Raw genomic sequence first — 144,179 nt, 5'->3', positions numbered from 1 at the left:
ATATTTGGATAGTGGTGAAATATTTGGATAGCCTGAAATATACATGATTTGAATTAAATCCAATAAAAAACTTCAATATCTACGACGAACGTAAGCCAAATGCCTTAACAACCTGTTGTCAAATTTATCATAACTTTTATAGAATACCTACCTACAGCGGAACCCTCATTTGTCTAACCCGACGCTCTTCGTTTTTATGAGTATACCAAGCGTCAAGCGTCGTCATATTAACGTCGCGGACAGCTGGTGGCCGGATGCTCCTAAAATAGCGGCCCCTCCTCAGGTGCCACTCCCTACATGCATCATACTTCAGACATAATTAAGGCGTGAAAGATCCCTCGATACACCGCTTTACATTAAACTCTTCAAACAAGAAAGTTCTAAGTAGAAAATCAAATGCATTCTAAATTTAATCTTATATTGACTGCTTTAAACTTAAGATTCCAGTAATTTAAGATTCAGGTTAATCTTCTTTTGTTTTGTACGACTGACTTGTTAACCGCACTAAGAATAGACCATAGTTAAAGATACTTATAAACTTTGATACACACTTTGTATACCTACATGTGTAAGTTGTTAAGATTCAATCAAGACTGTACTTCAACTGACGAGGGTATTAATTAATAAAGTTTGTCGATACACGTGTTATAAATTGTTACTTCGATGTACGAACGAGTATACTATTTATTCATGTCCATTATTAATGTAGTGGTGATGTGTTGTTTATTTAGACATTACCTATTATCAAAGACATATGTAACTTCGTATAAGACGAATAAAGTCTAAGGAAAAAACGTGCCGCGGAATTCAAGTAAAAGTCATTCTCGAATAGATGCCGCACACACCTTTAGCCTATCCTCGGCTAGACACCGTTTCATATTTAACAATTTTAACACATAGATATCAGTGAATGAAGATGGATCAAAATTATATAAAAATAATAAAATCATTTATCCATATATATACATTTTTTGATAACTTTATACGTTTTCATTTTGAGTTTTAGTCGTGTGTCGATAGATGGCAGTAAATTTACAGTGACTACGAAATTTACAATGACAGGACCCCTCTATACTATCTATTCTTTTTGCTATTATCAAACAAAGTACTTATTTGTTGCTGCTAATTTTGGAAACAAAATTGACTTTTAGGTAATCATTTTCGAATAAGGATTTAATTTTTCTTGTTAGAATACCGCCTTTGGTTTCGAAGTGAGAACAAAGAAATTACTTCGTATACTTACCTAAGTTTCCCTAAATAACCCTTGTTCACAATAAATTACCTACCTACTAATGTTACTACCTAGCGATATCATAAAAAATGTGAGTAGGTATACTTAACCAACTATAGGATGAGACAATTTTTGTGTTTCTTCAATATCCTGCGGAAGCTCTGGCTATGGAATGAGTCTCTGCCGAAGTTTTCTCGAGGGACTACAGCATGGGGTTTAAAAAAAAGTGTGCAGATTTTTAAAGGGTCGGCAACTCTGGTGGAGTTGCAGGCGTCCATAAGCAACGGTAACTGCTTACCATCAGGCGGGCCGTATGTTTATTTGCCTCCGATGTGGTATATAAATGGTGCACCCATTGAGTGTGTTTGGTAGCAGAGTTCCGCTATTAGTTTAACTGTACTGGGTTTAAATGAAGTCACACGCTAAGATTAGACAAGTGCCCGAGAGGAAGTGCGTGGTGACTCGCAGCTGTCCGCGTCCGGCGTTCCACGAATGCCGTACAAAGAGCATGACCGAAACATTTCGGAGAATGTGTACTTTACCATTTTGATAACACTTGTTAACTTTTAGACAGGAGTTGTCAAAAAATCTTATGTTTTCAGTGGTCGAAAAAAATTTCATAAAGAACAAACAGGCCTATTCGGATTTCGAGATAATACAAGATCTTGAAACGATTTAGAGATCAACTAGATCTTCATTAGATATCGACTAGATGTGACTTGGATATCTAAGTCATAACTTGTCGAAATCGTTCAACAGGACCTTCAGAATCGCGGAAACGTCAAATTTGACATAAGTATCTATCTTACAAATATCTTTAAATTATCCGTATCGTAACTTGTTGAAGTCTAGTAGAAATCTAATTCATTTTCCGAATGGAGCCGAAAGTCGAATTTTGTCACTTACATTACTGATTTATTATTATCGCCTTCCTTTCGAGTTTGTCTTGGCTTATTAAAAAACCGGTCAAGTGCGAGTTGTTCTCGCGCCCCAAGGGTTCCGTACTGCTCACATTTTTAACAAAGTTTTTTTCTTACGCCCGAGTCACGCTTGATCGTAAACTTCTTATAGGTACGTATATTGTATAATGGTAATATTGTAAATATTTGGTACATATTAAAGAGATTTGAAGTTAACCAAAGCAGTAGGTAGATGATAGACCCAATAATTTTCAAACTCAACAATTAAGTAGGTAAATGCAACGCGCCATGTTTTTCCTAAAGTGGGCAATATCCGTGCCATTTCACGGGCAATTAACTCCATCAATAATTAGGTCGCCGTGTCTGCTTGTTTCATCGGCTGGACGCTCAGCGGCACTTTCGCTGTGTTGCTATACAATAAAATGGGACAAACACATACCGATTAAATTTGTCTTTAATAGAAGCAGAAAGTATAAATATTAAGGTAAATAAGTAATACTTGTCTAAGTAAGTATTACCTTTCTACGTACAGTCAGCAGCAGAAGTTGCTAAGCGGGCGAGGTGTTGAAAATTACATTGACACGCTCTTATTCTCTTAACAATAACGACGCGTCAAGCTCATTTTGAACACCTCACTCGCTTAGCAACTTCTGCTGCTGACTGTACCATGGAATAGGTGTCCTGGGTGATATACGAGTATACGGCCTGATTACAATTTTAATAAACCTCAAAAATTTTATCGCAATACGATATTTTTGCTTTTTAACTTAGAACGCATTTAACCCTGAAATTACGTACCTAGTAATTACATGTCGATTCAACACTATCGGGCTGAATTTTTAAATAGAACCTAGTTCATGGCTAGATACCCACTCGAAATTAACGAACAAGAAAAGGGTTGTAATCCATAAACTAGAAAAGATCTTAAATAACACTCAAGGTGTCGAGCACATTTCACCTCCCTGAATAGAATTAGAGCATTTCAGCCAAAATTACATCACGTCAAAACCCTTTGGAAATACGACTCACTTTTATAGCAGCTTGAAATGCTTCGTTCCGCAAAGTGAATTCATAAAGCAACGTTTTGCCTTTATCTATATACATCTATGCATACATATCTTTAGTAAAACGGCTTACTACGAATACGTAAGCTTGCCGTATGTTATGGAACCGATGATTCGTGACCACTACACATATTTCTCATGTAATCAGATTCATAAAGTAGGTAGCTACATAGGTAGGTAGCGTATGGGTGAAGTAACATTTTCCACATAGTGTTTATACGTTGACAAACGATGATTATGTAATATGGGTACCTCTTTTAATGTATATATAGTCGTGAGCCAAGAGAGTTTGAATGACATTACAAAAAATATTTTTACACAATTTTATTTCCCTATATTAACCACAGCTCCCTTTGTTTGTTTGTGTTTGTTGTTTGTTTGTTGTGTTCGATATTAAGAGATAAAAGCAAAAAACTAATTGATTTTTTTTTATAAGGTTCAAACTTGAATATTATTATAAAATAATTTTATTTTCCGTAACTGGCTCCACAAAATGACCAATCCGAACAGCACAAACCAAACAGAAACCCCACAATAAGATAAAAAAATGAAACAATAAAGGAAAATTGGCAACCGAGCCGTGTCGCGGAACCCACAAATAGTAAGTTATCTAAGTATACTGTGCTACCAACTGCAGCCGGAACCTAATAAAATTTACTTAAGCTTTATAAAACAGGTCGCCCCTGCGAGTGCGAGCCTTGCCGCTTATGCGCTAGCACTAAATTTATGCTTCAAATGACGCAATTTGGGAATGTTACTTTGGAATGCACTTTTCAGAACATACGGAGCAAATACGATCAAGTGATTACGTTCTGGTGGTGACACACTTGAGCTTTCACAAGGATACATTCTGAAAGGTTTAAGGAACTTAGTTAATATAACGCAAGCCACACGCGGGCACATGAACGTCTTCAGCAGCGGAGTTGAAACAGTCGCTGTGGTTAGAACCGGCCGGGACAGTATATACTTACTCGGTCTTACAGTATATACTTTTTTTTCTAGTGGTAGGGGAGCCCAAGAGGGGATGTTTTTGTTTACTCGAGCGCGTCAGATAAGATATGAGTGATATCTTGGTACCCCGTGTAGTCTACCTTTACCCCTTTTAGCCATCTATGTTGAGCTCTTGGTTGGTGGGGGGTTGGTGGGGGGTTCAACAAATTGTTAAGCAGATTGTGGATTTGGTCATATTAGTCCAAATTAACGCTATAATTGTGCTATTACTAAATCTGATATTTATTTGCACGCATTTCCTTAATCTGACGGTTACAATGTAAAAATTAGGCGTCAAACTTGTGTTCGTCAGTTTAAGAAAATGCCTACAAATAAGTGTTCTATTAAGTTATAGAAAAAATATAGCATTAACGTGGACAAAAACGACCAAACCCACAAACTGCTTAAACGATTTTTTAACCCTCCACTAACCTCCCGAAATTTAAAAAAAATTGTAGAAGCTTTCCGGCTCGCTGGAAAAAAAAAACTTTATATAACTTTTTTTCTTCTTATCATCTAATATTTCGATTCCAATAGGTCTGTACGACGCTCGAGGAAATCCCGATTTAGCATCGTGGGCTCCCCTACTATAGGGGGTAATTGCACAAAAGATCCCTATGGCTTATAGGTCGAAGTGTATGCAAGGGCCCCCGAAAACACTAAGATAAGATACTCAGTGTTACAAATAGCAAGATTTAAAAGGAAACCCGTAATTGCATTGAAGTTTTCATCATAGGAAATCCACTAAAATGCTTCAGTAGGTATATATTTTATCGATGTTGCAAAAACATCAAAGAAGGAAGAAATCATATTGTTTTTTCCTAATGCACAGCGCGATCTCTTTCGATTCTTTGAGGTTGTCAAATTTGCGCGTGAATCGCCTCGACAAGCTCTAAATGCAATTAGGGGGTGATAACTTGCTAGCCCCTGCTCGCATGGCTCACTGCTCTGAGCAGTATGAGAGCCGAAGACAACTGAGTAAGCGAGTGATCCACCACAGTAGCAGTAAATCAATGCTGACGTAACTACTTCTATGAATTGTGGTCATAGAAATTGGCAGATAACGCTTTATTGGGTAAACAGTACGAATCAAAACGGCTAAACGATATTATGTACTACTTTATAAACGTTTTTATTGTGAGTCATAAAAATAAAGATTGGAAACATGTACCTCAATAATAAATGTAACTTATAAATTTGAATACATTTTAATCCATCCATCAGTGTATCACCACCTTTATGAAAAAGTTAAAAGATGTCGACTTTCAAATCTAACGTCGTTTGCAATCAGACTATAATTTTATTTAAACATTTCTTAGAAGCCTTGGCTTTGAATATTCTTCAGGCAGTAAACGAAAATGGTAACGTGATGAAAGTAAATACTCCCATGAACTATGTAAATGAATCACGGAGAAAACTGAAAAAAGTTGAAGTCATGAGTTCTATTTCAATTTTTATTAATAAATGTGGTTTCATTTATAATGTAAATACGGAGGTAATATTTATTTAGTGAAATCATGAAAAACCCATTTCAATCAGAAAATGGGGATTTAGGTATTCTAAACATGAATTTTAATTGCCATCGCGAAGGATCTCATACGGTTAAAATTTATTCCTATTTCTTGCTATTATTTGCCAATAATGATAATGCTGCACTCAACTACTCATGTTAAAATGGCTTGCGATACGAACTACTAGTCAAAGCTTAATCACGAGGATCATGAGCTCTAGGATTTATTTGCTTTTTTTTGTTTCCATGGAGCAGTTATGCCAAGCGGCTTGGTCCGCGACTAAATCTCTCAACATTGTTGTCAATATTTCCCCAGTTACTATCCAACGGGGTCTTACGGTGTCGGCACCTGTAAGGCCGGTGTCAACCTAGTTTATCCAACAAGGATACGTGCGGTGTCGAGAGGCGGTCCCAAAGATTGGGAATTTACTAGCCAGACTACTTATATGTAAAAATAACATTGGGTACATAGGTACTTATATAAGCTGTGAAAATCAAAATGAACTTATTTCGGAAACGACTTTTGAAGTAGTTAGTGAACACGATAACAAAAACGATTATGGACAGGAAAATTTTTGTCGAGTCTGGTAGTATAAATATGTTGCTAAATGTTGGTAAATATTAACATGAGATCCTATAATTGGATCTATATCACTGTTTATGTCGCTATTAGCCTAGTTATAGCTGTTGGTTCTACATGTAAAGTAAATAAATATACAACTAAAATTGGTACCTAGGTATCCATAGTAGCTGCAGTCTAAGTTAAAATTGTATCTTTGAAACGTTAACGATAAAGTAAATAATAAATTAATTATTAAGTATTCGTTAGGTTGATAAATACCTATCAGAAAACTAATTAATTAAACATTGCTTACTTACAATTTTGATATGTGTCGCGAAATTAAACTATGTATAAGTACGTTTTTTAATCAGTACAGCATAATCTTGCAACGAGAATGCATTTAAAATTTAAATTGAATTCATTTCCTTAAACTGAAAATCCGAGCCAAGCCGGCAAGACAGAAAGATAGTAATTTATATACTTATGTAGTTTAGACTTAAATTAATCTCAAACTTTAAAGTTACACTACAAAGTGTACAAAATCTCGTATACAGTTTTAAAACTAAAGGAATTAACGTCAGCCTTGCGACTCACACAATATAATTATGTCGCGATAAATTGAGACGCGGTTTGACACAAATGTGTGGGGATCACAAGTTGGGGAGTCGTGTCGTTGTAAAACAAGTTGTCTAACGTTTTAGTTGCGTGCGGTGCGGAAGCGACAAAGAATACCCTGTTTGTCTAGTTCACATTAGTCTAACAGGCTTCCGGAGCGCCCCCGTGCGGCTGCGGCCGTGCCGGCTGCTACGGATGTCACCGCCCCTAAACACCCAACACCCCGCAATTTGACATTCGACTATATACAGAAACGACCCACAATTGTTTATGTTTCCTCGACCAAGTAGTTCCTTACTTCTATCCATTGAGAAAATATCTAGCTCGGCTTAGCGTCGTACTCACGTCCTGAACAATACAATTTTGTGTTCAAGGCGGGCGACGTTAAATATAAATCCAGATTTACGTCATTGGATAGCGGGTATGTGTAACTGTGTATCGAGCAGAGACTGTCTGAGATCGGAGCAAGAAGCAATAAAACGCGTGAGGCATGTGAGGTCCGCGTCCGAACGAAAGGACGAGAAGTATATAAAAAACGTAACGAGGATGTAGACAGTTGGAGCGTCCTCCCCCGCCCATTAATCTGCTTTATTATAAACACAGAGAAGCCCGAATCGTAAACACGCTTTAATGTACACTCTAACGCTTAAACACTTTTATTATGGCTACAAAACATTTGTTAATCGCCCACGTTGCTTATGGCCGACTAAGTTGAAATAATTACGTGGGAAAAAAGATACGTACCTACTCAACTAAACTCGGATTAAAAAAAATGGTTAAAAATATATATTGATTGCGTGCAGTAAATCTAGCATGGAGTAGGAAGTACGAAGTGCGCCTTTCGCCGCTATCGAGCAGTTTTTTTTAAATAATAATATCTTCGACTCTCGGTAGAGTTAAAATCAAAACAACGATTTCATAATGTTGCCAGAAAGTTTTTAAATTGTGTATTGTCTATTTGCTGAACGCGCGTTTACTCTTGCGTATTCTATTCTGCTCCTACGAAGCCCCGGGTAAACGCGTCCTCGCTCATGTCAGTCGTGTCACGTATATATTCTCGATATTTTATCATATTCTTTGTTCAGTCGCGCTATAACAAATAAGATTACTGATAGGTGGGTACCCACTGAAAAGCGTCATAATCCTTTACAGCATTGTTCGAATATACAAAGGAGAAATGTTATTTGTCATAAATAACTATTCAAATCCGATCGTGATGGGTTCTTTATTTGTTATTATGTTCGATAGAATATTATCGCATGTTACTATTTGGCTAGTAGCCGATATGTCATTGTTCTCTCCGGGGCGGGTGTTTCGAGCGTCGGGAAAAATAACTCATTTGTAGCACGTGCCGACGACCGGCAAGAGTAATGGTTTATTAATTTTTGTCTGATAGGATTACTTTGTCAGCAAAGTCTTGTCAAAACGTCAGACCCTTTCTAAATTACTGGTGGGTTGGCGGTTTAAATTTGTAAAATTTGAAAGGCAACAAAATTCGGGCGTGACTAACATTCAATCACCGCATTTTGCGTGCTCGCTTTTATCGTGTACTGCATGCAAATAGTGCATTAAGTCCGATTTATTTAATCGTACCTAGTCTATTTCAGCTATCTTATAGTTACACACAAATCATTCTTGCAAATTCGTTTTAAGCAGAACATATAACTTCGATGGTCTTTTATGGTCCTAGGTATAGCATACTCGGGTAAGGAGAATTCATAAGCTTTTAAATAATTGTTATTTGCTCTGCATTTGTGCAGTATTTTTGAGTTTTCTGTATCATCGCATTTTAGGGCGTTACCTACTAGGGCGACATAAACTTTGTAATAAAAACCTGCATTACCATTGGTATATTTGGTAATTTTGGTATGTCGGTATACCTACATACTTACCTTACGGAAGAACAATACAGCAGACTGACTGCTACACCCTACTTGTTTACGTTATTTAGAATATTAGGTTATTCAAAATTCAATGTTTCGTGAAATTGATATTAGTCTATGATGCAATTTATGAGGTAACATAACATTAGTTAGTTTAGTTACACGCTCGGAATGGCGGAATGCTCACGAAATTCATGAGTTCGCGTATCACTTGCATGAATATCTGTGTAATATATTTGAGTCAATACTAACTTAACTGCAAATATAGACTTCGTACTTGAGGTAGGCAGGTGTTGTGTAATGAAACTTTAGATCCAGGGTCCTGTTTGTGTCCTAGTCTTCTTAAGTCCTCTTTTTTATGACCAAAAAGAGCACAGCAATAGGATAGGCACATAAACAGATGAATTTAAAATACATTTTTTCTTAATTTTTTACATGCTTTTACTTAACCTCCCCTGTTAGTTCATTTGTATGTCAGTTAGGAATTTTGCATACATATGTAAATCGGATGACAATGCAATATTATGATGACATGAAGCTGATCTGATGATGGAAACAGAAGGTGTCCGTGGGAACTCTGTGTTAAACAACAAGTTGTTAATTTTTTTTCCAATATGAACATGGTTCAGCTTCCGTAGCTTTGGCCGAATCTCCTGTTTTTGTTTGATGAATTCATATACCTACCGTTACGCACAAATTCCCGGAAGACTTATTTGTATTTTACTACCCTATAATCTTATTTATTATTAGCTCTTTTTACGAATAAATATCGAAATAACGAAAACTATGTTCTGATTAAATCGCTATATTTAGCTATTGCTCATAACATAATCCGTCAGATAAAATTATAAATAGAACTGAACTAGTAAATAATGACGAACACTCGAACAGTTACCCTTGTCGGCACCCACGCTTTCCCCCAGCGAGTTTAAACACATCCATGTTTCGCCATTTGTGAAATAACAGAGCAGCGAGCGAGATCTCGTTCGTTGAGCCCATTATCAATGGGATGATTTCACTCGAAACATAATACAATTTGATCTACAGTAGATGAGGCTACAACGTTCTATATTTTTTATAAGTGGATTTGCAATAGATATAACTATTTTTTTTTTATAATTACATATTATCTAAAATATTCTATTTACAAGACAAATACATTTCTTGTGTTCCAGAATATTTTACATCAGTGTGGGCTGATAAAAATACATTTTTAGTTACAATAATGGTTAAAATGAACAGAAACATTATGTCTAAATTACCTCAAAGCTATTTAATGCCAAAATCAGTAGGTACCTACTCTGTAGACGCTAATATTATGGTGTTGAGTTTGGATCAATAGTTGTTTTACAATGGAGTAGAAACTTCTAGTGCCAATATTGATACCCGGGCCAGCAAATATTACAAAATTGGATTTCGAAAACGGGAATCTTGAGCATTGCGAGGGTTTCAAGGCACGATAGTTAAACAAAATTTTCTACCGAGTGAAACTGGATTTTATTCACCACATCAATGTGAGGAAAATACCAACTGTAAAATATTTCAAATCAAATCCAAATGAAAGCTATTACATTTTTATCATTCATAATCATCACTTAAAAGTCAATTTCACCAGCCAACATAAGGCAACAACTCAAAATTTGCATCCAAGTAATTACTTTGCCTCTCTTGTGGATAAAACTGAACTTTCTCATCAGTTTTTGAAGAAGAAAAGTTACGAGTTGGTTTGGTTAAAAAATCGTTGAGTAAGTTACCAACGCCAATACTGTTAACTGTCCATCGATGGGCCTTATTACAAAAGGTATAAGGCCCACCGATGGACAGTTGACAGTGTTGCTGTTTTTATGATTTATTATTTGAGAAAATTTCATTTCAACGATTAACTGCATAAAGTAAGTGTGAGTCACTAGTTAATATCTACATCATTTAACATGTGCATAAATGATGCACATGTTAAACGTGTTTATTTATGCGATGTGCATACTTAGGTACTATATGTTAAAATACACCATTTTGTCGATGTGCAAATGTAAACAACCATGATGTGCATTTATGTCCGTGATTAGGGTTACCAGATGACAGGAATTTTCCTGACATGTCAGGAATTTTGGCCTTTTGTCAGGAATGGGGACGGAACACGAAAATGTCAGGAATTTGTTGAATTGATAATTTTTTTATAAAGTACCTTTTGATTTAAGTACTTAAATTAATCCAAAAACATTGTAAAAAAATAAATAAATGACATCCACTGAACTTATCAATAACTTCGTAATATTCGCATTTGCAAAGATAACGGGTGGCCATCGCTAACGGCTAGACCCCCCCCCCCCCCCCACCCCCGGTCGTCGTCAAAAATACCAATGTCAGGAAAAATATTCGGAAATCAGGAATTTTGTCAGGAAATTCTAAATTTGTTTCAGGTAACCCTATCCGTGATCCTTCTGTTTCCATGACTCGTGTTATAGTAATGCATGTCAGTTTCAGCGTGATTGAATCTCTCCGGTTTGCGGCAGATACTGAAGCCTCTATCAAAACGGCTTTAGTAGGTATCACTTGCTAATGGAGAATTTACTTGTTAAATTCACTTGATTTAATCGATTTGACGTCACAAGTTATAGTTTTGACTTTATTAAAATAACAGAATAACACTAGGTACAATGTAATTTGCTTATAAAACTATTTGTTTTAATCGGTAACTATTCTACTAACTGTAGTTGCTTCTTCTTTTTTAATACCACGTCGGTGGCAAACAAGCATACGGCTCGCCTCATGGTAAGCAGTCACCGAAGCCTATGGACGCCTGCAACTCCAGAGGTGTTGCCGACCATTTAAAAGCCTTCTTAATCTTGTCATCTCACTCGCGCAAGCACACAATAAGATCTGTACATTCTAACAATGATAGCCGTTATATTGTCTACAGAGTACCGGCCTGTCAAGACCACTGCCAAACAACGTAGCGGGTATTATATATTGCTGCGACCTAGATTAAATCATTATATTATTTACTTCTTAATAACGTCGGAGTAAATGTGCTTTGTTTTTCTTTCTTTCTTTTCTAGCTGGCTAAGTATACAAGCTTTTTTCCTCTTTACATACGCTACTTCCTCACAGAAAGGACTTTCATTTACAGAGGCAGTAGATATTTTTAATTCGGGACTTCACACGGTATTGAAGTTGGAATTAAATTTCCACATTTTTCTTTTGGATTCATCAAAATGAACTTACAACTGTACAAAAACTGGTATAATGAAAGTGCTTAAAGCGTGAATCCTTTCTAGTTAAGCATAATTGAAACACTTTTAAATTAATACAGTATAACCAAAATCAGGGATATATATACTAGATCTTGGAGAAGGAGAAGATGAAAGTTATTTTTTTTATAAACTGCATTTATTTTACTTTATGTGAAGTTAGCGACCGATTACGGTTCCTTTAGATTTTTAGTGTAGTTTTTAAATACCCGGTGTGTGTTTGAACGTTTAGGTACAATCAAATATCACAAGTTTATTTGACCTATTTTCCGATGTTTGTCGAAACCGAAAATGTACAGACGTAAATCAACCTACTTACGTGAATAATAATGCAATATTCGATAAACTTCCAAATATATTTTAGCACATACCTACGAGTACAAAATAGAAAGCTTGATTTATTTTCATAATTTTGCATTAATTTTATATGTATGTGCAAAAAACAAGAATAATGCGAACCAGATCGAATTACCTGCAGCTTTTTGGTTCTTTGTTTTTCTTATATATGCTTGACAATTTTTTATCTTTTAATGTTTTATTCGTTTCGTATAGGTACTTATGTTTGGTCTTTAATGTTTTTCTAATGTAGAAAAATAAAATAATACGAAAGAATATACTGAACGTATGTTACGTTTCTTGTATGGGCCCCCTTTAACTAAATTTTAATTATATTCTCAGACAAAAGGTACATTGTCGGTTATTTGATGACGTCGATTTTTAATTGCACCTTTAGTTAACTTAAAAAAAATTATAAATCAGTCATAAGACCTGTCGTCATGTATGGACCAGAGTGTTGGGCCCTAAAGGTGACGGATGAAAAGAGATTGCATGTAGCGGAGATGAGAATGTTAAGATGGATGTGTGGCGTGACGAGAATGGATAGGATAAGGAATGAGTATTTTATATAAGAGGAAGCCTGAAAGTTGCACCCATAACAGAAAAAGTAAGGGCAAATCGCTTAGCGTGGTACGGGCATGTGATGCGGAGGGATGAAAGTCATGTGACGAGAAAGGTATTACGAATGAATGTGGAGGGAAGTACGAGGAAAGGAAAACCGAGAAAAAGGTGGATGGACTGTGTGAGAGATGATATGAAACGAACGCAAGTGAATGATGAAATGACGGGCGACAGAGAGGTGTGGAAGAGAAAGACATGCTGCGCCGACCCCAAGTGAATGGGACAAGGGCAAGAGAATGATGAGTTAACTTAAATGACAACTGACTATTAACAAATTATTTTTTATACTTGAAAATGATTTTTGTTATTTAAAAAACCAAGTAAATATTTTATCCTAGTACAAAATTACACGTCAATGCCTACATTTGTTGGTATACTGGTAGTGGCAATAAAAACATATATGTACATTCTGAAAATAAACAACATAAACACATGGGTGTCTGTGAGAAATGAATGCCTGAGATTCTGTGAGGTGATGGATGCGAGGCCTACATCCGTTAAGGTGGTAATTGTGGATGTGATAAGGGATTTGTAATTGTGTTATTTGTAATTGTTTGTTTGTACCTGATTGTTATTTGTAATAGTTATTTATGTACCTGTTTGGTATATGTTAATGTTAAGTTTCATGGCGCATTGGATCTGTCTGTAAGGTCATGTAAACATTTTTCAAAAAAAAATAAAAAAAATAAAGTAAATTACATAAAACTACCTGCTGCTGCTGACTGACAGACAGATTGTCGGACGCTTTGACAAGCGGACGAACAGCGAAGGCTTAGGTACTTAAATAGCGTCAGTGCCCTTCAAACCTATGAAAATGTGACCCTGATTGAATGGTCTATTTAATTATTTATTTACACTTTATTGCACAGTAAAAAATATAAAGGCGGAGTACCAACAAATAGCCTTACGCCGCTGCTTTTAGAGTGTCGAATGTATCTTACTAACGATGATTTTCACGTTAAATCTGATTGTGTGGGCTTAAGCCGGAAGTCGACGCCGGGCGCTATGAATTTGCATAATTATCCCAAACCCCAAATTACAGACAAGTTAAATGAAAATATGTAATTTAGTACAACTAATCCTGTTAACGCTAATGTAATAAGTCAACAACAATAATGTCGTTAGAATGTTTTTTTGCAAGGTAGGTTTGGAAATAATAATAATGATAGGACTTTACTGATCGCAGCTTTACAGCCACAGCAAAAGATGTGCCGCACCTCCGATCTCCGACGGCGCACAGATCTCTTCTTCTTAATAATAACTGTTGCTGCAACAATCATCTGTCAAGATGTTGTGGCCAGTGACAACCAGTGATGATGATGCATATGATTATTAACTATAGCTGGTCAAGCAGATCTTGTCAGTAGAAAAAGGCGGCAAATTTGAAAAATGTAGGGGCGACGGGATATCGTCTCATAGAAAATTTGAATTTCGCGCCTTTTTCTACTGACAAGATTTGCTTGACCGTCTATATGTAATGTAATCTGACCCATTCATTTGGAATGAAGTGTTGGTGGAATTAAGGTAGATCGAGGCAATTCGGATCAATGGAGGAATCAGATTTTTTTTCAGATACGATTCGGTCAAATTCTATCTGGCAGAAAGTTCAGGTAATCTCCGAATGCAGCTCGCTGAGCACTGAGCGGACGGCCGTAGGTGCCCGGGAGCGCGAATATTGTTGTTAGTTACTAAATTTGTTATTTTTCACTAAGTATTTTTAACAAAATAAATAAATAAATATTATAAGGACACTCTTAACTTTCTATTATTAAAAAAGACTTTATATAAATTAAATGAATTTAATGAAGTATCAGTATCAGTATATTTATTGCATCATCATGTTGTTTTTACAAGGTGTTCAGGTATTTTATATCTGGATCAAACATGAACCCTGTTAGGGCATAGCAATCTTATAACTATATCTTATATCTAATAATTTATATAATACCATTCTTGCATAAAAAGTGTGAATGTTACAAATTATGACATGCATGTACCTTAGTTTAATATTTCCTGACTAGTCGCACTTGTTAGTAGTATTAGATATTGTGTACACGATGTATATTTTAAATGTACCTATTACCATGTGTGATGACAGGGGGGTGTCACTACGCAGTTTAGGTACATTTGGCCGGCGCGCCGCTCGGAGCGGCAGGCGTATGGCAGTGGGCTGCCGCTCGACCGCACGATAGTCGTGTCACGTGGCGCTCGCGCAAACAAGATTCACGGTTCGTGCGCGGTTATAAGTTTCAATTTTGTTGCAGGCGGCGAGTATAGGTATATCTGACTTTTGTGAAGGAGTGAATTTTCTGTACGGTAGTACTATTAGTTATTCTGTGGTGATGATTGATGAATAAACTATTATCTATCTTACACAAATTGACTAAGTCCCACGGTAAGCTCAATAAGGCGTGTGATGTGGGTACTCAGACAACGATATATATAATATACTACAAAATCTTAAATACATAAAAAACATCCATGATTCAGGAACGAATATCAGTGCTCATCACACAAATAAATGCCCTTACCAGGATTCGAACCCGGCACCATCGGCTTCATAGGCAGGGGTCGTCGGTAAAAAGTAATCGTTGCGTTCGATCTAAAATATTTTTTTAGAAGTTATTTAATAGTTATTGTGCAAAATAACTACAAAAATTTTATGGTGCCTTTTAGACCTAAGTTTGTGATTTTTTTTATTGGGTGAAAGTTGTGTAATATTTAATCCAGGTTTCAAATTGATTAAGTTCCTAGACAATTTACCTACATATTTTTGGCAACCATATTATGATCTAAAGATTCTAAAGGAGCGCTACGATTTTTCAAAAACTCGTCTGGCTGAACACACTGCACAAACATGTAATCGTGTTTTTTTTTTAAATAATAAATACAAACTACTGGCTTCGGCGTCGAGGGAGTCCGGTGATTGGCTCCGGGCTTATCCTTCACCGAACACCGGAACCTTCCTCACGCCGGACACTCTCCGCATCGCGACCTGTCTTCGGCTTGGAGTCCGCGTCTGTGCTCCACACAGGTGCCCCTGCGGCAGTGAAGTCGATGAATTAGGACACCACGGGCTATCCTGTCAAAAAAGTGCTGGCCGCTTTTCAAGACACGCCGCACTGAATGACATAATCCGGCGGTCTCTTGCATCCGTCAACGTGCCAGCTCTACTGGAGCCAACTGGCATGGCTAGAGACGACGGCAAGAGACCGGACGGTGTGTCCCTGGTTCCTTGGAGTTTGGGAAGGGTGCTAGTGTGGGACGCTACCTGCGTTGACACTCTGGCCCCTTCCCACCTCACGGGAACCAGTCACCAAGCAGGTGCGGCGGCTAAAGCGGCCGAAAAGCTCAAATTCCATAAGTACAGGGGTCTCGGCCCCGAGTATATTTTTATGCCATTTGGGGTTGAGACCCTTGGCCCGTGGGGTCCTAATGCCCTACAACTTTTTAAAGACCTTTCAAAAAGGCTTATCGATTTCACTGGTGACCGAAGAGCTGGCAGCTTTCTCGCTCAACGTATTAGCTTCGCAATACAGCGGGGAAATGCTGCCAGCGTCCTCGGCACCATGCCAAAGGGGCCCAATTTCTTAGACGTATTTTAATTTTATTTAATTTTATTTTATTTAGTACTTATTAGTTTTAGTTTTAATTTAGTTTTATTTTATAGATAAGCTAGTTTATAAATACAAACCAAATCTTTACCATTTAGTAATTATGAAGTAGAAATCTTATGAAAGCTTGAGAATTATGCTGCCTTCTTGATACACACGAGTATCCTACCTTGTTTCTAAATAACTTAAGTTATAATTTATAAAACTAATAGAAATAATAACACTAACTAACTTTAGCCTCCCTCAATCCAATTTTCATTATATTCACTCAAACGTAACTTCAAACGACATAAATCTGAGTTAAAAGTTAATTTCGTCAATCCGGATAATTCCTCATGGTTTAATCAGACTAAGTTGGGTGTAATTAATGTTCACTAAGGCCACACAATCTAGGAAAGCTTCGGCTTAGCCGGCTACGGGGCTACGGAACGGAGGTCCGTAGCCGGGGTCCGTGCACGGCTGGGGCGGGCGGCGCGCGGCCGCGGGGCCTCAGTACCATGGGGGCGGCCGGCCGGTCTCTACGCTCCGCACACTGTCGCGCGGTAATAACGACTCGCGTCACCAAACTGTCAACAACTCTGTCAAAGTGATAGTCTTCGAACCTAATTAAGTTCGGGCACGTAGGCCTTCTCGGAATTAATTACAATTCTTAGACTGTGTAAGTGATTTTGTTGGCGCGCTTAAAGTTGATGCCGTGAAAAGTTTGTTTCGGAGTTGAGTGTTTATCAGATGATAACGATATTTAGTTCAGTATTCAAATAAATTTAATCGTATATAAATTATTAATTCATAGTAAATATATGTGTTTGCCAATGACTGTGTAAGTAACATTGAAGTGTAAGGTTTTTGTAGTTTTTCCATATGACTAAAGCGGTGGTAGCAACTCGATAAAAAAAAAACTATTTGTAATAGGCATTGCAATTGCTCACCTGTTTACATAACAGATTTCTTCTATTTGCATTTTAAATTTACTTAATTACTTACCCCCTTAAGGATGACTCACGTTAGACCAGGCCGTCTTCCGGCGCATCGTTTTCTATAGAATGCATCACGTGATCGCCTGTCATGTCATAGAAAAGTAAGCGCCGGAAGCTCCGGCCCGGAAACGGCACGGTCTAACGTGAGTCATCCTTAATTCATAAAACTTTACGAGCCTGATTTATAAATTATGTCTTATCCCTTTTTTTACAAATACGTACATAAGTCAAAATGACAGATAAAGACAAACAGTTCATAGCTAATACAGGTCTGTAGTGCGTTTATGAATAACGCGATTAGGATTTAGGTACCTAAGTACTTTAAAAAATCCATACCTACTTAGAGTAAAAAAAAAAATTAACAGATGTAGTGTTGCTCAACATAATTAATGTCATTTAAAAACACTCAGAATATTTACCGCAAATAATAATGAAACGAATCGACAGTGGGTTGATGAGAAAAGGCAAATTTAATATTCTGCAATATGCATAGGTATATATATGTATCTATCATAGTTATTTTTCATAAATATGACTAATAGGCCAATTCGAACGTACGCTGACATTAGAATGATATTTGAATCATATTATTATTTAGTTATCGTGCGTCTTGCCAGCGCCCATGATACATGCGCCCAAGTACGAGCCAAATGCACGTTGCCTGAATTATATCAGTTAGATGTCATTCTGATATCAATGTACGTTCGAATTTACCTGTAAGACTAAGCACCCATTTACGAGTACCTACGTTCATAATGTAAGCCAAATCTGTTAAATAGATTGCCTCATCGTGTTATAAATTTAAACCAGAAGTAATGTGGTGTACATTCAACTGTAAAAATATGAGTGTAGACAACTTACTCAAAAATATGTCCCATAGTTCTTAATTCACTGACATAAGAGTTATGGGACCTATTTTTGAAAAGAATTGTACTTACACCCATATTTTTACAGTTGACTGTACCATTTGTAACCACGATTATTCACTGATTATTTATATTATGACAGCTCATTTAAAAACGTAAAATATTGTATAAGGTGCGCCGTGATCGCTCTCCAGTGCAGTAACATATTATGTACGTGCAGCGCGACGCAACAACGTAGATGGAGGTTTTCAGAGAAAAATGGTATCATTTACTTTTTTTCGAAAAATCGTCTACTTTTCTCAGAATCACGAGTACTATTTGAATGAGACAAGGAAAAAAAGTGTTCCTACAAATTTAGGGTATCAGTTTTGTGACGGTCCATACAAAATGTACTTATGTGAAAATGCGTCACAAAACTGAAATTTTTTTGGGGACAGTTTTTTTTTCTTTTTAAATTGATAGTCCTTGTTATTCTGAGTAGAAATAACCCAAAAGTTAATGGCTTATCGAAAAAAGTAAATGGTACACTTTTAAGTGAAAATGCCCACATATACCTATAATTCCACATTATACAATGGAAGAGCTGGCATGGTAAATAATATAATATACAGGAAACATGTCCTTATTACGCCTGATACTAGATCGACCATGGCGTAGCCTTGTCAGATATCACCTATCACTTGCTTGTTTGCTTGGAAAATGGCTGAATGCGCCTCGGGCCAATATTGTCGTAGCATCGGTAGCACTTAAAATGTCAAATGGGGAATGTGAGGTATTGGGTGAACGTGAGTAGTCTAGCAGTAAGACGTGCGATCAACACACATCGTTATGTAATAGTAGATGGTAGTCTCTTTTCGGTGAATGAAATATCGTACACCTATGAAGACGTAACTAGTTTCTCCTGTTGATGGTCGTATGGCAATTGCTTTCGTAATAACAAGAACAGTCAGCATCAAAAGTAACGGATCAGACTACGCGTCAAAAGTTTCTTCCACCTTCTATCAGCTTAACAAAGAGATATATGTCTCCATATGTAGGAAATTTAGAACGTATGAGTCATTTTTGATCCATCTCTATTTGGAAAGGTGTTCTAGGATGGCGGTTACTTTTGGCGCGTTGTTTTATCCGCTACTATTGATGCTGAGCTGACTGTACCTGTTCCGATTCTTGGGATTCGGTTGCGGAGCGAATAAACCTTGGCAAAATGACGATGATGGAACGGGAGGGGACTGCAACGTCGATAAATATTACTGAATAAATAAATAATGTCATGTTGCTTCATGATATTCGGATATTTAAACATATGAACTTTTCGTATTCACCATGCACTGAATTTGATAAGATTTTTTGACGTACCTAAAGAATGACTCAAGAAATAAAATAGACCTGGCTGCGCCCGGGCCGAGGCATCCAACATGCCATTTTCTATGATGGCTGATCGGTGATCACGTAGTGCTTTCCATAGAAAACGAAGCGCCAGAAGCTCCCGGCCCGTTCTAGCGTGAGTTCTTATGCTTTCCAAAATAGCAGCCACATTAATCAATCGAACATTCAACCATCAATCGAAAATAAAATCTAATATCTGTCGGTTGAATAAAATGTTACTTAACTATGTAGCTAGCGACACCGCCACGTGGCGGTGGTCGGTGAACATCAATCAAGCTCAACAGACAGTTTAGTTTAAATTAATTGCACTAACAGTTGACTATGAATACAACAACATTCTATACAAAATAACAAATCAATCTCAATTAATTTTCTTATTCAATCTGTCTGCTGTCTGGTCTGGGTCTGCAATTTGTTTATCTTAATCTAATCAAATTATCAGTTCATTTGGTTTGCTTCAGCTGAATGTCAGCGCACCCGAGGCATGGACGAATACAATTTCAATGTTACCAATAATGTCAAATCTCAAAATAGTTATTTGTTCGTTAGCCTTCTGTATGTATGTATAAACTCTTTATTGTACAAAACCAGGCGTGGCTCACTCCGCGATTTCATCGCTTTCCTACAGGTAGCTAAAAGTACATCCGTTCCACACCAATTTTGGTGGCTAGCCATAAACCGCGCGTGGCGCTGTAGCCACCTAGCGGCCATATCTGCCCTGATCGTAACAGACGCGTTTTGTTAGAGAGCTCAGTCTTCTGTACCTAGTAGGTACCTACTATTATTTATTCTATGACAAAACACAAATTTATGGCACAGGATTGGCAGTACAAAGGCGAACTTATCCCTTTAAGGGATTTCTTCCAGTTAACCTTTGAGTACTGTCTAGAATTTTCAGTCGTAAAACTGTAATATAGACACGCCTTAGTTCTCGAATGTTGCCGACGTTGCCGGCGGCTAGCGAGGAATGGGGCTACACCGCACATGTCCTAGTTGAACACGTTTTCAGTAACATTGTCTTAAAAATCCGCCTTTTTCTATTTATATTCTGGTAAAATTTTATACCTGACTACATTATCTTGTATAGCTAACGCAATCAAACTGATATCTGTAACACTAATGTACAGAAAAAAACCCCTGCTGCCTGATTTGCACGCTGTTCGCAAAACTGATCAATGGTAGGTAACTCTATTGTTTGCTGATGTTTTGCGTACCTAAATATTCTTATACAGTGTGGTTAACATAATATTATTATTTTTTGTCTGTTTCTAATTGGAATCTAATGAAATTCGATTTGTCGTCTGCCTAATAGAAACAAAAAGGATTTTTTAAGATTCGACAGAAGTCGCATTAGTCGCTCAAGAGTGGTGAAGCTGCCACGCGAACAACAGAAATGCAGGGAATGCTACAACTACAAGGAACAGATATACAAAGCAACACAACTGCATTCGAAAAAAATAATGACCCTCCTTTTATTATTAATTATTTTCTTCTATACCTATGAAGAAAATAATTTTACTTTACGTTATAAGTCCATACTTACAAAGTTACATTAATTTTGAGGTTGTAAAAATATGTCAGAAAAGGGGGATAAAGTCGTCACATAACTTTTGAGCCGTAAACCGTACACTTTTGTACGTGACTCCTCAGTCCACGCAAAGCTTTTACGCCACAAAGTGCTCAAAGTCTCGCCGGGCACAGCGTTTTAATTGACAAATTGCTTAACAGATGGCTGGGTATTCATTACGTAGTTTGAAAGTGTGGTTATAACACCACACAATATACACACACAACATCTAGTTGTAGGTATTGTGTGTGTAAAGTTAGTAAAGTTATTAACTGCACGAAAAAGTCTGTCATCATTCGGACTAATATATCATAGGCACTATTTATTAGATAAAACTTTAAACAACAACAAACATGATTGTACCTACATGATTCGATGTTGTTACAAACCAACGCCGCTGCAAAGGCTGCCAAACTAAATAAATTGTGCAATATTAAATTCCTGAAAAGTGTTTTAATAACTGAAACAACATAGGAAATAATTGTAGAACATGTTGCGCAAATCTAATAGAAAAGCAACATGGTGTGATATATATCACAAACGCACGATTTCAATGGAAAAGAAAATATCTATACTTCGATGCTTCATGCCTAAACCAAGACTTCTTTGCTAAATTAAATACTTATACGCACGTATATCACATCTACCTTTTTGTTAGGTTATATTCTAATTAATATACAGGGTGTGGCCTGTAACACGAGCAAATAATTAAAACATAGATTGTACTCATCAAACGGTGACACTTTTGTTCAACAATTTTTAAAAATTATGAAGTTAAATACTTCATAATTTTTAAAAGTTGTTGAACAACAAGTTGTTGACTCCCTATTCTTCATACAAAATAAATATTATCTTCAATGGACGCCATCGCCACGCCATATCATTGTGATTGACGTTGCTTGTCATGCCTTAAACATAACAAAATTCGCAATACATTGCGTCTTCGAATAAACTTTAAAGTGTATTAAAAATCAAACCACAAGTTATTTTTAAAAGTCGCTGAAGAAATGTTGATCAGTATGAGGAGTACAGCATACAGTTTAATTTTTTGCTCATATTACAGGCCACACCCGGTATGTGATCACTGACAAATTTAACGTTATGTGATAAGTGACGATTTATCATCTAATCACGACAGCAATACCCAAACGATATATATCATAGAATTTTTCCAAGAAATTGACAGCGACATTGCCTATATTCTGCTGTTGTAGTATCTGTGACAACGCTGCTGCAGTGGCAATCAGAATGCAACCTTTTTCACTAGATCCGTTTATATATAATAAAATATGTCATCGACACTTAGGCTATACGTAATACAATTATCATATTATGATCCACCTATATATATAAATCTCAGAAACGGCTCTAACGATTTCGATGAAATTTGCTATAATAGGGGCTTATTTCTGGGAAAACGTGCATTTTTGAGTTTTAATATGTTTGGGAGCAAAGCTCGGTCTACCAGATATTAATAATAATATCGTATAACTATATTAAGATGTTCGTTGAAATCCATCTTGCTTTGTCTGTGAAGTACCTCATCAAATATTTAACGTATACATAATAAAATAAAGTTATTTTTACTCCATTTCATAATGTTTGCGTGGCGCGGTGCACTCTGGGTTTTTGCAATTTTAAAAGCTGATTTCCATTTTTCATCTTTGTTTACACAACCTGAAAGCATTTAAAATGGATTATCAACGAGTGCCGATTTCCCCTAAATATTTAATCGCCTGTTTTTGCTGGTTATTTTATAAGAAAATAATAACCTTTTAACATAAATAAGTATTTGTTTTATCACTGGTTGTTTAATAAACCATTACGGGTATGAACTTATAGCTATAGCATTTTAAACATATGGGAACATAATAACGCGAGAATGGCAACCGTTGTGTATAACAAGTACTAGAAAAAGCAGAGCTTTGTAAGGGCTCGCGGAGTTTTTCTACCTAAACGTACCGGACCGCGATTTTGATCCAATCTGAGGCTTGTTTCATGTTCGATCGAGTGGGTACGTAATAACGCAGCTATAAGTGAGAGCAAGAAAGAAATATACCTACTAATCGGACCCCGGTTGCTGTCCGGTACGCCTGTCTGTTAGTGTTACAGCTTTTACTTTGTCTATTGAAAACGTGTCCAGATGACAAAATCAAATTGCCAATATCATCCACTCGTAATATACAATTTCATAAGTGCTTATTACATCCTACACGGTCGCCCAGTACTTTTTGTAAGGAAGCCAACTGGCTTTCCTACATAATGTTGGGTCAGCGAGCCAATGTCCTTGAATTTATTTTTGCGTCCACTCTACACAATTGAGCGAAAAACTATCCCATCTGGACACCTACTGGCGGTAATCACGCTGCTCCGCATATAAACAAACACACACAGTTCCACTAGGTACAGCCAGGGTTCAGCATCAGCTCTATCTTGGGTACTGCTCTTCCAAGTGCAGTACTCATTAAGACGTGTCAGATGACCAAAACAGCGTGTGCCTATGTTGCATCAAACCTGAGTTCCACTAGGTACAGCTAGGGTTTAGCATCAGCTCTATCTTGGGTACTAATCTCCTGTGCTCATCAAGACGAGTCGGATGACCAAAACAGCGTGTGCCTATGTTGCACCAAACCTGAGTTCCACTAGGTACAGCCAGGGTTCAACATCAGCTTTATCTTGGGTACTACTCTCCTAAGTGCTCATCAAGACGAGTCGGATGACCAAAACAGCGTGTGCCTATGTTGCAACAAACCTGAGTTCCACTAGGTACTGTCAGAGTTCAGCATCAGCTCTATCATGGGTACTGCTTTCCCAAGTGCTCATCATGACGAGTCGGATGTCCAAAACAGCGTGTGCCTATGTTGCACCAAACCTGAGTTCCACTAGGTACAGCCAGGGTTCAGCATCAGCTCTATCTTGGGTACTACTTTCCTAAGTAATTATCAAGACGAGTTGCATGACCAAAACAGCGTGTGCCTATGTTGTATAAAACCCGAGCTCCATCAGGCACTGTCAGGGTTCAGCATCAGCTAATATCTTGGGTACTGGTCTACCCAGTGATCATCATGACGAGTCGGATGTGCAAAACAGCGTGTGTCTATGTATGTTGCACCAAACCCGAGCTCCACTAGGTACTGCCAGGGTTCGGCATAAGCTCTATCTTACTAGGAATCCTCTAGACCGAGTTTAGAGCAATTATTTCATGCAACCGATGATGCCAAAAATGCGGGGGTGCGCGGGACGAGGTGAGCGAAGTCCCGTGCCGTGATTGGTCCGTTCAAAGACACGGACGTCACACAAAGACACTTTCGACTCGAACATGGAGTAAAATTACCGTATGCGTGGCAGAGGGGGTAGCGCGACTATGCTCAGTCTGGAGGATGTTTTGTCTGTGCCCCCTCCCACACCTATGTAAGAAATAATAAGAATAGGCTGATCCCCTCCCCCTCCCACCAATATGATTTATTTTCAAAAAAATATTTTTATGAATGTTTATTTGTACCTGTACAATTTTACATTATTTTGCCAACAGATGGCGCTAGTAGTAATACAAAGTGTTATTACTTTATTTTATTTTTTTAGGTTTATAAAATGATATTTTTATGTTTGATAACACATCTAGACATGAATTTAAATTACTATGTTAAATCTCAAACCTAACAGTGCGATAGTTTTTCCGTAAAGTGTACAGTCAACAACAGAGCTATGAATACAGGCAAAGTGCCAAAAATATGTATACACGACCTTAATGTCCAGGAGTACAGGCAATAAAGTACTGTATACATATTTTTGACACTTTGCCTGTATTCATAGCTCTGTTGTTGACTGTACCACAAGAATGCATAGTTTGTCGAATAGACATATATAGGGAAGCTCACCTACTTATTAATTACAACTGACTGAAGTGGACGTAAGCAGACACGCAATCTTATTTTATCTCATAGGCACTTGAATTCCAGTAGAGCTAAGATGGTCGCCTTTTTATCATCTGTCACCATGCCTGTCACGTTCTAACAAGCATGAAAGTGCGAAAGTGTCGCATGACATGACGGGTGATTAAAATACGACCATGATTTGCGTGCTGAGGTGCCAAAGTTGATCAATCTAGCTGAAATATTTACTTTTAGTGTAGGGATTAGTATTAACTAATGTAGTATAGAGGTTAGTTTTATAAACTGCACATGACTTGCAATTTCTGGGTATGCGGATTTTTTTCTCCAATCATTTTCAGAAGCTTATTCAATCACGTAGGTACAAAATAATAAAGATATACGTTTGGTACTTTACTATGTCGTAGCTAACTTTCATTAAGGAAATATATTGGAGATACTATAACAACTTGCTTGCAAAATATTACAAAAATTACGTACCTATTTAATATCAAGGAATATAAACAATCTAGACAGCGCGGTATTTGCTATGTAGGTCCTAGCTATTCTCTTCTCTTGAACTCATCTCGGCACATATTTGAGGATGAAGTTAGTAATATGAGCAGTCCGATCTTGCCTGCACTTAGGGGCTCTTGTTGTACTCCGGAGTGCTTGTTTCTGTAGGTACTTGTGGCCGCAACTTGCCTCGTGCATTAGCTGCAAATTAGACTGAAACATAATTCCCTCCCTCGCGCTCGTCGGACGACAACGAGATGCCGACCGTTCGTTAAACTCATAAACTTAATTGATACAAATTGCGTAAACATTTACTTCCCAATTTCCTACTCATTTTTTCACCGCTTTTTTAATTATCATTTCGCTCGTTGTTTTCGTGTTTGTCGTTAATTTCAACCTCGTAAATCTCAGCGACTTTTTTATTAAATAAGTACCTAGCTAGCAAAAGAGCGTACAAATACCTACATCATTTTAATAAGGAGATCTTATTTTATTTTCTGAATATTTGCTCGGCCGATTTAAAAGTTTGAGAATATTTTTGACTCTCTAAAAACCATTCTCAACAGTCTTAATTTTATAAAAACCTATCGAATGATGTGCTACAAGTTGATTTAGAGTATTTTTTTTTGTTTTATTTACATGTATGGACTATGGAGTGCAATATGTCAGACAGACGGACATGACGAAACTAAAGATTCCGTTTAGGTATGTCATTTTGGCTACGGAACCCTAAAAAGTAAAGGTGAACTTTATTGAATATGATATCTTTCAAGTATTTGAATATTAAACCTTGTAACATCTACAACAAAAGGTATTGTCGGCAAGTTTTTGACAAGATCTATTTACCCCAAAGTTTAATTTTATCTGTAGGTTGGTAGTTAATTTAGTAACGTCTTTAACAAAATTTATCAAAGGGATAGTATTATATAATCTAACTACATTTTCCCTTATATCGTATGTATTCACTTTGCAAGAGAGTTTATTCCTCAACGGAAGTAAGAGAATTTTAGAGAACTTACCCTCTTGGGAAATGACAGATAATTAAAGTTTATACCTATAAATAATTGACAAAAGTCGATCAGTAGCTAAAATGTTTTCGACTAAAGATAACCATAGTCGTTACGGCTGGCTTATGCTGATGTTGGAAAGGAAATGAATACAAGACATAGGGATTGTCAGTGAACGTAAAAATGTTACACAAACCACAATCATCAAGTTTATTCCACCACTAAATCGCGCACCAAGCAAGTTCTTGCGAATGCAAATAAGGAACGAGTAAAATAAAATCCGCTCTTCAGAAAACTATCAAATGAAGTGTAAATGCATTGAATCGGAACAATTCATACAATGCAGTATAACCGCCGGCATATCATTTCGTTACAAAATATGGGACACGGCGCGCGCTCAGCAAAATGTGTTGCATTGCTCTTTGTGGCGCCTTCTTTTGTTCGCTGATCTAGGTACTACGGATGCAGTTTGTTTTCCATTTGGATACGCATTTCATGTGTAGATAAACATAGCTGAAGTTTGAGACAGTTTGAAATGTGGAGCTTTTTGAAAATGAATTCTCTAGTCGTGCAGTAGATAAACATTTTTGTTAAATAGTTACAACACATAATCAGCGTTTGTAAAGTTTTCACCAATCTGGTGCGGGTTCTTTAAGAAAATAAATATATGGTGAAATCTTGAAGCCTGACTCGCTAGAACATGTTAGTTTATACGGAGTACAATGAATTAAGCCGTTTCAAGTCGGTCGATTGTGTATGAGTGTGCGTAGGAAATATTTCTTATGTTATCATACCATATTCTGCTACAAAATCTTTTTAATTGCTAGATTGCTACCAATCCTCTGTTTCTCATTAAATGTGGTCACTTGTTATGTTTTAAGTAAATAAAAAATCCTAGTAAAATAAAGTTTTGGCAAGGTTTTGCTTATTAACAAAGCAATTGTTTCGAATAATGTTTAATACAAAATGATGGTCGATAGTGATGTGGCTCCTGTGGCACATTGTGAACTAAGGCTAGGTATTTCATTTATTTTCGTGGTATTTCTAGGTATTTCGTGTATTTTTAGAACAATGATTAATCCTCGGAGGATAACAGTATCCTGACAACCTACCTACTTAATAATAATGAACAAAACTTTTGACGTTATTTGGCTGCTAAATAAAATAGGCTGTTTTCTTACAAGCATCGGACACGATTTTGATCGAGGCAACAGAACGAACACACTAACTTTGCACTTCATTCTTTTTAAAAAACATTATTTTCCAGATACCGAAAATGAAACGTCTACTTATCTGAATGTCTTAAGTACCCCATTTTCGGACTCATAAATAGTGGTAAAAGCCGATTTTAAACGTCGTGACTAAAATATCCTTTCGGCTATTAAACCTAGGAAACTAAAATTTAGTAGACTTTGATACTGTTATCCCCAGAGTATGTAGTACCTTTGTACCTACTTAAGTGAAAAGTCCCACGGGGTGTGAGTTACTACATAAATTCGTCCGGGAGAAAGCGTATAAATATTTAAAAGGGAAAGATTGTCACTGATCTCTTTGTAGGTGGTCGGAAATAAATCTACATTCTCTGTGGAACTTGCTTTTATGTAATTTATTCACAAAAAAGCGCATGTAAATATTGCTTTATTTATCTACCGACAAGTGTTAAATTGCATTAAGACAGTTAACAAATATTTTATTTTTTATTCATGATATCAATATAACACCTACAAAAGACGTAATTGAACATACAATTTGCGTTATCTGATTTCCTTATTTATCTGAATACTCATTGTTATTAATTCCTATATGATACAATACAATCTTAGAGCATTTAATAACTAGAGTCGCCTTTAAGAGCTTACCCCTCTGCCGAAAAACTTGTACAATTGTGCAAACTTTTGTATGGACTGACATGGCTATTTGTACGTTACGTACAAATCATGTAGAAATAGCAATACATTTGACGTCCTCTCCCCCGCAAAAATCGGCAGACTGTTTTGTACAGAAAATGACAGCGATGACATCTCCAGTTACTAAATGCTCTAATAATACAATACAATACTCTTTATTGCACGCCTCACATACTCGTAGATTATGATTATGATGTATGATTTCAATAACTGAATTCGGATAGGCGTGGTTCTTAGTCATATAGTATACGCCACGCGCCTACATGCTTATAATTAAGTCTACATTAATAATTCTGCTTAGATGAAACTTCAAACATGGCTATGAAACAGAACAGTAATAACGTTAGTAAATACGTATTAAATAGCGTAATAAAGATTACCTACTTAGTTTTTAAGTCAGTAACCTCTGTTTATTGCAGAATATTAAAATCAATTCTACACTTGAGTTTTCTATGAGATGGCAAAGTTTATTTTTCGGCCTCTTAGGGGTTGTGCACAAATCACGCGAGGTGTTTTCGGCTACTGTTTGACCCCCCCTCCCCCTTGGTGATATTTGGTGAGGTTTTTAGCTACCCCCCTCCCCCACACAACCTCACGTGTATTTTATTGAAATTTTTTATTCGACCTAATTTTAAGATAAATAGTATTGTATATAGAAAATCTTGTTTATTTTTCTATTTTCGTTAAATAGACTCGCTATTTTGAAGTGCAGAGTGAAGATGTATGTTTAACCAAACCGAGAAAAAGTATCTACTCAAGTGGTAGGTTTGTTTTTCTTAGTTTCGTTCACTGTAGAAAAATACACGTGAGGTTTTCTTATAGCCCCCCTCCCCCAACGTGATCTATCGTGATTTTTTCGTGACCCCCCCTCCCCCTATCGAACCTCGCGTGATTTGTGCACAAGCCCTTATCAAAAAGTTACTCTGACGTAGTTTCATTAATTAGGCTACTTGGCTTGAACTTATTATCCCTTTTTGAAATGCAAGAAACGTTTCAACTTCTGTCATTGAGCTTCCGAAAAAAATCGTGAAATAATTAATCAGTCGTCACCTAACTTATTTTGCCACTTCCGCAAATACGGATATTTAACCATATCGCACAGAATCGCAGGAAACGCTGACAAATGGCTATTAGCTTAGAAACGATGTCGCTGTTTCCTTCGCACGGAGGAAGTGGATAATAACTAGATATAACCTGAACAGAAATAATGCGGAAACACGCGCGAGTGCGGACGTCCCCCATCCTGCTAATATAACGGAAAAAATGTAATGAAAGGGATCATTTCTGAAACTCCAATATCTGTGATATTGGGAAGACAGGCTAAATTGAGGGATTATACGTTTTGTCTGTGTCAATATGATAAGAGCTGGGAAAGGCGGAGACGGCTCAATGTGAAATGCAAATAAAGGACAAAGAGCGGTTCCAAAGATTGGTTGAATGAAGGCAACAGCTGCGGCTTACGAGTACAATCCGGACTCGGCGCGGTACTGCTGCGACCACCCTATACGCGCTGCCGGCCGCTTTAGACCTGTCTCGTTAATATAATTACTACCACATTCATTTGAAAGTAGAAACACTACTGACAAAACAAATACTGATTTCACTGTGCAGACAAAAATCGAATTAGGCAGATTTAAATCCAATTTAGACATGGACACCGAACATTTTATACCTAAGTTTTAATGGCTAAAGTTTATACGTACCTACCGATAATTTACTGCAGACATTAAACTAATTTAGGGATACAACGTGTAAAAAGAAAGTGAAGCTTAAATATGTCGAATAAGTATAAGTTTTATAAGCAATGAGCTATTGTGCTATCAGCTTTATTGAAAAAAAAAGACCGAAATCCACACTTGTCATGATACGAATAAAAAGAATGGGGGCAATGATAACGATAGAATCAAAGAGTCAGGAGAGATCAAAGCTTTGTTCCCGTGATACCGTGGAAGCTGAATGACAATTTATTTGTACAATAGGATATATAAAAAAAATATTCGCGCCGTATAGAAACGTCAATGAATAATAAATGATAATAAAGCTGGTTTCGATGCGCGCGAAATTCACGAGCATCCTATATAGACAGTCTAGTCGCGTCAGACGCGCTCTGGCTTATTGGCTGACGATGTCATGGCGGGAAATGAAAAACATTTCCGAGTTCAGACAAAAATAGTAAACGGGGCCAATATCGAGGACTAATGAAGCCGGCTATTAGTAAATAGGTCATCTTAATAGTGTTGATTTCTTCTCTCTCACTTCAAATCTTACGAAGCATAACAGTTTTGAATGATTTACGGTTAGTTTCACTAGACTTATATCGACCGGGATATGGGCCGTGATTACCTTTTGTTTTACCTTAAAACAATAAAAAAGGTAATCACGGTCCATATCCCGGTCGATATAATTCTTACGAAGCATATTTATATTATAAGCTGCTTTAGAGATCTATAAGTTAGGTATACATTTATGTACCTAGCAGTAATTTAATCCAATTTTGTGGTAAAAATGTCAGAGAGCCGTGACGACAACGTGTCAAGTTTAACGCTGAAAAGGTTAAATAATCGAAGCGGAAAGAAGAAAACGCCAACGTTATTCGCACCCATTGGTATCTCTTCGGAACAAGAATGGGACTTTATTATATTGGTTCATATGTACCAAATTCATATCGAAAAGGTATTGGATTGGTGCTGGTTTTAATCTCTGGAAATGTAAAAATACGTTAAGTTATTACAATTAAAAACCGATTTGTACATACATGTTTTATTTATACTGTACATCATTAACAATGATCGTTAATACAATAATAACACCATGAAAGAAAATAAATCCGTTTTGTTTTCGTTAGAGTCTCAGTAAAGTAATGGCCGCTCAGAAAACCCCGAATGGTAAATCTTTCTCAAAAATAAATCCTCCCAAAGGCCTACTGGTACTAAGGTTAGTAAGGGTGTATTAACGAAGCTCTTTAATATGTAAATATGTTGGAATCACTTCCTGTTTTGACTGTGGATATTTGGATATTATATCGGCTTCTTAAATTGATATGTTATTGGTGTTGATTTTTTGTTTCTGAATACAGGCACTGATCGCATAGCGGGCGGCTTTGCCTAAGTCACCGTATCTCAATGGCGGCTACTTTAGTCAGGAAAGGATCGCCAATCATACGTATTGAATAAAATTATTGATATAAATAAGTGATTTTTGCCCATAAATTCTGTATCCATGTTCTTCATTCAAATAAAGATATTCTGCCGTATTTTATACATTCCAAGACTCTTCTCTTTCCGCACAGACTCTAGTAGGCGTAGACTTAAGTATCTCATACGATTGGCAAAGAAGTTGCCCGGTGATTTACTATTTTAAATTACTACATAATCATATTACAAATACCTAAGTCAAAAACTATTTTAGTATGAGTGAAGATTATGCTTCTTTCCTGTGTACACCATAAAATTAATGTACTTTACAGCCCAATTTTCTGACTCAAACCTTGTATGTACTTCTTAGTAGCTCTACGATGAAAGCCTAAGTAAAATGTATCCAAATCGTTAACTTTCATAATGTCCTCCGGGAAGCCGCCCGTTTTGCAAAACATGTTTGACCAAACTCAGCTTCATACTTCATGTGGCCAAGCCTACAGTCAGTCCGTAGTTGACCATATTAACTTCTTAGCAACTGCCTCAGTTAAACGTTAGATATAGTACTCATTTAGTTACAAGTTAATAATATAAGTGTGTTAATAACCAGCCAGCCAACAGGTTTGTTGACCTTTATATTATTAATCCTATTTGATTATGTCGAGGTTGCAGACTGCTGGAGGCGCCATTGCTTCCGCAATACATAGCGAATAGGATATTAATGAGTAATGGTGATGGCATGACTGGGTAAAAGGCTCTACTAACATAATGGAGGAAACTAACGTCCCTATACAGAGCTGCGTGTGATTTTTTGCTCTTATCGTACGACGTACTGGCTAGTAAAATATTTTTACACTCGAGTTGTTTTTTATGATTTCTTTCAAATATTTGCTAAAATATTTTCGCAACAATTCTTACATTTTTTATTGTAATAATTTGATTATTGTAAAGCTTTAAATTATTGTAAATAATGGTAATGTTCGAAATTGTCCATGAACTTGTAATGTAGACTATTTACATATTGTAAACACGGAATGTTTCAGGGGGGAAGTCTATTATTTCTGGCTCGTATCTAATGAGGAACCTACAAAAAAAAGGTGCAATAAAGAATATTTAGGTACTTAGTGTATATATACAACTTTTTATTGGTTTAAGTGTAGACATTTACATTATTGCGTAGGGATCCTTTCCCTCACGCCCACTTTACTCGCACGGCCACATGCCTGAAATGCCCACATCCCTGACCGTCCATTTCGCTCGAACGACCATATGTAGTGGTTGCGCCTTCAAATGTCCTTTTACTTACACTAATCAAGTAATCTTAACCACAACGTTCGTAATCCGATTGGTACCGTTTTGTAAAATAGTTGTTATTAAAAACATTACACACCCGCTTTTATCGCTTGCCGGGCAATCGCTTAAAGCGAACCAGGCAACGTTATTCTTATATTGCATCGTTACTACTGAAGCTTTCATGCGGACGTCACTGTCAATCTTCTTGATAAAAACATTATCTTCTTGATGAGACAAGGTTGAGGCGAGTCCTCCGTAAGTGACAAGAATAAGATCAGTGTCAGCGGAGTGCGCTGGAGTGAAAACGGTACCAACCGGATTACGAACGTTGTGGTTAAGATTACTTGATTAGTGTAAGTAAAAGGACATTTGAAGGCGCAACCACTACGGGTGTGTAATGTTTTTAATAACAGCTATTTTCGAATTTTCATTTTGCATAATTTTGAAATGCAGAAATGATTATTTAGTATAAAAACAAAATTAATAAGAACAAATTGCATAATTTCAGAAATAATAATAATTCAGTTGCATAGTAATGTATTTGCATAACAGGCAATCAGTATAATGATCACTTTGTATACTATTTAATGCTCATAACGTTATTTTTCCATAAAAACCACGCACACCTTCCAAATGTCCGGGACCTCATGGTCCCGAGAATTTGTAAAAGACAGACATAATAATAATAATAATTCAGCCTATACACGCCCCACTGCTGGGCATAGGCCTCCTCTCATGATCGAGAGGGTAATAAAATGTGTACTATTATAAAATAAGTCGGTTCTGGCGCTTCGTCGGCCGCTGCCGCGGCACGCTCGCTTCGCTCGCTCGGCTCGCGCGCTGTAGGGGCGCAGTTCTACCTAACACTCCTCCTCGCTTCGCTCGTCGTCGTACCTAACGGCGACCTGCCTTAAGGTAGAATATGTAAGTTTGTTTTATAGTTTATGTCATATTATATTATGTCACCCGATCATTCGTTAAAATATAGTTCTACATTTTAAGCATAATACTAACTGTATGTTATAACAAGTAAAATTATTCCTAATGATCGTTATAAAGAACGTTTTTATGATTATAGAACATTCTGTAATTTAATTATTATAACGAATAATATTATGGATTTTGTTTCTATACATTATGTTTATTATGAGTTTTAAAAGTTATTAAATGTAATTATGCAAAATGTTTGTATTAAAATTGAACGGCACCCGATAAAAGCAGCAGCTTACCCACAAGCAGTCGCGGCAATACTCTAGAGGGCTTACCGCGAACCACATTCGACGTATTGCCTCTCTGTCGCACTTGTTAATTCGTAAGTAAATATGACAGGGACGTCAAACGTAGGCCCTCAGACCGTCAGACCACATTGATGTATTGCGTACACAAACGAGGGCTCATGCACTCGTAAACCTACACGCAAACATGAGCTTCAGCTATCGCGGATTCAGATACCATTTTGTTTTCAGTAAACGTTTGTCATCGGAAAAGTTTACTTGGCTGTATTTTATTTAGTTTAGAAGTGACGTGCTTATATAAATAGTATCTCTTTGTTTTGGTTTTATAGATGAGATTTGATGTGATAATCTAAAAACAATCTTACCAGTTTGTCTGAGAAGAGATCCAGATAACAAGATGAACTGAAAATTAACAAAGTTTTCCCGTTATCCAAAGTAGGCCGCGTGATACCATTGTTTCGTTTGATAATCATACTTTTATTGTATCGAAAAATGTGTTTATTGAATAGACTCCAGTTCCATAATTTGTTTATACATTTCGTAATTAAATTGCTTGTAAACTGTTAATAAGAAGTAAAGCGGTTCGTGCTACATGAATATTTATGAAAAGGTTTATTGGGAAAACATTTCTGAATAATTTTCAAGTTCAATATAATTTTGTTTCTACTGGCGCTAGGGGAATTTAAGAAAAATATAAAGTGTGTGACTCACTATCGACTATACTATAGTCTGTTTTTTTTTAAGTATGAAGCACTGCCTATAAGAAATAATGTGGAACGCTCATTTGTTTCTTGCACAGAAAATGTATGTCGTTGTACGGGTCTCTATTGTTTCCCAAATAGTTTTAAGTCATAATGTATTGTTTGTCCGAATTTCCGATAGTCATAATTGGTTTTTCTCAGAAACGTGTAACTTTTCAGGATTGCCATAAAACAAACCTAACCTAACCTATCTACAGAATAACCTTACGAAAATCCTGAAAAGTTAACGGTTTTAATTTTATGACTAACGATAATATGACAAACAATACATTATGACTTAAAACTTTATGGGAAACAAAGGGACCCCTCGTTGTACTTTATAGTTAATCCTTTAACAGGCTTGACACTTTTTTTACTTTTGAATATTGATTACGGTAGATCTTGTTTTATTTTTATTACTAATATTTCATTAAAAAAACCTTGTGGTCGATATATGTCCATGTTTGTTACGTATATGGTACGTGTGTGGCCACTACCCTGCTAGCAGTACATAGAAGCGTTTGCCAGTTCTTTGTTATATGTACCCACTACCACCCCACACCACACCACCACACCACAGTAAAACCACAGTAAACGTTATAAAATAGAGCCATTTATTCGTTTTTATAATAGAAAATAGTGAAACAAGGTCCCAAAATATAAGTTACTTGTATTGCTAGCCGATGAAAATACCTGCCACTTGTCTTGATCACAAACGGGTAGTAGTCATATCGTACTTTTAGAGCGAATATTCTACCTATACCTAAATAATTTCTGTGATAAACTGTGACATACCTACTACACATATAATATATGAAACAAAAAATTACAATGCATAGCACTTATCGTATTTGTTTCTCGATATGACATTTTTTTTTCTGTTTAACGACTTATAAGCGGATAAAATTGCGGGCATCAACTAGTGAGCAGGACTCAATAGTACTTATATAAATTTCATCAACCTAAAATGGCATGACCCGCCATATTAAACATCATATTTTATTGAATTAACTGAATGTGCATAATATCAATATTATTATCAGAACGTACTGAGGCCTAAGTAATACTACAGTATTCATGAGAACTTAATAATGTAGGGAAATACGCTGCATTACATTTTAACTCATTGAATTCCCAATATCCATTTATTTAGCAAATACGGAATAATTCTATCTCATCAATTATTGCAAAATACGTTTAAAATGTATTCACGAAATAACCTTAACTAAGCTAAATCTACGGTGCACCGCTTATTTTTTTGTTGTAATTAATAATACTAGCCTACCTATATTTGAAATGAACATTGCAGAGCGCAAGGTAAAAACCTAGGCATCTAAAAATGCCAATGGCGACTCGGACTCGCACACTGAGCGTTCTGTACCGTCACAAAACTTTTGTAGATTTTTTAAAAATCTGGCCTACTCAAGTTTGACCGGTTTGTATTATCTCAAATTTATCTGTCATTATGCAATGCAGTTTCCTTGATGACACAAGTTTGATGATTATATTTAATTTATTAGCGTTTATTTAATCTGATATCATACTATCATAACTGAAAGTCGCATATGTCACCACGGGCACAGGGTCGCCCGTATCAATAGCGAGGGCCCTGTGTCTTCAATTGAGACTATAAACCTTATAAAAAAATATTATTAGCGTTCGTATGCGCATTTTAATTTTCAAAATATGTTTTTTTTTGTTTTGATCTACGGGCAGTGGCAACCACTATACGAATTATTTATTAGTTTGACAATGAGTATTCTGATTTTAATAACAGGTTATGAATTAGATCCGGATTAATTATGGATTAGAATTCTTCAACCAGAAAAACCATTTTGACACTAACAGATCTAATCCGTACCTAATCCAGACATAATTCATAACCTGTTAAAGTAATTTTACGGTTTAAACTCCCGTGATTTAAGTCACTCGAGCGACATGTTTCGGAGATCCTAGGTCTCCTTTCTCAGGCACTAACAGTGCGAGCAGCGTTCACGACGGCGGTTGTGCTTCGCGTCCACATGTCTCGCGAGTGACTAAAACCACGTGAGTTTAAACCGTAAAATTACTTAGTTTAATGTTAGTACGTCTCACGGCAGTTTCAATTCAATCATAACCTGTTATTAACATGAGAATACGCCTGTCAAATGAAATCAATATTTAAAAGTCCATTGTTTTATTGTACAACAAAAGCACTTTTAACAAGCAAGTTAATTGGGGTTTTCAAAATATTGTAGAATTGACACGAGGCAGTTATTATCAAGTTTGTCAGAGGGACTGAATTGAAACAAAAGAAGACCGAGTTGGGCAATAAGTGAAGGTTTTCCATAGATCTTTCCTTCCTGTTTCAATACACCTTGAGATTTATCATGTTCGGAGGAAACAAAACTTTATCTCTCTAAAACACAGTTCAGTAGAAATAGCAAAAAAAGTAAATATTTAAACTAATTTACCGTGTTTTGTACCAATATTCGTAATACAGTAGAACCTTCGTAATTACGTGAACTCATACGTACCTATGTGTTACATATTCAACATATTCCAGTAAAAACAACCTTTATAAATATTAGGTTATATAATTGCTAACGAAGTCTGGCACGATTGTTTGGAAGCATTTTTGTAAACATTTTGAGATATGTAATATATTTTGTGACTAATAACAAAATTAATGAACGTTTGGAAAGCACCACGTACTATTCGAACTGCGTACATCTCATAATTCGGTTACGAAATACTATTGTAGAAAAATAAACTCAAATCATAATATTGCGGAGGGAACAGAATGAAACTACTCCAAATTTTGTACATAAAATGAATGGCAAATACATACTAGTACATACTCGTATCTATCCCGTGTCTAAGATTTGAGCTTTACTATGGCTGTTGTCATGAACGGCTAATTATGTTGCAAGTTTACGACTGTCCGAGAGCCGTCACGGCAGTAACTCGGACATTACGCAGGTCATTTGCGACGGCAGTTGCACTGAGATGTACGATGTAGGAGCTTTATTGTTCAATAAACTACTATCGCCCTATTTGAATGGCAGATAACCAGAGAAGTGTGGGGACAGGCGAGGGGGAAAAGTAAATGTAGCGAAAAACTTGGACGAACGAGTACAGAACACAATGAATAGAAATTAGCCAACTTTTTTATTCACGTGCAAAAATATCGCATAGTATTTGTCTTATCATCCTTAGTAACATAAAAGAGTAATCAAAATACAAATATCTAGTAAGTTTGTAGAAAAATATTTTTACGAAAACAGTGCTTTGTGAATAGGTGGCAGAATAAAGTAAAATGCTTTTGATACCTTTTCCGGAGCGCTAAATGTAGGTTTTTATTTTTATTTACACATCAAATATATTAAGTAGCTTATCTATCAATAGATTTATGAAAATATGAGCTATCTTTTAAATAGAAAACTAAGTAGGTACGTGTGTATCTTGAGAAGATATTAATAGATAATTAGATACCTAAATCACAAGTAGGTACCTACACAGTTTCTTTTTAATTAAGCCCCACAGTAAACTCAATAAGACTTGTGTTCTGGGCTGAGTACAACGATAAATATCATAAACAAGTACCTAATTAAATACATAGAAAACACCCATGACCCAGAATAAGGTTCACTATTCATCACACAAATAAATGCCCTTACCGGGATTCGAACCCAGGGCCATCTGCTTCATAATACTACTACTATACTTAGTTAATTTGTCAAGATCCTAAGTAGTTAATAGGATTTGATGTTTAGTTAAGTAATAAAGATACAACATATTTAAAATAGAGGGTTGAATTTTTTTTATGAATTGCCTGGGTTTAGGCAGCATTTTTACCTAGGAAGCGATTTACTAATTTTGTTTTCTGATACGTCATAAAAATGTGTCGTCTACTCATTAAATCGGTAACTCATTAATCGTTTGTTTAACCTGAATTTAGAAATCTAATTTTCATTCAATTTTGGTTTTGTGGTTTGCGGTTGTGGAAGTGGTTGCACACAAACCACTATGATTGTATTTTTTTGGTATTAAACCAAAATATTGACATTTCATTTTTTAAGTAGGGAATATTAGGCAAAGCTCTGCGTAGGTGGCACCTTTGTGGCACATAAACCACATTGACACATCACACGTCACGTCCATCACATACCGAAACAAGAAAATCTAAATTAATCGATCAAATCGTTATCTAATCTCTCTATCACTCTTGCATATTCGAGCGATAAAGAGGATACCTAAATTTCGATTTTCGCGTTTACCAGTAGGCCCTTGTTAACAAACCTTGTTAACAAAACGCCTTGATGCATCAATGTCATATTTTATAGTCTGTGAAAACTTGTCAAAAACAGTTTAAGGCACAGTATGTATAAGTTAGTCTATGAATTTACTGAGTCGGTAGTGCTGCACTCTGGCGGCAGAACATTGCAGTAATATCCCCTATTGAGATTTGTTCATTTGAACAAAGTATATGACAACAAGTGCGAGTCGGACTCGCGATGAAGGGTTCCGTACCATATATAAAAAAAAAGGCAAAAAAAAACCGGTCACCCATCCAAGTACTGACCACTCCCGACGTTGCTTAACTTTGGTCAAAAATCAAGTTTGTTGTATGGGAGCCCCATTTAAATCTTCATTTTATTCTGTTTTTAGTATTTGTTGTTATAGCGGCAACAGAAATACATCATCTGTGAAAATTTCAACTGTCTAGCTATCACGGTTCGTGAGATACAGCCTGGTGACAGACAGACGGACGGACGGACGGATGGACGGACGGACGGACGGACGGACAGCGAAGTCTTAGTAATAGGGTCCCGTTTTACCCTTTGGGTACGGAACCCTAAAAACCAAATTACATTTGCGTACAACCGTAAACTTGCTCAACCCTACCTACCATGCCCAACATTGCCCTGCTTGAAAAACAGTGACTCTTAGGCCAATTAAAGTTTTAGTTATTGGAGCTGTTTCCGATATGACATTGATCTGTCAGTGTCAAAAGTGACCCTTCTTCAATCAGAAACGTCACTTTTGAGACTGATACAGCATCATATCAAATAACTAAAACTCGAATTGGCCTATCTCTACCAAACCGCTGTTTATGTTTTATTCGCCGCTTCTCAAAGGGGAAACTTACAAAACCACACTTCAGAATTTTAGATAACGTCTAATACTTAACATTTTATTTGTTAAATAGTTTATCAAGATCCTTGACTTCATGACTACCTATATTGAGAAATATTAAAGAGCATCATCGTGAGTTTTGACTGAAATGACTATTTTATTTTTCTGTGTGCAATGTTGAAACCCTTGAATATATAAGACTGTTACGTGTGTTTGTGTATCGTGAAGTAAAATTGTGTGTGTGCCACATGACAGTTCTCCTGAGGCTGGCAAGCAGGGATGGCGCTTATTCCATCAACGGGCAGTCGCATCTACGTGGCTTTCTTCGCGACAGTCTTCTGGGGAATGGGTGAGTGACAAGCATAACGGATTATTTATTTATAATAGCTGTAAATATACTATTAATCTATTTACCTTTAAGCGTATTCAGAATCGTAATATACTACTACTTGCTAAACTAATACTATTTTGATTTTGAGAGCAATGGATGCAAATGAATGGAAAATTGTATCATACCTAATACGTCCCTGATTTCGCATCTCAGCATTTCGAATTTCAAAGAAAAGAGATTAGTAAAAATCCTAAATAAAACTGATATATCTTTCGGATCTTTTACGTACTCGTAATACTCGGTAAAAAAGAAGAACGAATCAAATATCAAAATACACTCCGTCACAAAATTCTAGAAAATGACAAAATACGGAGGCTATAAGATACCCATTACTACAATATCGGTTGAAATGTGACCCATCGCATTGGTTCAAAGCGTTCCACGTAGCCTTTGTTGAGAATCGTTTTATTCGAGGAAAAGAAAACTCTTTTAATTTCAAAGAATTACCATTATATTTACCTTAGGTACCTAGTGTTGGTATCGTATTTAATTGTTGTTAAAAATAGCTAAATAGGGGCATATTTAGGGTTCTGGAGTCAATAAGAAACCTTTATTATTTCGCCATACCCACCTGTCTGTCCGTAGGTTCGTTTACGGCTAGTGCAGATATACCTACTATTTAGAAGGCTAATATTTGGCATAAGACATTATTACTTTGACTAAATAACTACTTGTAGAAATCATAGTAAATTTTATTTAATTTAAGCGACCTCTCAAATTTAAATTGGGGATTATTTATCTTTTCGTTATAACCCAAGCGATTGGCGGGTTTTTAAAAAATATGACGAAATGCAGTTTTTAGTTCAAAAGTAATAAAAATAGGTAATAAATAGGGTGGATCAAGAGACATATCTCAGACGTGACGGGAAGTATCTCAGACTAGCGACCCGCCCCGGTTTCGCACGGGTTAACAAATTATACACCTTTAAACCTGCCCCAAGAATCAGTCTATCGATAGGTGGAAACCACACGAAAATCCATTCAGTAGTTTTTGAGTTTATCGTGAACAAACAAACCACAAACAGACAAACGCGGCGGGGGACTTTGTTTTATAAGATCAGATGTTAGTTATTAGTGATGACGAAATAATACAAAAAACATCAACGAGTATGTAAGTTCTCATATAATTTGCTTGATACATATATACAACTACACTACAACCAATTAAAATCTTCAATAATAAATCTATAGCATTTATAGTGGGCCGTAAACATTTGCCATTGTAAATAAATGTTGTTAATAAGACACTTATGTTATAAATTTGCTAGTTAAAAATCGACCTAATGTGGTAAGTAACTTATGTCTAAAAAAGTCACTTAAAATTGGAGTAGGTATATTTTGCAATAATGGCTACACACAGAACCCCCACACACAGTACACACCGGTTCTTACCCGGTTTTTATATTTGTTACGTGTTGCGTGCTAAATCTTCTTTGCTTATTTAGGTGTAAAGAGTTTAGTTTTTATTTGCTCGAGACAAAGAGAAGTTCCAGTGAAGATCCTTTTACTGTTACTAAGACTACCTATAGGTAACATGGGTAGGTATTAAGTTATTATAGCCTTAGGGACCACATACCTTGTAAAGACTGGTTGTCAAATCACAATTCAAGCTTGTGTTTAAATCTAAAGATAATAACATAATGCAGTAATCTTTATAAAAAATCTATGTATCTAATTTATATCGTTATTAAAGTGACTTCAATGCGTGGTAAAATGAATAATAATAGGTCATACATATAAAATTTTTGCTTCAAAACAACAGCTGCGCAACCGGAAAACACTTTTCAGTTATTTAAATACCTACCTATTTAGTATTTAATTATTAAGCTCACAATATTGATAAGGCCTGATATGACGTGTATCAATTTGTGACCTGACAGACAATTAAATAAAAAGAACTATGCGTTTTTAGTCATATTTTGCGATTCATATTCATTATAATCTCTTAAACAATGCTATTATCTTCGGCTTGTGCTTGGCAGATAATTTTTCACTTTGCCCTTTGTATAAAATCAATGTTATAAACAGGCAGCGTATTTTAAATACTGACTTTTTTGGTGTCAAGTTAGAAAGTACCTATGTACTTACAAGGAATTTAAACCATATTCAATTTCATATATCGCACAAACTAAATTGACAGTCAGTAAATAATTCGGATTTGAAATTCGCGCTTTCTCTATATAAAAATATAGGATATCATTATATCATTTAAAATAACTTATTGGAATGAGTCGGGGTTCGAAATTGCTCAGCTGCCAGTGCTCAAATTATATTTAATTTAATAGCCAACGTTTTATTGACAGGCATTCTCAATGAAGACTCGCTCGTTAAGCATATCTCGTAGGCGTAACATATGGGTCGTAAGCAGAGCACTGTATACTGATCGCATTAATTTCGCAATACTTGCGCAAATGAAACGATTCAATAAACATTTTTTCGTATTCTCTTACCTCATTGCTTTTACATAATATTCTAATATTGAGGATCATACATCACCGAGAAGACTTTCTCTCACATTATGAGATCTCTCCTCGTCGTCAGATCGGCTTATGGAAATACGGCTATCATCCCACTTAACTACATTATATACAGTCATAACGTACTATATTTCTGATAAAATATTTAATGTAACATTCGGTTCCTTTACCTACTGTTTCTTCTCCTTTGAAATGGATTTTGCTATCCTTAGATGTTTACCGGATGAAGTTGTATAATTGAAATCGAATATTAAAACAATTAATTTTAGCGTGAATTTTAAACGAAACTAAAACCGATTTATGGGTAGGTAAATCAGAGGGTCTACCGAGAACATCAATGTTTGCATATCTTTTGCCCAAATAATGCAAGTACGAAAAATGGGCAGATACCTTAATGTTGATTTTAGATAGTTGCGGTAGGCCTTCAAAAATAAAAGTATGTAACTCGAGAGAGACAGATATAAAAGTTTGCTATTCGCGCATGAACCGCACTAAATGAATTATAAAAAATAGAACTGTACATATTTGTTTCTACGCATGACAAACATAAAACCATTGAATTTATTTTCTTTGTTAAATGTGTATTTTATGCCTGTTGGTTTTAAACCAAGTTTGGTTTTAATAAAGAAAATAAATTCAAAATAATAAAGGTATCGCTAACTCTATATTCAAGCTCTGAACAAGAAAGATAATTTTCTAGCCATGAAAATATAGCAGTAGGTAAGTATATTAAATAGTATCACGCAAAGTTGAGCATTTTAGTTCAATTGTGTATAATATTATACGGTAATATTTCACATTTGAATCAAAAACAACTCACTTTACTCTGAAACGGTAAGTGAACATAAATCGTTGCTTTTATCGTTAATTCACTTGCTTTTGTTCGCATATGAATATGTAATGTTTCCAAAAGGTACGAGTAAGTCCTTACGGCTTAAAATTTCAAACTCATAATCACCCCAGCAACATTGAGAGGCGGAAATCACTGTCAATAATAAATTAACAACTGACGTGGACGGGGGTAGATGCGGGGGTCGATCGGTTCAGAGGTGAGTAAGGTCAGTTTGATAGCTGTATTATAAGTATATCTTATGAAAACAAACTAAACATTAGCGGCTTTACGCCTACTCCTATATACTTGTATCAAAGAGAATATAGTGTATAGAGGCGGATGGTCAAAGTAAATTATGTAACCAGTGTAAATTTACTGCCATCTTTCGATAGAAGATTAAAACTGTTAGAAAGCCATTTGACTTTGATCCTCATTCTTTCACTGATATGTGTTAATTTGTTAAATATTGAAATTAACGCCATCTACTCGACTGCAGGCCAAAGGTTATGGCGCCATCGCTCGAAAAGATTGCACCATGCCTTTGGCCTACTCTCGAGTAGATGGCGTTAATATTAATATTTAACAAGTTAACACATATCAGTGAAAGAATAATGATCAAAGTGAAATGGTGTTCTAGCAGTTTTAATCTTCTGTCGAAAGATGGCAGTAAATGTACTGTAGCTTCATAATTTACCATGACAGTAACTCTATTTCAAATTCTCTTTGCTTGTATCTACAACATCTACATATACCTAAGTAGTACATTATATCATAGATACATACGTATCGCATGTAATTAATCCTGTCCCCAATATCGAAAGCAAATGAAAAAGATAATTACGTTCGTTAACATTTCAGCTTTTACATTTAAAGGCCATCGAGGCATGATAATTGCTTAGGAGTCATCATCATCATCTCAGCCATAAGACGTCCACTGCTGAACATAGGCCTCCCCATTTGGGGGGGTGAATGCCATAATCGCCACGCTTGGCAGGCGGGTTGGCGATCGCAGTCGAGTACACCGAATTTGAGGGACGCTGCTGCCCGTCCACCGGTGGTCTTGGACGTAGTTTAAGGACATACCCGGGTCCGGGTACTTAGGAGTATCAAAATAGAAGTCACAAATTATATTTAAGCAAATTATGTAATTAGTAGGTATACATGCAAAAATAATAGGGTATTTTCCTACTAGTCAAATCAGTTACTTTTTTAGAACTGTCAAAACGATTTGCTAATATGGAATTTATATGAAACATTACATCGTGACGTCACGGTCAACTCACCTACTTTTTATATGTCTATCCGATTTATTAAATAGAACTTGTGTTTAAAAATAACTCCTATCTGTGTTTTTTAAATAATTATCTGGTGCTTAATTTCATGCATGGTGTAAAATAATTTATTTTAAATACAGTATAATACCCTATTATGTTTGTCTGTTTGTTACCTCTTCACTCTTAAATTGCTGAACCGATTTAGATGAAATTCGGTATGGAAATAGTTTAGCAGACTAAGTTGCGAGCATAAGCTATGTTAAATATTTACGCTGTACAAATCTCAAGAAAATGTGTTAACAATCGAATAACCAGCCTTTTATGTAGTAATAAGTGCTTAATTAATGCTTAAAACTGTAGCGTTAACTTGGCTACCTTGTCAAAAAACCTTTCTGCATAAAAATAAGACCCTTTTCCAAAACACACCAAAAAACAATATCAACATAATTATTAATCTACGAAAGAAGTAGCTATAGCAGCATAAATAGTACCGGGCAGAAACATATTAAACTATTACTAAATGGTTCTGTTTTACCGCTATTTAATCGTAGTTAAATCTTAAACGTACGATCTCAAAACCAGAAGCCCCAAGGCGCCATGTACGTAACACCGCATACTCGGAATCTCTGAAATTCGAGAGCTCCGCTTACATGCACCGAATATTCCCTTGAGGTGAACTTGCATTGTAGGTATGTAGGTACTCTGTTTCAGAACGCCTTACCGTCTATGGGCTATTGCCAATGTCGGAGATTGTTTAGAGTTAGACCAAGAAAAGTCTGCAGCGATTTTGATAGCCCATGCAGTTCAATTCAACACAAAGGAAGCTTATATGACTAATTCGTAATTCATAGAACTCATTAATTTATCCATGTGATAAAATAACAGTCACTTTTTAACACCGTGGGTCGGTGTCCATCACTCTCTATCCCACGGTGTTAAAAAATGACAGTTATTTTATCACGTGGATAAAGATGGATAAATCCATCCATAATACGCCGGCAGTACTGACGGATCAAACGAAAACCAATGATAGATGACTTTAAGACCTTTGACCCTTCCGTATTTTTAACGAAATTAATAAAATTAGATTCGAAAAATAGTCGATGTTGTGTTCCTCTAAAATTCTAAATCGTTCTATTCTGTGGCATTCGTAATGTTATGTGGGTTTACGCAAAATTGTTAAATTATAGATACGCACACATATCACAGGATTGTAATTATTAAGTTACCTTGTCTGAAATATCTTTATAAAGTTACTTGAGGGATTTATAGAGATTTCAGCTTCGAGTTTGTGTCAGGTAATACGTAAAATATCCACTTTAAGCTCTATCTTACACCCATGTTCGTGCCATAAAAGGTATTTCAGGCATTTAACTTCGATATTTAGTATGGTACGTGAGCCCTCAGGCGCGCAAGAGTTTAAAAGCTATTTATTAAGTAAATCCGCCTCCACACTTCACATCGGGAGTGCCCCGTGCATGCAGAAGCGTACTCTGAATATCAATGGTGACGTTACATTACATTATACTGGTTTTGATATTTCCGAGTTTTCATATCGTATGTTGCAAGAATTGTAATCTGAAGCTTTCTAGAATCACCATTACACTGAAACCTAAACTCTTAACTATTACTTAGCTACCATAAAATAATTAATTATGGTACTAATTGATTGATCGAGCGTGAAACGCGAGCGAAGCGTCTCACGGCTCGATTCGAACTATAAGATACGTCAGTCAATAGATCTAGAAACGAAATGGATTAGATATGCCAGTGTCAAATGTGACGTTTCTTCAAACAAAAACGTCACTTTTGACATTGACACATCTAATCCATATCGTTTCTAGATCTATTAACTGACGTATCATAAAGTTGGAATCTGCGTCAGGGCCCGATTCGGATTTTGAAATAGACATCTATTAGACATCTTTTAGACATCACCAAGATACGATAACGATATGTTTAAGATTTAATCTGTCAAATTTGACATTTGCGCGATTCTGGAGATACTGTTGAACGATTTCCACAGTTTAGTATTTTTTGTCTACTGACGAGGCGTTCAAGTGCAAGTTGTTTTAGCTTAGGCTCAGACACCTTGTAGTGTCTTTGTGAATGCTCTTGTATTTTAAATATGGGAATATTATAACAAAGGATCTTACTTTTATGAGTATATATACAGGATCTATAAAATTTTATGATCGCGGTAACATAAGCGAGATATACAAAATTGCATACTTTATGTCAACACGATCGTTAAACAAAGTTAGCACACGTGATGAGATTAGGTACAGCGATATGGAGTTGCAGACTCGCTTTGATGACGGGAAATAGTAGCATTTGTCTGGAGATAAATTAACCCTTGTCTTGCTAAGAGTCGTTAAGAGACATTTGTATCACTCAAAGGCAGGAAACTACCAATTCCTCTCAGTCAGCGACTGTTAAACCAAAGTCGTCTTTATTTCAACATTGACATAGTTTCGCGCGCTAATGTTTCAACTGTTGAAGAAAATGTATGTTGCTCTTGTATCTGATCTACATACCTTTGTGAAATGACTTCAACACCAGCTGTATAAAGACTAATGACTACTTGTAGAACTTGCTCCGTTTGGCTGTCATAATTTACTATAAAATAAATACCATAATGTTAATATTGAAGGTGGCCTACATTTCAGTGCGTTACTGTAATAGTAGATTGTGTCATCACAAGGGAGCAAAATGACATATTTATGGCGCGGGCGTACATTAAATCCTAAACATAGTGAGGGATTGAAGTGTTAATGCCCAATGTCTAAGTAATTTTGCTACCATGTGACACATTCTGTTTTTTACATTATTAGCTATGAGGAAGTTGTTGTTTCAAAATATTATTTTAATTAAAATAAAAACTTTTTACACAAAAAAAACAAAACCGACTACAAAACGGATAAAATAAAATATTATCTACAATATTTATGGAAAAAACGATTACTTGAAAGAAAAAAAATTGAGCTTGTCGTTTCAGTTAGCGGCTCACCTGCCTAAACTAGACCAGTGTTGGGCATTCAAGAATAAAATCATTATTTGAATAAGAATTCGTAGGAATAAAATCATCTCGATTTTATTCCCGTCAAAAATATTCAAATAATTTTGGTCGGGAATAATTCGTATGAGAAAAAATTGAATGAGAATAACTTATTCTTAATCAAATAAATATAATCATGATTTTTAATCGAAATAATATTCCACGAATAAAAATGTAGTCCGGGTACCGTATAGGTACTAATTACGTATAGTTAGGTAGATGTAATAGGTAGTTAGTCTCTTGTCTAATTTATACCTATTTTATGGATTAAAATCTTACAAATTGACTGTCGCATAACGCATAGTTTCAGTAACCGTATTATTTTTAATTTACTAACCAAATCATTAGGTTCAATTTAGCTGGTCTAAGCGCTTTGTCTCTATCACTCTTACATATTAGTGCGATAGAGAGACGGAGGTAGCGTTCCGTTGACGTAGCGCAAACGATTGGCATATTGGCTACGAACCCAAGGTGCCTAGCCAAGATGACAATTTTTGTTTTTATTTTAATAACCAAATCATTAGGTAAATTTAGTTGTTCTGGAGGCCTAGCCAATATGCCAATCGCTTGCGCTCCAACAACGAAGCGCTTTCTGTCTCTATCACTCTTACATATTAGTGCGATAGAGAGACAAAGATAGCGTTTCGTTGTCGTAGCGCAAATGTTTGGCATGTTGGCTACGCTCCCAATGTGCCTAGCCAAGATGACAATTTTTGTTTTTATTTTAATAACCGAATCATTAGGTACATTTAGCTGTTCTGGGGGCCTAGCCAACATGGCAATCGCTTGCGCTCCAACAACGAAGCGCTTTCTGTCTCTGTCACTCTTACATATTAGTGCGATAGAGAGACAAAGATAGCGTTTCGTTGTCGTAGCGCAAACGTTTGGCGTGTTGGCTACGCTCCCAATGTGCCTAGCCAAGATGCCAATTTTTGTTTTTATTTTTATAACCAAATCATTAGGTAAATTAAGCTGTTCTGGGGGCCTAGCCAACATGCCAATCGCTTGGGCTCCAACAACGAAGCGCTTTCTGTCTCTATCACTCTTACATATTAGTGCGATAGAGAGACAAAGATAGCGTTTCGTTGTCGTAGCGCGAACGTTTGGCATGTTGGCTACGCTCCCAATGTGCCTAGCCAAGATGCCAATTTTTGTTTTTATTTTAATAACCGAATCATTAGGTAAATTTAGCTGTTCTGGGGGCCTAGCCAACATGCCAATCGCTTGCGCTCCAACAACGAAGCGCTTTCTGTCTCTATCACTCTTTCATATTAGTGCGATAGAGAGACAGAAATAGCGTTTCGTTGTCGTAGCGCAAAGGTTTGGCGTGTTGGCTACGCTCCCAATATGCCTAGCCAAGACGCCAATTTTTGTTTTTATTTTTATAACCAAATCATTAGGTAAATTTAGCTGTTCTGGGAGCCTAGACAACATGCCAATCGCTTGCGCTCCAACAACAAAGCGCTTATTTATTAGTGCGATAGAGAGACAGAGAGAGCGCTTCGTTGTCGGAGCGCAAACGATTGACATAATGGCTAGGCCCCCAGAACAGCTAAATTGTAACCAAAGATTTGGTTATTAAATTAAAAACAAAAATTGTCATCTTGGCTAGGCACATTGGGAGCGTAATATCCAACATGCCAAACGTTTGCGCTACGACAACGAAACGCTATCTTTGTCTCTCTATCGCACTATTTAATATGTAAGAGTGATAGAAACAGAAAGTGCTTCGTTGTTGAAGCGCAAGCGATTGGCATATTGGCTAGGCCCCCTGAACAGCTAAATTGTATCCAAAGATTTGGTTATCAAATTAAAAACTAAAATTGACATATTGGCTAGGCACCTTGGGTGCGTAGCCAATATGCCAATCGTTTGCGCTACGAGAACGAAACGGTATCTCTGTCTCTATATCGCACTAATATGTAAGACTGATACGGACAGAAAGTGCTGCGTTGTCGGAGCACAAGCGATTGGCATCTTGGCTAGGCCCCCAGAACAGCTAAATTTACTCATTGATTTGGTTATTAAATTAAAAACAAAAATTGTCATCTAGGCTAGGCACCTTGGGTGCGTAGCCAATATGCCAATCGTTTGCGCTACGACAACGAAACGCTATCTCTGTCTCTCTATCGCACTAATATGTAAGAGTGATAGAGACAGAAAGCGCTAAAAACAGCTGAAATGTCCTAATGATTTGGTTATTAAATTAAAAACAAAAATTGGCATCTTGGCTAGGCACATTGGGAGCGTAGCCAACATGCCAAACGTTCGCGCTACGACAACGAAACGCTATCTTTGTCTCTCTATCGCACTAATATGTAAGAGTGATAGAGAAAGAAAGCGCTTCGTTGTTGGAGCCCAAGCGATTGGCATATTGGCTAGGCCCCCAGAACAGCTTAATTTACCTAATGATTTGATTATAAGAATCAAAACAAAAATTGGCATCTTGGCTAGGCACATTGGGAGCGTAGCCAACACGCCAAACGTTTGCGCTACGACAACGAAACGCTATCTTTGTCTCTCTATCGCACTAATATGTAAGAGTGATAGAGACAGAAAGCGCTTCGTTGTTGGAGCGCAAGCGATTGGCATGTTGGCTAGGCCCCCAGAACAGCTAAATTTACCTAATGATTCGGTTATTAAAATAAAAACAAAAATTGGTATCTTGGCTAGGCACATTGGGAGCGTAGCCAACATGCCAAACGTTTGCGCTACGACAACGAAACGCTATCTGTCTCTCTATCGCACTAATATGTAAGAGTGATAGAGAGAGACTATGCGCAACTCTACGGAGGGTCAACGTTTGGTATGTTGGCTAAGCACCCTGATCGGATGATAGAACTAGATAGTGTATAGCGGAACTCTTCAATGTGTACTATACCTAAACTATAGTAACAAATATCAAATCAATCCGACTTTTAAATAGAAGGGTGAAAATCAACTAACAAAATATAACCGATTGTACTACAAAAATTAACTTAATTCTAAATAACATTTTAATTGAATAAAACCTTAGTTACAATAGGCCCACTTCTAGAATAATTATTATGCTTTTTATTCCGCATTTAAAATAAGAGTCACATGATTTATTCACCTTAATTTTATTCTAAAATAACTAGTGCAAGAATAATTCTAATTCAAATCGATTTGAATAAGAATAAAATTTCTGTTTTTATTCTTATTCTTATTCAAGTTAATTTTTGCCCAACTCTGAACTAGACTTACCCCAATTAGACCCGAACTCCAGTCTACTTGCTCTTCAAACAGACAAAACGGAGTAGTTTTTAGTTTAATGGCCGTCTTGTCTAATGTAAAACATCACGGAATACGGCTATTTAGCAGCGTTTCAAATAAAAAATTACGATGGTGTATTTCTGTTTGTAAATGGATACCTGTCGTAGATTAATCAGAAATGTTCGTCTGATGTCGTCACTTTCAGGCTGTGTTGCACAATTGAACAGATAACTAGAACTATGACAGCGTACAGTTTGAGGTATCATATTGTATTTAAGTACCGATAGGAAAGTTATTTTGCGTTTTGGGCAGCGTTGTAACTATATTTGTAAACTAGACGGGCCCGCAGCTCCGCTCGCGTAAATGAAATAAAGAGTTTGTCTTATGTTTAGTTAAATACCGATATTATTATGTATTGAACCCTGCCAGGGTTTATAACTGTGATAGGGACTTCTTATTGTAACCGATATTTGGATAACTTAATTCGCAAATTTCTCAAAAAATGATGTGATTTGATAAAAGGCATTCATCTACGTAGGTATTTATTTAAAACTTGTTTCAACATAAAATTATGGGGTTGCATTTGAATTACGCATTATAGGGAGGGGGGAGGGAGTAGGAACCCCCCCGAACCCATCCCCAAAGTTAGGAAATCAATAGTTACCACGAAAATATTTTTTTTATTTTTGAGGTTATGTTCAATAAAACAACCAAAGCGTACGAAACGGTAACCAATTTGGACTTTCGTATACATATTTTTGAGCACTTTGTCTGTATACATGTTTTTGAGCACTTTGTCCGTATACATATTTTTGACCACTGTATTTCTTTTTTGACAGCGAGTCGGGTGTGTTGTGAACGCAAGATACCTAACACTCCTCCTCGCTTCGCTCGTCGTCGTACCTAACGGTGACTCTGGCACTGCATTTCGTTCCGTTACGTCACTTCCGTCACACGTAATTTCAAACACTTATAAAAAAAAAAACTACGCGTCTCCTAGACACAAATCGGGTGTCGTTTGAAAGGGGTGACCAACCCCTATAAAATGCCATTTTATGCTAAACCAAAATTATTATTTATTTTTATAAGCCCAATTGCAAAAACGGTCATTAGATTAATTTCCGCCTTAAGACGAATATGTACGACCACCGCCCATAAATCGCATTTTCATACAAACGTAAATAGTTCCCATTTCCCTGTCTGGATATTGACATTACTTACGACGGCTACGGTGACGCAATGACCGAAAATGAGTCCTGGCTTCCGACACCACATCACGCCATGTTTCCCGGTCTTGCGATAGCTCTCGCCAGTCGCCATGGCCGAGGTTGAGCAGATCTTGAGCAACCCTTGAGCTCCAAAATATCTGAGCATGCACTTTAACTACATTATAATTTACATTGTTCAGATTTTGTGAATACCTCGGCCGTACCGATATATCAGATGGGGACTGTTCAGCAAGAAGAAAAAATCCTACCTGGTCGAGTCGTATCGTATTACGCGAGAAAACAGTTCCCGAATTGGTTATATCTGTAAAGTCACTCGTATGGTTATAGACTAAGGTTGAGGTTGACAGCACTTTTTATTTTACTTCGTGTAATAAAACGCCGCAATAACTGTATACCAACATGACAAACATAAACATTGGGTATGTCTGTAGCACCACATCAAATAATTTTGTCTGTACCACCACCGAAACAAAACTAACCGAGAGTGTCAAAAACTTTTTTAGAAATTTGTAAGGCGCCATCTCGCTTCTTCGCTCGTTTTTTATCCCGTTCTGGTTTTTCGATTTTATATATATGATTCGCGGTGCCGATCGAATTACATTATTTCGTCGTTCCCATCGGAATTGTTTTCCGATATATAAAAAAGACGACATTATAAGATTACATTTCCGGCATTTAGAATGCCAAATAGAAAGACCTCAAAATTTTTTAAGTATCTTTGTGAATAGAGTTAGACCAAAACAAATATGCAACGATTTTGATAGCACACGCAGTGCAAGTGTTATAAAGGTCATGATTTCATAGAAGTTTGACGTTTAAAATAACACTTGCACTGCGTGTGCTATCAAAATCGTTGCACACTTATCCTTGGTCTAACTTTAACTTATTTATTATTGAAAAAATAGCGCGACCAGGAAAGCCTAAATGCGTCGTCGTACCGTGTTATTGTAAAATAGATCAAAGAATAAAATGTGTTTACAACTTTTTACATTCTATTTGGACGTCGATCCCGGCTCAGTCATGGACAATAAATTGCGACCGCCTTATCAGATCAGCGATTCTGTGCTACATTTTCCGTAAATCTTATTCAACAAATGTGTAATAGCTCAGAAGATATTTATATTCGGAATTGGTCCAACAAACACGCTGACATTGGCCAAAAAGGCGGAGAGCGGGAAAAACTAAAGCCCTGCAATGGAATCGGACAAGCGTGAGTAAAACAGTGATGAATGAGGAGGCGGCAAGAGTTACGTCAGTGCCAAAGCTGGCTGAAATCCTTGCTACCTACCTCTGTTATGAGATAAACTAAAGGTGGGATCAGACGGTTCATTATGTGTTCATTTTCGTGTTTCATTATTCATCTTTCACTCAAAATGACACGTGTGAACACAAAATGAACCAAAAGTAAAAATGAATTCATTAGTGAAATAATCCAACGGTGTTGGATATTTTCATTCGGCATCTTTCACTCGCACTCCGAATGAACAAAAAATGAATAGTGTGAACACAGAGTGAATGTTCATTCCGATTTTGCATATTTTGCTCGAATCCTGTGGGTAGTAGTACCTAGATTTCTTGGAAAAAGCAGGATATGGTACCTATTTGTAGGTATGTACTCTGTAAAAATATTCCAGAGTTCCAAAACAATCGGCACTAGCAAGGTATCGCAGTAAAATTTAATGATTTATTCGGCTAGGTACTTACGTATACTGCGGTGGTAGCACGGTCGCATTTTTGTCGCCTGTTAGCATGCCTGTCACGTTCTGACAAGTGGGTAAGTGCGAAAGTGACGGGCATGGTTACAGGCTGACAGGCAATAGAAATGGATCCATGCTGTCACCGCTGATGCAACAAATAGTAGAAGTTCTTTAAAATTACATAAATTCATCCCCAAATTTATTTAAAACAAATCCGCAAATGATTGCAATACAATTCAGGATATTCAGTGGCTAGTTTCCCCAATGTAAGTATTCGGAGCTCGCACCCACCACCGTCGACGTTTTCTTTGCTTTTAGCTTGTTAACATCTTTATTAAATAATCACAAATAAAAATTAATCCAAGACACACAACTTCATTAGACGCCATAGTGAAAGAAAATAAAAAGTGAAACATCTTAGGACCAAAATGAACAATTCACTCAAGTGAACATTAATTCAAGTGAGCCGTCTGATCCCACCTTAAAATGATACAATTAGCACTACGTAGATTTAAAAAAAAATCGGTGCGTTCCGTTAGTACCCATGAAAACGTGTAGCTACGGGGGGGGGGGGGGGGGAGGTAACCTATCGCAACGTCGAAAAATATTTGTCGGATGTCTCATTTGCCTAATTTGACCGAACGTGTGTTTTGTAAAGATAAAGATAAAGATAAAAGATATTTATTCGTGACGTTCACAAAACATGTACGAATATGTACAGACAACAACAGCAAGGAAATAAGACATCAATAAGTGTGCATCACGAAATGGACCCAACTCAGCATGATGCTAGCTATAAAGCCAGCGCTGGTCTTCCGTAGAGCCCATTCGGTGATGCCACGACAGATAACACATAAAGATACATATTAAAACATTGCAAAGATACACAAAAGGAATAATTAAGATAACAACAGAGAATACAAAAAAAAGAACAATATATACAAGAAAAATAATTAAGAAAACAAACAAAAAAATAAGAAAAACATAAACATAGACAAAGATTTACAGTGAAGGTCAAATTATGAACGCGACCATACCATGTGTCAACGCTTGTGCAGCTCCGCAGCTCCTAGATGCCTAGCGCCAGCGGCGACTCGCGATACTAAAACTGTTTGTGCAAGCAAAGCATCAAAAACATGGCATGGTCGCACCATGGAAAAAGTAAAACTGTAAGAACATGGCCAACACAATTTACACAATAAAGTAGGCGTACCAAACTTATCAAGGAACGGCAATAAAGTGCAGCTGGCTGTCTATGAGTTCTGCGACATAGCATACAAGACGTAATCCTAACCTATACTTAAAATTAAAAAGAGGTGATAAAAGATAAAAGAAGCGATATGGCAAAGCAAAAGGGACAAAATACCTACGGTATGTCGATATAAATGCGAGAGACATAGCAAATTATATGCAACTAGTGTCATGACTCAAAGTTTCCTGTGATTAAATTAATTTAAATTTTTAAATTTAAATCTATTTATTTCCCAAAAAGTACTTAAATCTACATACATATGTGTGCAAAATCTCTAGTATGAGATTATGTGCGCGGTCACTAAACTCGCGTTTTGTTGTTACCTAACTAATTCAGAATATAAACAAATATCTACTTACCTTAATTTAGCTAATGGTTTTTTTTTAGTTTGTTTGCCAGTATATTTGCCAGAGCATAGTCATTTGTGAAATATTCTTTTAGAATATTATTGACTTGCGATGGTTTTGTATTTTCTAATATATGTACTAATTCCTTAGGTAATTTATTTAATGTATCTGGGAGAATATACCAACAAGTTCTTTTGCCATATACATTATTTGCCTTTGGCACCGTGTACATTGGTAAATTCTGGAGTTGACGCAATTTATTAGATCTCTCTAATTTTTGCAGGTGAGTTATTTGATGAGATTGTTCTTTAATGATTGCTGCATCAACTTTATCAAATACATTCATTACTTTGCAGTATTTAAACAATAGGGCATAGTTCTCTCTGTACTTAGTTTTTATTTTATATGGTACTATGGTTTTAATAAGTCTTAGTTGGATATCATATATTCTTTGTAGGTAGGTTTTGTACGTTCTACCATAACTTGATAATCCATAGCTAATAACCGAGTCTGCCAACGCCAAATACAGTAATCTTATAGTTTTATACGGTAGCTTGTGCTTTAAAATACTTAATTTGGCTAGGATTGATCTTAATTTATTACAGACTATATCTATATGAGGTCCCCAGTTGAATTTGTTGTCAACTGTAAGACCTAAGTATGTATGTTCATTGACAATTTCGAGCTGTTGGCAGGCACAGTTTACATAGTTGTTGTGCATACATTGGTGCTCATGGGCCACTATTCTAGGTTCTTGGTTTGTTCTCATATACGGTGAGTGAATATACATGATTTTGATTTTTTTGTAATTAATTGACAAGCCGACATCGTGAGCCCATTGACACAATTTATTAAACTCATTTTGTAAGGTAATTTCTGCTGTATTAAAGTTTTTATGTGCTACTAAGATACATGTATCATCGGCAAACTGGTATACAGATCCATGCTGAAATATATTATACATATCGTTAACATACAAGATATATTCGGTTGGGCCGATTATCGAGCCCTGTGCCGTGCCGCATAGGGTTGGCACCAGCTTACTTTGCTCTCCATTTATGCTTACGGTATTATACCTGTTTTCGTGATAATTTTTGAACCATTTCAGCAGTGGTCCCTGTATGCCATTCTGCTCGAGTTTATTGTATAATATACTATAATCTAGGGTGTCGAATGCCTTGCTAAAATCAATCATAATATTTAAAATATGCCTTTTTTCATTTAGGTGATTATTAACTTCATCACTAAATGCTGACAACAGTTGCGTGGTGCTTTTATTTTTCTGAAAGCCATATTGTCTTTCGTGTATTATTGCATTGCTCGATAAGAAGTCATTTATCATCGCTCCATAGTATTTTTCTATTATTTTATCAATACAAGAAAGAATCGTAATTGGTCTGTAATTGTTGGAATCGCTATAGCTGCCTTTTTTATGTATAGGGCGTACTATACCTATTTTTAGCAGATCTGGATATACTGCGTTGGAAATACAGGAGTTTAGTAGGTTTGTTAGCACAGGAGTAATTTTTGCAATATATTTTATATCTCTTGCCCTAATTTTATCAAAGCCAGGACTTTTTTTGTCATCTAAATTCATAATAATTTTGTACATTTTATCTTCATTTATATACCTTTGGTTAATGGATACAGATGGCGTATTGACATATGACTTCTCGTCGAGCAGCTTTGTGTCACAGCTACTTAAGACTTTTTTTACATTTGAATCAAAATCGTCAGCGAATCTGTTACATAATATTTTTGGGCTTAGTTTAAAGGCTTTTGTAATCACTTCATCTACTGATTTTATAATCCTACCGGTTAACCTATTAATAATTTCCCACATCTTTTTTGGGTTTGTAAAGTTATTACTTATATCCAGTTTAATTGATCTATTTTTTGCTTTATTCATTAATCTATTTGTTTTATTTCTATACTTGTTATATATTAATCTATTTTTACTATTACTCATATCATTTTTCCAGATTTCGAACAGTTCTTTTTTTTTATTGGTCATGTATTTCAATTTATTTGTGATCCAATTACATTGATGTCTTTTACTAAGCCCAATCTTACAGTTTATATTGCATTTATTATAAGTATCTGTGAATTTTTCGTGAATATACATCATTATCTCGTTAGGATTAGACATTAAAAATGTAGGCGACCAGTCAATATTACATAATGCCGTTTTTAATTTGTTATTATCAGTTTTTGTTATCAGTTTGTACCTCTTTGTATATACATGATTATTACATACTGCTAAACCTGTTATAAAATGGTCGGCCAAGTCACAATGAACCACAGCTGATTTTATGGAGTATGAGTTAGTATTAATACTTTTATGACACTGTAGGTTGGAGTCGCGTATGAATATATGGTCTATACATGATTTTGAAATCCCTACTGTAGTCTTACAAACTCTGGTATGTTTATTAATACAGCACTCAAATCCCATTTCACACAAAGCATTAAGGTACGTGTTTACAAGATTATTATTACAAGAAATATCTAAGTTGATATCCCCAATTAATATACAGTTTTTCCTTAACGAGAATGTTGAGAGCGTGCGCTTTAACTCACTTATGAATGCACACCTGTTTAGGTTAGGGGGGCGATACACTGCACATAATATTGATTTATAATTCGCGGATGTAACTTCACACACTATGCACTCAAAGTTAATTGTAGTAGTTGGTATACATTCAAACTCAATTGATTTATGTGTATATATCACTAGACCACCTCCTCTGCGATTTTTTCTTAATTTACAGTACATATTGTAGCCTTGAATCTCGAACAATGGTTTTATGTCTTCGCTAATATTCGCCTCAGTTACGATTATAACGTGTACAAGTGCCTTACTTTCCGATAATAGGTATTCAAGTTGGGTGTGATTTTTTATCATCGATCGCAAGTTAACATGTAGAATAAGCAATTCATTGCACTGTTTAGGTATTTGTCTTGCAAAGTCGTTCCAGCTGTTTTCTTCGGTTTCTTTTATGAATGGATTTAGTTCATTCATTAATTAGAGTTGAAAGTGTTATCAGTAAGATGTCTTTGTTGTTATTATAATGTAGACGCGATAAGATAAGATAAAGTGCAAAAAAGAACCGTAAAGGCAGGCCGTCGCCTGGACACAAGGAAATAATGCAACACATAAGTAAAAAGGTGTTATTTACTTACTGAAGGTTGTTGTCAGTCTCTCAGGGGCGTATTTACCCTAGGGCCAACCGGGCCATGGCCCGGGGCGCCAACCCCCAGGGGCGGCATGAGGCGGCATATGCCGCCCCTAGCGGATTGCATTTTGTTTTTCTGCCTTGACTTCTGGGGCGGCGCAACGTATTGGCCCGGGGCGCCAAATTTCAAAATACGCCCCTGCAGTCTCTCCACATCCTTTGTAGATCTAATAATGTATACTTTTTCACCTTCAGATTTACGTACCATTATGTTGCCATTTTTATACCACACATATTTGCATAACTGAGTATTTTTTAGGTCCGTCTTCGTTTTCCATAGTAGGTACGACGTGGATGGTGTGAGGGCTTCACGTAAATATATGCTGCGGTCCCCTTGGCCACCGGCATCTGAGCTAGTTAGCATTGCTGATTTAGCCGAATACAGCCATTTCTCCTGGCAACCGTCACGTAAACAGATGATGATTGTAGCAGGCGATTTCGGTGTTGGTTGGCCTTGGTTATTATTCCGTTTTTTTCGGTATGCTTTGAGTATGTCATCACTGTTTTGGTTTAGTTTAGAGCCGATTGCTCTTGCTATATCTATGGCATTTTCATTTTCTCGTTCTTCTAGGCCGCAAATTTCAATTTGGTTGGCAAGCAGCGTTTGCTCAAGGTTATTGACCTTTGATCTAATATTTCATTTTTTAGGTCTAGGTTTTTGCACTTATTTTGCAGATCATTGCACTGGTTTTTAAGGGACTTAGTGTTATTCTCGCAGGTTTTCATTTTTTCTTCGTACTCGTCAATTTTCGCTGAGTAATAGTCGAGGGTACTTTGGAGTTCGTTCTCAATGATTTTTTGCACGTTTATGCGAATCTCGTCCAACATTCCTTTAATCAAACCCGAGCTGTGTTGTTCCGTTTGTGCTGGTTCGGCTTCTTCACAGTCTGGTTCTGGTAATATGCATGATAAGCGCTTTGGCTTGGACCCAGAACAAAGGCGACATTTCCAATCCACATCTGTCATGGCGTACAGCGTGTTCAGTTGATCCGGCGAGATATCCGTACATTCACCGTGATACCACTTGCTACACTTTGAACACTGCAGTCCAGGACTTTTTTTTGACACTGTCTTTGGACATTTGAAGCACTTTGGGTGTTTCACCATTGTTATAACGTTTACTCGAATTTAAATAGTCGATCGAACGATGCGTTTGCATATGATTGCATCCGGCCGGTAACGCGGCGAGTGAGCGATTGTTGGTGTAAATACATAAACTGTTTGAGTTTGCATCTAAAAGTGTTAACATTTTGCAGGTTCCTTATTGTATACCCCATTAAATTTCTAAACTCTTGAAAGGTCACCTGTAACCCGTTAATTTCTTAAGTTAGGTTAGATAATCTGTGACCCTTCTTAAAATACGAAAATTTTTGATAAAAAAAACGCGTTCGGTCAAATGAAACATCGGATAAAATATTTTGATATTGAGATAGGTAACAATCAACGCGTGTACTTATTCTTATATACCTAACCTAGCAATGCACTCACGAGAACTTTCCAAAGTTGCGAAACTTTCCACATGAGAATTTCTCGGTAACTTCTGAGAATGTTCTCGAGAACGAGAATTTATTTATTTATCGTAGTTTATACCATGAATATTCACAATAGTTTAGGTGTTGTCCTTATAATATAATTATTTTCTGAGCTGCACTCCAGTTATCAATTATCATCTTATCAACGGACAGTAAAATGCATGTCTATTGAAGTAATTATAGTAATTGACATTGTTATATAAATAAGGTACTACGACAAACAAGTTGGCTCTGTCGTTTATAACAATTTAGTTCATAAAATATAAATTTCTCAAACACGCAATGAAATGTCGTCGCTCCGGGCGTTATATCAGGCTTCAAAGTATCACGTTTTGGGCGGAGCAACTCCAGAGAACTGTAAAGGAATTTCATACAAAGTTGAAGGCCTAGGCCAGGAAGTAATTTTTTTTAATTTCCATTTCACTGATATTTGTGACACACCATCGTGGCATTTAGCCATTTAAGTGGTAACACACTATCGCACCGCTTTAAAAAAAAACTAAAGGCAGTATTTACTTTATGGTTTATGGTACGATTTCTTTTTTTTTATCTTTATAGGGCTGTATCTCCTAAACCGTGCATCGTAGCGCAAAAATAATCAAATTTTCGTTCCCCTTTCAAAACCCGCAAGTAATATAAAAAAAAACACTAAAAAGAAAAAAAAAATAACAATAAAAACTTTATAATGCTGTATCTCCTAAACCATACGTCGTAGCGAAAAAATAATCAAGTTTTCGTTCCCCTTTAGGAACCCCCTTAATAACATTTAAAAAAACACAAGAAAAGAAAAAAAAGAAAAAAATCATAATTATCATAAACACCCACTCGTTGAAACAAGTCAGCGCGTCAATTTGACACGAGTGACACGACTGACACGACACGATCAAAGTGTCCAAAGACACGCATCAAGAAATAGTCCGGTAACTTAGTTTAAAAAGTCAGGGCTAGTGTAAAATGTGAAGTCCGAAAGTCAAAATGTTCTCTGAAATACAGTGAGAATTTAAGCAACTTATTGGTCACTTATCACAAACAACAGCTAACTGTAATATACCATAATATATGCATAATAACATTTAGTTTTAACTTATGCCTATTTAAACTTTATTTCAAGTAATACTCTTGTTTAAACAATAATTTCCATGTTGCAGGAATGTTCTGCAATTTGTACTAGCAATCTACAAATTCAAATATAACCACGTTATATTTGAAGTATGTGCAATATGAAAATAACATACATCAAATGTATATTTCTTTACAAAATTATCAATAAACTTGTATTAACTGTATTGAATAAAGCGTGTAGTAGGTACACTACTGGCAATGTGAGCCAAAGTCATCCCAGGCCCAACCTCATTGATACCCGGCCAAAGTGTCCGTTGGATTGATGGATGGGCCAGCTCCATTCAACCATCGCTCTAGGGTGCTTATTTAATACATTATTTAGATACTTTATTAGTGATTTATACTGATAATCTCATGTGTGTATTTACATCAGAAGTTCAATGCAACTTAACACGAATTACATGATAAAACGGTATTATTGCGTAGGTAGGGATTTAAGAAATAAGTTCACCCTATAAATAATAACTTTCCTTTCACAGAGGTTCGCTAAAATTAGCAGTAAAATTATTTGCTAAAATTAGCAGTAAAATACATTGTGTACTCAATTTTCTTTTATATTTCAATAGTTATGAGTTGTCAGAGAAATTGAAAAAATCTTCTATAGATAAAAATATTTTATTATTTTTCGGCCCTGAAAGATTAAATTAACTCTGGCGGAGTGGAAACCGCAATATCACGCCTCCGCCTTGTCACCTCTTGTTCTGCTTTAAGCATTTTGATTGGCTGCTATTTAACTGATCACCAGATTTAGTAAAATTTAATACCAAAAAAATCTATTTTACCACCCTAAAATCATGAATGATCACCAAAATTATAACACCATTTTAATGTGAAATGATTACCAATTTTATTACATTTTACTATCCTTTTAAAGGAAATGACACCAAACTAATCATTATTAACCCAAAAACAGTCAATGATTACCAAATTTCAAACCCCATTTTAATGTGAAATGATAACCAAATTTTTACATCTTGCTATCCTATTAAAGAAAATGACACCAAAATAATCATTGTAAACCCAAAAATAGTAAATGACCACCAAAATTAGAACTCCATTTTAATGTAAAATGATAACCAAATTTTTAAATCTTGCTATCCTATTAAAGCAAATGGCTCCAAAATAATCATTGTAAACGCAAAAATAGTAAATGATCACAAAAATTGTAACCACATTTTAATTAAAAATGTGCAAACATTTAATATATCGTTATCCTATTAAATTAATTAATCCACTTCGTCGCCTTTTTCTAATAGCATTTTATTTTTGTAACAGTCGCAGTTCTAACCTAACCTAACCCACTTTTCTAGTAGCATTTTGTTTCTGTAAGGGTCGCAGTTCAAACCTAACCTAACCCACTTTTCTAGTAGCATTTCTTTTCTGCAAGGGTTTTTTTTTTTTTTTTTTTTTTTTGATGACCCAGGGGGAATCCTTTATGGATCCCACTGGCCCGGGAGAAGCTCAGTGGGTATGTCCGACTTCCACGGACTAAACCCCCTGGGGTGTTCCGCCGCGCGCTTTGTTGGCGGGGTTACGGGAACTCGATTGTAGACCTCCGATACCCCGTCGGCGTTGCTCTTGCGAGCCCATCATTTGGGGCTGCTCTAGCAGCTTACTCCGCTGAAGGCTCCTCGGAACACTTGAGGGCCTTCCAGCTCGAAACCTCTTCAGGCGAGTGATGGAACTCCCGACCCATCACCCGCAGGTTCCCGTTAAGGCGGCATTATCCTTGCTGCGAAGGCTCTTCTCCGCCTACCTGGCCTCCTTCGGCGCTGAGGAAGCGAGTTTGCGTCGTCCTCGCGCGATCGTTCTGCGGTTTCCTTTTGTGTCAGAACGGTGACGCTAAAGGAAGCCACTGCCAACCATGCCTCCTCACTGCTGATCATACGGCGTATTAGCGCCGGCAGTGAGAGGTCTCCTCCCACAGCCGCGGCCAGGGCAGCGCGAGGCTCCGCCCATGCAGGGCATATCTCGCGCATGTGTTGGGCCGTGTCCACGGCTCTTCCATCACAATGGTGGCACACTGTCGTCGGCTCTCTTCCCACCCTCTCACACAGGTACCAGCCGAAGCAGCCGTGCCCCGTCAGGAGCTGTGTGAGGTGGAAGGAGGGTACACCGTGCTTGCGTTCGACCCATTCTTTCAGAACGGGCCGAACAGCGGCCACCAGGTCCCGGCTAGCTCCCGGGATCTCCAAACGCTCCGACCATTTTTCATAGAGCACCTCTCGTGCTTCTTCCCGCCACTTGCGAACTTCTTGAGGGGCGGGCCAGTTTTCCTCCCCCCTTACTGCTAGCACCCGCCAATAGACCGCGGACTGAACCTTGGCTTCAAGGTCCCAAGGCGGGCTCCCGGCTAGCAGGCCGGCTGCTGCGTGCGAGTTATCGCGATACGCTCTAGCCACCCTGAGAGCTATGGCCCTCTGCGGCCGACGCAATAGCGCCGCACTTCGAGTTCTCAGGGTGCCCGCCCATATTGGCGCCCCGTAAAGCGCCATTGAGCGCACCACACTTATGTAAAGCCGCCTGCAGGCTCCCCCTGGTCCGCCTAGATTTGGGAGGACCCGCCCAAGGGCTCCAGCTGCAGCCAGCAATTTCGGAGCCAAGCGCCGGAAATGTTCCTCGAACTTCCATTTACCATCGAGAACGAGTCCTAAGTACTTCATCGTCGACCCGACGGCAATGGAAGTTCCTCCCACGGTAATTTGGGCTCCCTCCGGTGGTTTGTTCCGAGGCCCGTGGAAGACCAGAACCTCGGATTTGTGCAGTGCGACCTCCAGACCTAGCGCCCGAATCCTGTGCACCACGTATGCAACCCCTGCTGTAGCTACATAGGCGGCCTCCCTGTAGGTCCTGCCACGGGCCGATACGAGGGTGTCATCAGCGTAGCAGGTAATGCTGACTCCCCGCAAAGAGGCCCCGCGTAGGACCCAGTCGTATCCAATGTTCCACAGGAGTGGGCCCAGCACCGAGCCCTGTGGAACACCGCACGCCATTTCCCGTCTCCCCCTGCCGTCCTTAGTTGGGAATACCACAACGCGCCCGGCAAAGTAATCCGCCACTGTTTTTTGTAGATAATAGGGCACGTTGTGATATTTGAGTGCCGCTTTTATTGTCTCCCAGGGTAGGGTGTTGAATGCGTTTGAGATGTCCAGTGACACGGACATCACAACCCCACCCTGAGACACCTCCTCCTCGGCGAAATCCCTTACGCGTTCAATCGCGTCCAGTGTCGAGCGCTGCGGACGGAAGCCATATTGGCAGTCGCTCAAGCCCGGCTGCATGCTCCTGACGAGACGAGTTGCGATTATACGCTCAAAGAGCTTGCTCGTCTCGTCGAGCAGCACTATGGGGCGGTAGGCCGACGGCTGATCAGGTGGGCGCCCGTCCTTCCGAAGGAGCACCAATTTGCCCATTTTCCACCTATCAGGGAACCGCCCCTGGGTCAGGCACGCGGTGAAAAGGTCCCTGACTCTTTCCTCCATCTCGCTGAGCGCGATCGCCAAGGCACGCCCAGGTATGCCATCTGGCCCGGGGGCTGTCTTTTTGGAGCGGAGTTTCATGACAGCAACACTCATTTCGACCTCTGTGACTGGCAGAACGTCCCTTACCACGTCTGGTGGTCTTGTGGTGGCTTCCATGGCCGGCGGTACAAACTCGCCCCTCTCTGGAAACAGAGCACTAACGACTCGCTCCAAGAGATCTGGCTGGAGACTGCTGGTTAGTGGGGGAGCCCAGGGTCGGAACTTTTGTCTTACGGCCCGATACGCCCTGCCCCATGGATCCCTGTTGAGCGTTTCCAGCCATTCTTCCCAAGCAGCCTCTTTGGCCTGCGCGATAGCAGTCTGCAGTGTTTTACGAGCGGCCCTATACACTTCGTAAAGAGCATTTTCCTCCTCTTGGACTCGGATGCGCCTTCTTCTACTTCGTGTGTATCGACGGCGCGCAGCCACGCAATCGTTCCGCAGTTGGCGGAGTTCCGGTCGCCACCAGTACACTCGTCGCTTCGGCGAGAAAGGTTTAGCCCTCGGCATCGCTGCGTCGCACACGCGGATCATTGCAGCGCCGAGTTGTTCGGCCTCATGCTCAACCCTTACTTCCGCTGGACCATTACTGTGCCCCCAGGACTCGACTATGGCTGCTTCTTTTGCAAGCTGTCTATCTAGCTTCGTTACATTCCACTTTGGGCTGTCCCCTGCAGCGGGTCGATTTCCCCTTATGGCAGCAGGAAGAGTTACATCAAAACGAATATATCGGTGGTCCGATGCCGTCTCTGCATCGACCACCACCCTCCAGTTTTGAGCACGGCATGCTAAGGCGTTTGACGCAAAAGTTATGTCCACTATGGACTCTCCTTGTGGCCTCACGCACGTGCTTTCCGATCCGGTGTTGAGGACAGCCAGTCCTAGTGATATCGACCACTCTTCCAAGACTTCCCCTTTGACGTCTGTCGCTGGACATCCCCACGCCGTGGATTTGGCATTAAAGTCTCCGGCCACCACCACAGGGATTAGGGATATCTGTCCGACCAGGGTGCCGACATCTGAGATCACCTGCTCGAACTCAGGGAGCGTGAGACTAGGTGGGAAATATACGCCAATGAAAGCGATGCCACCTATAACAGCAAGCACGAACCCTCTCCCTCTCACAACATTCTCAAGGGATCCAGTTGTAGCCGATGCTATAATGGCTACTGTATTGTTTCGGTCTGAGGCCCAGTCGTCCCGGTTGGGGATAAAGTAGGGCTCCGAAACCACAGCCACACCTATTTGCCATTCCGCCATAGCTTGCGCCAAAAGGTCCTGGGCCATGACACAGTGGTTAATATTCACCTGCAGACACTTAAGAGCCATGTTATTGTGTGGTGTCCATGTGTTCCGCCTCGTCCTCTTGGGATTGGTTGGTGGGCCAATCAGAAAGATGTAACTGAGTAGAACCATTTTCGCTCGTTGCTTTACCTATTTTTTTGGCCTTTTGGGGTTTTCCGCCATAGCAACCTTTGCTGCCCAGCGAGTGTGTTGCCGGTTTTCCAGCAGCCTCGCAGATAGCACAATGCGGGTCAGTAGCAGAGCATTCTCTAGCCTTGTGTCTGGGTTGTCCGCAGCGGAAACAAATGCTACTGCGGTCTATACCCCTGTCACATTTCGCACCTACGTGTCCTTCTTCGAGGCAACGGTAGCATCTTAGTGGCCTGGCTTCCAGTAGCACCACCCGCGCTGATACCCATCCCACTTTGAGACGGCCCACTTCAACCACTTTCTTAGCTGCTACTACCGGACAGCTTAGCCAGAGCGACCCACATCCATTATGCTTACGAGACATAACGCCGGACTTGATTGCGTCAACGGCACAACCGCCCTCTGCAGCCAGTGCTTCTACTACCTCTTCCGTGGTTGCGGAGTCGTCCAGTCCAGAAACACGAATATCCGCGCATTTAACAGGCCGCTGAACATGCACGTCGGTGCCGACAACCTCTCGGAGTTTGGCGGCCAGATCATCGGCTGCCTTCTCTGCATTTTCTGTTTCCGGGGGAATTTCCAACATTCGAGCACCCGTTGCCGCGGTTTTGAAGCGCAATTGAGAGATGCCAATTTCCTCCAATTTAATGTTCCCTTTAGCCTTGGCCAGGACCGTCTCGTATTTTACTCCTTTCTCCGCTGCCTCTGGCTTTAGCGTTAGGGTAATAGCAGCAGTTCTAGGCGGCTTGAGCTTGGTTTTCCGCGGGGTCGACTTAGAGGCATTTTTCCGAGCCTTGGTCCCATTGGCCGCCTGGGTTGTCGCCTTTCCTTGGCTTTTTTTGCCCGCTATGGTACTCCATTTTTGTTTCGTGGGCTCCGAACTCGGGCTCGATTAAACGGTAGGTGCCGCAGGTGCCTGTCTGACCGCGGCTGCTTCCTGAGCTGCCAAGCTGGTACGCTTGCCCTTTTTGCTTTTTTGGGCTTTAGTTTGTTTTCCGCCAGTAGAGACCGGAGCAGCGGTCGCAATTGAGTTCGCAGCTGCCTGGGATTGGGCGGTTGATGTGCTAGGCTCTTGGACATCTGGTACGGCGCGAGTAGCTTCCGCTGCTTTTCGGTCGGCTGCTAATGGTGGCCTCAACCGAGGTTCCGGCAGCAGGCGGCACTCTAAGCCTTCTAGTCGGGCATTCAGGATATTGCTGAACTGGTCGCGTGTGGAATGTGAGACCTCTTCAATTAGACGGCGAATGTCAGGCTCAGCCACCGGTGCAGGTTGCCTTCGCAACTCGTCAACCTGTTTTCTTAGTTCGGTTAACTGCCAGGACAGCTGTGCATTTGCTGCCTCTAGCCGACTAACTTCGTCTGTGGCAGTGCGGGACCGAACCTCCGCAAAAGCGGCCCCGATTTTAGCCACAGACGCTTTTAAATCTCTCTGGTATGTGCCTTTTAGGTGGCCAGACGTATTCGTGACATGTAGTATCGTGCTCAAAGCATCTTGTACGTCCTTGTTTAGAGCAGCAAAAGTTTGCTCATCAGGTTGGCTGCCGGGGAGCACCTGACGCGTCATCAGGCGTTCTGCTTGGTCTCGAGCCACTGTTTCCGCTAACGCATTATTAGGGGCGGCTAGATCTTTTTCCGCCTGTAATTGTCTTTTTCGCGCTTTTTCTGCACTGAGTTCCACCTGGGATTTTCTAAAGTCCACGTAATGCCCTGATGTTGGCGGCCGGCCTCTACCCCGTTTTGGTGTTATCTTGGAGGATTTGTTTTGGTTTTTTGGAGTGGCACCTTCACTGAGTGCCCCGACATCACTCTCTGAGCCGGAGGATACGCTGAGCTCATCAGCCGGTCTTTTTTCTCCCTTTCTACGCCAGAACTTGGTATTGAGACCTTCTGCTTTTGATCCCACTGTCTTCATACTGACTTCTGAGGAGTCTGACTCTGAGAGCCGTGTTATTCTGACGGATGACTGCATCTGTGAGGTTCCAGTGTCCTCAGACTGAAAACTAGTGCCCAGTGCTTTTTGGACTTCAACTCCAGAACATTCTCCTCCTTCAATTATCATCTCATGTGACTCTGTCACTTCACTCTCTGAGGGGGCCACTGTAATTGTTGTCCTCGCTCTAGTTTCGGCAACTTTGTCACGGGCCGATCCACGGGTGACCCGACCATTTATGTCTCGCGACGGCGAACCGCCACCCCTCAATCTTAATGTGCTCAAATTACCATTTGAGCGCTCTCCCGCGTTCAAGCAAAGGTCAATGGTGTTGGAGTACGACATCGGGCCGCAGTCCTTCACCTTCCTTTCAACAAAATCCTGATTCCATAATGCATCAGAGTCCGTTTTCATTGCGCCAAGGTTGTGTTCACGAAGACCGGCACCCTGCCGGCCTACGAGGCGATTGTTGCCCACCCCTGCATACGAAGGGCAACCGCCCACCGAAGTGAGCGGACGGGATTCCTCCTTTCGGAGACCCGCCAGGGGACTTTTTTCACAATTCACCTTCATGTTTCCTAATGCGATGACTCCACATCGTCGTCTCTTTTTTCGGGGGTGAGCTCCCCCGCACGCTAGGCACTGGACTCCCTCCAGCCATGCATCCCATCGGCACGATCCGCTCACCTTGGGATTGGGGATTTATTATAGTGGTTGTCTCCACGTACCACTGCTCTCAGTGAGTAGCGCCCCCGGCCCGCTCAGTGCGGGTTACGGGTTGCCCGACGGGAGGCCGAAACCCACCCAGCAGCCACATGCCGTGGCCGCCAGACCCGCCGCGCCGCAAGCCTTGAAGGCTCGCCATCCCACGCCGCCAATGGGCTGCTAGCCCTGAATCGGGCCCCGACAACAAGCGATGCAAACGCACCACCTCCAAGACGGCTGCATCCCCTGACGCCTCAGATTAGCTAAGGCATGTCGGGAGCAGCCAACCAACACAAACACGGCACTAAAGCCAACGCAGGAGAAGACTCGACTGCCATGCCCACACTGTGACTGGTAGTTAGCAGAGGGAGAACAGCTAACGCGCAACTGAACGGCTATCCCCCCCTCCCAGGGTGCACCACGAGGAGGTCTACCAATCCCGCACCCCGCGCAGTTCAAACCTAACCTAACCCACTTTTCTAGTAGCATTTCGTTTCTGTATGGGTCGCAGTTCAAACCTAACCTAACCCACTTTTCTAGTAGCATTTCTTTTCTGTAAGGGTCGCAGTTCAAACCTAACCTAACCCACTTTTCTAGTAGCGTTTCGTATCTGTATGGGTAGCAGTTGAAACTTAACCTAACCTACTTTTCTAGTACCATTTCGTTTCTGTAAGGGTCGCAGTGCTAACCTAACCTAACCCAGTTAACTGACAGCAGCATAACGAAATGCTACTAGAAAAGTAGATTAGGTTAGCTAGGTATGCGGTGCGGGCTACGGGGGGTTGAGCGGGAGGGGCTAGTAATTTTGGCATCAGTTTACTTTATTTGGTAATATGTATAAATTTTTTGGTAATCATAGTGGTTTATTTAGGTGAAAATATCGCATTAATTTGGTCTTCAAGATTTGGTGATCATTAATGATTTTTGGTGATCATTCAATATATTTGGTATTTGAATACAATTTGAAGTGCAGTCGTAATTAAAGTGGTGGTACTTTTGTATTTTTAGGCCTTATTTATTTGGTGTTCAGTAATTTTTTTTGGTAAGCATGATTTTTTTATTTAGGGTACCAAAGTATTTTTTGGTGGTCATTATATTTGTAGCCATTTTGATTGATATAAACCAGAGAAGAATTACAGATAAAGACAGACAATAGTCGCCTTACAAACCTGAGTTTCATATCAACAATAAGGATGGCTTGCTTCGCCAGATCACAAACTACTTTTAGTATACGCAATGTATTGAAACACTCATAGATTAGTCATAGTTTTAAAGTATAAAAGATATACTTAAGGTTAGAACTACATTGCCATGCAAAATTTCATTCTTACTTGTGCCTTTGTTAACCTTGTGGACGCCAATGACCGATATATCCGCACCGCAGGTTCAACGCCAAAGACCGATTAATCGGTCACAGACCACAGAGCAACATAGACCTACGTGGATATGCATAAAGTTCAATTTCAGTTTTGACACTTCGGTGACGTGGCGTCCGAGTGACAGCTTTTGTGTTTGACACGGCGTCGAAAAGGTTAAATAAACCTATTGATATTGATATTATTAATGTACATTCGCTTCGAAAGGCAGAGTGAGTGACGTGTGATTAACGATGCTAATTATTAATTCTGATGCTGTTTCAAATCGAGATTGTTGTTTGGGTATTGATTAACAACGGCTTATCGTATTTGACTTCATTATTGTATTAGTATTATTTGTATACATAATGATATCGTGTAGGCACAGATTAAATAATAGTACTACCGTACAGAAAGGAAACTTCCTACAAAACCGAAGTTTTACAGCGGTTAAGAAGCACTACCACCAGTTTTAACATTGACATATTCACTCACGTTTAAGTAACTTACTTTCTATGCATCTCGCTCGTACTCGCATATTAGTGCAAGCGAGATGTATAGAAAGTAATTTACGTAGACGCGAGTTAATCTGTCAATGTCAAAACTGGTGGTAGCCGTACAGGGGGGCGATTTTTGAAATTCGATCGATCGATTTCGTCACTCGAAAATCGGTGGAAAACGGCAAAATGCTAATTTTTTAAATACGAGCGATAAAAATTTGGAATCGAGTGGTATTGACCACTCGTTTTCAATTCTATTAGTAGAATTTAAATGCCTAGTAGTGGAGATATTATTGAACGAAATACACGAAATCGAGCGGTCGAATTTCAAAAATCGGCCCCCATGGTCGAATCATGCTGTCCCTGTTTAATAAGGACTGTTCAGTTTACTAAGCGGACACTCTTACACTTCTTTTAATCGGCGAATTTAAAATCAATTGACGTACAGCTCATAACAATATAATTAACAATCCCTTATTTATCAATTGCTACATATTTGTTCCCATAATAGTCAAATATTTTTCCCGAAGGACCGAACAAATGTTTTGCGTTGGTTTCCGTTTTTATTATATTTATCTAAATAAAGGGATTCCAGAATTAGAAAAATGTAATTTATACTTTTTTGTGTGTCCGCTTAATAAAATGAACAGTCCTTATATGGCACTATCCCTTCCGGCTATTTAGGGTTGCCAGAATTCAAGCCATTATCTTATCTGTGGTCGTGCACGCAAAGGGACGTGAAGTTGTGTCAACCCTAATAATTGCTAGGAGCAATGCTTAGCCGAACGGAGCCGAGTTTGCCCGAAGTCAGGAGTTTAAGTTTAAATAAATGTTGACTTCATGTTGGATATGATATCAGCATGACACGACTTACACTGCATCTTTTCTAGTCTAGCATATATCGTATCTATGCTAAGTTGAATAAGTCTATCATATAAATAAAAACTGATAACAAAGGTTAAACTAGTGACAGTACATCGTTTGATAATCGCTAAACAAGCTACATTAAATGGTGTAGAGGGTATTTACATAATTGTAATAACTAGCTTGAACTAAATTCAAGAATATTCTAAGTGTATTGATGTAATTACTCTAATGAATTAATGATGGTAACTGATTGGAATAGTTGATTACTTTGAATTCGAATAGTAGGCGACGACTTGTGTGGTTTCAAAAGACCTTAGAGAGACCTCTTGTAATTGTAAATACTATTTTGTCATATCAATGTGATGTGATCGTAGCAGAGAGATAATCCAAGTAGATAACCAAACTAAAGGCCCGATTCGAACTTTAAGACACGTCAAATATTACGTCTAGATACGATATGGTTTAGATATGTCAGTGTCAAAAGTGACGTTTCTTCAAACAAAAACAACACCTTTGACACTGATATAATTATCTAATCCATATCGTATCTAGACGTAATATTTGACGTATCTTAAAGTTCGAATTAGGCCGTAAGGTACTTTTCTCGCCGAAAATATACACTTGCTCTTAAGAGCTCACTGCATAATTATATTTGTGGTCGAGTCGGTCTGATTCTAATCATTTCGAAGATTGAATACAGACTGGTATTAGAAACTATCATACCTAGTGTTTTTTCAAGTTAGGTCATTCATGTTTGTCTAATTTCTACCATACGTAATGTTGTGGTGAGATTAAGTGCCACTGCCTTTTGTAAATTATTAAATACACGATATAGACATATCTAGGGAAGAACGCTATTAACCTTTTAACCGCCATAGAATTTTTTATCGAACGTACTCGTGTCGGCGGCGGTACGAAGTTACACGAAATTTTGTCTTATTTATCAGACCGCGGCGAAATGAGCCCAATTTTGTGTCTTATATATCAGTCTACGGCGGTTAAAAGTAGCGCTCGCGGTAGCGTCCGGGTTTCGTGTACCCGTCTCCGGGGCCCCGTTCTCGTGTTGCACGAAACCGGATTTGTGGCCCGTTCAGAACGGGTAATTAGGGTCCGTGTACCCATGTTACCCTTGTGTCCGGATCCACGGATACAAGGGTCCGGCTCGTTCTCGACGTATAGTGATGATCGGACGCGTTCTTTATAAGAGCTAAGAATAAAAAGTTTATAACGAACAATAACACATTACCAATAACAAGAAAAACGAAAAAAAAAAACAGAACAAGAACAACTAGATCCGGAGCCGAACGCAAATCCGGAGCCGAACGCACTACACGGACACGGACTTTGACGGGTTCGTGTAGTTCGGACGCTTAGCACCGCCGGGGCTAAGAACACGGACGCACGGGTTGGTGTGTAGCACGGATATCGGGAGCCCTAGTTAAAAGGTGGATATCACGGAAAAGCTTAATGTCATCGATTAGCCAAAAGTTGCACTGGTATAGGCTGAATACACGAACACATGAAACGAATAGTTAACACACGAACTGAAAATACCATCGCAGACTTTGGTTCAAACTAAGTTATAAGGGTTCCTCAGTTTCTAACAGAAACCTAAAAATGGCGGCCGGTCGACCTAGTTCCACTGATTTAATATTTAACTAACAAATTCAATTATCCAGCCACCGCAGTTATTAACATTTAATAAGGAGTCAAACTCGCACCAGGCTTCAACTCAAATACTTATAGTACTCTAAGTTTTTAATTAGATACCTACCACAGTCAAATGCACGTTCAAAAACTCGCTAACTGGACTGGACTGGAAAATACGAAAAGCTTAATTTAGGAGACGCGGTGGGTGGTTATAAATCTAGGAATATAATGTTATAAAAGTATTAGGTAGTACATTACGATACAAGTTCGAAAAGTAGGAAATTCGCAACGAGTGATGCTAAATTAAAACCTGACCCTGAATCCTGATTACTGTTACGTCAGACATCTAAGTGATTTCCGGAAAGGAATCTCTTTAATAATCTTTAATACAACAGAGTGTTACCATGCCTCCATTAATTTACTAAAAACGTTTGTTTTCCCAAACAAACATTGTTTCTTAGAATTCAACAAAGTCCTTCCCACCAAATCCAAGAAAAGCTCATAAGTTATTAACTATGTAAGAAACGTTATTTGATATAGATTAAGCGAGTCAAGGAAAATGAAGTAGCACTGTGGAGGTTCTTTGAGATCTTTTACATGAGACGGCGGCCATAATTCCGCCTTAGAGGTATTCCGAGATTTCTCTTTACTTTCCTGGTGTTTGTTTCCATAAGGTAACATTTTGTAGATAATTTAAATGGTTATTAATTTTCCTCTTTGAAAAGTGGCGTAACTAAACCAAGATACAAAATACTCACAATCACCTTATAAAACAAAGTCTCCCGCCGCGTCTGTATGTTTGTGTGTTTGTATGTTCTCGATAAACTCAAAAACTACTGAACAGATTTTCATGCGGTTTTCACCTATCATTATAGTGATTCTTAAGGAAGGTTTAGGTGTATAATTTGTTAACCCGTGCGAAACCGGGGCGGGTCGCTAGTTTAAATGACAGCTGAGTCATGGCACGTAGGAAAAATACGTTACGCCTGTATTTTCGCATATTTACTTAAAGTTCGTCTCCGCCTCGTACCGCAACGCAACAACTCGTTTTCCCCTCGGGAACGGTTTATTTTTCTGGCACAAAAACTGTGCTTACTCAGACTCTTATCTGCATATGCCAAATTCAAACAGCTGGGTCGATCTCGAGGCAGCCAAGTGTAAATTCTATGGAACTCATTATACGGAAGCAAGATAAACAAAGTCCTGGGAGTCATGTAAGAGCTTTAGATTTGTAAGAATACTTATAATACACGTTATAAACTGCCTGGCTATCGATTTAGTTAGGTTGAATATTGTTCGGGAAATTTAATAATACCATTCGACATTTGTAATATTGAACGTGTTATGCTATTTCAGTGAGTCTCAGTGCAAAAAATGGTTGTCTGTAAAGTCGGTTCACGGACGATAATTTTGCGTGATAACGTCATAAGAAAACATTACCATCACATTACGTAACGTTACCATGGAGATCTGTCCACAACATCACCATGGAGATCTGTCCACAACGTGACACTTTTTCGTGCATGCTACCGGTGTTCATCGATTTATAAGACGTTATCACGTCGAAAGTACTGAGGTTGACTGAACAAATACGAACGTTTCCGAGAAAATATGATGGCGAAGGATTATGCACTACCTATACTTATCTGTAATTTCTCGGTAGGTACTAAATGATGTGCCGTTGTTACTTTTACATCCCGGAAAAAGTACCAGTACCTACCTACAATCTTCTTTCGTTGTCGGATAAAGTGCTATTACCTATTAAATGTCATTATAAAATGTTTTACTTCTTCGCAGAGTAGTAGTAGTAGTAGTAGTAGTAGTAGTAGTAGTAGTAGTAATCACTTTATTGTACACAACACAGGTTTACAAAAATAAATTACAGTAATGGAAGTACAAAGGCGAACTTATCCATATAAGGCAGGGGTCTCCAAACTTTTTTACCTGAGGGCCATATTGCGCCTCAGAATTTTCGCGCGGGCCACTGTCGGCGCCGAGGGGGGGAGGGGGTGTATCTGGTTGCTGCTGTTAGGGCTGAACATCTGGAGCCTGGCTCCCGCGGGCCGGATTGGAACGCTGTCGGCGGGCCGGATTGGAACGCTTCGCGGGCTGGATTTGGCCCGCGGGCCGGGGTTTGGAGAGCCCTGCTATAAGGGATCTCTTCCAGCTAACCTTCGATTAGATGAGAGGAAAACTCCAGCTAGGTCAGATAGACAAACTTAAGGGATGTACAGTAATATTTAGAAAAAGCAGTAGCAGCGGCAGTAGTCGTGGTCATTGAGGTTGTTGTCCTGCGTTTTTTATTTATTTACAAAGTTTTTACTCACGTGTAGCATTCCACAAGATGCTGCTTTCGAAGATGCTAGTAGCTGACTTTTTGTTTGATAATACATATTATACCTATGGCTGGGCTTTAAAAACTGTTGTTAATTTAGTTTATAATTGATACTGGTCGAAATTATGGAATGCACTTGCTGTTCGCACCGAAGATTCCTTCAAAATTGCCTTGACTCCTGCCCGAAAATTAAAATCTATGTTTTATATCCATAAAAATGTTGTCTTCAGGTGTCCGAGGCCTCCACAACCTCGAGATGAACGTGCCAACGGCTGTGCTGGTGGGTGAAACCGTGACCTTGGAATGCAGCTGGCAGCTGGAGGACGAAGAGGCGCTGTACAGCGTGAAATGGTATCGCGGGAGAGAAGAGTTCTACCGATACATTCCTAAGGAGCTACCACACACGAGAGTGTTTCCTTTGCCGGGGATTGAAGTTGACGTAAGTATGAAAACGAGCAAAAAATTTAATATTGTCTTCGGTTACCGCGATGGCGCGATAGTTACTCATGAAATAAAACTATTGAAACGGATTAAATATATCGCGTACCTATATTGAATTCATACTACATCCCGACGTTTCGAACCCTTTACAGCGTTCGTGGTCAACGGGTGACTGAGGAAAAACTACACTGTGCTAACCTACCCACTTACAAAATAATGAACCATCATAAACTATAAATTTTAAGGTCAGTTACACATGCAAAATTGGTTCATAAGACTAGTTCCCAGTCACCCGTTGACAAAAACGCTGTAAAGGGATGTAGTATGAATTCAATATACGCGATATACTTAAACCGTTTCAATAGTTTTATTTCATGAGCAAAAAATAAAATTAGTATTCTTGCATAATAATTTCATGTTACTTCAATTCAATGATACTTTCAGAGTATGTTACACTCGTAATTAGGTAATCGATACTTCAGTTATATTTAAGGAGGTATCGGTTTTTCAAGGATGTTTTCATTATTGGCTTGACTAATAATTTACATTAGGTATGTAACATTATTGAAGAATACTTAAATTGTCTGTTGACAATGAAATCAACTTGATCATCAATTCATCACTGAAAGGCTGAACTAAAATTGTAGTACACTATAACACTACGTAAGCAAATTAATTTATATTGAAAGTATCCAAATTAGGTAGGTACTATACTAATATCATAGATTCATTAGGGAAAATTTCGAAGCCAGCTTGCAGTAGCCACAGACAGTACATTTACTGCCATCTTTCGACAGACGATTAAAACTGACGATCAAAGTCAAATGGCGTTCTAACACTTTTATGTTCTGACGAAAGATGGCAGTAAATTTACAGTGGCTACATAATTTACTTTGACAATCCGTCTCTATACACTCTATTCTCTTTGCTGTGCATGAAAATAAATTGTCATGTGTGTACCTACACTTTGCATGGCATCCGGCATTTGAAAAGTGTTGCTACGATCAATCCCTACTTATATATTATCTAATCAATTTATTCTGTGTTTTTAAATAATTTGTTTTTTCACTTCACTGTTGTGTGAATTTTTGTTGTGTGAGTTTTACTAATTATTTGGCTTAATATTTTATGAGTACTTATAGGTACCTGCACCGGAAAAAGCTATATCTAATACTATTCTCTTCGAATTCGTTTTAGTCATCAATAAGTCATTATTAAGCGCCAGGTGCAAAACGAGTGTGGTAACATTAACTAGTGCTTTCTCCTTAGAGTCTGGCTACTGAAATATTACACAAAGTTTTGGCGGGAAATTCAAAAAATCTTGAGCTGGTCACACTTTGTGTATAAGAATTATATAGTTTTGATACTAGAAAATATTTTAGATTTTCTGTGCACACGTAAGCCAGCGCACATAGTTTTTACCACTATGTAAAGTACAGTTAACGACAAACACACACGTTTACGTTCCAATGTTTTGATTTTATTGATATTTTCCAGAACTTCTAGTTTATCAGTTTCTTTAAACACACTTGTTCTGTTTATGAGATTCAGGTAGTAATTAATACATTCACGTACTTAATCAAAGTTATAGGCAAATGTTAGAACTAGTACTTAAAGTATCAAAATATATAGAGCACCAACCTACTAAATTGTTTACGACTTGTAAACATTGCAGTTTTTCGTTATACCACGCTTCACGTCGACTTCGCACATCGTCGTAATTATTTACGAGCTTAAATAGTAGTTGCAGACCTCACTCGGTATAATCATTATTAATATTATTTAAAATAAACCCCTAATAAACCGCAAACAATTTGAATGAATGACATAAATTGACAACTGACTTTTAGCTTTTTTTTTAATCATAGACAATTGGTGATACAACAAGGAAATATCTGTCAACAATATTTGGCTAGCCAGACTCTACCATTAGGTACGCTTCACATGCATAACAGCCGTAATAGTGAAATGTTTACCGTAGCACAGTAAATCCCAAATTCAGACTGGTTAGGGTAGTTCGCTTTCCATACAAAAAACAATTGCGTTATATTAAGCAATTACACATTATAACTACATAAATATGTGCGCATCTATCTACTTTCGAATGTTTATTTGCTCTAAATTGATAGTAAAACTTTGTTTTATACAGAAATCACGCAAAAAAAGTTTTTTTTTTATCAATGCAATACCGTTATGCCGACGATATGGTTTTGTTGAGCGCATCGGCTTGTGGTTTGCGAAAACTTTTAAGTATATGTGAGACCTACGCCATCCAACATGGGCTAAAATACAATGTAGGTAAAACACAATACATGGTGTTTGAACCTACTGGTTATCGGATACCCAAGGTACCTCCCCTCAACCTAAACGGTAGTTCACTGGAAAGGGTGAGGACCTTTAAATATTTAGGCCATATTGTCTCCTCAGACTTAAAAGACAACATGGATATCGAGCGTGAACGGAGAGCCCTGTCGGTGAGGGCAAACATGATTGCGCGTAAGTTTGCGCGCTGTACTAGGGAGGTGAAATTAACTCTCTTTAGAGCATATTGCACTTCCCTCTATACGTGCAGCTTATGGACATACTACACGCAGCGGGCCTATGGGGCTCTCCGGGTCCAATTTAACAACGCGTTCCGGGTCCTGGTGGGGCTGCCCCGCTTCTGTAGCGCATCAGGGATGTTTGCTGAAGCACGCATAGATTGCTTTTATACGACTATGCGCAAGCGATGCACATCCCTGGTGCGCCGGGTGCGGGCCAGCCCCAACCCTATCCTGCGTTTGATAGCCGAGAGGTTTGACTGCCCATATATGAGGCACTGTGATAATATGCATGTTTCTAGAAGTACTTATTATGTTTAAACGCTACTTGGTATGTTGTACTTCTAGAAACATTATTTTATTGAATCAAATTTTAATTATATTTATTCTGTATATATAGTGATAAGTGTAAAAACTAACATAGCTATAAGTACATACTAACAATATCTATGAGTCTGTAAAAGTTACTTGAAATAAAATGATTTATTTATTATAATACCAAAATATTTTTTTTACGTGATTTCTGTATAAAACAAAGTGTTAAGTACTATCAATTTAGCGCAAATAAACATTTGAAAGTAGACAGATGCGCACATATTTATGTAGTAATAGGGTGTAATTACTGAATATAACGCAATTGTTTTTTGTATGGAATGCGAACCACCTTAAGGCTAGGCAATGCATGGTAGGGCGGTAAATTGTACACTAAATAGTTAAGACTGAATGATTCACTTGACTGTTAAAACTACTCTATGATTATGGAACTCAGACATTATCTCCATGCAGTTTGGTTGCTCTCTTGTTCCAATTGTAGAACACTGAAGGCTAAATGGTCCATTCAACGGTACAGATAAACCTGATATCGTCACGTACGATCTATCAAGCCGTTTGAACGCTGAATAAACAATAGCACCTGCATTGCTAGATAGCTCTCTCTGAAAAGCGGAATTACCTTACGCCTCATTCACAGATGTATTTTTTATGTACCAAAATTATATTGAAAACACATTGAATGCGTGCGCTTACCCGCGCAGCCATGTGTCTGTTAACGCAATGATCCGGTATTCACATTGAATTGGTATAACATTGATATTGTTTTTTTATTATGAATAAGGCTTCCTTTTTACTTCCGTCCCGTGAGAAAAGAGAGAAAAATGCGTTTCGTCACGTATTGCATACACTATCACAAAAAGGTAGGTACTGCTTCAAAAGGATCGTGCGTCAGCATTTTGCGAGAAAATAAATATTGGCGTAGTCTCTTTGAAGTATGTCTCATATTTCACCACATTTTTTGTCGTTTGACGCCATAGAAGAAATAAAAACTGCCAACAGTCTCCGGTATTGATTATGTGGTGAACGTTTTATAAATTGCGTTACTCATACCAAACTCATACGAAACGATGTTTTATCAAATGATCAATGTAATAATCTTATAGTAAACAGAGAATAAAACTAAATAGGTTTTTAGGTTCGGCAAAACGGTGCCAAATATTGCCCCACTAAGCACAACAACTGTAAAATAAATTGGAAAATCAGTTGGCATTTAGAATTTATTACGCGAAAATACGGTAACAATCGAATAAGTTTGGCGATATTATTGATAAGTGATGTTTGTGTTATACCCTGCTTTTTGAATAAGATTTTGTTATCTGAATGTGCATAAATAACTATATACCTACACAGGATCCCTATTAGTGACCACATTATTCCGTTTCCTGCCTCTTTACCATAAAGTAATCGCTTTATCATGAATCAGATGCTGTTATCTCGGTATCTATCCATTTTACATGTAAATGAAGCATATAGGGTGATTTCAGATCACGAGATAATACTTAATGTTGTTCTTAGTTTATTTCATGTATATATTCCGTGCGATATAACTCCCCAGAACTTTATCCATCACAGTTTTGTGCTCGTACATACAAGCTGGTGTTTTCAGCGATTAGTGGTGGGTGATATTATAAACAAGAAGTTAAAAACCTTTTTAATTAATTCTCCTATTCGCTAAGTCCCAGCCTAGTTTAACCTGCAAAGTTTGATGGGGATTAACCAGTCGTAGTGTAAATGAACACCCCAGCCAAAAGGCGTAGTAGTTAGATGACTAAATAATTAGGCGTAGGTATGAGAAAGAAAAATTATCAAAAACATAAGTTGAAATAGTTATTCTAGTGAAAAAGGACTTTATTTTTTACTATTTCAGGAATCACATCTTAAATATCTTGTGTATTATATACGACTTTAGGTAACCTAATCGCCTTTTGTAAAAACCTTTATACTTCATTACCACACGAAAATGATAACGATCTTTATTGATACACTCGTATAATTATCTACATATGATATTTGCTGAAATCGTTTCTTTATAATACGTGAAATGATGACTTGAGAACGTAATCGTAAACGTTGGTATTTATTCCTTTTAACCGGGGTAAGAGCCATGGCAACGCGCCTTCGGTTTATCCAATTTAGATCGCTTTAATCCTTGGATTATTAAACCTTAGGCCAGAATGGAAAAAGCGGTGTCATTTGAGAATTGTGTTTCCAAATTTTATTACCGTACACCTGCTTACCCGAATTACTCGGATTCCTATGTGCTTTGAACTCTCGTTAGTAAGGGCGAAGCTTGTTTGTGTTTGTAGAGTACCTATTATAGTGGTTTAACATGTGTCCTTTGTTTGCCACAGAATGTGCCCTGATTCATGTCATTGCCTGATGATAAAATATCAATAAATCGTTTTTCACTATCTGAAATATTTTGACCATGGATATTTTTATAAGAATCTATTTTTTATCGCATATTTTTTATTTTCCGAAAGTTAAAAACATAATAAGTAAATTATAACAAGTTTGGACAATATTCGGAAGCGTAAAATACGCGTTAATATTAACATCAGTGCGTCGCAGAGCCCACTTATTCGTAGTAGAATACGACGGCGGCGCACTGACAAATCTGACTGATCGTTTGCAACTTCGTAAGTTTTTCATACTTCCTGTTAAAATAATCATCAGTTAGTATTTAACCTGTATTTTATTGTGTTAAATGTATGTAAAATGTCAAGTACATCTATTATACGATCAAGTAAATAAACAACTGAATCACAACAGTCAGGAGGTCCAATGGTAATATTTTGGTAATTCAAGCAATTCAAAATAAAATAGGGCTACAAAATATAAAGTAGGTATAAGTATAAGTTATACTTAGCAAGGCCTGAACTCTCTCGAGGCCAGACAAAACAACAGTACATCATCTGCCAGCAACGCGTTTTTGCGCGCATTAGCGATCTCCTTCCTACTATTGAACCCTAGAATATTTTTTCCGCGTAAATAATTCGCCTTTCACGAAAACGCTGTAAGTCAAGGGATTCTATTAACTCTTTTACCCTTTTTTATGCTATGTATAAGCAATAGAACGACGTGCCTAAGTAATATGGTGATATTCGAGTCACGCGCGGGTTACGATTTTTACAACGGCAACGCTAAACGCAGGGCACATTGTTTTTAGAATTCATGATCTGTATTCCGTGATCTTTTGTAATGTAGTGCCTTATGGCCCTTCATATGTCATTGATAACGTCGGATAATAACGTCCTACATAATTTCCGTTTAATTTACTGTAGAGCTTAATATAACTTATTGCAGCTATTATTTATTTTGATAAGTGAGGTTACCTTGATAGGAGGTGTAACAACGTGATTTAGTTTCGGAATAATATCTACCTATTTGCTGCCCGTTTTTAATGTGTTATATTTTTCATATTAATGACTAAAGTATTTATTTTATTGCGCACCTCCACGAAGTAGGTTGAAGTGCCTAAAACTATATCATTCCTAATGAAACGACAAATGACAATTTTATGTATTAACACATTATAAATAACGTTGTCTAAAGCAGCACTTTGATCAATATGTATTTTTTTCCCGTTCTTTCTTGTTCATATTGCATTATCTAGAAGCAATATAGTAGTGAAAGTACCACACGAAAATAATCATTGCAATTAATCATCGCCATACTTGAATGTATAGACGGTTTATAGCTCTTACCTTGGTCAAATCCTACCGAGATCCTTATCTAGGCTATATCTATCATCTAAGGAAGGCTATCAACTAAGACTAAAATCAACTGCTAGGTTTTCTTCTTTGGAAAAATCTGGTATAGTAATATTCAGCACTGCTGGTTGTCCTTTATCTATTGAACATTATGTTTAAACATCGCTTAAAACTTCTGAATAGAGAAATAAGAAATCATCGTCTTGAGCAGAATTCAGGCGTCACCCAATTAAACTGAACACCGCTCTGATAGCTAATTTTGTTCTTAGATCCACCTTTCTGAACATACGTAGCCTAATTTATTTCTACTCGTTCTTTTCCTATCTATTTATCGTATTAGTTCCGCATTGGAGGTGCTCATAACTTTAGTTGCTGTCTTCTTAACTTGTGACTGAATGTTTCTAGAAACGATCATTACAATGGAATGCCTATTTTATTCGCTTTGATTAACACATTCACTGCCAGTATCCGCTAGTTCTCTGTTCGTGGGCGCTTTTCGCGACATACGGTTTTCCCGTGTTATCGGCTACGTTCGTAGCGCGTAGCTCGTACTAATGTGTTAATCAAATCTATTTAATAACCTACGTGTCAATATTCTTAAATATCTGAAAATCAATTCTTAGTATTGCTATCTACCTACATATTTAGTAATTTTCTAGAGGTAACATAAGCACAAAAACGTTAGAGCAAACGAACGATTAATCAAAAAGTGGAGCGAACAGAGGCCCATTAATTAAACCTCGAGCTTCATGAATTAAGTTTTTTTTCGTGTTTTCAGAACCCTTCTGGTTTGAAATATTTCATTCCAACAAATAATAACATACCGAGATAATCATTTCGTGCCATTCCGTTGTAGGTGGCTTTATGGCTTCAAAACCGTTTTGAAGGCAATGTTTATGTATTAGCCTGTGGAGTCTTACTGGAAATTACGTTAACGATACAGCTTCTGGTGGAGTATTTTTTTTTTCATTTCTAGTGTTTTAATATAGTTGAAACACTTATCAAATAACACTATTGACTAATATGTACGGCTACGGGCTACCAACCGCGGGTTACTCGATATGCGGATAATGCAAATTGGTTGTGTTAATGGGATTGAAAACAATAATATTAATTCTAGAAGTATATATTTTTCGAATGAACTATATATATGCTTCAATGAAGCATACTTCATTGTCTGTATGGATCCTCATAATGTGATTTTTTAACATTTTATACTTAGCACGATGAATTGACAACTTTTGATGGAAAAGGCTCATCACTCCCGATAGATCTCCAGGGGACTTCGAGGGAGGAGGGATAGATCTCCAGGGGAGATCGATATCATTTATTTTGTATTAAGCAAAAAATATGAAACCGATCTATCTTTAATGTCAGTATCACAGTTATTCTCAAGGGACTACAGTATAAGCTACGTTAAAAAATAATGTCCATTTTTTGAAAGGTCGGTCGCATATGATAGCCCTGGAGTTGTTCGCGAACATGGGGTACGGTACGGTTTACCATCATGTTTATTTGCCACTGACGTGGTATAGAAAAAGTATTACAATTACCTTTAACGATACCGATTGAACTGTCAAACATTATATCTAAAGAAATGTTCACAAACTTATAACAGCTTACTTTATTCAGCAAAAATAATACAGTATAGGTAATGAGTAACATCAAAAAGATTAAAAACTAAACTAATCTTAATTAAAATAAATCTAAAAAAGGCCATCGCGGCATTTTGCCAAAGATGCTGGCAGCATTCCCTCGCTGAATGGCAATACTAATGCGTTGCGAGAGAAAGCTGCCAGCTCTCTGGTCATGCACCGGTAGTATCGGCCAGCTTTTTCGACAGTTCTTTAAAAAGAACATGAGCGCTTGGCCCCCACGGCCCCAGCAGCTTGGAACAACTGATCCTCACAGTTTTTAACTAATAGGTAGATGTGCTAAATGACAGGAACTTACCTTAAAAAAAGTTGAGCATGATATCAGGAGCCCAATATGAACGTAGGTACATTCCGCTATGATAATGATAGCAAAATGATGTAATTTTTACACAATTTGAATATATTAGCTGCCTATTTGATTTTATTTTTTATTTTTTAAGTATTACAAGAGTAAGTAGCTTTTAAAAAAAAAAAAAATTTTGCTCCTTAAAATCATTATAATAAAAAATAAAAAACCGGTCAAGTGCGAGTCGAACTCGCGTCCCAAGGGTTCCGTACTGCACACATTTTCGAACGAGCGAGCAAAGCGAAGTTCTTAAGTACATTCAACTGTTCATTCAATTGTTCCGCACACGGCTGGCTAGGGGCACGCCCCGGCTTTTCCGTGGTTTTTAACTGAGCAATCAGATGATAGTTACGCAATATATTTTTTTAATTTTGTTCAAGTATTGTGTTAAGCATAGTGCCTACATTTTTTTTGCATTGGTTATAGGCGTATCTCTGTTATTTCAAGATAACAGGGCTATAACCGCGAAAATCGAAGTTCGCAAGTTGCTGGCATTTCTCTCTGTCACTTCAATTACGGTTTCATTGGAGTAAAAGAGAAATCTCCGCAATTTGCGAACTTCGGTGTGATATACCTCTGATATACGGCAGTTCAGCCTTCACATTTAGCTACTCGTACTTAAACCAATTTTATGTTCTGTTTGAGCACTAACCTCCTACAGCCCATCCTTCGACCTTACGTGGAGGCGCACCTCTCTCGGATGATTCAGGCCTTCGGCCCAACGCAGCGCTTGGCCTTCGACCTTCGCACTAGCTGTCCACACCACGTTTCACGTACACAATTGCGGTTGTGGCCCTGATAGAGCTTATCCGCAATTCTTATTCTTAAGTCCGGCTCACGCTTAGTTGCAGACTTCTTATACGTTTTTCCAGTAATCTATAGGTATCGGGCCCAATCGCTTAACAAAAGATAGAACGAAATCGACGATCTCCTTTGCAGGAAGCATGCACATGTCGGAGGCTCCAGGCCTGGCCAGGCCAGGTTCATGTTTTGCCTATTTTCTTAAATAACTTCTAAACTATTTCATATAAAATTATAAAAAAATATATTTGAGATCCTCAAAATAAGCTCTTTCATTTAATATGTAACACGATATGGTTTGCAAAACTTTATTTTTAAATTTTCTCATATTCCCTCTAAAAGTGCCCCCTATGCTTAAATTCATTTGTTTTTATTACATGTCCGTCTTTGGGTCACAGACTTCCATATGTGTACCAAATTTTAACTTCATTGGTCCAGTAGTTTTTGAGCAAATAGGCTGTGACAGACGGACAGACAGACGCACGAGTGATCCTATAAGGGTTCCGTTTTTTCCTTTTGAGTTACGGAACCCTAAAAACGAAAAATGTCAAACGAAGGGGCAAGCTATGGTTATAAAACATACCTATATTAATTTGTGTAAATTTTTTTCATAATGTTAAAAATCCAGAGAAGAAAATTGGGATTACGTTTGTATGGAAAAGTGGTCCTCCACTAACTTTTATAGAACTCTTGCTTTTTTTTTTCAAAGCATTAATTGTATTGCCGTAAGCTATGATATTAAGAAAATGTTATGTGGACAGATATCGCGGTCCGGGGCGCGGCGCGTGGTGCTGCAGCAGGCCACACCGGCAATGGCAGGCCGGTTCCGCTGCGAGGTGTCCGCGGACGCGCCTACCTTCCACACCGAGATCCGCTCCGCTCCGCTAGAAGTTGTCGGTAAGTAAAATGTGGACAGATAACCCGGTCAGGGGCGCGGCGCGTGGTGCTGCAGCAGGCCACACCGACGATGGCAGGCCGGTTCCGCTGCGAGGTGTCCGCGGACGCGCCTACCTTCCACACCGAGATCCGCTCCGCTCCGCTAGAAGTTGTCGGTAAGTAAAATGTGGACAGATATCCCGGTCAGGGGCGCGGCGCGTGGTGCTGCAGCAGGCCACACCGACAATGGCAGGCCGGTTCCGCTGCGAGGTGTCCGCGGACGCGCCTACCTTCCACACCGAGATCCGCTCCGCTCCGCTAGAAGTTGTCGGTAAGTCAAATGTGGACAGATATCCCGGTCGCGGCGTGTGGTACCGCTCCGCTTGGACACCGAAATCCGTTCCGCATCGCTGGAAGTTGTCGGTAACATTAGCCCTTTTTATTTTGATACCCTAACTCTAATAGTAGAATTGTCGAGGCAGGAAGGAAAACCAATTAGGTACCTAGGTATATGTTGTGTACCCTGTACAATACAAACAGGTAAATAGGCATGTATTTTGAAAACATCGTGTGCCTCTGAGCTACACGGCGTACAACTGTTTAAAATTTACTAATCTCGACCTTTAACCAACTTGATTTAAGGAAAGCATTACGGAATCATTTATGTAACTTTCAACTTACCTGCGGCTGAAAACCGTAAATTTTTAACATCCAATTATCTAGGGGGAACTTGTTAATTGTTTATTAGGTACACAATGGGGATAAAATGTTAAAAGATAACTCAAGAAACTTGGCAAGGAAAGTGAAGAGGAGGTAGAAAATTAAGCGCTAGAAAAATAAAATGCTGATTCTTGGTACATGTTGAATTTTAACACTTTAAACTCTCGCGTTTTGTACACATATTTAATTACACAAACGGGTCTACCGCGATATAATTTCATTGCTCCTTTAATTCCGACGTTTCAGCTGAGTTGCACCAGCTGTGGTCACGGAAAGACTGACGTCCCAACAAATGTCAACGGAGATACATATTAATAAAACAACACTAAACTACCCGACATTAGTTTATAAAAATGTTCGGGGTAGACAAAGAAATTGCAGCTACCCGTTAAAGTTTAATGTTTATTGTCCACGGCACGACACGCAATACTCACAGTATCCGTACACTGGTCCGAAGATATATCCGCTGGTTTCAACATTTGAATCACTGGTCCCCAAGTAGACGATAATTTGTACCCGTCCTCTCGATTGAAATTTTTAGGGTGTTTTTTAATTTCAATCGCCTCTATCACGATCCACGGATAATAGTGTCGAACATTTTTATAAACTAATGTCGGGTAGTTTAGTGTTGTTTTATTAATAGCTCCGTTGACATTTGTTGGTACGTCAGTCTTTCCGTGACCACAGCTGGTGCAACTCAGCTGAAACGTCGGAATTAAAGGTAAAAGCAATGAAATTATATCGCGGTAGACCCGTTTGTGTAATTAAATACATGTTGAAGTTATTTAATTCGGACATATTAATCAATATCTCGAGAAAAAGTTACGCAAATACCGCAATAAATTGTTTTAAGTAGGGGTTTGCGGCTTGGTGATGTAAGGGGTTACACTGCTTATATTACCTGAGGTACCTACTTAATTTGTGGTACAGGTATCGCACCTCCCTTTACTCCTAGCTTCAATTAAACAACCATATAAATATAACATTCTGGGCTTATATATGACTTTCGTATTGTCTGACCTTAGATAGTTTTAATAACTTGACTTTAACTTCTGCAGACAACCTTTGTCAGTTAAACTGTGTGTAAATTTAGGTTATTTCACATTCAAGTAAGTTACAGGATAATTTGAACGTACAACGACATCAGAATTATATTTGAATCATGTTGTTTAGTTATCATGCGTCTCGTCCGCGCCAATACATGTACGGACAAGTATTACGAGTGAAATGCACGATAACTAGTTAACTGACATCATTTGAATGTCATTTTGATGTCAGTGTACGTTCGTATAATCGTTCTCTAATCAGAACCAAATCCTTATCTAATGAGTAGTTAAGCTAGCTTAAACAGTGATCAGTCTTAATCAAAATGATCAATAAACCATGAGCCGTACGATACTGATTTCATCTCATATGAAACTAATATATATTACTAATATGAAACCATGTTGTTAATCATATATGAATAAAGCGCAGTAAGCTTCTGAAATATTAATCCTCAGTAATGTATACGGCTCAATATAAAATTGTATCACGATCATTACATTTAGATTTAAGGCACTAGATATACATGAATAATTCAAGTCAGGGGTATAGTGACCACGTTGCCAAAAGTGCTGTAAAGGGATGCGTAGGGTCGAGAGTCACCTACGGTACACCCAAGACATCAATAAAACGAGTACAGTGTACCTTCGCTCATGGTCCATCCGTGATAATGTCTACGTGTCTTGACTTTGAATTAACATCGCATACATTGTAAGTATTTGCTTCACGGCAAAAGTAAAGATCGTATGCTAAAACCCCAAAATTTACTCAGATTTAGGGTAGTAAATATGTACTTAGTAATATAATAAATAATAATAATAATTCAGCCTATATACGTCCCACTGCTGGGCACAGGCCTCCTCTCATGCGCGAGAGGGCTTGGGCTATAGTTCCCACGCTTGCCCAATGCGGATTGGGGACTTCACATACACCTTTGAATTTCTTCGCAGATGTATGTACTTAGTAAATGTTGAATAATATCATTAATTTAAAAAAACAATGCATAATTGGTTGCCTTAGTCTCGAGCAACATCATTCTGGGCTATGAAATACTTTACACCTCAGTAGCTTCATTCGAATTTGAGAAATCTGAAATCCACAGGGTTTGGTTGCACTGTTTACTGCGGATTTCGGATCGGGATAGACGCATAATTGGAACCAATGAGCACGTCCAAGCTCAGCGATGTAGGCAATTTACCCGATGTGTGCTATATATTGCCTTAATGGTGTAGGTACCGACGGACGGAAGGACAGACAGACGGACATGACGAAACTATAGTTGTACTTTTGTCTACGGAACCCTGAAAAATACACGTTAGGTAGTGTAGCTGCTGCGCACATTCCCGCGCAGGGTTATCTGCGCGGGGAAGAAAAGTCTGCGCAATTGTCAATTGATACATTACTGTCTCAGAAATAAAAACTATATTTCATAAGAATTCGCATGTTTTAATCCTGGGCCCTAAAGTGGTGACCCCGCATTCAGAGCAGCACCCAGCTTTCCAAAAACATGTCTGACAACGAAACGACCGAAAAGTTCGAACCTGCAGTTTCGAGCCCGATGCTAGAGCTCTCAGGTATCGCGACCAACATTCGTATTCCGCCAATATGGCGCGACCAAATAAGACTTTGGTTTGTGCAATTCGAATCCATCGTCGCCCCCCTCAAGAAAGGCGACCAAGCAATGTACGAACTCGCAATAGCAAAACTAGAACGTCAGGATTTGGACGAAGTAAGCGACATTTTACTAAAACCACCTGAAACTAAAAAGTACGATACCTTGAAAACCCGCTTGGTTACCGTCTACGAGGAGTCTAAAGAACGTAGTCTGCAACGTCTTTTATCCGAAATGGAGCTCGGTGATTTAAAGCCATCTCAGTTACTGCGTCGGATGAAAACCCTCGCCGGTAGCAATATCTCCGAAACAGCTCTCCGTATTCTGTGGTCCAATCATCTGCCTATGTCCGTTCGAGCTGTCGTCGCCTCCAGCGATACTATTATGAAAGATATACATTTAAACGACATAGCACTGATGGCAGATAAAATTTTAGAACAGACACGTAAAGAAATATCCGCAATTTCGGCACAGCCATCCACTTCTACGACTCCCAGTGAAGCTCCTTCGCCGCAGAAAACGCTAGAAGACAAGCTGGACTATCTCGTTCGTGAAGTCGCCGAGATCAAGATTCAACAGAAACAGTACCGTCGCAACACATATTCAGCTCCGCAATTCAACGCTTCGCGATTGAATCGTCCGTATTCTCGCACGCGCACCAATTTTCAAAATCTCCAACCTTCCTCGAGCGACATTTGTTTTTATCACCGACGTTTCGGCGACTCAGCGTATAAATGCACCATCCCCTGTAATTTCAAGAAGAGCAATAATAAGGAAAACTAGTGCCGGCGTTAGCTGAGGCGGGAACTAGCGCATCGGATATTTCACACCGCCTGTTCGTTACTGATCAAGACACCAAAATTAAATTCCTTATTGACACTGGCGCAAATATTTCTGTCATTCCAAAGCCTAAAGGATTCCGTGGCCGTCCGACCTCCTTCAACCTTTATGCAGCGAACAACAGCATAATACCTACTTACGGCGAAAAGATATTGGACCTAGATTTCAATTTAAAACGTACTTTGAGTAAAAAATCATTTATTTACATACAATATATATACAGTGGTACTACTAAACGAAATTAATAACTAGCTTAAATCTAAAATAGGCCCTTGAGGCATTGTACCAAGGATGCTGGCGGCATTTCCTCGCTGTATCGCAATGCTGATACGTTGTGCGAGGTAGCCGCCAGCTCTTCGGTCACCAGTTACGTCAACCAGACGCTTCGCGATTTCTGCGAACAACTTATGCGCGCTGGGACCCCATGGACCTAGAGTTTCAACACCAAATGGTACAAAATGGTACTCTCTACCGAGGCTCTTATATTTGTTACGTTTTAGAATTTCGGCGCTTTCCGCCGCTCCGCCCGCTTTTACAGTAGTCCGTTGGAGGTGGGACGGTGCCAGTGTGTCTACGCAGGTAGCATCCCACACCAACATCCGTCCCAAGCTCCAAGGAACTAAGGACACTCCATCGGGCCTCTTGCCATCATCTCTGATAATGCCAGTCGGCTCAAGAAGAGCAGGCACATTGATGGTGGCAAGAGACCGACGGACTATGTCATTAAGCGACGCATGTCTCGAAAAACGGCCTGCACTTTTTTGACAAGATAATAAACGTACTTTTAGATGGAAGTTTATTATCGCGGCAGTCAGTAAGCCAATCATCGGCGCTGATTTTCTGAAGTACCACCAATTGCTCGTCGATCTTGACGGACGATGTCTGATTGATAAGAAAACCAACCTTGCTGTCAGAACTCCGATTTGTAAGACCTCGCAGCCGACGATTTGCAGCATTGATCTCGAACAAAAATATCATCACATTCTCAATGAATTTCCCGATATTATAAGACCATCTTCAATGAAGAGCGCTCCCAAGCACAACGTCGAGCACTACATTGAGACCAATGGAGCTCCCGTACATGCACGCCCACGCCCACTCCCGCCACACCGGTACCTTGCAGTCAAAAAGGAATTTGATCACATGATAGAGCAACAGTTGTGTCGACCTAGCAAGAGCCCCTGGGCATGTCCACTTCACGTTGTGCCTAAGAAAAATGGCGATATACGAGTCTGCGGAGATTATAGACGGTTAAACTCTGTCACAAAACCCGATCGTTACCCCGTTCCTCGACTAAGAGATTTTACCTACCAACTCCACGGTATGAATATTTTTAGTACGATCGACTTGAACCGGGCGTATCAACAGATTCCTATGCACAAAAATCATATCGACAAAACCGCTATAATTACGCCATTCGGTCTTTTCGAGTTTCCGATGATGAGAGAAGGTTTAAAAAATGCTGGACAGACATTTCAAAGATTTATTCATCAAGTCCTTGCTGGTCTAGATTATGTTTTCCCCTTCATCGATGATATAATCATTGCATCAAAGGACGCGAAAACTCATGAAAATCACCTCCGGACAGTCCTACAACGACTGAACGAATACGGTGTCACAATCAACCCCTCAAAATGCATGCTGGGTCAAGAATCTGTCAAGTTCCTCGGCTACACAGTAACACCGCACGGAATCAAACCACCAGAAGACAAAATTCAAATTATTAACAGTTACCCAAAACCTGAAAATATCGAACAACTACGAAGGTTTCTTGGAATGGTCAACTTTTACCACGACAGCATTCCCAACGCAGCACAAATTCAAACGCCATTAAACGTTTTTTTGCACAACTGCAAGAAACGCGATAAAACTGTCATACAGTGGAACCCTGAAGCGGATGAGGCATTTGAGGCATGCAAGAAAGCTATAAACAATGCAGTGATGCTCGCCCATCCTTCTCATAGCGCGCCTATAGCTCTTTTCTGTGACGCTAGCGACCAGAGCGCGGGAAGTGTACTCCAACAACGCACTAACAATAAATGGCAGCCGTTGGGATATTTTTCAAAAAGATTCTCAAGCGCCCAGCAAAAATATAGTACGTTCGACAGAGAATTATTGTCTATATATATGTCTGTGAAACATTTTAGGAAAATGTTCGAAGGCCGTGAGTTAATCATTTTTACGGATCATAAGCCGCTGACATACGCACTTATGAAAACGTCATCCGAGTCAGAAACTCCTCGCCGTTCCAGACAGCTGTCATTCATTAGCATACATCGGGGTTTTCGGAGCGGGAATGTTTTACACTAGCCAAATAACAGGTAAAAACTGTAAAAAACGATACTAATTTAACATTTCTAAGCACATTTGGACCTTACTGCCTACGTTTAATTCATAGTTTGGTAATTATTTTACAATAAACAAAGTTATAAATACACGAAATCATTCCCGCTCCGAAAACCCCGATGTATGTTCATTAGCGAATTTACCAGCGATATCAGGCATGTAAGTGGCCAAGATAACGTAGTTGCGGACGCATTGTCACGCATCGAGACTATCACCACGCCATCCGTGTTCGACTATGATAAACTCGCACAATTACAGCAGAATGACAAGTCTATCAACCATTTGTTACTAAAAAGGAATATAGAATTAAAGAAAATCATCTTGCCAAACTCAGCAGAACCAATTTATTGTGAAGTATCTACATCAGCCGTTAGACCTTACATACCTGAAGATTTACGCCGCACTGCCTTCGATACCGTACACAATATAAGTCACCCGGGTATCAGAACTACTAGGAAGATGATACAAGAGAGGTATTTTTGGCCGTCTATGAACAAGGATGTCGGCATTTGGGCCAAAACTTGTATCCAATGTCAACAATCGAAGGTTCAGCGTCATACTTACAGCAACGTCGGATGTTTCACACCGAGCGCACGTTTCCAACATATACATACTGACCTCGTCGGTCCTCTGAGTACTTCATCGGCTGGACACCGGTATTTACTCACAATTATAGACAGGACAACGCACTGGCCTGAAGCAATACCCATTCGAGATATAACTGCTGAAACTGTGGCTAAAACTATATACGAAGCATGGATCGCACGTTTTGGGTGCCCAACAACTATAACAACTGATCAAGGCCGTCAATTCGAAAGTGAACTTTTTTCATCTCTGACTAAATTACTTGGCATCGAAAGAGTACGCACAACAGCATATCACCCAGAGAGCAATGGTAAAATCGAGCGCTGGCATAGATGCCTAAAGGCAGCTCTTATGGCGCGGCTGTGCGATCGAGATAAATGGGTCGAAGAACTCCCCACTGTCCTGCTTGGACTACGCTCAGCACTGCGCAGCGACTCTGGTGTCAGCGCAGCCCAACTTACGTATGGCTGCTCACTCCGTTTGCCAGGAGATTTCATTTCATCATCCATTTCTGTAAACCCTGTCATAAATTTTGATTACGTCGAACAACTTCGGCAAATCATAAATGATCTCAAGCCTACGCAAAAGGTACACTCTAACAGTAGAAGGATTTTTGTGCATCCTGATTTGCAAAATTGCGAAAATGTTTTCCTGCGTGAAGATGCAGTGCGCAAACCGCTACAAGCTCCATATAAAGGGCCCTATCCAGTATTGAAGCGTAGTGATAAAGTTTTCACAATACAATTGCCAGGACGGGTCGTCGCAGTATCCATTGACCGCTTAAAGCCCGCCTATACAGTGAATCTGAGTGAACCTGGTAATGCTAATGAACCTCGGGCAAAGTGTACTCGGTCAGGTCGATCTGTCAGGCGACCAGTACGCTTCGCTTGAGGGGGAGCCCTGTAGCTGCTGCGCACATTCCCGCGCAGGGTTATCTGCGCGGGGAAGAAAAGTCTGCGCAATTGTCAATTGATACATTACTGTCTCAGAAATAAAAACTATATTTCATAAGAATTCGCATGTTTTAATCCTGGGCCCTAAAGTAGGTTTAGTAGATTTAATTGTAGTCTCATCTGAAACAATTCGATTACAATCAGACAGTTTGTTTCATGTTACGTATAGAGTTCTGTTTTATTCCACGTTTAGTATTCCGTTCAGGATTTATTACACAGTACACACGGCAAATAAATAAAGTCCAACCAAACCATCTGTCGTAAATTTTCCCGCTAACCTATTCCCGTAATTAAATCGTGGTACAACTATTGATCCCTTTACGTTAATAGTATAATTATGTACGGTCACGATCGCCAATAGTGGGTCGGGCAGAAATAACAGATCCTGAGATGAGAGGCAAGTCGGTTTAAATACTATGAATAATGCTTGGCACCTTATTTCGAGCACGTTTGCTTACATCCGCTGTACCTAACCCCGCGCTGCCTTTGCAATATCAAATGCCTACCAATTTCTCAATCATGTTCCTCAGGTAGGTATCCCAAGGGTGAGATCACACATACAACAATACGACTTAAATTGCAATACTATGTACACACTTATTTATGTACATGTTAGGTAAATCTAGTAGGTACTTATGCGCTCTATCATATGGCACAATCTGTCGTCGGTAGTGGTCGTATATGTACCTACTTGTTACGGGAAATAAATAAATCACCATACAGCGTGGCAACGCTGCGAGCGTAATCGGGATCTTTAGACCCAGCGTGACGTGACTTCTCACGAGATTTAAAAAATATATATTATATTTTTTCACGATATTTGCTTTTAAGTTTTTTCTTCATGCTATTTATTTTATTTGCTTATATTATACCTAGGTACATGAGTAGGTACGCTTGTGTTTCGGTGGCTGCTGCTAAAGCACATTATTCTTTAGCGTGGCGAGATAAAAACTATAGCGGAACTTTCGTATCGACAAATGACAGTTACATTGTCGTTTCGCTCGTCTAGCGAGCAACCGGCGAGAATAACGAGATGCTGGTCATGCATCTATTCCCATTCTCTGCGTGTTCGCTGTCACGCAATTCTTAAGGACCAAGATAATATGACCTCCGAATGTCCAAAAACTATGGTTAAACTGAGATCGCTCTTATAATGGCTCTTCCGAGTTGCTCGGCACAGGATTGGAATGATTCCAGCTTTAGCGCAGCGGCGCGGCGATTCGTTATTCTGCCGCTTTTTGCAGGTAGCCCACAATGTTAATGTTACTGTTCTTTTAGGTACTGTTGGCCTGCAGCCAAAAAGTCACAACTTCGGTACGACAAATGGCATCCGTTTGTTGGTTATAATGCTAAAACGTGTTTCATAACATAATATGTAACTTCTTGGAAGGCGGCAGCGCTGAAATTATTATAAGGAACAAAACGGCCGACCTTTATATAATTGGAACGAAAATAGGTGCCCAAAGATGTAATAAATGCCGAAACTGTTCTTGAATAGCTGAAGGTTTTGTATAACCGCAAGACACAATTTAGATGTTTTTTTCTGTACCGTAAAACGGGGTCGGGGTGAGTAGGTTTCGTGGGGAGAGGTGGGTTATGAATGGGGAGAGAAGGTTTGAGAGGGGGGTGAGAAGGGATTTTAAGGCTACTGCTACAAAAATAATGTATTCCAATTTAAAATGAGCTATAGTAATACGCATAATAAAAAAAATCGATCCAACAATCTTCCAAAATCACCTTTGTATGAAAACCCTTGTCACCCCAAATACGACGCACTACGGGGTGAGGTGGGTTTTCCTCTTTATCGTCAAAGTTATGAAATGGAACTACCCAAAATAAAATAAAAACTAAAATACATATGTAAAAATAAAATGTTATCGAGGTTTGAATTTCAGTTTTGACCCTACTCACCCCATTTTACGGTACCAGGAGATATTATTATTTTTTTCTTGCTCTATCAGTGAAATTGTTGATGTATAGGATTTTCGCAGGTGGCCGTGGTTAGGATGATGGATGACATTTAAGATAATTCACTTAGGTTATCTTTTAGAAATTGAATTTATACTTACTCAGAATCACAAGTTCTATTGATTTAATATTATGTCTACATTTTGTATGTAAGTACCGCCATTAAACACACGCACTATTACAAATTTGTATGGACTGTGAATATTTTTTTATCAGTAAGAAGGCATAAATAAGAAGAAAAACGTATGTAAAGTTAGTTAATGTTTCAAAATATTAATGTTTTGTTATTTTGACGTTACAGACGGAATTCAGTGGCCTTCACAAAAACTTTATCATATTATAAATGAAACCGTTAATAATTGCCTGATTCTATACGCGATTAGCCGATTTATTTTGTGTTAAGTAGTTTGCAGATACATAGAACACATTCCAGAAAAACAATACTAATTTAGCTTCATGCATATTGTCTTACTTGGCTGCAACACAGTAATAAAAGCAAAGTTTCAGCGGCGCCGAAGGTAAATTTAGTTTGGGCGGATTCGATCACGAGCAGTCCCTGTATTCTCTTCGCCTTCGGAGATTCTCGTAGGAACCAGAATAACCGTGACCTCAATATCTAAATGGTTGTTATTTATCTAAGCTCACAACAACTTGGTTTCGCCGCCGGCGAATGTGCTTGCTTTTTCTCGGTAACCTATAGGAATAACAGTCCAGATCAGCAGTATCGTTGGGAAGTCAAAACCTACCGCTCTTTGTGGATTTTGTGGCTAAATCTTCTTTGTGAATTCTGGTAAGGGTTTATTTAAAATTTACTCAGGAGTAAACACTTTAGAACATTATATATAGTATATAATTAATAAGGCATGGTAAATAGATAATCTTATAATAAAATGTAATGTGATAAACTCATTTTAATGCGTTTTCAGTTGCTTCCTAGTTCTTTTTCTTACCTAATCCTTAAAACGGTTGTAGGTCACTATTAGTTTTTACGAAAGTAACTACCAACTGACCTAGAAGCACAGAGGAAACTAGACTTCATTGTAACTTTGTCATATGTGTTAAGCAACTTGCTGTTTTCGCTTTTAACCGGTCCGGAGGCTTTTGACTCGGGTTTACGACTGCTGTCATAAACAACCCGGATAAACGGTGCAAAGTTTCTTCCAAAGCAGTGAAGCGCTTGTACTTTGAACTAACACCGGTCTGATACGCAAAGTGACCGCTTTCTGCGTCTCAAGGCTGTTTCGTAGTAAAGCGTCTTAATTCGAGAAAACTATTTGATTTTATAATAAACTGACAAAAAACGAAAAATTACTTAAAATTTACTGTACCCAGATGTTAAGGATACTGGAACCTAATTCTGGTTGTGACCTACTTATCCCCCAAACCGAATGCAATCCTGGGGGCCGATTTTTGAAATTCAACCGCTCGATTTCGTTTATTTCGTTCAATAATATCTCCACTACTAGGCATTTAAATTCTACTAATAGAATTGAAACCGAGTAGTCAATACCACTAGATTCAAAATTTCTATCGCTCGTATTCAGAATTTAGCATTTCGCCGTTTCTCACCGATTTTCGAGTGACGAAATCGAGCGGTCGAATTTCAAAAATCGGCCCCCTGAAATTATTTTATGTATGAATTCCCACAAATATTCTCAATTATCAGGCGCAGAAAAGACACATGTGAACTCTAAACTAATTTTACGTGAAAAATTTTAAAGCAAGTGAAGACTGTGCGTTGATGAACCATTTTTCTTGTGATTGACAATATTATTGTAGATTATTTTTCTTAATTATTAAAGTACCTAACTATAGTTGCCAAAATAATAATTTTATAAACTTAATTGATCACAAAATAGAAAGCTTAAATCTGTCACAATAAACAACTTAATTATGTACAAGATTTTTTAGAAATGTTTCAATTAAAGTTGTCGTTCCAAATATGACGTAAGTATATCGCTCGAAGGGGTGTTCTTGGTTAATCCCTATGACAATACGTGATGGTTCCAAATTGTTAACATACATCTGATGACCACTATACCAAACCCAACGCACTGTGCTCTATTTTCACCAAATCAATCAAGCCCGGCGCGCCGCTGGGCTGCAGAGCGATTTTCATTGAACATCCATAGTTAATTGAGCGATGCGACGGACGACCCAAGGTATATGATACAATCATGCCTCAACTCAATCACTGTTGATAATGCCATTGATGTAGCGCAGATTACAAGCTAATTCGTCAATATTTTCTCTAGCATTTTGAGATAATGGCTTAGAAACTTGATAATTTAAAATAGGAACTTCGGAGCAGATGCTCAAAAGGCGCATTCATATTTAAAAAAACCGATTATCTTATTTTGCGTTAAGTCTCAGTGTATCACGCACGTCTTCGTTTCGTAGTTAGTTGACCTATTTACCAGAATTTAAGTAGCTTACGCGCCCATCTAGCACAAGTAGGCACTCATCTTTATACTCCTACCTAAATATCATGTACGTGGGACATGATAAAATGATGGTGCAATAAAATAATATTCTAAACGAGATGCTGTTGAAATGTGTGAATGTGACTAATTTTTATGTGGAACTAATTTTTCATTTTCATTCATAACATAACGGCCTTCATAATATTTTCGGTAGGTTAGTGGTGCCTAGAAAGCTGGAGCCCCAGGGCCTGAATCTAAACTATACTTTGATTGGTACCCATGTATTTACCCATAAATTTGTGTAATATTACCGTACTTATTGAATTTGTGTTGTTTCAGAGCCCCCGGAGTGGCGGCCGAAGCTAGTGTCGGACCGGTCGTGGTACGGTGTGGGATCCACCCTGCGCGCGACCTGTGCCGCGCCGCCTGCGCACCCTCCAGCCAACCTTACTTTTGCACTTAACGGCAGAGAGGTACTTTTTTAACTAGTATTGTCAACATTACACACACATATACACATTACACATGCATAGTATGCATATATTATGAAGATCATTCGATACTTTCTCTCGACAGATCTTACGTCGCAAATACACACTAGGTGGATAAGGTAGCGGGAAACACGTACTTAACGAATGAAGCAATATTTAATTTCATATTTTTTATTACATAAGTACCCACCTAAATATTTATCCAATAGCCGCTGTGCTTATTAAATCAAGTCATGTTTAACTAATAAAGCAAACCAATAACTAAGTATTTGTCACAGTCGACAGCGATAACATCAAGTTGATTCGAGGCTAATCTTGTTATCTTCGGGAAAACCAACTAGTGTCAACTATCAAGCGGATTACCGCAGTATTTCTGGTTTATTTCTTATTGATGTTATCGAACAGGGAAGCCATACTAATGAATCAATATGAAATCGAAGAGTTTTTTACCTATTTACCTAGTTTTTTTTTAATTTAATGTTTGACTTGACTACGAGTTGCCTGACTTTATAAGTTTAATTAGTTTTTTTAAACATGGCATATTCGACAATTAGTTATTACCTACATGCTATAAGAAGTACGAAATAAGTAGGACTTTAAATTGCTTTTATAAATGAAAGTAATAACAAATCTACGCTAATGAAAAATTAATTCAGTTCAATGAATTACGAAACGATATCTGTACGTTGAGCGTAATATAATGAAGAATACGAACGCGTACAATGAAATTTCCGTATCTGGCATTAATATAATGTATTGTATAGGTACCTAATCCTAATCAGAAAATACATAGGTTATATATTATTGCTTATCGCGTATCCCTTAGCTCGCGTATCTTGCTCACAGTTACGAGTAGGAATGAGTGCTAGAGTGATGATTGATTACTTACTTTAATATTGGTGTCTTATTTGTAAAACTGGATAGACTTCTTAAATATGTTTGGTTAATTACAGTAGTTACGAACGATGACACGAGTTACCTAAATTATGTACAAATTCTTATAATATACATGAATGTAGCTTAATTTGACATGGCACAACAAATTTTAGACTACCTTCTTGACGTGTGACAAAACAGTTATTCACAAAAAATACGTGACGTGAAAAACATAAAAACCCCAAATCCATTTTGCCGTATTCTATTTACTATGTGCCAAATAGAGTCGTGAATGGGTGAGTTATGACATCCGGACTGACACAATATGGGACGCAACATATCCATTTTCCTAGGCATCTGCTAGGCATTTAGGTACTATGTTTATACCATTATCATAGTTATTCTTACTAATTCCCTGAATGCATGCTATTGCTAGTTACACTATGTAGTTTATATTGTAGTACCTAATTAAGTAATTAGCAACATATAGAAGGGACTCCGGGGCGTTATTTCGTGCCGCAAAACCTTCGCAAAACCCATGTTGTGAGTGTGACTTTAGTAAAGATTATTTTAACAATACGTCCAAAACGTCGTGGTAATTTACCTATTTACAATTACCTTGCATGGTTAAGCCTATTTCGTTTAAAGTTATGTTCGAAAACATTACATACCTATGAGAGACTAAGATTTACTCGTAAAAATTGCAAACTTATTTGAAAACAGGAAAATCATAATAAAGACACAATATTTGATCAATAAAATAACAAACAGCGCCTGAATTTAGCCACAAACAATCAAATCAAAGGCATTAAGTCCGCATTTTGTACTTCTTTTTTTATGTGCAGTAAAGTTTAAAATAAATAAATAATAAATAAGATTTTTTTCTAATTAGCTACGCGTCACGTTCGAACAAATTCAGTTCCGTGTAGGCGAGCCAGTAAGTTTCCAAATTAATCCTAATGCGTCAAATGTTTACGCAAGAATGACGGCATAGTAGGTATCTCGTAGAAATTAATTTAATTTAATTGAAGAATCCTCGCAAACATAATTACTTTAGCTAAAATCGAATGTTTTCGTAATTAAAACAGCAGAGCTTCGATGAATTAAGGCCGACTTCAACCAAATTTATTCGGAAAAACGAAAATAAACATCCTCTCGAGCTGGGATTGCCGATAGCTGCCCGCAGATAAATTGCTTTTCTTACAAAATGACGTGCGCGATTGAAAAAAAGTTAACGAACTTCCATGACGTATAATTTATTGAAATAAACTTTCGTCTCGCTTCAAACAATTTGCAATCAAATTGTCAAATATCTTTTTGAAGTTTTTTATTGACTAATCAAAATTATCATATAGGTAAGTACATGAAAATACCCGACCATTATGCCAATTCTATACATAGGTAATATAGGTATACAGATACCTACTTACACGCTTTTATTCTGGCGCGGTTGCTCAAACTTCTGCCAGGCGTCATTTGTCGCTCGTGCCACAACTACGAACCTATATTAACCTAACAGGATGCTTATTAGATATATTCGTCAAATTTAAACCAGCTAAAACGTATTTACAGTCCTTCGAAATACCTATATCCTGAAAATTACGGACTTAAAACTCGATTTTCCGCGATGAATTTTAATAACTTGGTAAAACATGAAGCACCCTTTCGAAAATAAAGGGTTATAGTTAGGGTACCATATAAACGGTTTAATGCGTATGACAAAGGCGGTATGGCTTCCATACAAGGAACTGCAATCTCCTTTACCTATTCAATTCTTGTACGTACGGTAGAAAAGCCTTAGCTCATTCATCTTCACGATTAAGGCATCCGACTCCCAAACATTTATTATTGCGAGAGACCAGTGGGAATTATAGATGGATATAGATCGGGCACTCAAAGTGGTCTGCGGTAAATACACTATTTCCGTATTTAAACTTGTATGAAACCGAGTCGTGTTTTAGCTGCAGTTTCAAGTGGAATTTTAAGTTTTACCTACCTCTTGTATTACTTATGAATTATAGTTTGATCCCTAGAAAAGGACCCTAATCATATCGCGTTTATTTATTTAATTATTAAATAAAGTTTTCAAAGCAACGCCTGCTTTATTGTAAAACTTTTCCTGGCGGAATAAGTTTAAACAATGCTTTTAGATATCTGTCAATAAATTAGTTCAGAGTTGTTCAAACAGTGACAGTGAGCGGTAGTATTATCATTTTAAAGTATGTTAAGGTTTTGATATTGATATGATACGATTGCTCGCGCTGATTGTTGCACTCGAAATGTACTGCAAGTGATATAAATGTTGTATGTCGAAACAATATCAAAACTTTAACATATTTAAAATCTGTACCTATATATTGCTCAGTGGGGGAATCAACTGCCGAATGAACAAAGGCGACATATAATTAATGGGCAAGTCACCTCAAGAAATAGGTAAAATCCACAAGTACAAATTAACGATAATAGTTCAGATGAGAAATCGGGTTTGGTCTGAAGCACCACTCTTGTATAGTACATTTACAAATAAAGAACAATAGCTTACAAACACAGTTCAACTTACGACGAAAATATCTACTTTATATGACAATAGCAATTCAGACAATGCACAAGGTTTGCAACTTTCATCCCCGATGAGTATATACTGACAAGCCAACATAGTTGCATTAAAGCGATCCTCGAGAGTTATGGGTTTAGCTTAGCACTTTGCACTTATAGTTTACCGACTAAAGCTGATCGGGCTGATCTAACGCTCCACTTGAAATAAGTGCTGATGTGTGCAATATAGGGTATTGCACTCAAATGAGGCAGTGAGGGAAAATGTGTAAGAGATAGCTTAATTTGTCCAGCGGAAATTCGAGGCTATATTACAAATAAGACAATTTGACAGCCTTATAAGTTATAATACCTACATAAATAGCCGGGAATTTAAAAATATTGCACCAGTCAAAATATAGATGTTATTATTTATTATGAAATCATGTATCTACGCCCTACGGTAAGTCCCAAATGTTCGTATATAGAAATTATTCCCTTTCCTTCCCTTATGCATAAAACTTCACAAGCCTTAATTGGTTATCAATATCTATAAGAAAATGTAATAAACAAAAACTCCAGGAGATTGCAGGAAAATACCTACGGAAATAAAACGGGTACCCTGATGGAGCCTCAAGGTAAAAAAGATCACGACTTTTCAAATAAGGTCGTTTTCAGATATTTATGAGCGCGAGATACCGTCAGCATCTCGTATATCAGTGCAATCTGTCCAGCAGAATCCGCCACGCCTCCACGACCTTGATAGTAAAATAGTTTCCAAAGAATTGAGGAGATTTCTCCTTTCCGCTCCTTTTTATCTTGAATGTAGTTTACGATTTGTGATCAATGGGAGTAAATAATATATGTTGTTTGTCACCTTTTTGTATCTGACCGTGACAATTTGTTCGTGGCGTGGCTAACAGGAGTCCGATTTTCGTGTTAAGTTTATGCGAACCACAAAATCCTTTTATCATTTTCTGTTTTTAGTTTTATTAGTATACATAGTTATTAAATAATTCGCGGCCGGGTTTTGACTAGGGCTTGCGTTCGCGTCCGGGTTTCGTGTACCCGTCTCCGGGACCCCGTTCTCGTGTTACACGAAATCGGATTAGTGGCCCGTTGGGAACGGGTAATTAGGGTCCGTGTACCGGTGTTACCCGTGTGGCCGGATCCACGGATATTAATTACACAAGGGTTACCGTTCACAATTACCGTTCTCGACGTATAGTGACGATCGGACGCGTTCTTTATAAGAGCGAAGAATGAAAAGTTTATAACGAACAATAACACATTACCAAAAACAAGCAAAACGAAAAAAAAACAGAACAATAACAACTAGGTATGACCGCGGCTCCGGAGCCGAACGCATTACACGGGCACGGAGTTAGACGGGTTCGTGTAGTTCGGATACGGACGCACGGGTTGGCGTGTAGCTCGGATATCGGGAGCCCTAGTTTTGACTTGTCCAAAAAGTATCCAGCGTCCAGCATGGCATTTGAGTCTGTAACCCGACCTGTAGGAGGGCAGGGCTCGAATACAAACCTACGGTTAAGTGCGTTAAAAAATTGTGGTCCACAGTCCGACGGCCCGGCGGTGATGTTCAAGGTCCTACAAAAGCCAAAGGCTCAAAGCCTCCAAACCGAACGCATTGGGCTTCCTTGTGAGGTCGAAGGCGGAACCACAGGATAGCCGAGATTAATCACTGGCTCTAGCGCGTTTCTTGTACTACCGCGGCTGCGCCCCAGATATCCATCTTTACAAATGCTTATTACATAACAAAATATCTTCTTACATTTTTTTATAATTATGAGCATCACTTGAGATTGACCCTTACGCCATCGTAGACAACGTTTAATGACTAGAAACCGTTTTCGTGAAGTGAATATTGGCAAACACTAGGGATAGCGTGAGTTCCGAAGTAGGTACCTAAGGTGCTTTAACGACCTGCACAAGCTTTAAGCTGAGTACGCTGAACTGAAATGGAAGCTACTTAGTAAAATGTGTCACTAAGTAGAGTTCTTAGTTTTAGAAAGCTGTAATTGCGCTTAAAATTCTAACATTTACCTAAACACGCAGAAGTTGCAGCGTAGAAAACAACAACAGGTACTTGTAGGTGCTTAAGAAGAATTATTAGATACATTTACGTAGAGCTGGAAAGTATAATTTCGTCAGTTTACATAATTTTCTGCCATCTTGTAATAAAAGAGAGGGAAATATTTATTGTGTGTTTGTATGGATACCTATGCATATCACTCATACATATTTACTATAGATTACCTATATAACTATATCTATTAGATGATAACACATTTATTACGTTAAATAATACAATTTTAAGCTTATTTCAATACAGTTGTGTGGTAGCAAGAAGAGAAATCTAATCTTCAAGGATGGGTATTCCACAGCCGTCTTCAGATCCAAATCTTTCTATCCTTCTTCTCGTTCCTCTAATTCTTAGAGAGACAGCTCTGATGATTGACATTTGTATTTTGACTTTGATCCAGTTGATTATTTGTGAGTATGGTTTCGACCATTTTTCATGGAGCTTAAGGGATGTTCTTTTTATGAAGGATTCATATTCCGTTCCAACAGCGCCATCACAGGAGACCACAAGAGGAGTGAATGAGGCTCTGAGATCTTCTGCAGCCAGGTCGTATTTGCGATGTTTTTCGCGAGCGTGTATTTGGGCAATCGTGGGCCATGTGAGTAGACCATACGAGGCGGCGTCGGCATTTACAATGCGAACGTCAAAGAACGCCTTCCTCGCTGGCTCCCATACACTTTCCAGTAGTAAGTCGCTTATTAGCCCTGGTTGATCTAAGGTTGCGGCTCGCATTATTGGCTCAGTAGTAGCCGAACCCCATGCTGGTTCAGCCCAACTTTTGATATCGTCTCTGTGTTGGTCGTGGCCTCTTTTTATGAGCCCTCCCTTCTTGCAATTAAGTGCATGGTTTAGGTTGAAGTTATTTTCACCACAGCCATCGCAGGTTAGTGGCAGGCTAGAAGGTTCATGCCCGTATCTGATCGCAAGGCCGTCACGAAACTGCGTTGCTGTTAGGTCGGTATCATCAGCTTTGGTCGGTAGTACTGTTAGCCACTGTGATGATTTTTTGTTAATTACCCTTTGGATGCAATTCTTTGTTTTTATTGTTAGCTTATCCATGATTGATTCTAATTCGTGTTGTTCATTATTTTCTCGTTTTTTTCTTTCTTCTTTTAAAGTTTCATATACATGTTTTTGATGGTCTTCTATGTTAATTTCATCGCCGGTTCGAATTGCATCTATTAGTATTTTGTTGGCATTTAATGATATTGCATGTGAGGTTTTAGCTTGCTTTGTGGAATCATTAATTGCAAGGCCTCCGAGCCTCGCTGGAAGAGCAAAGAGTTCATGTTCTATAGATGTTATTTCTCTGCCTAGTATGGAGGGTGTTAAATGAGTCTTGATTGCGTTCTTTAGGTTATTGTAGTCTTCGTCTGTTCCAGTAGTCACTCTTTGTAGGTATTGCCACTCGCATTGTAGTGATTTAGTTAATGCGGTATGTACAGCTTGAGGATATTTTTCACAAGCTTTTGTTATTCTAAGGATGCAATCAATCCAATTTTTTGTTTTTTGTCGTATATAGTCGGTTTTATCGCTTATGTCTCCAATAAAACTTCCTAAAAATCGATGTGCTTTTACAATTTTGATTCCCAATTTATCGAATTTTTGTTTGGCAATATCTGTAAGGCCTTCTTTGACTATTAGATAGCTCTTTGTAGGCTCAGGGTAGTAGCCATATCTGGGTCCTTCTTTCATTAGCAGCTTAAACCATTTTAGTATTTCATCAAATTTGCCTAAGCATGCAGAGTCATCCGCATACCAGTTCTGAATGTATTTATTCTTGTTTTTGCATGTTTTTATTAGTGGTAATATTCCAATCGCGTACATTTGCATTGCCAGTGGATCTCCTTGGGTCGTTCCTTCTTTACTTAATATGTATTTATTGGTATTTCTAAATGATATGACTGCGTGTCCTCTATAGGTATTAAAGAGGAATCTCGAGCATCTGGGCCATAGAAGTCTGGCATTCCATAGTGCTAATGGACGATTGAGGGCATTAAATGCATTAGTAGCGTCAACGAGTAGTATACCTTCGGTGTTTTCTTCGTGGAAGCTTTCTGACATTGCGTGTGCTGCACCTTCTATACCTAACTATATCTATTTCGGTCTCCTTTTTACTCTTAATGGCTTGACGAAAGATTCATATTCTTATAAAATTGTGATTACTTATTAAATAATAGTTCGCCTCAAGGAGAGAATTGCCAATACCTATATATATTTATATGTACATATATATATACCGACACCGAAATAGATATATACATATATATAAGCCAAAATGAGACGATATTTAATATTAACGTGGTCGTCGTTACAAACGGCCGTTGTAACGTTGGCCTTGCAGCCTGCCCGCCTTTGGTAGTGCAGGAAAACACAGTGTTTCCATGTCCTGGAATAATTCCGGGAAATCCCTCGTGTTTTCAAGATTCTTGGAGTTAATCTTATTTGGCACATAACATATTCCTGTTTCGGTACATCCTTTTTTTGTACGTGCATTATTTCGCCTACATTAAAAATAAGATTGTGTCAATACAAGAAAAAGACGTGCCGAATTAAAAAATGTTCCCGGGCAAGGCACATCACTAGACATCCCGGTTTCGTTCTCTTTTAGTAAATATTTAATGTACTTGTTATTGAATTACTGTTTTAGCATTATCGACTCTTTCGTCGTCTTATTCGTCTCTTTACTTTGTCATGTTCACTATGTTGATGCTTCGGATTGTTTCGGATTAAAGTAGTAAGCCCGAAGCTTATTTATTGAGAGAATACATTATTTGGCAGGGACATCATCTACAAAATAGAATAATATAATATATAACGAAATAAATGCATCTAAAATAAGTAACGAATATATTATTGACTACTACATCAAGGCATTTAAATACGAAAATAGCGTAGGTCATTAACAGCGTTGCAATCACACTTAGATTACGGGTATATTTACCTACGTCTTAAAATTCACTTGTCAGTTGAAACATAGCTTTATGAGATAAAGTTAGGTACCTACTAATTGAAACATGGTTCATTTTACGTGAGGAATAACGGTATCATAGGTAGTTTCTTCATACTTTACCTAGCTACGTTCGTTTAATTTACCCAATCTGCACTGTTTATATTTATCTGTTTTCGGGGTCTGATTCTGTCGATTTGAAAACGTGTTTCAAAGCAGCGACTGAAATGCGATTCGCATTAAAAGCTTGTTAAAGTGGCAGCGGACACAGACACGGGTCCGAGCGAACAATGCCAGTTACTCCACTTTGACGTGGCTGTTGTTTTTGCTCGCTGCGTGGGCAGTCCATTAATCACAAAGCAGCTCTGTATAAACTAGATAAGCTTTACGGACCCTTTATCTATCCGAGATCGCTCTCCATCCTACTTACAATATTTATATTTCTAATTCAGGTAAGTATATAGGTTTATAATTTTACGTTAATTTTCCTCATCTCGGCGTTGTAAAAAGGGTAAATAAATTATCAGAAATCAACGTTCTAGACTGTATTTATTCCCATTGAGTATACTGGCGGATATTTCAATTTAATAGAAATTACTTGAATCTAAATTTAGTTAATATTATTTCAATCTTGAATAGCAGAGAAGGAATTGAGTACATATTAGGTACCTAGTCCCTTTCATCATATCGAGGAAAGTTTCTGAAATGTAAAGTGACTAAATATTATGCCCATACCTAATGTGAAGTATTCTGCTGCTCTATTATTGTAAAGAGGTTTACATAGGTTTTATGGGTCAAACAGATCACTGTGTTATGTCTTTCCTGTAGACATACACGAGAGTTAAGGGCTATAAAGGGCATAAAGGCTAATTTTCTTATTTAACCCTTATCCACGTGAAAAGGTCCTCCTTTTATTTAAAGAACTATGATAAAATCATTACTTACATGCCCACAAGCTGTTAACTATTGCCCACAGGAGAGAAAACTAGTGTGTTATCGCGAACAGTACATTTTTCTAAAATTAGCCTTTATAGCCCTTAACTCTCGTGTATGTCTACAGGAAAGACATAACACAGTGATCTGTTTGACCCTTATATTTGAATATTATTTATTTTCTTTTGGAACCTTGTCACTGTAAATAATTGAATACGTTACTATAACCCATCATACCTAATAGGGTGATTCTTAAATAGTGTCCAAAAAAATTTTTTTTTCATAAACGTTTTTATTTTTCACATATGATTACATATATCAAAAGTACATACAAAAAGCAATTTTTTGATTCATATGGTCAAGCTTAATACCCTCAGGAAAGGTAAATAAAATGAGTAGGTACATAAACACGGTTGTGACAAAGTGTCCCTCATTTTGGTGGCCAACTCGGCTATTGTGATTTATATACTTATTTTAACATAGCCTAAGTCACTCCTATGACTACGACAAACCTAATGACAGCTCAGACGTTGAAATCCGTCAAACTATAAAAACTGTAGAGCGTGACAACGAATTCGATACACATCATACATACATACAAGCGAAAAACATTGTTTTTTGCTTTGGCAGTCGGGCAATAATAGCAAATGATCTGTAGCTAATAAAAATGCATTCTGAAAAGTGCATATGCCTCTAAATTAATCAAACGAATTAAGAATGACACGATCACGTGTCTATATGTCACGAACGTGGACTCAAAAGTCCATGGCGGTGACAGATTTTTGAGGCCACGGTCGTGATAATTTGGAACATGTTCGATATTATATAAACATTTCCTTTGATTTTGCAAATGTTAAATAATTAGCTTAATCTGCAATGTATGAGGTATATCTTACGTTACAAACAATAACGTGAAACTGCAACTTACTTTTAAAACTCTAACACGGCGGTGAGGCGTTAAGGTTGACCGTTTTTTCAAATGATTTATTTGATTAATTTATTTGTGTATAAATAATTTTCGACAAAACTTCTCCCTTCAGCCATTTGTAAACCTGAGAACAACACAGTGTTGCTGTTCTAAAAAAACTTTAATAAGGCTGCCAGTAGTAAAGATAATTTTGTACCGAGTACCGCATGTTTATATTACCACGCGCGGTGGTGACGCGAAAACTAATCACAAAATGTATGTTGTTTAAAATTATATAAAATCGTTATAAATCCATATAATTTTTAAACAGTGTTATAGAACAAGGATTAGTGTTTTATATTTGATATAAATTATTTCAAAATCACTTCATATTTTTTCAAAAAAAAATCAAATATCACAAAATCTGGGGAAGTCACACTACACGGTCCGTGACATTTCGCACTTGTAATTATTTTTTTATATGTTTCTAATACTCTTAGGAGAATACATTTAGGTTGACCTAAAACTAGAGGTAAATTGCTAAGTATATTGATATAGAGTTTACTTATTTTGACAAAAATACATGCTATTCTTACGTGTTACACAAAAAATGCATATAAATAAGAATTACCCAATAACATAAAGGGTGACCTTAGCCATTGGACAAACCCTGAAATCCCACGTAGGGTTACTTCTCAGAAATGCTCTAACGGTAATATTTTTTTAATTAGAAAAAAGATAAAAAAATAAATTATCAAACAAAAGTTATTTCCAATAATCGACAACAAAAAGAAACATACTGTATTAATCATTGGCAGTGCTTTTGACAATTTGTTTGAATTTGAATCTTATTAATGACATAAATAAAAAAGATAATCAAAACGGTCGAAGAAGGTTTCATACTATTTATTACCTCAGGAGCTACTAACACATACAGGTTGCTCCAAAGTAAAAAAATCGTAATTTGTTAATTTCTTCATAACCGCTACACCGATTGTTATAATACTTTGTATACTGGTTCTAAATACCCTAATGCATATGTACATTTCGGCTTTGTCCAATGGCTAGGGACACCCTGTATATTTTCCATTTTCCATGTAAAAGGAAATTATTATCAATATCGCACTTTTCGGTCGTTCCACTCTTTAGTCGAATCGTGCCGTGCGGCTCACACCGTTTTTATTACATTGTACAACTACAAGGACATGCGCAACCTATTTTAATAAATAGGTAAAAAGTTTGAATGTCTGTCTGTCCGACCATTCCCCCCCCCCCCCCCTTCATCACCGAAACTACTGGTCTAAAATTTTGAAACAAATACACGTAAGTAATAGTTATTTACCTATAGATGACAGGAAAACCTATTACAACTGTGCAGTCAAGCGTGAAGCGGGTTTTTAAAGATATTTCATTCACGTTCCACATAAAAAAAAACATTGTTAATAAAAATTGAGTACCTACCAATGTACGGAACCCTTGGAACGCGAGTCCGACTCGCACTTGACCGGTTTTTTTATGAACCTTCTCATTTTTTCAACAAGCACTAGATTTTAAATAATTAATTAAAATGTCTACTACTTTTATTTAATAAACAGTTAAAATCCATGTTTTTAGATTTCACCCTTCATATGTCTATTTTGCGTGATGGGTTAATTAAAGGTACTATTTTTGCTAGTTCGACTAGAAAGCCTAGGAGATCTTTATTGTTGCCAACGATTTCTCGGAAGGACGGCTGTGAACCATAATACCAATATTGTAGGTACCTACGCGATATTTTGGAATTCGAGAATGACGTAGAATTCTGTAATTCTTTATTAAGAGTAGTAAAATCAAACGTTGGGGCATAGCTGTGGTTGATATATGACAAGTTGTGTCAAAATATTTTCCATAATATTCATATCCAGAGAGGAAAATGAGGACTACGTTTGTATGAAAAGGCGATTTCTTTCGTCTTAATATCAAAGTTTAAAAGATCTAATCCAGGTCATGTTGTTCCAGATTGATTTGGACTCCTTAGTACACGAGTTACCGGAGTGGTTCAAATGGGATTTGCCGCCGAAGCCGGAGACGACGACGACAGAGCAGGCTGAGGACGAAAACTTCAACATATTCCACGACGAGGGCAACATCCAGTATCTGGATGAGTCTTACATTAACCTGCACAAGGAGGAGATCCGGCGACCTCCAAAGGTTTGTATATAAGTTTCCAAATTCAAACAAAAATTGATCATAGTGGATTTTCCAGACTGAAACAAATTTTATTGAAAATGTTCATCATGTTATCGTAACTAATTATAACCGTTGACGTGTGGCCATTATCTGAGCGATCCTGAAATTTATACGGCCCGCGTGTTAGAAACATTATGTACCTAGTTTACTTTGTGTCTACCCACGAGTATTAACCTATTATAGTGAAACACGACCCTCTATCTCAAGGTATCTCGTTTATTTTCAGTTTCTTGTTTGTTTATCTAGTGACCCGCAAACAGTGAATACTGAGGATTACAGACCTATAATAGCATCCACTTTGTAGTGTTATTTTTTAATATCTTCTATAAATTGAATACCTTTTCTTCTTATCCCTACTAAGTAATAATATTGTAAATGCAACTCGCAATCTTATAATTGTATATATGTAATTGCCTATTTTGTAATACATTACCATACGACTAAATAATAAATGCAAATGTAACTATATCTGTCTTTCTGTCTATGGTCTCTTTGTGCTTAAACTGCTGAACCGATTAAGATGACATTTGTTACCAAGACAGTTTGAGGCCCGGATAGGATAATTTTTGTACGTAACACAGATTACAGAACCTTACCACATGTTTACCCAGAGTGAATCTTCACATATCTTTCTTTATATTTAAGGAGAGTCCTAAGCCGGTATTCGAAAGAACGGGACCAGACAACCGGCTGGTCTCAGTGGGAGAAGTATCCTTCGTGGTGCGCAACGAGGCATTCGAGCGCGGCAGCCTGCGCCTGACCTGCATCGCCAGCATATACAACTTGTATGCGGCGCGCGCTGAACTCATCTTTGATATGGAGCAACCGGAGGTGGCCTCCGTGTTAGGAGTGCGAAATGGGGCCCAAGGTGAGTTATACCATAAAGCAAAATTATACACCAAGCAAGCATAGATATTACATTTCTTACTCAAGTAAGAAACTACTAATACTACCGATTTACCGTCGTTTTTTCAGAATTGCGAAATTGCCACGTGGAATGATTACGGAAAGTATTCATACTTGTTAGGAGTCTTTAAACGTAGATATTTAGATATTGTACTAAACACTTTTTATAATATGTATATAAAAAATTACTGCACGTTTCGGATCATGTTTAATGACCTATGTAGTTCTAAAAACACCCAATGCCAAATGCAACACAGCATCGAAGGATACAGAATCTGTATCCTTCGATGCTGTGTTACTTACACAATATATCACAATTCACAATATATTGTGTAAGTAAGCGCTACAAAAATGTAAAACGTTTTTTCTTTAATTTTCACAATGTTTATGTTATTGGTAGACGCGTTGAACAAGCGTTCTACACTGCATAGTTATTATTGCGTTTAAAATAATATTGTCATTGTGTACCTACTTAAAAACTAAGTTGAACAACGTTGAATGAAATTGTTGTAGGTAATACAATTATACAATTTCGTTGTTTTAAACAATGAAACAGAAAACACGTCTAAGTTAGTTTAAAGAAACACGTAGATTTGTTCCAAGACCAGTTCCAGACGAGCTCCACTCTGATAAATTAAAATGGAAACCACTTAGCGCTGGGGTTGTTTTTGCAATCTTGTTAAAAATCTGAAGTATTTTCTCTTAGAAATATGTTGATGAACGATTTTCCACAAGTCGATCCGTCTTATTGCAAGATTTCGATTACTTTATCCACTCGACTTGATTCGGCAGCGCCTGGAAAATTAGGTGATATTTTTTACGTGGTTCGTATATTGAATGTTTTCTGAAGACTGTTGGACTGCATGCGGGTCAGTAGGCTAGAGTGCGAACGCTTTATTTTGTAAAGTTTTATATGATAATAGACCATTTTTTTTTTTACCACACACTAGATGAATTAAAATATTGTAAACATAGACGTAAAAAAGTTATCCTTAGGAGCACTATTTTAACTAAACGTTGGCAGTTATTTTCGTATTAAATACTGCTGCCCAAAAATAAGGTTGAAGTTAGCAATGGGTGGGGTGATAATAATGGGATTACGTAATACTTTAATAAAAAACATACATATATTGTTACTTAGTGAGCCAGGAAATATTTAGAAAATGAGCTATTTATGATGTACCTACTTTTGTTTCAGATTCAAATATCTTCAGCTCATGGCGGATACCAGCTGCGTTCGCACCGCTGCTGTACAACATGCGGTAGTCATCTTCACGTTCATTTTAGTACAAATTCAATTCTAAGGTCTCCATACAGATTGTGATTCTCATTTTGTACAAACTCATAAAACATATCCAAAAGCATGAATTTATCTTCCGTTAAGAATTCCAAGTTTGTTTTATATCACACAGATCTTTAAAATAAGTATTTAATCTTAGTCATAGGTCACACTGGCCAAAGTATAGAATAAATATTTAGTAAATAAATATAGATGGAGAGGGTTTTATTAAGTGAATAGAAAAGTACGCATTTCAAGCATGTAATAGTTGATACATTGTGATAAATATAATGGTTCGTTTTTACGAAAGGTCTGTAGATCTTCCACCGACTGAAATCGCGCGGTGGTTTTGTGCGATAAACGCATTTATGATCCACAGTCAAGTGTAAAAATATGGGTGCATATAACTTACTCAAAAATATGTCCCATAGTTCTTAATTCGCTGACATAAGAGCTATGGGACATATTTTTTGAGTATGATATGCACCCATATTTTTACACACACACGACACCAATTGGTTTTAAACACAGCATTCCGTTTTTATTTTGTTCGAAAACCAAACAATTTTCTACACTACACGATTGATAGTTTTTAGTCTTTTTAGTACATGGTGAAAAATACAGAGTTACAGATCGGGTAGGAATATGAAGGGAGCTAAAAATACAATCTCATTTTGCAATGAGCACTGAATTTAAAATTTAAGAGGAAAGGGGACGGCCGTTTCTCCAGATAAACGTCCCCATTTTCCACTCTAGATATTGACAGTATGGAAAATATTTATACATAATTGGATGTATATTCAGAGCCATGCCCATTACGATTGACTTTTTTCTATGTTTTGATTATGGTAAAAATTAGGAGCGATAAACAGATTTCATGCAAATGTTTAAATTAGAAGCATTTAAACATTATAATATAATTAATTGTGTCAAAGTATTTTCTATAACGTTAATATCCAGAGAGAAAAATGAGGACTACAAATTGTTAAATGGGCGAATTCGCACGGGTCCTTGACTTTCGTCTTAACTGGTTTAGAATAAAACACTCTGATGGAGTCTCTGGTTTTCAGTACCTTTACTACTAAGAGTCAATAATGCTCGTCAAACGCATCGCACAAAAAAACCACGCGCGTCACAAAACAGTTTGTAAGTATTCGACCGTCACGTTCGCCACTAATAATTCAACCTCAAGGTTGCGTGGATGTGCCGTGTTCAACCAAAAGGGTACCACCAAAGGGGTGTGTGTAACCGACAGACCCCTTTGCCTTTTGCTGAAAACCTCACGAATGGTCAGACATATATACTAGTTAGGTGATGGCGTGTAGTCAGTATGTATTATGAATGACAGTTCTCGAAGGATTGCATTAGAATTGGTGCAAAGTGTCTAAGAAGTCTATTATGAATAGACGTTTCATCTAAATAATAAAATTGTGTAAATAGATTTTAGAGTCAGCCGTAAAAAGGTTCATTTTAAGTGAACTGCCTTCCTCAGTTTCTCTTGGCTGTTCTAAGCCACCCTTTGTTTTCGTAATACCCATCTTAAATTTTTGGAACAATGGTAGCGAAGACTGATGGATTAAGTGGACTCTATTAAGTATTCCTGGCCAAAGCAAAAGGGAATTTAGTTTACAATGCTGCGAATTGGCATAATTTAGTGACATCTACGCAATGAATAATACCATTATCACAGTAAGTTTAAGTGACAACAGTAGGCCAGCGATAATGTTGAGCAATTTGAGCATTATTGTGCTTTGTATACTTTTTTCTTCAAACACTGTAGAACAAGGTTATGGGGTTCGCTAAGGCGGTCATATGTAAATAGGTAGTTAACATAAAATATGAGATTCATCGACGTGAAGCTCTAATATTAAATTGAACAACCTTGTTGAGCTTGCTCAACATTTTCTCGGCCACTGGATTGGCAACTGATCTGTCGAGAAACAATGTCAAATAGCGCTCTGGGATAGCATTGCATACATTATGTCTGTGATTGAAAGATAATATTATACATTTGATTTTATATTACTAGAAGCCATCTTAAAGCGGCGTGTTTTAAATATAGTCTTAATACTGTCAGAATAGAGAACATAATGCAAAAAAGTAAAAAATTTGGCTATAATAAAATAGAAGTTATTTAGGTACTTGTTAAATGTTGCAAGCGCAATAACAAGACACATGAATGTAAAATAAATCTGGTTCACGACATTTTACGACTTCAGCACCTGCAACACACCTTTTTCTGGGTACTTTCCATTTCAAGCTATGTAACTTATGAAATGCTTAAAATATTGAGTCCATATTCGGAGAAAATGTTAGTTCCATGAAATTATTATACTGGTAAACACATAATTTGCTACGAGATACCACATTTAATTTCATGTCTAGTTACTAAGTTTGATCTAATTTGTCTATGTTGATTTAGAATAAATAGGTACCTATAGATTGTATTAATGAATGGATTAATTAAAATGTGTAAATAATAATTATTAAGATCTATGTAAATTTAAATTAATACAGATTAGAAATTAAACGACGTTGAAATTATTGAAGTGTTTAATTTTTCTCGTTAACTTTACTTTCTACAAAATATAGGTAAGTATTTAATTATTTAAGGGAATTGAAAATGGAGTGATTTAGAAATACGTAATATTTTATTGAATTCTCGGTAATATACATAAAATTAATTATTAACGAGAATTTTCCTTCCTTCCTTGTTTAAATAAAATTAGAATAATTAACTTTAAACGAAATGTATCCAAATCCAATTAATGAGATGACATTTACTCTACCCTATAGGCTTAAACATACGAATATAATATATTATAAGTAAATATGAAATTATAGAATGATTGAAATGATATGGGGCCCATTTCACATAAAACTTATAAGTTCTAGTACCGACTAGCGGTAGAGTCCTTTCAATAGAATGGCACTTTCTTTTGCTTTAATTTCCTATGCAAAAAAGTAACGGAAATTCAAATTTCTTGCCAGATCTTATGAATTGACCTGTAGTCAATAGAACACCCAAACACTTCCCTAAATCGTCGCTCAATACATGTGTGTATTTCTTGCGCTTACAAAAATAACCCAGTAATTTCCCCTTGGAAGTGTTCCGAAGCTTTAATCAATCATAGCTGGGGATTGAGTCCACAATAAACAGTAGAAATGTGGCTATTATCCGCGGAGAAAATCATTTATTGAGGAGTTAGATTGTCGAGAGCAATGGATTACTCAGCTTAGTGCAAATGACGAGCGATTTTATTTCTTTATACGAAGAACGCCAACAATAATATGGCAGTCTTTTTATATTACTTGAGGCGATCTACCCGTGACCACAACATCACCTTCTTACATAACCTTATTTAACGGTCCTTTATTCGTCATTATTTTCTCCTTGAGTAAGGTATGTAGGTATGTACTTCTTAGGTAGTTGAATTTACATCCGTGACAATGTATCTAATGCTCGATAGCTCGAGGTATCTACTTTAAAATATAAAATATATTATCATTATATTGTATCGCTGCTTGTCTGGTAGAAAATACCTCTTGTCATCAAGCCCGATATTTGCACGTGAAGATTTTATTTTGAGCACTAAAATGGCCACATGGCTAATATATCCGCTTTTTGACTGAAAATAAATGCATTCATTATTTGATGCCTTCGGGAATAGTTATAATAATATAGATGATCACTGAAATGTAACATTAATATCATGAATAATTTATGAAATCGAGTATTGCATATGTCTGTCTTGTTAAGTCCCTGCGTATTCCCTATAGCATATATTAGGCGTCCGTTGTGTAATAAATATTGAATTAAATACTGCTAATTACTTCGAAGCAGCAATAAAATATTAATTGACGTAATTGAAGCAATAAAATCTCCCAAGCGCACTCAAACGTGCAATCGTTAACGGAAAACGCATCTTCCAATATTTCCAATGGCGCGAAAAACAATAAACGGGAATTATTATTTGGTGGCGCAGCTCACAATGAAGCCAACAATTTATTTTCCATTACTTCCCATTGTGGCAGCAACGCAAAACCAATAACAATCTGTTACGTTTTACAGTCTAAGGCTTTCGTCGGCCACTATTGTCCGACCCTTACTTTGCACGGCTGCTCTTTTCATTTACTTCTACTTTATTGGAGGAAACCCATTACGCAGCAAGCTGTCACCATTCAACGACTCAGTTATTCAGCTTAAAGATTCCCACAAAAAGAAAGAGTTTAAATGAAGTCTTACTTAATAAATGAAGGTGTACAGTCAGCAAGTAACGTAGAGCCACATCGTGAACCAGTCTCTTTGACTAAATGAGTCTGATGTTATTTTACTAGATAACATGGTAATAAATAAATAAATAATAAAAATATTCATTTTCTATAACTACTTATTGCTAAGTTACCTACGTTGTGTATTTTTTTCATGCATGCAAAATAAACTAAGTAAAAATGCAAATGAGTAACGAACATCCAGCTTATTTTTTTTTAGGTTACTTATGTGAAATATGTATTTATTTATTTAAATAACAAACTTACAATAAAAAGTAACCTAAAATTAAAACTACCTTATTACTTTCATTGCATTTCACTTTGAGCATTTACGTAACTAATTTTATTCTACTGCTGACTGTACTTACGTAAGCTTTACTACAAATGGATATGAATAAAGGACTAAGGACTTAGGTTGCTTGCCTTCGTTTATTAAAAGCTAATAGGTATTTCAATTTTCTCTATAAATCCGCAAGCTAGATTATTCATACAGTCACTACGTACCTGTAAAGCTGAATAGGTAATATTTGTACGCGGTTTGCAAAGTTTTATATTTTCACTAGAATTCTCTATGATTAAATTAAGCGTTAAATTTACTTGAACTTGAAAATGACTTTTCGTACTCATATCCTAGGGCCTAGGGCATAGAAAATTTGAAACAAAACGGAAAGTTTGATACAAAATGGATAAAGGCTAAACTTGTTTTAATATAGTTTTGTAACTGTGCCGCAACAACAAACTGACAAAATTGATTTAGTTTGGCATTGTAATAGTACGAAAAGGTCGGTAATATAATGAAAGATTAAACAAATCTATCCTTAAAAGCAAAGTTTGAGTTTAAAGGGCGGGCCCGACGCGAGCGAGCTCTGTCTTGCGGTCGGTTCCTAATGGATAATGCCTGTAGGGTCATTACTCTACTGAATTTATTTCAACTTGTTGGTAAACATCTTCAAGAAAATACAGTATACTAGTTAATTTGTCTGATTAGGGTTAATCATGACTTTCTTAAGGCGGCTCAGGCGAGCCATTGTCGCATTAGCTTTGAGTTTCTAAATTAAGTATTGAGCACTTAAGCCAACGGAGCCCCTCGATACCTATTCAAGGATGAGTGCTCTTTAAACCGAAAGAAAATCCCTCAGAGGGAAGAATTAATCCACGTCTCGTTGAGAAAATTTAACTTAAACCGGTTCACAATTTAGCCTATATTGGACTTTTTAACTGAGCAGCTTTATTAAATTGGTACATTTGCTTCGTAGCGCTTTATAATGCCGTTTCAAATGATACTTATTGGCAGACCTCTGTGGATATTAAACGTACCAGTTAATAATGAGAAATATGGCCTGCGGAAGCAAATAATTACCGAACAATAAATAGCGCAGGCTCTGACGCATATTCAGAAATGTAAAACCATTGATACCAATTTTACTTCAATTTCAATGCATGTTGCCCATACTTTAAAGCGAACGGACGGGCATCCGATTTCTTTTTGAGTTATGGTTTTTTTTATGATATTGGAGGTAAATGGGATAATCGCCTGATGGTAAGCGATTATCGTAACCCGCGTTGCCGGCCTTTAAGATGGGAGTGCGATCTTTTCTTGAAGGTTTGGTTTTGGAACAACGTCGATTCTGCATTAGTTGTATCAAAAATGTATTTATTGCTGGTCACTGCTTTATATAGCATTCAGGGGCCCATTTCTCGAATAATATTAGACTAATATTATAAGTCCACGAACTGTCAAATCGTATGTGTTGCCATGGCAACACACTAATAATATTAGACTAATATCGTTCGAGAAATGGGCCCCAGGGTGTCGCGCTGATATTAAAATACTTAATATTTGTATTAAATATTCGTTTCTTAACATGCCCTTATGTGATTGTAATGGAAAGAGATAAATTTAAATGAGCTGAATTCATTAACATGTGAAAAGTGACAATAAGGATGTATATTTATAACTTTTCACATTTACCCACTCGTAGATACCGATAATGATAATATTGTGTTTTCATTGAACCATATTTTCTCGTTCCTCCTTTTACTGCGTCATAATCAATCAAGCAATATATCTTTAACCAGTAGCAAAATATAGGGCGTTCTCTGATCGTATTTACGTGGCAGAACTCCCAGTTATCATATTACTGCTGATACAATTACGCGAAGAGTCGTCATATGGCTACAGATTAACTAACGTCGAAGCAGATAAGTCATGTTCTCGAATTACTAATGCCGTAAAGTCGCTGCATACCCAATTTAATTGCTGTTCTTTGACGCGCGACGAACACAGTCATTTCGATCTCGACTATATTATATACCTAAATAAATCTAGTAACTGTTAATGTTGCTATTTAATAGATGAACTAGGGAATAAAAGCAATCACCGATAACAAAGTTGTTCCAGCGTCTCGTAACTTTCAGACTTTAGGTAGGTAGGTAGGTACCTATATTAAGGTACTTACCACAAACACTATTTCTGAACAGTCATGAAGTTATAATTGGACCAAACCAGAATTATCTCACTAAATCGCTTAATTTTTTTTTACTACTGAGATTTTCTGTGTGTCGTAATACACTGAGTAGGTGAACTAAATACATCAAAATATTGTTGACTTATATAAGTTGGTCAAGCAGATCTTGTCAGTAGAAAAAGGCGGCTTTGAAAAATGTAAGCGCGAAGGGATATCGTCTCATAGAAAATTTGAATTTCGCGCCTTTTTCTACTGACAAGAGTGCTTGACCATCTATACCATACCTACATACTCCTATACTTATAGACGCTAGTTGATAACAGCTTATCCCACCTAATCGCGTCCATCATATATGCCGGCAGCGGCGGCAGAATATACTGTAATATTATTGTACAGTATTTCCAAGGTGATGTATCTGCCTTTCAAATCGCATACCTAATCTGCAACACTGACATCGCGGCGCGGGTCGCCCGCGGGGATTGCGGCTTTGGGAGGTGCGCGTGCGGCGTAATACGACGCATGATTCAATCGAGACTATACCCGAGTGAACCAATGGGATGAGGGTTCAATTGGTTTCCTGTGTTGAGATAACTGTTTGTTAAAATGAGTTTTTATATTTTGTTGCTGAAATATTGTGATTGTTTATATATGTGCCTCATTTAATAACAAAACTTCCGTGAGACACAGACATATTAAATATATTAAAAACGGGTCACTCACCCCGCCGGGTCTGCGCCGGTCCGTCACTGTAAACGCAAGCTCCTAATGACACTCCTCGGTACGGAGTGAAACATGTCGAGCGTTTTTCGACTTAAAATACGTGAGTGACCCGTTTTTAATATATTTAATATGTGCCTCATTGTTAAGTGGATGACGCTTTAAGAAATCTTTTAGAACATATGATAAATGTGATTTTAACTTATAGGTAATTAAGGGAATAGGGGATACAGGGAATAAATAACACTTACACAGTCGGGGCTATCAAAATCGCTGCCAACTTAGCTTGGTCTAACTCTATGATCGATAAAAATTCACCAACTCAAGGAATAAACATAGCCAGTAAGTACCATTTATCAGTACTTTTTTAATAGTTAAACTTCTCTATCATTATTTTCTACATAAATAAATCCTGTTTACTTATAGTTTTACTTTCAAAGACATTTTAGAGAGTGCACAGCAAATGGACGACTTAATTGCACCTTCGCTGGTGCATCACCGGTGCCTTTATGCTTTTTCGCTTCCGTCATCTCTATTCCCTAGATGGTATCGCCATTTTCATCTCTAATTGAAAGCCACCGACGATTGTGACGAATGTAGAATGCGTGACGAAAGCAGAATAGGACTAATTTAAGAACTTGACGAAAAACGAATGGGACGACCCGAGACGATACCCCCTTAATAACATGACGAAAGTCTATACATGATGACTGCAACAACGTTACTTTAAACCTGCTTTTACTTAAGGGGCCCACTGATTACAAGTCCGCCGGACGGTATCGGCCTGTCAGTTGAACGCAAAATTCGACAGCTCCGAACAACTGACAGGCTGATATCGTTCGGCGAACAAGTAATCTGTGGGCCCCTTTACATACTCATGTAAATATAAATAGTATAGGTATAATATTTAAATCTTCTCGAATGACTAGGTAAGCTTATTCAGAAATGGGATATTCACGCACAATAGTAAATTTATAGTCCCAATAAAGTATTTTACTTGTCACGTGAGCCATATATTCCCAACATTTTTTCTAAAAACATTTCCAAAATGTCTACCCGTGTCAACGGCGCCATCTCCCAAATTGCGCGCCGATGGCCGCCGGGTCGTTCATTATAAATAAATAACTGTTGGCTCGATTCGGGAAATGAATTAGAGATTCACTAGATATGAAATAGTAAAGATATGTGACGTTCCATGACAAAAGGTACCTTATGGCGGCCGCAATAATATTGGAGCGGCGTTAATAATAGCGTAAGCGCCAACCGCCATAGGGTACCTTTTGCCGTGGAAGGTCACATATCGTTACTATTTCATATCTAGTGAAAGTCTAACGGCGCGATTCAGGAAATGAATTAGAGATTAACTAGATACGATATAGTAAAGATATGTGACGTCCCACGTGTAAAGGTACCTTATGGCGGTTGGCGCTTACGCTGTTATTAACGCCGCGCCGCTCCACTATTATTGCGGCGCTATGCGACGTAAGCGCCAGCCGCCATAAGGTACCTTTTGCCGTGGAACGTCACATATCTTTACTATTTCATATCTAGTGAATCTCTAATTAATTTCCCGAATCGCGGCGCCAGCCGCCATAAGGTACCTTTTGCCGTGGAACGTCACATATCTTTACTATTTCATATCTAGTGAATGTCTAATTCATTTCCCGAATCGCGCCGTAATTCATTTTCCGAATCGCGCCGTGTGTATCGTATTGAAACGAGTTTCAAATTTCGTATTCAATTGTTAAGCCGAAGAAGGTTAAATAAGATAGGTTTGCCCATCTCAACTGACTCACATTTAACTAATCAGTTTTTTTATGCTGGTATTCTGGATATATTTCACATTGTCTGGGTAAATAACAGTTCTACTTCAAGTTGTAATAGGTACATTATTCGCAAAGAAAATGGTTAGATTTTTACAATACCTGCTCTTATAAAGATACAGATATGGTTAAACATTGGTAATTTTACTGGTATTTTTAAGAAACTTCTAATATTTTTTTCGGGGCAAATACGTAGGTAAAATTTTAATATGCGTAAGCTCCCGATTACTCTAAAACGCTTGGGCCGATTTAGAAAAATATTTTCTTATGTTTAAAAGGGCACTTCACAATCAGTATTTACCATTGACATCAGGCCAGGATCTGATGAGGGGATCCTGAAGAAATCAAGGGAACACTGGAGGAGTTCCTATACGACTGGGTATTTTTGGGTACCTATGTTTCGGAGAGGAACATTTAATGACATAGATCTGCTGATCAAAATCATGAACCCTACCTACTGTTTTATGAGGTCGATTCGTTTTTGTCAAAAGTTATTAATTACTACAGTGATTACGTACTTTTGTTTTATATTTATGTTTCATTAAACCAACCGAATTTTGCTTTAAACATTGATTTAATGTGATTTAATCAGCCTTCTATTAAAATAGAATAAATAGGTTTGGAATACTCATTACAAAAGTAAATTGAAGTTACCGGCACAATCGCTAGATGGCGCAATAGCGTACAAGTTGGCAAATTGGATTGTCGCCCCGGGGACGTCAGCCGGCGACATCGGCTAATCACGTTCACACATAGCACTGCCTGGGTGCTTGTTTTAAGTATAATGCTCATATGAATATGTATCATAAACGGTCCTGTGGTAGGTCTGCCAAGCTTATCACGTAATATAAGTAACTAGCTAGATTTAGACAATATTGTAGTTTGTAATGGATACCTCCTGCCAAGTATAGCTATTTATTGGACTATAGTGTTAGGAGGTACCCTCCTTCCAAACGGAGTGCTACAGGTATAGTTAAATCTAAGAGTAGGGTAAGGGCGCATGCCTGTGTGTGTTTTTGTGTGTATGTCTGTACTGTACTAATAGCTATAAGTTTAACATTACATAAGTACTTTAAGAAAGCGCCTAGCACATCTACTGTAAGAGCATTATGTTGATTATTTAACGTCACTAATTTCTCAAATCTCTCAAGTTTAGTGTGATTTACAGTACACAGTATTTTTTCTCAGTGTTTAGAATATTTTCCTATACAATTGAAAAACTCATGGGTGCCATTTGCTAGGTACACTTAGTCCCTTTTTGTCTTCACTTCATTTCCCTTGTCTCGTTGAAGACCCGTCTTGCCCTAGAACAATTTTCATAAAAATATCACATACATTTTTCAGTCTGCTGTTTTTGCTTCGCCTGCGTACAACACAAGTTATGTTTAATTAACGGCAACATTCTCGCATTGTCAGCAGTAGCAAAAAATATAATAAAAAATAAAGCTACTTTACAGAACGCCTTTGCTAGCTCCACTATTACTAGAGAAAATAATTGCTTTTATAAAATAGCCGCAAGAACTTGGAGGGGTGTAATTCGACTACACTTTATTTACAGCTTGTGTTTCTGACATTGCCCCTTTCATTATGGTCACGGTGCCCATACGGTCCTAATGTTACAAACTAAAATCAGCCTCTTACTTACTAAATACTAGCGACCCGGCCCGGCTTCGCACGGGTGAGCAAATTATACACCTAAACCTTCCTCCAGAATCACTCTATTGATATGGTTGGTGAATACCGCATGAAAATCCGTTTAGTAGTTTTTGAGTTTATCGCGAACAAACATACAAACACACAAACAGACAGAAGCGGCTGGGTACTTTGATTTATAAGGTGTAGCGATATGATCTAGACAACATGACCCGAATATCTTTGATCTAGAGATGTTTTAAGACCTGCGTTTAGATTCGATCAAGAAAATCGCATAAGCTTGTTAATTTATTTTGTTAAAGATGCAAGTTAAATATTAACTTAAAGTCCCTTTGAGAATCAAGTAATTAAGTTTGTACTTAAGAAGATTGACTGCCAAATGAGTTAGTATTTAACTAAAAGAATTAAGTTAAATGGATTTTTATAACTCTGATGGAATGTATAAAAATTGGTATGAAATTCACGCAGTTTACAAATGTAACAAGCTGAATGGGATAAAATCAATCCAGCCGTTTAGGTGAATAGCGTGCCAATGATAAATAAATGTAGATGATGTTCGGTTCACCACTAAATCACTACACCTTATAAAACAAAGTCCCTCGCCGCGTCTGTCTGTGTGTTTGTATGTTCGCCATAAACTCAAAAACTACTGAACGGATTTTCATGCGGTTTTCACCTATCAATAGACTGATTCTAGAGGAAGGTTTAATGTATAATTTGTTAACCCGTGCGAAGCCGGGGCGGGTCGCTAGTAAAGTAAAAAGAAAAGGTAAGGTAGTGGGGTATTGGCAGCCTGATTAGAATTACAATTTATTGCAATATAATATTATTTTAAGCTAATGTTTTACGCTCGCGCCCACACCAACCGTTTTTAAGTCCATGTATGTTGTTTACATGTTTACGCTAGTAGAAAGTTCTATTAGGCACAATAGAATTTCCCGCCATCACGCACGGGTGGGGCGGCACGGAGATGAATGCTACAAGCATACATAAAGAACTATCCCAGCGGTCGCACTATACGCCACAAAAAATAAAACGAAGCCTTCACAAAAAAAACAAAAGGGTTCTTTCACGTGCAAATTATTAAGTCATATTATTTTTACGTGTAGATTTATATAAGTACATAAATAAATACATGCTCGCAAAAAACGCTCGTAAATACTTTTATTAAAACAACTTATAAGAAATTTAAGCATAAAATATATATTTGTATAGGTATTCGGTACCTGTCGAAACTCGAGAAAGACAAAGGTCGACGAAGATGTCGTTGACTAAACTTGATGAGGGCCTAATAACGTATTAAGGGGCCCACTGATTAACAGTCCGCCGGACGGTATCGGCCTGTCAGTTGTTCGGAACTGTCAAAATTTTGTTCTAACTGACAGGCCAATACCGTCTGGCGTACTGTTAATCACTGGCCCCTTTAAAAATGTAAGTACCTCTTTAAAAATACAGTTTTATACACATTAAAAGTAGGTATGAACATTGTTATTCTAAATAATTAGGTATAGGTACTACACGTGATTAATAAATAACAGTCACAAAATTTCCAGTTTTGCGACACACAAAAAATTTTGCGACAATAATTTTCAGTTCACCAATCTACGAGTAGGTATATTACAAAACATCGCCCCTAGTTTCTAGTTCTGCCTTCTTTTCCGCCAGAAGTTTTACAATTTTGCGCCTAATTCTATAGAAATTCAGGCGAAAACTATACTTATACATATTTTTACATCGACTGTGCCTTTTCCAATAGTCAGTAGCAAACACTAAATAAATCCAAACTCTCGTCAAGCCCAGTTTCCTAGTTTCCCGACCACTCAATCGCTGCAATGTTATTTTTGCAGTCCTATTTCAGTGACATATTCTCATTTCGAGTTTAGTTGCGAACATGAGTTTTGTTTGAAAACGCAGTGAACCAGATTGGTTGTTTTAAATAGGTTTTCTTATTGTTGAATTATAAAGTATGACACACGAATAAGAGAACCTGCACTGAGAGAAAAGGATAACAAATACGGTGTACTTTCGTTTGGGCCAAATACCTTTTGCCAAATTTCACTTCCCAACAAACTTATCGCAATAGTTTCATTTCCCAAAGGAACCTTTAGCAAAGTTACACTTCGCATATAATTTATTTGGTCAAATTATCACTTGGCATGATTTTACTTTGTCAAATGTTGTTAGGACAAAAAAATATTTAGCAAACGATTTTTATTGGCTAATATTATATTCCAAAAAAGCCGTTAGGTGGGTTAGGTTAGGTTAAAACTGCGAGCCTTACAGAAACGAAATGCTACTAGAAAAGTGGGTTTGTTTAGGTTCGAACTGCGATCCTCACAGAACCGAACTGCTATCAGAGAAGTGGGTTAGGTTAGGCTAAAACTAAGACCCTTACAGAAACGAAATGCTACTAGAAAAGTGGGTGGTTTTACCTCCTTTTCTACATAGTGCACCATCTACAATAATCTTTCACCGGCCATCGGTTTTTTTTTTTCTTAAAAATTATAATGTTTATGGTTCAACTAATCACATCCGTACCTATGCGTAAAACATAACCAAAATGATAAAAATACCAAGGTCGGGATTAAGTATTTCAAATAAAACAAAAATAAAAATATCTATTGGTATGTAAATTGTATGCCATGCAATGTTATGCTTATTTGACTAAATAATACTTGGTAAAATGAAACTTGTCCAAGTAATTATTTGCTAAACAATAACTTGCCAAAAAAGAGTATTGCTAACTGAAAAATTGCGATAAGTTGTTTTGCCAAACATTTTTTTGGGAAATGATAATTTGGGAAACATAGTTTGGGATGTGATACTTTGGGAAACGTTTTTAGCCCATTCGTTAGTAAACCAACAAATACACACTTAGAATTACAAAAATAAACTTAATCCGGGGACAAGGAGAGTCAACTAATAGGAACAAATTGACTTTTGCAATTTCTATTATCTGTTTGTTGAAATTAGATTTAGGATTACTGAGCTGTTTGTAGAAATAAATAAACTTTACAGAAATAGTAAAACGTCCATAATTATTATTAAACTTCATTTTTTCCCCCAGTACAGAACTATTTTTTAATTCCTGGTGATGATTTTTCTCTCAGTGTGGGGTCATATGGATCCCTAATATATGTTATGATAATTTGATAACGTAATAAACTAAGATAGGTATGTATTCTAAAGTAGCTAGATAGTAAATTAAACCAATCATTTATTACAATAATGAATACTTATTTTATCAGTACCATTTCTTCGGTGTCAATTTCAGTTTAACAATAATGATTAAAAATTATTGGTTTCAGAGTAACAGTCTCCAAAATTCAATATTCGAGCAGTTTTCCGTCGTAGTTCCCGTTTCAATTTCCTACCGTAATATTTATTTGTGAGAGCGAGATGCGCTGTGAGTAGTAACATGTATTATTAAAGTTTACCTAAATGCCACTCATGTTCTATTTCGGAGTATTCATCAAGGAAAACTTTATTTTGTAATGATAATTTCGCAGATATCAAATATAAATAAAAGAAAATGACATCTTAATACCCCGGTTAACCCTCGTCAGACGAAAAGCTCATTTGTATATTGTTAGCATTTGTTTTGATGCGTATTAACAAAAAACCCTTAAATATTGTGTAACGTTCCTATGTGCATACTATATAATTAAGTCATTCGTTTTATTTGATCATTAATTTTATATCACTCTTTCCGGATCTGTTATAGCTATCGAACGGAATTTATTAATTACCTATAGATAAAAATGTTTTTCCGTGATATCGTTTATTAATTTTTACGTCATCCTTTAAAAAATAAAATGAGCATCAGATGGAAGGCTCCAAAGGGATTAAAGTACCTACCAACTCAAATTAAAATTCCGATAAAACTCCTCTCCACTCAATCTCACAGCTAATCAGGGTTATGTCCACAACGCATTTATTCTGACTAATCCTTGAAATAAAATTAACAAAACATAATGGATACTTTGGAAACAGCAGTAACGTTTAATTTTTATTGCGAGCCGTATAAGTATCGTTCAGTTGCTGTTCTTTGTTTCAACTTAAATTAGTGCTATCCGGGTATGTTTACTTACCTATTTGTCAGTTCTGTAAGCCTGGGATACACAGTGCAAGTGGCAGACGAACAAATTTAAATCCGTATCGTATTAAACTTCAGACTGCACGCATTACTAAAGCCAAAAAGAATAGATAGTATAGAAGGGTCCTGTCATTGTAAATTTTGTAGTCACAGTAAATTTACTGCCATCTATCGACACACGACTAAAACTGAAAATGAAAACGTATAAAATTATCAAAAAATGTATATATACCTATGGATAAATGATTTTATTATTTTTATTTCATTTTGATCCATATGTTCATTCACTGATATATGTGTTAAAATTGTTAAATATGAAACGGTGTCGCACGGCACGCCATCTAGCCGAGTATAGGCTAAAGGTGTGAGCGGCATCTATCCAAGAATGACTTTTTCTTGATTTCCTAGGCACGTTTTTTTCTTAGACTTTATTCATCTTATACGAAGTTACATATGTCTTTGCTAAAGCGTTGCTGCTGTGGAGCATTTCTGTCGGCTGCATTGCTGCATGCGGCAATCAATGTTGGTCTTCTTCTTCATCGCGTTATCCCGGCATTTTGCCACGGCTCATGGGAGCCTGGGGACCGCTTCACAACTAATCCCAAGAATTGACGTAGGCACTAGTTTTTACGAATGCGACTGCTATCTGACCTCCCAACCCAGAGGGGAAACTAGGCCTTATTGGGATTAGTCCGGTTTCCTCAAGATGTTTACCGAAACCTTCACCTTCACCGAAAAGCAACTGGTAAATATCAAATAATATTTCGTAAATAAGTTCCGAAAAACTCATTGGTACGAGCCGGGGTTGGAACCCGCGACCTCTGGATTGAAAGTCGCACGCTCTTACCGCTAGGCCACCAGAGCTGCAATCAATGTTGGTGGCCTGCATAATTACATTTCCTGCAGCATTACAGTCGGCACTGGCAGCAATGCCGCTGGCGCAGTCTCAATCATCATGTAACCTTAATGATCAGCTGCAGCCCTTCAAATGCCTAGTCAAATGGTTACATATTTTACAATAAATCAAAATATTCTCCTTAACACTTTTTACTTTAAAAAATTTAATAGTTGAATTGCAATAAAATTTAAAATAAAATAGTTCCGACTTAATATTTAGCGGTAGACATCGAAGACAAATTCCAACTGATTTGTCTGTAAGATCTAATCGACTGTAAACTAACAACAAACACACGTTAGACGTCCAACTATGTGAGCTGAAAGAAAGAGACAGACTGACAAAGAATAGGTACCTACTCATAAAACAACTCCGTCGTTTCTTCATCAGTCATTGAAAAGTCATTGAAGTTACTTTGATCAGGTTACTGGCTCTGTGTAAACTGGGCTTAAACTGGCGACTCAGCGTGATGGATGCGCGCTCTCAATCTCTGTCTACTCCATTATTGAGAGCTTACCCAGCAACTTATAACTTTTATAGTTTAAACGAACCTGGACAAGCAAATTCATAAATTGAGAAGTTTTAATAAAGGGTAGGACTTAGGCAGTTAACCGCTTGGAATTATTTTTTGAGCAAACTAAGGCCATAAGTAATGCAAAATATGAGGGCGCCCTTTTGTTGGCTAGTAAATTTAGTTTTTTAGTAAGTTCCAGAACATAAAGTGTAATTTTTCAGGAAGACACTCGGTAACATTGGCAATTTTGCTCAAAATGTCCCCCATATTCTTGAATATTCGCACCATGATGTCGGAGTTTGTTATTCATATCATGTGCTTCAGCACGCGGTAAAAACAAAATATTGCCATATTTTTCATTCATGCCTTTTTCTGCCTTTTCACACCATCCCTCTTATTTCGATGAATATGAAAATGATTGCAAGCACTTAGTTTAAACATTTGTTGCCTTATTCTTATTGCGTTAATGATGACATTTTGTTGACAACATCTACTGATAGTTGGAATGTCTTAAATAAGTTTTAAGCGAGTTTTAGGTACAACAGACCTAGCGTATTACCTATATTACTTCCATGCATCAAGCATAACTTGTACCTACCTACGCATCAAAGGCAATAAACATAAAAATACAACTGCCACGCTAAAATTACGCCATCGTTGTACAAAATTTTGTTGTATTCGTGCGACGCCACGCGTTGTCACGAGGTCGCGTCATTCGGGACAATAGTTTAGCTCGCTGCATTTTTGATTGCCCTCGATAAAAGTTTTGCTCATACAATTTAGAGATCTTTGTTCCACATTCCAGTTCTGCAAAAGGGCACGAGAGAACAATGTAACTTAATAAATTATTCATTGATCGAGTAAGTCTCCTGTCCTACTGACCTTATCAGTTCTTTTGTTTATAAAATGAAAAAGTAGGTATGCCAAGCTTCCTGGATTTGGTACGAGTAGAGATCCATTAAGATCCGTAATAGTTCAATGACAACCATAGGTAGATGTTTTAATTATTTCCTCGTGTTATTGTTAGTAGTTTTTGTTGCTAGAAAAGGAATAGACAAATACAAAGCGGAAATAACAATTAACATTATTTTATTTTATTTATCAATTTCATGAACTTTAGCGTATGCGTTTACTGTTGTTGTTGTTATAACCAAACGGGTAAAACTATGCGGAGCGTGGCCCAACACGAACGGGGAATGGCATGGCCTAGACTGTCTTGAAGTAGATACTTATTTGGCGACTCGATTTGTTTAGTATAAGTTTTTATTTTGTGTTTGTGCTTACGAATAAAATTATTTCTATTCTATTCTATTCTATTCTATTAGAGCTCGATTTCAGAACAAGGGCGTAAAGTACACTATCAGCAATCGATCAATCTTGTAAAGGCTATCGAGCGATAGCTCGCGCGTGATTGATACAGCGTCAATGCCTATTCTATCGTCCTCAAAGTGCATTACTGCGTAGACATTTCGTATCTTCACGATAGCCTAGTCGTTCTTTAAACAATTGAGAGGCTATTTACTTACTACTGTACGGTTACCATCAGTTTGTCACTGACATAAACGCCGTCGAGAACGTAATTTACTTTCTATACATCCCGTTTGCACGAATATGCGAGTGCGAGCGAGATGTATAGAAAGTAAATTACGTTCTCGACGGCGTTTATGTCAGTGACAAACTGATGGTAACCGTACTGTACCTACATAGGTAAACGTAAATATACCTACAGTATGAATTGTGAGGCAGTATTCCATATAAGCTCTATATAATAGAATTGTTTTCTTATACCTACTTGAACCGTCTTAACTGTAATTGTAATTTTACTTAATGTTTTGCCAAGAGGCTAATAAAACAAGAATACTTTAATATCATAACTTAAGCTCTCTATAATCTGGCTGCGGTTTTGCTGAAGCAACACACAAAGCGATCTTCCAGCTCATTAAATACTTTTATGCGAACGAAATCGCGAGCGGAGGCTAGTATAACACAAAGCGATAAAGAGAACATAGCCGTCCAATAGTTAACGAAATACGAAATTATTGCAACAATCGCGACTTAAACACTGATTTATAAGTAATTATGAAGTTAATAATGGTGGTAGTTAACTGAATATAAATGGCCACCAAATTATGAAAACATGTTATATGGATATACTAGCTGTGCCCGCGGCTCCGCCCGCGTGGAATTCGGTCTGTGTCAGTAAGCGGCTAATTTCTAATCCTAATTTCTCTCCCTCTCCCCTGGAGGCGGAACTTGAAGTAAAGTTGACAGATGGATATGCTAGAGGACTGTAGTCCAGATAAAATATTTTACAATTAGGTACCACTAAATAAAACTACCCCAAAGTCAATAGTTTTTTCGCCCTTATTAAAATTTTACACGTGACTTAAACGACAGAGTAGTAGGTATATATCGGACGATACAGTACCTAAGCCGTAAAGGGGCCCACTGATTAACAGTCCGCCGGACGGTATCGGCCTGTCAGTTGTTCGGAACTGTCAAAATTTTGTTCTAACTGACAGCCCGATACCGTCCGGCGGACTGTTAATCAGTGGGCCCCTTAAGGTACACGCGCGCGAGCGAAAGCGAAGCGGCCTGCCTGGCTAGACCGCCACTCACCGTGGTCTTCTTCAGACTCCTGAGGAAGACCACGTGCCCCTTGTAACCTCAATGCGTTGCGAGACTTTCGGGAATGATTCGTTTTTTTTCGGGAATGCATGGTAATGCGTATAAAATGCGAGTCCCAAATCGTTTGACTCCGCAACGACCAGTGCCGGATTAAGATATTTTGATGCCTTAAGCATTTCTAGACCATGGTGCCCCCTCTCCCTAGGGTCATCAAGATTACATTGATTTTTTTTGGTTAATTGAGTGACGTTAATTGTGTTCGCGAAATTTTTTCAATATAAAAACGCAATTTTATAGACAGTTGTACATTTTTATTTTTAGTATGGAAATCAGTCACATCATTTTATCACGAAAATTGACAGTGCTGCAGCAGTAACGTTGCAACAGAGTAATGCTGCAGCAGTCGCCATATATTAGGAAGTGATTAAAAACGCGAGCGAAGCGAGCGCGAAAATTTCTCTATATAAAAACGCAATGTGATAGACAGTTAGACAGTTGTACATTTTTACTTTTAGTATGGAAATTAGTCACATAATTTTATCACGAAAATAGACAGTGCTGCAGCAGTAACGTTGCAAGAGAGTAATACTGCTGCAGTCGCCATAGCTTAGAAAGTGATTAAAAACGCGAGCGAAGCGAGCGCGAAAATTTTTCGATATAAAAACGCAATTTGATAGACAGAGTTGTACATTTTTACTTTTAGTATGGAAATCAGTCACATCATTTTATCACGAAAATTGACAGTGCTACAGCAGTAACGTTGCAACAGAGTAATGCTGCTTAAAAACGCTAGCGAAGCGAGCGCGAAAATTTTTCGATATAAAAACGCAATTTGATAGACAGAGTTGTACATTTTTACTTTTAGTATGTAAATCAGACACATCATTTTATCAGGAAAATTGACAGTGCTACAGCAGTAACGTTGCAACAGAGTAATGCTGCTGCAGTTGCAATATCTTAGAAAGTAATAGAAAACGCGAGCGAAGCGAGCGCAAAAATTTCTCGACATAAAAACGCAATTTGATAGACAGTTAGACAGTTGTACATTTTTACTTTTAGTATGGAAATTAGTCACATAATTTTATCACGAAAATTGACAGTGCTGCAGCAGTAACGTTGTAAGAGAGTAATACTGTTGCAGTCGCCATAGATTAGAAAGTGATTAAAAACGCGAGCGAAGCGAGCGCGAAAATTTTTCGATATAAAAACGCAATTTGATAGACAGAGTTGTACGTTTTTACTTTTAGTATGGAAATCAGTCACATCATTTTATCACGATAATTGACAGTGCTACAGCAGTAACGTTGTAACAGAGTAATGCTGCTACAGTCGCCATATCATAGGAATTGATCGAAAATGCGAGCGAAGCGAGCGCGAAATTTTTTCGATATAAATAGGCAATTTGATAGACAGTTGTACATTTTTACTTTTAGTATGGAAATCAGTCACATCATTTTATCACGAAAATTGACAGTGCTGCAGCAGCAACGTTGCAACAGAGTAATGCTGCTGCAGTCGCCATATCTTAGAAAGTTATTGAAAACGCGAGCGAAGCGAGCGCGAACATTTTTCGATATAAGTATTATTAATTTATTAAATCAACATAATTATTCAATTATTTTTGTTGATATCCGTGTCTTCTAAACTTAGAGTTAATTTGGCAAAATCTTTCCTCGGTGGCTTATTCATGTCACAACGTATTAAATTCAGCGCCATCTGTTAGTTTACCAGGGTACTCAATAATAGTGGTAACACATATTTGAAAAAAGTTTGCCCCTCCTTCCTAAGCAGCGCCATAAGATTCAGGGGCAAACTTAAGTCAATCGAGTGTTGTGGCGACCCCCCCTTTCAGGGGTTGAATTTTTATAGCCTGTAACCTGGCCGGGGATTTTCTCGACAGATTAGTAAAGTTTTCATCAAAATCCGTTCAGCCGTTTTCACGTGATGCGCGTTCAAATAAACAGACAAACAGATAAACAGACAAACAGACAAAAATTCTAAAAACTTTTGGAACGTGTTCTGTTATCAATTCTAAGTATCCCCAGCCAACTTTATTTCAAATATCTTCCATGTACAGACTTTCGACCGTCTTCAGCTTTATTATATGTATAGATTCGCATTTTTAAATGCTCATAAAACAGGTATATTCTGTAAAAAGGAACACTTACTTAGGTAACAGAAACTCATTATGCGCCGTGTCTTTTCATTCCTAAATAGATGTTTCGCCTTAAAAGTCTTATATTTTCTTAAAAGACTGGCTAGAATAGCTGAGAATAAGGTAACACGCTATCATGGCAAGAGCTCTCGAGACGCGACTCGGCGAGCTTTTTGCCTGAAACAGGCCACAAAGTGATCTTGCGGCCCTGCACTAGCTGAGCTTAATGCTTTTATTCAAATTTTACACAAAGAAACATCAAATTCGACGACTTACGAACAATCCATTTATTATGATTATCAATTTTATAGTTACAATAGTTAGTTCAAAATATCTCAAAAAGCTTTACAATTAATAATTACAAACCATAACGGTTTAGCTAATTTAACTGTTCAGTATATTGTACTATGAAGTATCCAAGGCAAAAGAAATCTTAAACAGCTATGACTGTACTGTACTAAGAAGGTATGTCAAAACAATTACGCGTTAAATTGGACTTTAAGATTTTGATCTTGTTTCGAATTTAGGTAGGTATTTACTTGCAGTGTATCTTGGTCAAATTACAAGCTATATCAAATACCTGATTAAAACCATGCCATATTAAAATCAGATTCAGATGTTTCTTTGCCGTTTCTAGATATAAAATTATTCTTAAATATTTGAATTTTATTCATCAAAATATGTAAAGAGGCGGCTATACCTAAAATACATTACGGTCCCATATTGGGATACCCTCTTCCAATTGAGGAGAGATTTAAATCCTTTCGGGCAGAGATACCTTTGATTTGACAGCAGAAACTCACATAACAGTTTCAGAACAAAAAATTAAAAGGCATATAAATTTTTCAAGTATACTTAATTAAAAAAAAATTATACTGGGATACCTTTCTGATCTGAATTAATATTTATAAAATGTTATTCATACCAGTTTGATTTTAATTTCAGAACATCACACTCTTGTAAGATACATAAGCCAGTACAACTCCGACAATACGCCGATTTAGTAACGAATAGTTTTACAAGAGAAATACGAGTACCGATTAGCATTACATTCGATATTCATGTGGCATCAATCATCATTACTTTTTACGAACGCCGAGCGTGATCGGCGAATTTACGGGCAGGGCTTTCGAATGTTAAACCATTATCGTAAATAGTGATTTAGCAGCTGCCTACTAAATAATACCTACGTCAAATTTATTATAATCAGATTGGTGATTAATGAAGCATTTAAAACTTTCCGTGATAAATTGTCGTGTCAGTCTTGAGTCAGTAAATTAATTTGTTTAACCACTTCTAACTATATGGCCAAACTTGAACAACTGAAATAAATTAAAATCAATTGCTAGACGATCTTGGCTTCGTAGTTTAGAGAGTCTATATAAAAAAAACATATATGTATAGATGTACTGCATAATTGTTTTCCATCGTATATTTTCGGAAACGTTTGATTTGTCATGCTACTTCAGTCAACCTCAGTACTTTTTGTACCGAGACTGACTGAAATAGCAATAATTATGCACTACATCTGTAGGTACCTACGCGTATAATGATACTGTAAATCCTAAACTTTTTAGTTATTTTGTAACAAAATGGGACAGAAGTCTTTTATATTTTTTTATTGCTCTTGAAGCTGAAATAACGTGTGGGTAATGTAGTTGGCGGTTCGCTTCTTCTATAGAGAATTGTAACTAGTGTTATTATTTGTAACGGTGCCACATGGTAAAGACTTTTTAAATTCGATAGCCTTTGAATGAATGTCCACATTATCATTTGTTAAAGAGTCAAAAAATGTGTCGACTCTAACATAATTTTCCCACGTTTCCAGACAACATCATTATTAGTCAAAAGTCGATATATACTCGTAATGAAGCTAACTTGTATGTGAACCACACTTTTTAGCATATAACAAAAATTTATGAAAGTTTTTCAACATTGTAACATGGAACGGTTTACACAATATGTTCCAAACATAAAATGTTACCTGGCGACTTCATCAGTTTTCGAGCTATATATAATCAATCACAGCAAGCATGAGGATAAATTTCCAGGATCACCTCATCTACAATTCTCCTTGTGTGAAAGCTTCTGGAATCGTACCCCTAAGCGATCGTGATTCGAACAATACGAACATCCCATAATCGAATGACGTAATTGAAATTATGTAAGGGAGTTTACTTAGTAATAAGTAGTATCAACAAAACAGTCACGCGCCACAGCACGCAGTACGAATACAAATAATCCGTTCCGTCGTGCATCATTCTTGTTTGCTTTACTGAATATTTTACTTTTGATGTAATTTTCATTTCTGATGGCGTCGAAAATTTTATTCAGTGGAAGCACGGAAGCGTTCTGTTTGTGAAATATTAAACAGAGTTAGATATCTTAAGTTTGATACTGTTAAGGCCTTTGGAATTTATTCCAATCACACAGCTGGAATAAGGGTTCGCTTTAATGCCGAGTTGATAGGTAAGTAAAGCACTGGCATGCTGGAAGGTTTTACCGCAGTAAAGCGTCTATGTAATATACGGGCTAAAACTGTTAATTGAAAAAGAAACTTGAAACTGGAGTAACATGAGTCCAATGACTTTAGGTCAGAGCGCAGTTCAGCGCAATGTTAATGGGTAAAATTGAGGCTTATTTAGATAGTAATGTCTTGTTATCAATTTGTTAGGGCAAGAAATTAGGTATTTGAATAGACCTCTTTATATTTTTTACTGCCTGTAATAATTCCAATCGCACCTAATTCAATTCAGCGATTTAAATGTAATAGCAAAATATAGGCTTGATATTGAAGAAACTCGAGCGTAAAAAAGAAAATTATTATATTACAATAAGTAGAAAGCTTTTACAAGTATGTACGTCAAAAAAGACACCTGTCTCGTGTTAATTGTCCCGAAAGTCCCCAGGCTTAACACACGCATAAAATTTTCCACTCAAACAAAAAGGCTAATTTCATAAGTCACCGAATCAACGAGTTCTCGCACGGAGGATTAAATTTTATGGCTCCTACTTACACTAGAAAACGGTACAAAAGATGTCATAATCTTATGTCACCAATTGTGATCCTCTGTTAAACAAAGCTCGTCCTGCGGAATTAGCCACGCATTTGTGGGGAATTAAAATAAACGTTTCCTCTCGCAGGCAACGTGAGCTCTGCTTTAAAGAGGGTGATTAGAGCTCACGTGCGCGCAAAATTACCTCAATACAACGCGACACGCATCGTCCCGGAGTTGCGGCCAGTGATGGTCTTTTTGTGTTCCCGCATATTACCCGAAGACACGGCAAATTACTAATTTAAATCAGCGTCATGAAAAATCGTTGGCAGTCCCAATACAGGCAATGTAACTAGGTACATATGTATAGAATAGGTACTACAAATACATCATGTACTTTCCATCATTGAATTGATTGGTTACCTCTTGCAGTTATACCTAATGTACATAAATAGTAATTACATAAGTTAGATTTCCTGTTATTTAATAAAGAAGTATTTTGTACTTAAAGATAGGAAGCTTTCTATCTATACAACACATCTATATAACCTAGTCTGATAAGATATATATCATAATTATAATCTGATATTAGGGGCATGTATTCATATGTTTTATAGATAGGAAGCTTCCTCTCTGGTAGCTAAACTAACAACTTATGTACAGAAATAGTATTTAACAACACATAAAGACATGACGTTTTACGCCAACAATTTTGACGATAACAGTGACATTGGGAATGTTCCAATATTCCCAGCTACGGTACATCACTAGTCTCGCCTCCCCCGCCGCCAAGATGGCTGTAAATGTATCACACCACGTAGCGAAAAACCTCAGCCTGCAGTGGCAGTGGCTATAGCGACACTTGTGTGGCGCTCTGTTCTATGGCTGGTTACTGAATAGAAAGGGGGAGGAGGGAGGAGACAACGTTGAAAGGATGTCAGTGTTTTCAGCTAATTAAGAGCAGCTATTAAAGTAATGCAAAATCAGCTTAATAGAGGAGATTAAACTGACGAAATGTTTTTCCCACTTAAATCATTCCAAAATAAGTAGGTGTATTTTTGAAATAAAACTATTGAAACGGATTATATCGCGTATATTGAATTCATATTACATCCCTAATCCGTTTCAATAGTTTTATTTCATGAGTAACTAACCGAAGACAATAATTAGATATATTTTTATTTTACTTATTGGTACGCACGAGATGGGTGCAAGTCGCGTCAAAGTCGTATCATATCAAAACTAATTATTTGTAAAATATGGACACCGCTCCTAATCTCTCGCACGCCATAATTGAGTTGTAACTGGCCACGTGTTAGGCCAAACAGTGAGAGTTATATAAAAAAATATAAAAAACAACTCAAAAGCGAAAACGTTACCCGATTCAAAAGCGCCTAAATGTCGCTAGCAAAAACCTGTGCTCGGAAAATGTGCAGTTGTATTGCTGGAGGCAGATTTGAAATTGAAAATAGCAGTCGGAGCGCTGCTGGTCGTTTATTTAGGCAACAGCTTTGTTCTAATGCGACGGCCTGGCCGCAGGTACCCGGCTAATAGATTGTCATCGTTGGCTGCGCTAACTAACGCCTGGTCGAGTATTGCCTTCACTAAACAAGCGCTGGCAAGTCGATCACTATAGAGTCTAGACAAACTAGCGTACTGTCAGCCGAGATACCTGTGCGTAAAAGGAGAGCGTTCTTATGTTGTTTGACTTGATAGTTCGACTCAGTAGCAAATGGAACAAAACTCTCTCCACGATTGTCAGAGCGCTTTGGACACAAATGTTGAAACGTCCAAGTTATTAGATAATGCCGTAGCAAGCCAACAGTACTGTTGGGTGTAGCTGTTACAGCTCGGACAAAGTTAAACAACCGTTTTGCACCTCCATTGTTAATGCACTATTGGATATATTTCATTTTACTCGGTTTACGAAGAAGGCAGGGTAATGCAATGTTATTCAAATTTTTCTACCAATTCCTATAATAAAATCTGGTCAATCGAGAGACAGGCTAAGAAGTAAAATAAAAGCGTTGCAAAATTGTATGTGTATTTTTTATAGCTACATTCTTGTCGCTCACAACATAACTACTTATTTGTACTGGGAGTTATTTGTCTAGCTATTGTAAGTACCTACAACTATTATAATAATGCTAAGTTTGAGAGGCCGTGGATTCAGAACACTCAACTTCGCTACGCCGGCCTATAGTCAAGACGACAATCGTTGATAGAAAATGCCAATCGAAACATAAATAATGTATGGAAATAGTCACGTGACTTTTCGTTTTCGTTTGGCGTTTGTCAATGTACCAACGATTGGCATCCTTGGCTAGACCCCCTGTTAGCCATTCCAACTCAGCTAGAGCCCCTTATCCGTCTGCGGCGAATTTATCACAAGAAATCCAATTTTTTTTATAATTTCAAACATTGTGATTGAGCAACTTTTATAATAATTACCTACAAACCTACTGAAAAATCTGCGTTGTTCAAAAAATAAACGAAATACACGGTATAATTTCCCAAATTATCTGCGAAATTGTTTCAGTAATTAAATAAACAACCAATCCTTAAACTGAAATATTTCTCTAAAAGAACAACTTGGACAAGAGGCAGATAATGCTTCAAAGCATTTTCTTGTTTTATAATTCATTCCGAGGCGTCTACTCTTAGTTCTCTCGTCTTTTTTGTAAAATGTGGAATATCCATTATGTCATACTCTTGGGACATATTCTTGGCTGTGGTATCTATTTCAAGTAACACTTATACCTATTCTGTAGTTTGCACCAGTTATCCCGGCATAGGCTAGGGTCAGTAGAATGTTTGTTGAATGGCTTAAATGTAACTTATTTTAGTGACGTTTTTTTTTTATTCATGTAGTTAATTGATCATCAAATATCAGCAATCGCCATTTATCAGTCGGCTAAAAGTTTAACTTTGATAGTCAACCTTGGTAGGTGTGCGACATTTGTGTCTATAACAACGGTTTATAAATGTATTTATATAGAGTTTGTTTTGAAATAAATCCCTTTTATATCGAGGAAGTCTTTTTTTAAGAAATACAGCAGGGATAACTAAATATGCCATTAATATTTGTCAATTTGGTACAATTTACTAAAAATACGACAAATTTATCGCGTACAAAATTCCCTTGCATAATTTTCACAAAATTAATAACAGTTGCTGTGTCGATTGTACCAATTACTTACTAGTAAACACGTAAATTTACAGCAATATTTTTGCAATTAAGTTCGTACTCAAACTGGATATACACACAAACTACCAGTGCGTATTCAGAAACCAAAAGTATAAAATCAATTTGATGTAAACCTGAGAGAGCACACAAGTCACTGGATGAATGAGTTATTATTTGGTACTGAGACAATCACAATACTAAATATTATACAGAAAAACACTATAGAATTTAAAAAAACACCATAATATTTGCCTCTCATCATGGAGTGATCAGAACTTAAACTAGACCTATTTAACCTAACTAGTGACTTCGGCGTTTTGGCTTTTAATGTTCTAGAAGTCGCCTTATTGTGACACTACATATTCCTACCTCATTTAGAGACAGTAAATTTCCTTTTTGAAAAATAACCGCTTCTAACAGCTAAAAATCGCGATAGTGCCCATAATTTATCGAGAATATTCATGATGTGTGAATATTCACAAGAACCGGAATCAAATTTGAAATAGTATTTTTCTGAATACGACCTCCAATCTGTTTACCTAATTAAGACTCTCGGATTTCGCTATTCTGCACAAAGTTGCGCTTACAAGCTACCTACATACTACATGCTTTAAAGTTTATAGGTTTACTCACGAGTGTGAAAAGCGGGTATTAATTAAAATTCAACAGTTAGAAAACAAACTTTTTATAATTATTTTATCAAAAAACCGTGTGAAAGAAAATCTCGTTAATGCAAAATTCCATTCGCAAGTGATTAAAAAGCCTGGCTTCATAATTAAATCGCGAAAAAATATAACAAAAAGAAATTTTGTACAATGGAACTTATTCCATCATTTGAAAAGGTATTGCAACAAGTTAAAGCCTGCCACTTCCTAGTTTACTTCGCCTTTCTTCTCTCGGGAGCTCGTGAAAGTTCTGAAAACTTCGGGAAATTAGGTACAACGCGGCTTGGAAAATCTCGGTTATAATGTGGGCATCTAATCAAAGAAACGGCGCGAAAGAACAAGGATTTATTATTTTGTTTGCATCCTATTTATACTTCAAGGATTTTTGTATAAAAGTTAGTGACAAGGAAGGCCGACTCGAATGGAAAATTGACGTCCTGCGGGCAAGTTTGGAAGCGTAAAATAAGACAATAATTTTATTTCAATAACGTTGCGTTGCGTTTCGAAATCGCCATACCGTATAAAATATTGTGTTTTTGATGGGTCTTATATTTTAACCGTATGAGTTATTATAAACTTTGGAATCGCATTGAATCACTTTTACATCTTATTATATACATTCAATGCCGAGTGAATCGTCGCCAAATTTCATATTTAATGAGGAAGTTATTTCAATAGCACTGTTTGCAATATTTATCTCGACCAATATTAATTATATTAATTATTGGGGGCAATATTAAGTCATGCAAACAGTTTTTATTTACACTTGTGTACTTCATTAAGTTCCTTTGTTCTTAATTTATTTATAACTAGCTTTTGCCCGCGACTTCGTCTGCGTGGAATTAGTGACAGCAGCTAAAGTAGGTAGAGCGCCATGCGCTTTGCTTAGGTACTTCAATTATTAGGCAATTCATTAACTCTTTCAATTCCACCCCCCTTTGCACTCTCTTCGGGATGATTTCCGACATAAAAACTATCCTATGTCCTTCCCCGGGACTCAAACTATCTGTAGGTATACCAAATTTCAACTAAATCGGTTCAGCGGCTTAAGCGTGAAGAGGTAACAGACAGACAGACAGACAGACACACTTTCGCTTTTATAATATTAGTATGGATTAGTATGGATATAAATACTTACTTACTATTTTTATTTATAATTACCAATTCAATGAACAAAGTGAATTATGTGCCTACATCTTAATCACCTACCTAACTAAAATACCTAACTGGACATCGTTGCTTAGGCAAAAACCATCACCTATCTCCAGACAAAAAACCATCACCTATCTCCAGACAAAAAACCATCACCTATCTGCCGGCTATATCCGGCTGCGGTCGAAATCTGAATGTAACCTTAAGCTAATTAGCTACCCATTTAATTGTCTAGCATCTTTATACAGCACGCTGTAAGGCAAATAAGTAATAATTATTTAACTACATTAAAATAAATGTGATAATTTTCTCTTATACTTAGGTATTCGTACAATTCTTCTATTGTCTACCTAACCAGAACTTTC

The 144,179-nt window shown here is 37.6% G+C and overlaps 1 protein-coding gene across 1 annotated transcript; it reads left to right on the top strand.

Annotated features, from left to right (window-relative positions):
* The first annotated feature begins 40,405 nt into the window (after positions 1–40,405).
* On the top strand, positions 40,406–114,989 carry LOC134793458 (uncharacterized). The gene is made up of 7 exons (XM_063765034.1): positions 40,406–40,561; positions 76,421–76,629; positions 86,781–86,916; positions 99,726–99,859; positions 112,178–112,369; positions 113,054–113,276; positions 114,513–114,989. The coding sequence occupies exons 1-7, from the start codon at positions 40,492–40,494 to the stop codon at positions 114,578–114,580; spliced, it is 1,032 nt and encodes a 343-aa protein (XP_063621104.1). The 5' UTR covers positions 40,406–40,491; the 3' UTR covers positions 114,581–114,989.
* Positions 114,990–144,179: the final 29,190 nt, after the last annotated feature.

Source organism: Cydia splendana, chromosome 9 (assembly GCF_910591565.1).
Source record: "Cydia splendana chromosome 9, ilCydSple1.2, whole genome shotgun sequence".
NCBI lineage: Eukaryota > Metazoa > Arthropoda > Insecta > Lepidoptera > Tortricidae > Cydia > Cydia splendana.
This window is presented reverse-complemented; position numbering and strand designations above follow the sequence as displayed.

Bases quoted from the DNA above. Each gene is read 5' to 3' on its own strand.
- LOC134793458 (XM_063765034.1), top strand. From the start codon at position 40,492: ATGGCGCTTATTCCATCAACGGGCAGTCGCATCTACGTGGCTTTCTTC. The intron at 86,917-99,725 runs GTAAGTAAAATG...GTGTTGTTTCAG, and splicing joins CGCTCCGCTAGAAGTTGTCG to AGCCCCCGGAGTGGCGGCCG. The intron at 112,370-113,053 runs GTTTGTATATAA...TTTATATTTAAG, and splicing joins AGATCCGGCGACCTCCAAAG to GAGAGTCCTAAGCCGGTATT.